Genomic DNA, 138,073 nt, shown 5'->3' on the forward strand with positions numbered 1-138,073 from the left:
TATTATCAATTGAAAAGGAAATGTTAGTAGAACTTGAATGCAAAAATTTAATTAGTAATTTTGCCTCTCAAAAAACAAGAAAAATAAATTTTAATTGAAACAAATATATGAATTTATAATTAAATATAATAAAAGGCTCCGTATAAAGCTTTTGCCTAGGGCCTCAAATTCGTTGAGCAGGTCCTCTTCAGAGTGAAAAGTTAAATACATTGATTTTAGACATGGTTGACATGAGTTCGATTAAATTTGATGAATAATTCATTAAAGGAAGCTTTAAGGTATGGAATCACAATGGCTCTTGTTCATGTCGCATGTGTGTATGCTGATGGTAGCTTTAACGTTACTTTTTCAGCCTTTTCAAGACCATTTTTCCCCACTCGATCTGTAAAATTTCAGATTTTGTATAGGATTAGTGTATGGATATTTCTTTGCAATGCTGTCTACCGTGTAATTCCTGCTCAGGTCAGGGTTATGATTAAAAATGTGTTACAGGTATAAAGCCTAGTTTTAGAATAACAAATAACAGAGTTTGTTTTGGAAGCCCGGGACTTTTAGATTGAAAGTTATCATCCATAGCTTTAATATTGAATTATGTTTCGATATAAATGGACTTCTCTAAGTTACTGTGAGAATTTTTTTTTACAGAAATCTTTCTAGTACAGATTTGAGTTTGTCACCTTAATAGAATTTTGGTAAATTATGGAGTAACTACTTTTGAGCTGAATTTTCAGTGCTAAATGGTTTAAATGTAAGAGTCCTCTCTATGAAAATTATAACCTATTTGGATAGCCCTAAATGGATCAAACGAATTCTACAAAAGGGCTGACCTCTACTCAATTCAATTGACCTGGGATCAGCCTGAAAGATGTAGGAACCTGATAGATTTTTAAAATGTTAATTTGGAGCAAATCAAATCATAGACATTATCGCACACCAATCAATAGCGATTGACAGATGGTCCATTAGCGTTGTCCCCATTCATCTCACCTCACTAAGTCAATTAGTTTTATTTCTATTCTTCATTAATATTTTTGACAGAAGATTGTAGTGACAATTTATCTTATTAGTAAAATTTTCTTATTTATATCTTTTGCAGAAGCTTTCCTGTGGTGACTCTAGTCTTTGATCTAAAGAAAGATGGAAGCCATCTTTTCAAATGATGATCTTGCAATGGAAATATTATCCCGATTTTCAGCTTTGCAACTTTCGCGTTTCAAGTGTCTCCAAGAGGTGGAAGAACCTTATATCTGATCCATCCTTCTTACGTGTTCACCACCAAAGGTCCCAACTCAGGGGCATCACAACCCTCCTCATTCAGCAGCGAGATGATATTACTGGTGATCGATTTAGGACGTCGTTTTTTAGTACCTGTGGACGTCCTTTTTTTGAAGACGACCGTCGTGTTTCAATTATGATACAAAATAGTTTTCCTGCAAATAGAGTTGTCATAATGGGTTCCAGTAATGGACTCGTTTGTTATAGAAGTCGTCAAACTTTGGAACAACCAATGCTAGTGATCTTCATTTGCAACCCAATTACAAGGGAATGGATTTCCCTTAGACCCACTAATTGTCATGTTGGTCGCATCTTTGCATTTGCTTTCTACCCATTTGGCTTTTCATCAAACAAGGCCTCTTGTTTTAAAGTGGTGAGCATTCAGCGTCAAAAATATGACCAGAATTCTTATTCCTTCGTTATTTACTCCTCAGAAACTGGAAAATGGAAAACCTCCATGGAAATCTGCCACTGCAAGGACGATTTTACGAGAACAAATATATTCGTATCAAAGGAAGGTTTTATTGGTTGACCGAGAAACAGAGAATAATCACTTTTGATCTGGAAGAAGAGCTGTCTGGAGTGATCATAGCACCAGGTCCGATGTTGAGAGATGGCGTTCGAACTAGCGCTTGCTTTGGGGATTCAGATGGGTATCTTCATTACGCGTGTGTTGATGATGAGTCTGATCTTAGAGTATGGATGTTAAAAGATCGTCACAAACTTGATTGGGTCCTTAAGCACAAGTTGAATTTAGATCAGTTTCGTCTTGTGTGCATTCTTGAGGATGATATTTTTGCACCTGGTTATTTAGCACTAGGAAATTTGACTTTCTATGATGAGGTTATTTATATGATGAGATAGGGCAGGTTGGAGTCATATAATTTTAGGAACGGAGTCCTAAAACGTCATTATATGTTAAATGCCCATTTTATGGACCATTACAATTATGTACCTGCGACTGTGCTCCCATACTCGGCTAACTTGGCAGCAAATGGTGTTCTAAAGGTGAAACAGAACTCCATTGATGATTTGATTTCAGTCCCAGCAACTGTGCTCCCATGTTCAGCTACCTCAGCAATGAGTGGCCTTCTCGGGCTAATAAAACGTTCCAGTGGTTTTGTTGCTTCAAATTCTAGTTCTTATCAAGGAAGGCGAAAAAGAAAAAGAATCAAACCCGTAAGGTCACCACATTTCTAAACAGGTGCCCATTGAATTGGAATTGTCTGTATTTCTTTTGCTTGAATTGGCAGCATCAGCCCACCAACTTAATGAAGCCTTAGGTTTTTTGGCGTGTACAAATATATTTGACTTCCTTAATCCTTACCATCTTAACTATTTAGGCATATTTGTATTTGTTGCATCAAGTGCTAAAGTTATCAACGATTGTTTTTTTCATTTTGGTATCTCATTTTTAGGAATGGCAACGGGTCGGGTTTTTTCATATCCGGACCCGATCCGCAAGTCAAGACCCACAGCCAGAACCCAGCCCGTTTATTAAATGGGTTTTTTTCCCGGGGCCAGACCCACCCCGTCAGGCCCCCCGAGCCCCATAGCCCAACCAGATTTGGGCCCAATCTGCGGCCCAAATCATGGCCCAACCGAAAAATAAAATAAAATAAAATAAAATTGAAATGCAAAGAGACTCACAAAACCCCTCTCAGATACTTTGGCTTGAGACTGTAACAAGAACAACGAAATCCAAATTTCAAAACTGTGAACCTCACATACAAAGCAAATCCATTTACTGAAGCTCTGAAGTAAACAAAATGGGAGAACCTTGAGCTTCTTTCACTGAGCTCTCCAGCTCCTAAGCTAAACCAGCTAATCCAAAAAGGAACAAACTTGAACAAAAACACAAATCACACCCACCATTCAAAACAACCACAAAAACACAAATCCACTACAACCACATTCAACTCTTCTTTTATCATTTATATATATACACAAAAATGTTTGATTTAGCTACAGAACAGAACAGACTGAGTACATCAATATCAAAAAAGAAAATTTTGAAGAAAAGTAGAGAACAGAACAAACAGAGGCCGACAACGAGAGCTTGGGACGACGACGAGAGGGACTGGCGGTGAGAGCTACGGCAACTATGAGAGGTTGGACAGTTGGGCCGGCGGTGAGATTGAGAGTAAGTAAGTGAGCTTGTGAGTGAGTGAGCTTGGGACGGGGGAGAGAGGGACCGACGGTGAGCTACAGCGACGGCGAGGTGAATGAGTGAGTGAGAGTGGCGAGACTAAGCCGAAGAGATTGTGAGTTTGAGGCGGCGTGAGTTCTGAGTTGCTGCTGAAGAAATGAGGGATTAGGGTTAGATTATAGGTATATATATAGGGTATTTTTGTAATTTCAGGGTACCGAGTTTTTATCCGAGCCGGGTTTCGGGTCGGGTCTCAGATTTTTTTGATAAAACCCGGACTCGACCCTATTCCTAATCGGATTGGGTAAATTAAACCCGGCCCATTAGGGTCGGGCCGGACCGGGTACCCACAGGTCGGGAAAAAATTGCCATCCCTACTCATTTTTTACCAAGTGTGCGTTTAGGTCTTTCATACAGTTGTCTTGTGTTGAATATAAATTGATGAAAACCTAGATATAAATTGATGAAAACCTAAAAGGATGCTTGGTTTGGGGATAATGGCATTTGTTGATATTGTATATGGATATCTTGACCTTAGATTAAACACTTGTTTGGGTGTTATTTGGCTGTCATATAATCTAACCAGTTATCCACTGTTTATGCCTAGTTGTGCAAAATTCTAGTACTTGCCTGTTAACTCATTAAATTTAACGGTTTGTTAAGGATAGTGTATGTTTTTTATAAAATGAGAGCACCAAATCTTGTGTTGAATTGACATTGATTGAATCTTTGTTATTAATTTATAAAATTAGTTTGTAAAATGCATAATTGATAGGATGATATAGAAACTTGGTGGATTGAATATCTCTTTGTGGGTCAAACAAATTTTTTAGAGTGCTGACTTATAGGCAATTGACCTGGGAGTAACCTAACCCTGAAGATATAGAAACTTGGTGGATTTTATTTTAGACTATAGTTATCATATATGTTATTATAGACTGAAAAAAGTTTGGCTTCAAACAAATTTAGAGCTATTTTACTTCAACTTATTATGCAACAGTTGAAGAGACTATTTATGTGTAGTTTTAATTGCATGAGATTTTTAATGAGTGTTATGACTTGTTTAAATAATACACATAAATAGTCTTATAATTTCTCGGAAAATGGGTTTGTAAAAAATGGGTTGGGATTGTGTCCAGTGCAATAATGCACTAGACACAAGCCGTGTCCATAAAAAATAGCATCAATAAAGTTTGGAGTCAAAGTTTATCCTTATAAATTAGTTAATACTTAGTTACAATTGGTCATCCCCCACACGTCTTATTTATGTTCTTTGTTAGAGAAGACTAATGACAATTCTTTTATTTATTTATATATATTTTTATAAGTATTATGAGGACAATTTATGTTGTTTGTAAAATTTTATTATTTACATAATTTGCAAAAGCTTGCTGGTAGTTAATCGGGTCTTGGAGGCAAAGACGGAGGCCATCTTTTAAAGTTATGATTATGCAATGGAAATTTTATGCCTGACGGCCAGTTTTGGACTGAAGGTTCAAGTGCATTTTAAGAGGTGGGATACCCATATATCTTCTTTACAGATTTGCCAGCAAAGGTTCAGACTCAGACACATATTAAGCCTCTATGTTCAACCAGAACCCAGTGAGTATTGTAATCCCCTACTCGTATGGTAACGACAAGTGCAACGTCATGCGGGTGGTGGAGACGTCGAGCATCATCTTCCGAGAATCCGATAATGGGGTTGTCGATCTGCGCCATCTTTGGTATGGAGCCCATCAACTGGACGTTCAGGGCTATCCTTAGGTAAGTCTTGCGGGCTTTTTTGGACGACCCAGTAGCCGTTACGCCCCCTACAATCATCCTTATATCTCCTAGGGCCGGCCTAGGACACTCATTCTACCGTCGGGGAGCCTGCTCTTGAGGTGGATCTGCTCTCTCCTTACTGACGAACCTTTACAACTTTCCTTGCCTGATAAGAGCTTTAATTTGTTGCTTTAAGTCGTAGCAGTCAACTGTGTCATGACCATGGTCACGGTGGAAGCGGTAGTACTTGTCTCTAGACCTCTTATTGGGATCTCCCTTCAGCTTGCTGGGAAACGTCAGCGCTCCTTCATCTTTGATTTGCATCAAGACTTGGTCGATTAGGGCAGTTAGCGGGGTGAAACTCATGAATTTCCTCGTAGGGGGTTTGGAACGCCTGTCCTCTCGCCGTTCTCCAATCTTAGCCATCTTCCGCCCCCTATTCTGCCTTGGGTCTTCCTGCCTTTCCCTTTTCTTAGGCTTCTCTTCTCAGCCCAACAACGCATCTTCTGCGTTCATGTACTTGGTTACCCTGTTTAGCACATCTGACATAGTTTTCGAGTTGTTCTTGTATAGGGAAAACAGGAACTTACCCTTTCATAGTTCGTTCGTGAAGGCAGCCATGAGTATCTTGTTGTTAGCTTCATAGATTGAGAGAGCCTCTTTGTTAAAGCGAGTGATGTAGGATCTCAGCGTCTTGTCTTCCCGCTACTTAATGTTCATTAGGCATGCAGTGGATTTCTTATACCTATGCCCCTAGATGAAGTGTGAGGCGAACTGGGCGCTCAACTCCTTGAAGGTACTAATGGAGTTGGGTGTCAATCTGCTGAACCAAATCCTTGCAAGTTCCTTCAGCGTGGTGGGAAAGGCTTTGCATATGATCTCGTCTAGCACCCCTTGAAGGTGCATCAAGGTCTTGAAAGACTCCAAGTGATCTAAAGGGTCCTTGGATCCATCGTAATTTTCCACCTATGGCATACAAAACTTCGATGGAAGGGGGAATGAAGTGACGGACGCTGTGAATGGTGAATCAATTCGATGGACCAAGTCATCGAGGTCACTAGACACCCGTCCTCTAAGGGCATTCATCATAAAGTCCATCCATTCCTTCATCATCTGCATCTCAACGACTATGTGAGGTGGAACCGTATCGATGACGAATGGGCGACTCGTGTCCTATCATTCTAGCCTACTCGAGGCATTGCTACCCTTCAGCCCTTCTTGGTTCCTTCTCTCAACGCTAGTGCCTTCTTGGTCTTCCTCTTGGGTATTCATTGTTGCATTCCTCTGGCGCAGCTGTTCCTCTAGATCACAATTCTGCTTGGTGAGGCATTCCAGTGCTGCTGCGAGGATTTGGACTTGTCTCTCGAGGGGGGTCGTGCGTGGTTCGTCTTTTTGAGCGTTGTTGGTGGTTTCCATCGAGTGAGTGAGCACCATGAAACTCTTTGTCTGGGAGGCAATAGTATGGCTTACAAGTCGCAGTTCCCACAGACAACGCCAACTGATAATACCAAAAATCGTCAGTAAGCCACACGATACTCACGTGCTCGAGATGATATCTGTGAGACAAAAAAAAAAAAAAAAAAAAAAAAAAAAAAAAAAACAAGGAAAGTACCGGTGTGGTACCAGCCAAAGACCCTCCGAAGGTTAAGTCAGAAAACCTTTTACAACTCTAGAGTGCCAGAGCTGGGGGAATTATGCATACCTTGGTTTGTAAGGGTCTCGGAGTTTTTATAGTAGTATAGATTTGACATCCGTGCCTTGGTTAAGAAGATATTTCCTTGTAGGAGAGATCCTCTTTAATTTGCATATTTTGTGAAGTTCTTTCCTTATAGGACTCTCTTGATTAGGGTTGAGCATGGTGTGCAAGATATTTCCTTATATGCTTATGCGTGTAAGCCAAGTAAGGCCATGTCAGACTCATCAAGGGTTCTATTATTCCCTTCAGCTTCCTTCCGTCGGCTTCTTACCTTTGTCTACACATTCCAATCGTCACCTTTAGGTGTTAGACTCCCCAAAGGCAACGTTGTCAGCTTTAAGGTGAGGCTGTCGACCTTATCTTGCCATTGCTCGGGCTTATGGACATGTGGGCGAAGCTGACGAAGGGCCGTCACCTTCGCCTAATCTGGATGAGCTTATCAATTCTACAAAACTTCCCTTATCAGTGCCTATAGCATTGTTCTTAGGATTTAGGATATCTTATAAAACTTTCTATATTTACTCATTCTATTAGAACCATGTTACACCATATTTTCTTCAAATTTTAAATAAAATAGTTCTATACTTCCTTTTTTTTTTTTAGAGGAATAGTTCTAAACTTCTATACTTCTATATACAAACTATCATAATTATTAAATTTTATATTTAGATAGGCTATATTAGTTGTGTTTGTCTAGTATCCGCTGTTTATAACTCCAGTCTACAATTACAAAGGTTAGGCCCTTTTGTAGTTGTACTCTAGTTATATAATGTATTATAAACCCAATTTAAAACGCTAATATTATTATTTTTGTGTGTGTGTTCTAATAAGTATTACTGTTTACTAAAAAAAAAATAGGGATGTTTATCCCACATTAGTTGTGTGTGTCTAGTGTCTGCTCTTTAGAACCCAATTTACAATTACAAAGGTTAGACCATTTTATAATTGTACTTTTGTTATTTAATGTATTATAAACCCAGTTTAAAATACTAGTACTACTATTTCGTGTGTGTTCTAAGTATTACTATTTACTATAAAAAATTAAAAAAAAAAAAAAAAAAACTAATGGCTAGTATTTTTATACTCAAATAGCCCGATATAATTATGTAATTAGCTTAACCATCCTTTTTTATGCATAAATTACATTCAACATGTATATTAAATGCATGTCTATTATTAGCTACTAGTATGTAATCCGTGCTTACGCACGGAAATGATGAATTATAATGATGTTATTAATATTAGCTTGAGTTGTAAAATATATAGAATATTAGTTCGACCAGGGCATTTGGAGGTACTAAAATAGTTTTTTCTGGCAATTTTCATAATATTAGCTAAACAAGTTTCTCATTACACTGCTATTATGTATATAATTTTGAAAATCACTATTGGATACTACATATACAATATCAATTCACAATCACTGTTCGTGAAATTCTACTAAATACAACACAAAAATAAAAGAATAAATTGATCCAATAATATCTCCTAAATTGAATGGGAATAGGTACATGGGATTGTTCAGCCCAATTACAATTTGTTACGCTCAATATCTTGGCATACAAAATATTTAAATAGAAACAATATAAAAAATATGCTCATTAGTTCAGAGAAAAAATAACAATAAAAATCTAAATAATTTAATTTGTATGGAAAGCTAACAAAAGCAAAATTCAATTTTGAATTTAATTAAAATTTCTCTAAGTATTGGAGATATATATATATATATATATGTATGTATGTATGTATGTATGTATGTATATTACCTAGGGGTGTCCAAGGGTCGGGTCGGTTCGGGTTTGGGCTTAACCCAGAACCGACTCGATTCTGTTGAGTGGTTAGACAGCAAACCCACCATTGACCGTGAACAATCACAAGTCGAGTCGGATCAGGCTTGGGTGGATGGCGATTAGATCCGAATCCAACTTAAAGACAAAGATCAAAGACCAAACTTGGAACAAATTCCACAAATCTAAAAGAAAAAATCTACAAACCCAAATACCAATAGCCCACAAATCCGAAGAACACAAACAAAGATACACAGAAATGATAGCAGATCTGAACATGCAAGGGACTAAAATGAAGAAATAAAGAGACAAAATGATTGAAAATCAAACCTAAGAGAGATAACTTTAGTGGTGATGGTGCAATGGAGAAGAATCGCAGATCGATGGAGGTTCGAAGATCTAAAGTTCTAAATTGGAGGTCATGGGCTTGCTGGCTGTTAAGAGATAGAGAAAGTGAGAGAGACCGAGTGAATTCAGAGAACTAAGGGTGAGGGTTTGAAGTTTGAATGGGTGAACTGAGATTGTAAAGTCCTAGATTATATATCACGGTCGGGTCAAGTGAATTAGGTTTTGGAAGGGAAGACACGCCGGAATCAGTTTGGGGTGGCAGGAATCCACCGTCATCCACCAAGTAGTTGGGCCAAATGGCAGATGGTTCAGGTCCGATCGGGTGGGTGGTGTTTACAGTTTTGTTGGACACCCCTAATATTACCTAGTTAGTAATGGACTATATATAGTCATGATATATATATATATATGAGATGGGTTCAAGTTATACTTTTTTTAAACCATTGGATTTAAGTAGATCCAACAATCAAAAAAAGGCACTCATTAATGCTAATATTCTTATTAGGATCTCATTTATTATTTCTTATTTATGACATTTCATACTTATCTTTAAACCCGAAAATAGGTATACGTTTCTCACTCCTCTCTCTTTCTCCTCCATCACTCTTCCACCTCCACTGCCATAGGGAAATAATTCAAGAAAAATTGTAATTAGACTTTAACTTTTGTTATGAACACCATGAGTATATATATAACCTTTAAAAGAGCTAAATGGAAACAAAGAAGTTCATGTAGCAGATCCAACCAAATGAGATTAAGGCGTAGTTGAGTTTGAGTTTCTTTTGTGATGAGATTGTTTAAGTACATAAGAAGTATATGGCTAAACATAACATTTAATTACTCTTCAAATGAGGCACATAATTTTGTATGCTGCTACAATGGTCAAGAAAAACTGATGCAAATTTGAGATCACCATTGAATTTCAAGAAGTCATAAGATTGAAAACGTTTCTACCTATCTCCAGTTGCTAAACATGCCATGATTGTGTCATACTAGTAGTGAATTGGCAAGTCACAAAGGAAAGTGGGATTTTGTTCATTCATAATGCCATATGCAGGGACAACATTTCCCTGCAAAATGAAGTGTAAGCCAAAAATCCAAAAATCCATTGTCTGCAACCGTAAGGGCAATGGAGAAAGAGAGAGCATAGAGAACATCAGTTTTTGATTTTAGAGATAAGTATGGAATGACATAAATACGAAATAATAAATGAGATCCTAATAAGAATATCAGTATTAATGAGTGTCTTTTTTTACCGTTGGATCTACTTAAATCCAATGGTTTAGAAAATGTGTAACTCTTTAGAGTTACACTAGGTGTAACTTGAATCCATATATATATATATATATATATATCAAAAGGGGGGAAGTTACAGGTTACAGAGGGAGAGTGCCGTTCTGGGCAGTCTCGGAGCGGAAGCTTAAATAAAAGGTTACAAATGTGAAGGCCATCATTATGGCGTTACAAGTGCAAACTAAAGAAAATGGGGGGGAGAGGGCCATCTGTTTACAATAGTAAAGAGAGGGAGGTTTTTGAGTTCTGAAAGAGAAGTCTACAATGAAGCCTGCTGAAGACTGAGCCTAAGGGTTCCTTATATAGCTGGAGGAAGCCTTGGATTCTTTAGGAGATTGCTGGAATCACGGAAGGTTAATTGCTTTTATTGGGGGTGAATTTCTTTTCCACCGAAAGCAAACAATAAACTTCATGATTCTGTCTAGGTACTATTTGGTGAACAGTAATGGTCACTTTCATGAATAGTATTTTGTCCCCTTACTTTTCTGCACAGTGTTCTGGAACTGCGGGTGAATAGTCATCTATCTGTAGCTTTGCTGGTGCAGGTACTGTTTTGGAATAGTAACCAGGACTGCAAAGGTGGTTCTTGAGCTAATCTGGGGCTCTGGAGCTGTTCTGGAGCATCCTAGAGCTGTTTTGCTTAATCGTTGTCCAAATTATAACCATCATAAGGATCTTGAGAATCCTGGAATGGGTCAATTGGAGCATAATTGACTAATGCTTCTGAAGAGGCAGGAGAGTTCTTTTCTTCTGACTCTAACTGTTCTGATTAAAGGAGCAACTGTTGAGCAAGATCCTTCAATTATTTACTAGATTTTTCGGCGATCTGGACGAAATCTAGACTGGACTATGATCTTGTTTTATGAGCAATGGCTCTCTGTACCTGAGGAGGAAAGTCTTTGTAGATTTTGGGAATAATGTCATTGGTTCTGAAACTATCCCACCATTTTACAAAGAATTTTCTATCTAGCAGGTTCTGGTTGATTGCATAATTCCACATGCTAATCCAGTGTATTTTGTACTTTATTGTCATGTGCAAAATTGCTGGAAACTGGGAAGTATGTGTATTAACTTGAAATCTGGAGTTGAAGTATCTCAGTGCATCCTGAAGGGTTTCGAGGAAGTTCTGTGGAATTGATCCAAACATTTCCCACCACTTGAGGAACCATGAGGGTATCTGCCTAGAGAATTTCTTGTCAAACTGCATAAACCATGAGTGGTCATAGTTTTTATTTTGATAAAACAAAACATTTTCAAAGGCATCCACATAATCATAAAAATTGTACAAGGGTTCTGATCCCTCGAGTGCTGTAAGTGTCCTGAGTGAGGAAGGATGTCCCCAGTCTTTGCAACTTACAAAACTTTGGATTATGAATTTATGGTACAAGACCACTGAAGGGTTGTTTCTATCCATAATATTTTCAATTCTGGCAGACTTTTCTTGGGTGAGAATGCCTTTGTAGAATCTGATGTTCTTCTCTGGGCTTTTGGGAAGGAAATGTCATCCTGTGGGCAACACTTCCATTGCTAATGCTAGCGGATCTGTTATGTGAACCAAATGTGATTCAATATAAGAGATGTGCTGGACAAAAGGCTTTCTGATGTAAGAAGATCTTCCTGTTCTAGGAGGAAGGGAAGAAGAAGGCTGCTTAGGCACTATCGAGCCAAAAGGTTCTTCAACTGTGTATGGAGAAATTGTTTTGGGAGGTGGTGTGGCTAAAGCAGAACTATAACTGTGTTGTCCTTGGGGCCTTTGGTAATTTGGTTTTGGAATGGTAGACACCAAATAACAATTGGCAACAATGGATGGTGACACAGGTAAAGTCTTTGTTGGACTAGAAAAAGGTACTAAAGGGCCAGGGTTCTTTGCCTGACTAGTACTTCTAGTGGTTTGTTGTTTAGGCAACTTTGGAGGTTGGGGTTGTACGGGTTTCTTCCAGGACATTTTGAGCTGGATTCTGCAGAAATTCACGGGTTAGGAAGTCAGGAATACTGTTCTGAGTTCTGGCTATGAATTCAATGTTAAAATCAAAAACTGAAAGGATGGCTTGCCAGCGTGCAAAAATCTGTTTTGATGCAATGTTATGAACATCTTTTTCTAAAACATGTTTTGCAGATTTACAATCAATCCTTATTAAAAACTTTTGGTTCAAAAGATCACTTTGAAATTTTGAAATGCATAGTACTATAGATAAAATTTCTTTCTTAATAGTACTATAGTTTAATTGAGTGGGAGTCCAAACTCCTGAATGAAAACAGACAATCTGTTCCGGGGAGGTGGGACTGACACGCTGAAGGAGAATGCCACCATAACCAATGTTAGAGGCATCTGTCTGGACAATCTTGAAGGAATTTTCTGAGGGGATTCCTAGACAAGGGAGTGTCTTGACATATTTCTTGATTTGTTGAACAACCAATGTATGAGTGGGTGTCCAAGGAGGAGGGCTGGTTCGAAGTCTATCAAAGAGAGGCTTGCATTGTTGTCTAAGATTTTGATAGAAATCAGAAATGTAATTGAGGGATCCTAAGAACCTCTGAAGTTGGGTTTTTTCTAGGATTTCATCTGTAAACTTATCTGCAAACTGAATGGCTCTATCTATGGGTTTGATGACACCATGTCTTATATCAAAACCTAAGAATCGAACACTAGTTTGGAAAAGTTTGATCTTTGGAGCTGAAACAACAAGACCATTGAGCCTGATGGTATGGAGAAATGCTCTAAGGTGTTTCCAATGTTGAGTCAGAGATTCTGAGAAGATGAGTACATCATCAATGTACACAATAATATGACTGGAGAATGGATTGAAAATCTCATTCATGATGTTTTGGAATTCAAAAGGTGCATTCTTGAGACTAAAGGGCATTACATTCCATTCGTAATGGCCAAAGGGTGTGGTGAAGGCTGTCTTGTACCTATCAGACTCTTTGATTTGTATTTGCCAAAAATCACTCTTCATGTCAAACTTACTGAAAACCACTGCTTTGCTAAGCCTGTTAACTAAGTCTCTTTTGTTGGGGATTGGATATCTTATCCATTCTAAGACTTTGTTAAGGGGCTTGTAGTTGATGACAAGTCTAGGGACACCTCTCTCAATCTCAGCGTTTTTCTGGACGTAAAAGGCTGGACAGGACCATGGTGACCTAGAGTTTCTGATAATACTTTTCTTAAGAAGATCCTCTATTTCTGCCTTGCAAGTATCCATGAGTTCCTGGCTCATTTGGATGGGTCTAGCTTTGGTAGGGATGTTCTTTTCATGGAAATCTTTGACATAAGGTAGAGCAACTTCGTGTCTTTTCCTATGCCAAAAGGCTGTAGGGAGATCAAAGCAGACTTCCTGCTTAAGTTTTTCTTCAAACTTTCTGATCTCTGCTTGATAGCTTTTGCAAGCTAAATGCTCATTAATCCTTTTGTAACCCAGTTCATTACTAAGGTACTTAATGTGTTGGGTTTTGGCTTTGATGAGGTTAAGGGTCTTAGAGACAGAAACTTCTTGGAGACTGCTAATCTCTCTAGGTTCAGGGTTCTTAAGAAACTTAAACTTAACTAGTTGGCCAAAAGGATGGGTAGTGATTCCTTCACTATCCGTGATGAAAGGATACAACATACACATGAAAGGATTTCCTAAGATGACCCTATTTGTCATATTTTTAACAAGGACAAATGTGGTTTTAAAACACGTATTGTCTTGGCAAACATGTGCTTTTGGGATTTTGAATTCAATCTGCATTTTTCCTCCACTTGCGGAAGTTAACCTTTCTTTGGTTTTCCGGAAGTATTTGGAAGGAATGATTCCTTCTTGAATGCAGTTGAGATCAGCGCTTGAATCTATTAAGGCTATTACCTCAAATTCAAAATCTTTGCTTATGATAATCCTGACTTTGGAGTGCCATTTCTAGAAGTTAATCCTACTTACGGTCTATAAGAACGCCTCACTGGAAGGTTCTTGTACCATTTCAGCTGTGGCGTTAATTGTTTCATCAACTTCTTCATCAAAAGGGTTCTGTAATGTGGATCCTTCCTCATTGCCTCGATGAGAAGTATTTTCTAATTGTTTGACTCTCTGATTTATGAGATTGTGATCTACCCTAAGGATGATTAACTCTTGTCTAAGGTTTCTCACATCTGACTTGGTATCCTTAATCTCTTTCTGAAGATCTTGGACGGTGAATTCCTTCTTTGATTTGGTAAACCTATTGTAGATTTTTTCCAAATCAACTTTGGGTTCCTGGATCCTAGGTTTTGATGTACTGGCTTCCTTAACTAGGGTTTTGTGGAACTCACTAAGTCTTTGAGCTTTCTCAACTGGGTCTTTGATCTGTTCTATGAGATCTAAGAGGAGTTCTTCTTGGTTAGAAAGAACATTGATAGTATTGTTTCTGCAACAACTATCCTTGCATGGGATGGCTTCATTTGGACTACTAGAGGTGCTGGACGAAGCTCTAGGAGAAAATGAGGACTGATAAATCTTACAGATTTCTCGGTTAATAGAACTATTGGGAGACTCTCTTTCTGGGTGGTCAAGTTCTAAAAGCTTGGAGATATCTTTACTAATTCAGGAATTGGTAGGGGATATGGCCCTAGCTGGACATTCCTTCTTAAAATGTCCTCTTTTACCACAATTAAAGCATTTTCCTTTTGCATTTTCCCACAGTACAGTTTGAGATTTCTTATGGACTTGGAGTTTCCTTTCTTATAGAAATCATCATTCTTGAACTTCTGTTTTCTATAATGTCTGGAAAATATTTTCTTCCTGTGGAAATCTTTAGAGGTTTCTTTCCCTCTGTACTTGGATATCCATTTCTTAGGAAGGATTGAGGTTGAACTCTGAGGCTGGTTATCTAGTTGTCCTATCTCCTTTTCATTGTCTAAGGAGGTTCTGCTAGAACTGCTAGAGGATAAGTGGGCTTCTAAGACATTTAGCCTTACACTGGCTGAAGTAATGTCTGGTGAAGAGGTGACTGGTTCCTTCTTCACAAGTTCCTCAAGCTTCTGGGCAACAATTTCTAAGGCTGATTTATCCTTAGGCCTGAGACTGGCTTGTCTGGTTGTGGGGAGTTTGACTAGAGGCTTTTCTAGGGACTGGATAGGTTTGCTAGGGTTCCCTGGTTGGAGGATAACCTTGTTGTCTACTCGTTCTTCTAGCCTTCAAGCTGTTTCCCAATAACTCCTAAACACTGGTTGGTGTAGTTGTTTTGCTCTATTACCTTCTTGACAACCTTTTCTTCTGGGGTTGCAAACTTAAAGGGAGAGGCAACTATATTCTCAGTACCACGGTGGTTAAAGAGTATGGCATTCTGGGGAGGATGGCTAGACCTAACAATTTCTGGTTTGCTAGAGCTTGGAGCATCCTTGTTGGGAAGTAATTTCCAATTAGTTTTGGTAATGACACAAGACTTTTTATGCCATTGAAAATGTTAAAGAAGGAATTCACCCCTGATATGGATGCTCTAACCAAGGAATTTAATTCTGAAGGAAACAGAGTCAAAAGAGAAGCCTACAAAGCCAACCATACCAAAGAACAAAAAGAAGAAGTTTTGGAGAAATGGAAACTATTCATGAGAGAGGTATCCAGTGATAATATATATATGATTAGGTTTTTTATGGTTTATTTATATTGAACTCATCGCTTTCTACACTGAATTAATTCACTTGGCACAAAAATTAAAAAACTTACATTAGATAAGACACGTGGCGCAAAATTAAACTCTAATTGAATTCCAATTTTTAAAATGAATTAATTAACTTGGCACAAAAATTTGAAAACTTAGATTAAATGAGACACATAGAGCAAAATTAGACTTTAATTAAATTTCAATTTGAAATCTAATTGGAATTTCTCTCAGTTTTACCTATTAATATATATATATATATATATATATATTAGAGAAAGTAACTATTAATATTTGAATGGAAAAGATTCTTAGAGCATCTACAATAGATTAGCTAAATCTATTTTTTGAAGAGCAAACCCCAAAAATCAACTCCAACAGATTCTCCAAATGCAAAACTTTTCCAAAAAAAATTTTAAAGTTACTACAATGCTTCTCTAGATATAGAAAACACTGTAGCAACTCCAAATGAATTTTTCTACTTAAAAAAAATCATACAAGTCAATAAAAAAAATACTTTCTCTCTCCTCTCACAACGGCTACAAACACAACAATCATTTCTCTTAAACATCTCTAAACTCAAGCATAATCAAAATGCAAACTCAAAAACACAATCTTAAAATTAATCAAATCATAACCAAAAAAAAAAACAGAAGTCATCTGACCCATCTGGGCTGCGTTAGGGAGGAAGACGAGTGGCAGCAGAGCGGAAGGCGCGGCTTGGCACAGTGAACTTCAATTCTGCGCCTGCCTGTGTCCTTCGATCAACGGTGGAGCAAGCAAGATATCTCTCGCTTGTTCTTTCTCTGTTTCTTATCACATAGAGAGCTAGAGAGTGTTCTAGAATCAAGGAGAGAGAGAGAGAGAGAGAGAGAGAGAGAGAGAGAGAGAGAGAGAGATATGGAATCAAGTAGAAAAAGAAAAAGAAGGGAGTTAGAGTGGGTGTACGTGTGTGTGGAGGAAAAAAAAAGTACGGATGAAATTGAAAGGAAAAATAGTATAAAGAATAAGAAATGCTACTACACATTTTTACAATAAATCTTAAGTAACAGATTGTTATTAGCTAATATTGATGAGTAAAAAAATAATTTTAGTAGTGGATTTAAATTAGAACTAATAACAACTTTCCACATAAGATTTTGCTGTGATTCTTGTGAAAGTATTACGAAAAATGTTGTAAATATAACACTTTTCATTGAAAAATATAGTTGTTGGAAATGAACATATGAAGAATAAATGATTATTAAAAAAAGAATAATGAATGAATGAATGAATGAAAAAATAATATTTAAATGAAACGGAAAAAATAATAAAGAATCTATTAGAAAGTATATTTAAAAAAATAAATAAATAAAAACCTAAATATTACTGTTTACTTTTTAAAATTGAGATAAAAGGAACCTCTTAGGTATCAAGTATCAATTATAAAGCCAGTAGGGGCCACCTGCGCCTCGCAAGGCTTTATTACCTTCTTTTAACAATTGACCAAAAGTAAGAAACAAAATATGTAAAACAGAATCTCACAAAGTAGATTTGGTCTCACCAACAACACATTCACACCCTCTAATAAAATCCCTAATGCCTTTGAACAAAGCTTGGGCCTTTGTCGGGTCAAACAGCTCCACAGCATGAAAGCCTTCTTCATCAAACTCAGCCACCACGTGCACCCCACGTGCCTCCAAAATCTTCACAAGCTCCTTCTGCCTATCCTGCAATGGGTCCCCACCATAACCCCTTACCAAACACCTTGGTAGCCGTCCGATCTTCGCATCATGGGACCCGCCCACCGTCGGATTACAGTACTCGTGATCACGATCCGCATCCTTTGGCAAAGCAAGGGCCCACATTAAGTCATTAGCAGTCAAGGGCAAGATCCGATCGTTGATCAACCTGATATCTGATCCTGTCCTCTGGACCCCACCAAAGTAAGGCTGATTCAATATCAACCCTTTGATCTCCACAGGTTTGATATCAACATCAAGAGCGCGTAGACCTGTATGGTACACGATATTTCCTCCAGCACTACTGCCCATTAGAAAGCAACGTGAAAAGTCTGCGTACCGTCTCAACCATGCATCACAGCCATTGATATCATCTTCATCCTTCTTGGCTTGGTTCCGGATCCACATGATGGCGTCCATGGCATCATCGTAAGCAGCTGGAAGACGATGTTCAGGAGCGAGACGGTACTCGACGGAGACGATAAGAGCTGGGAATTGAGCTGCCATGTTGGAACATGAATCATGGAAAGGCTGTGAAGCTGCGCTGAAGAGAACAAAGCCTCCGCCATGGAAGTATATAATGACAGGAAGCTTTTGGTTTTGGTTTTGAGGGACAGGGTGTGGGAGGAAGAGCCTGAGAAAAGTTTTGGTTTTGGGGTTAAGAGGGATGTCCTTGGAGAGAGCGAGTAGTTGGGTTGAGGGGTCTTTGCTTGGTTCTGGATTTGTGGATGCGGGGGGGAATGGGGTGAGTCGAGTGAGTGAGCCATCTGGGTTGGGACTGATGTTGAGGAATTTGTAGGGATCAATATTGGAGGTTTTTGTTTGGTCTACCATGATTGAATCTTGAATCTCTGTGTGTGTTTGAGTGGAAGAGAAGATATGGGGAGAGATGGTATGAGAAAATGAGGTGATTATAACAGGCAGGAAGGTGTAGGTGTATGAAATGGACTATGCCATTATGGACTAGTTTGTTTGGTAGATGCATACTTTATTACTTTAGACCTTTTCTTTTTTGGCTGAAACTTTAGGCCTTGTTTGGATTTATTTTTTTCATTACTCATCACTCATCACTCAATTTCCGTCACTTATCACTCATTATTTATTGCTCATCACTCATCACTTAAAATATCCTACCTGTTTGGTTTTTGTTTTCCCTTCCCATCACTCAAATATTTCTACTGTTTGTGGGACCCACTGCCGGAGCACCATGTCAATGAGTATAGTTAGCCTACCTGTCTCCCTCAACTCTTTTCATTTCATTTTCCTCTCTTTCAGTCACCATTGCCCTGTTACTCTCCCAACACAAACCCAAACCCAGGTAAGATAGAAGACAATCGGTGTAGCGGCGGCACCAATCTCCCACCTCTAACGCGTAGCAGTGTTGATCGGCGCTAATCTCCCACCTTCTCAACCCAGCACTGATCTCCACGTTTTATTGGTGTTGATTTTTGAAAACCCCAAGGCTTGATTTTTTTGGGTATTGTTATGTTTGTGCTCTGTTTTTTCTGTTGTTCATGCCCCTTTCTTTGTCTCTGTTGCTTGTGCTTTACTGCTTTTTTTTTTCTTTTTTCTTTTTATTTTTTTTATTTATGGTGCTTGTGGTTACCTCTGTTAGTGCTTGGCTGAAGAGAAAGCACACAAAAACAAGATTAAGGAGAGAAAAGTTTGTGGGTTTGTGTTTCTGTGTTAGTGTGAATGATCTAACTCATGTGTTTATGGGTTTGATTTTCTGGGTTTGAGAAATCGATACCCATGTGTTTCTATTTTTTTTTTTTTTTTTTTGATAAAGTATATTTGGTGTTTCTGTGAAGAAGAAAAGAAAGAAAAAGAATGAAGAAGAAGAAAAAAATGGCCATTGGAGTGAGTCTATGAAGAAGAAAGAAAGAATAAGAAACAAGAAGAAAAAGGTGCACCTAACGTTACTTGTCTCTGGCTATGGGTCCCATGAATGTGTGTTTAATTATGAAAATGTCATTGGAAACTGAAAACACCTAAAATGTGTTTTCAGTTTCCATAACTCATAACTCAAAAATCAGAGAATTGAGTGATGGAAACAAAAACTGGAAACAATTGAAAACAAAATCCAAACAAGCTTTTTTGCATGGGTCCCACCATTTTCGAGTTATGAGTTATGAAAACAAAGTTATGAGTTATGAAAACTCAAAATCCAAACACCCCTTAGACTCTTCATTGACTTGCTTTGTTGTCCTATTATCTGTATATTAATTTCATTTTAATGCACAATTTATTTGTATTTATTTTTTCCCTTTAAGTATTTCTATATTTGGCTTTGTTGTATATTAATATCATTTAATTGTATTTATTTAATTTCATTTAATGCACACTTTATTTGTATTTATTTTTGAAATTATTATTTGAGATTTTTTAATAATATAAAAAGTCTTCTTAATGGGTGCCATTAAAACATTTGTTAATTGACTATTTTAGAAAAAAAAAATTGATACCACTTTAATAGAAAATATAAAAAACTGTCAAAACAGTTTTTTTTTTTTTTTTTTTTGAGAAGTTACATTTTTATTTTCTCATAAATTTTTTTTGAAAAAAAAAAGTTTATAAACTAATGTTCATAGGGTATCTATTAACTTTTCCCTAATATAAATAGCATATTTTATTATAAAAAATTAAACCATACAATGTTTTTGAATCTAATTTTTATATATTCATAAATAAAAATCATTTTATCAAATTAACTCAAATAATATAACTTCAAGGTATTGTTTTTGCTTCATATATTTCACCATATATAATAAACACCAGAAAATTAGTATACATTTTTTAAAATAATTAATTAATTAAACTAGAAATTATTATCTATTGGTTAATATAACTATATAGTTTATTTTAATTTAAGAAAATAAGATACAACATCTAAAAATAGGATAAAACTATATAGTTTCGTTAACCAATAAATCATAGAATATTTAATTTAATTATTTTTAAAAAATTATAATAATTTTTATGTTGCACTGCCGTTAAACGATTGAATTTATTTGAAAAATGCATCTAGTTTTGTACCACAAAAAAAAAAAAAAAACAAAAAAAAAAAACAAAACAAAACAAAAAAACAAAAAAACAAAAAAAACCTTCCGAATTGTCGTAAAATGTCCAAAGAATATACGAAGTATAAGCTTCGGAGTTGAAAAAGGTTATATGACTAATAAAGTTGAAGACCTTTTTTTTTTTTGGGTGTGAAATAATTAAAATTTACTACCACCCCACTCATCCCTTAAAGATTAGAGTATTATATTAGCATGAGCCATATAGTGCATCAATAAATGTGTATAGAAAATTGACCCTATATTTATGATGTTGCAAGTTGCAACCAGGATCATGGACAACCTGTTTATTCAATTTAATTAGCGAAGAAAAAGGGCATGCATGGACCAGGTCCAGAACCACCTCAATCCCTGCCTCATTTATTGCCAACTATACATTAACAAACTCATAATCGATCATAAATTCAAGTCAATGATATACCGCTTCTTTGAAATACGAGCCAAAGAGGGGAAAATAAGTGTGGAACGAATCTCTCTTCAAATGGTCATGGTTGGATTAAATCCTCTAAAACTCTTCTTTTTTTTCTTTTTCTTTTTCTTTTTGATGAGACTCTAAAACTCTTGTGATAATTCAAATGTAGAGATTTTAAAATCCTATTCATTTATTCTAAAATGAGTGGATTATAATTTGTAACAACATCAATATATAAAGATAGGTAATTAATAATTATCTTGTGTGCCAAGAGTTTTGTTGTAATTTAATTGGTACTTTTTTTAAATAAGATTTAGGAGAAAATAATTCGAGTTGTGGAGTTAATAGCATATTGTAACTATCCAAAAAAAAAAAAAAAAAAAGTTAACTATCATAATTTTGATATGCACATAATTAGAAAAATTCTAAACATACTACAAATTTTACTATATAACTTATTGTAACTAACTCAAAAAAAAAGTTAAAGTATCATGATTTTTTTTTTTTTAATGAGAACTATCATGATTTTGATATGCATATAATTAGGAAAATTTTAAACAAACTACAAATTTTATTATATAACTTATACAAACGGGCATAATAATAAATATCAAAATTGCCAATTAGCTTGACAATAATGTGATAAATATAATCCACTTATTTAAAAATGACTATAATAAAGTTAGTATTAGAAATTTAAAGCTGCTTATTGATTGTAAGGTTAAAAAAAATCACTTAACCGAGTGGGGTTGGCCAAGTGATAGGGCACTCGGTCTCAAAGTGGTTGTCTTGAGTTTAACTAGGAGCTCCATAGTTCAAGTCCAAGCAACAGCACTTTGAAAAAATTCCATTGGCCAGCGATTTACCCCGCTATTGCCCACCCGTTGTGAATAGTAATTAGTCTTTGGTTAAAATTTTTGAGGAAATATGATGGGAAACCAAAAAAAAAAAAATCACTCATAATCTACCTTTTTCGTACACCGGACCCCTTTTTCTAAAAGCCATTTGAGACACTCTCTGATGGTGGCCATATGGCCATGGTATTGTCAAAAATAAAAATAATTTAATCTAGGAAAATTGGTTTTGACTAAAATTCTTTGTAAAGATCAAAAGAATTCTAAGATGTTCAAGTTTGAAGAGAGAATTATCAAGACATACTCATTTGATTTACTTATTTAGGTTGTGTTTGTTTTATTAAAAAAGCTTTAAGAAAAACATTTTATACATTTACGGGTGTTTGGTTGAACAGAAAATCTAGTTAACCTGAAAACATTTTCTCTCTTGATTATAAAATAAACCTGATTTTGGTATGAAATGTATTACATTTTTATTTTATAGCATTTCATTTTCAGCCAAAGCTCTCACACTCACACTCACACTTATGCTATACACACCCAAAGCAACCAGTAACCACCTCCACCCCGTCGGCCAAACATCGCCCTCCACGCACCATCACGCTCATCCTCCACACCTCTGCACAGTCCCCCTCATCCACACCGCCGGTCAGGTATGCTCTCTCTCAATGAGTGAAATAACATCTTCAGTGTGCAAACCATTGGGCAACACATCTTGTTGGTAATTTCCAATTAACTGACCATCAAAATTTATTCTTCCTAAAAGTATGCTCAGGATCACCTTATAATTTGTAGGGCATTCACCAACAACATATTAAATTCATAATTAACCAACAAAAAATTTCTTAAATATGGGCAAATTGTTGTAAGATCCCATGAAAACAATGATCTTTACAATAAGAAATCCATTTTAATCTACACAAAGTATAGTCAGCTCAATAAACAGAGAAGTTATTCTATGTTTCCGTCACATGTTTCTTCTCCCTCACATGAGAGTGGACCCCACAAGCAAAGAAAAGGTTTTCTAGGAAGAAGAAATGGAGATTCCTCAAGAAAAGCAATTTAGATGAAAGACTTCCAAAGTCTGCTTTGTATGCAGAAAACCAAGACATTTTGCAAAAAATTGCCCGAAGAGAGAAAAGGCAGCAAAGCTTCTTGAGCAAGCCCAGATTCATGCAGAAGACACTCCCTTTTATGATGTAGAATCACTCTATTCGTTAGATGACTAATATTCTCCTCAAGCCCTAGTAGTCATAGGATACTCTACAACAGAAGAAGACTCAGATTCTGAATCAGTGGCCTCAGATCCCGAAATTCAAGCCATCTATACTTCCCAGCCTGCTTTAGTCTCTTTGGCAAACCCCATTCCTATTGCCCAAGTTCACATTCTCCTTGACTCATATTCTAGACCTACCCCTGTTATTGCCCTTTTTGATACCGGAGCAGCAGCAACAATCATTCATCCAAAAATTTTACCTGAAGAATTCTAGGTACCTCATTACCAGATGTTCCGTGCAGCAAATGGAGAAACATTTCCAATCACAAAAAATAATAATAATAATAATAAATAAATAAATAAAACCCTATAGTCATCAGAATTTTCCCGACCCTCACCATAAAACATCAGGTTCTTGGATCACCTCTCACTGGTAGAGACCTTCTTATAGGCTTTGATATCCTTCACCAAATACCTAGCCTTAGATGATCATCAAAAGGACTTTCACATAAACAACATCTCCTTACTTGGACCCAAGTTCCTCACTTGTTCGTTGTTGATCCTTATGATTCCCTAAGACTTCAAATCATTAATGATTGTTGTGCAAATAATCATTCTGAGTTCTTACAGAAAAATCCAAATCCCTTGTGGATGAACCCAGACTTTTTCATACACCTTCCCTTTAAAAAGAATGAAGATGTCAATCCTACAAAAGCCAGCCACAAAGAAATGAATCCAGAACATTTAGCTTTAGCCAAACAAGAGATCTCCACACTCCTCACTGAAGGACTCATTGAACCCATTTCTTCCCCGTGGGCTTGCGAATCCTTTTATGTTAACTAAGCATGCTGAGCAAATCTAAGGAAAACTTAAATTGGTAATCAACTACCAAGATCTCAATCATTTTCTAGCAGATGATAAGTTTTCTTTGCCAAATAAAAGTGCTATTTTCCAGAATCTTTCAAATGCAAAAGTGTTCTCAAAGTTTGATCTTAAAGCAGGATTTTGGCAGTTAGGAATTCATCTAGAAGATAGATACAAAATAGCATTTTGCATCCTAGATCATCATTACCAGTGGACGGTTATGCCCTTTGGACTAAAAAATGCTCCATCTCAGTTCCAAAAAGCAATGGTGACCTTGTTTCAACCTCTCTTGGCAAATGCATTGATCTATGTAGATGATATTCTCCTCTTCTCAAAAGATGCAGATTCTCATGAAAAATTGCTCACTGAATTTTACAATTTAGTGAAATCCCAAGGAATTATGCTCTTGGAGAAAAAAAATGGTCATTGGGAAAACATCAATAGAGTTTTTGGGGATGACTATTATGGGGGATGTTTTTGCGATAAGGGCCGAAAATGCAAAAACGGCCCAAATCTCCCCTTGGGTTCTTTAAAAAGGTTTATTTGTGGAGAATCAAGCCTAAAATTCCAAATGTATAATGAACAAAAAGCTAATGGTGTTTTGAGAAGAGAGAATCAAAATGCTAATAACAAAAGTGTAGAAAAAGTGTAAAAACATAACAGGTCTAAAACTTCGACTCATAGTCACTGCGAAGAGGAAAATGAGAGAGGTTGTGAGGAAGAGAGGGAAGGTTCTCCTGTACCCATATTTTCACCCATAAGGATCAAAATTGTGAGAATGTTTCCTAGTTTAGTGGGTTTTTGCTCTCAAATTTCAGCTCTATGGGGAAAACATGGTTCAACAAGTCTGAAAGTTCGACCCACAATCACCAAAAAAAGGAAATTGAGAAAGGTCATGAGGAAGAGAGGGAAGGTTCCCATGTACCCATATTTCCACCACAAAGGTTCGAAATTGTGAGATTGTTGACTGGCTTAATGGGTTTTTGCTCTGAAGTTTTAAGTCTCTAGGTAGAACGTGGTTGGTCCATTTTGAATCTGATTGGGGCCTTTTGTATTAAACTTTGGGTACTCTAAGTGACTAGTTTTTGGTCAATAGAAGAGGTTTTAAACCCCAAGGTCTCAATTAAAGAGGTTATGGTCAAATTTGCTTTAATTGGGTAAGAGAGTTGGCTTGCTTTTTACATGATTTTGGAAATAAAGTGGCTGACTCCATTAGCTATTCTTTCCTTGTCATTGTAGGCTTTTGACAGCTACATTTGGCTACAATAGGCTAGCTAATTAGTTTAGGGTCAGTTGTGTTTTTTGGGTGGAAAAGAAAATATGGTAGCAAATTTAGGTTAGGGCAGAAACTTTGGGCCACAGTCACCCAGAGCATAAAAGCTCTTTTGAGGTGGAAATTTTGGGTACAAGACCTCTTCCATGAGCCTGAGGTACTACCAGCGTCCCTTGCCCACTTGGTAGTACGCATGGGCTGGGCTCATGCAAAAGGTCCAAAATGAACCAACCCATATCCTCTGAACCACACTTTCTCAATTTTCCCATAAGTTGCATGGGCTTGGGTCATGCTTAAAAGAATAAAATATAATATAATACATGAATTGAGCCCACAAGGAAGTCGGGCTTGTTTGAATCGGGCTTGTATGAAATGTGTCGTGAAAATGGGTATCAATAACTATTTCAGATTTAAGTATACTCTATAGCCACATATTGCTACATCTCCTAAAGAGTTTCCAGACAAGCTTTCTACTGCCAAACAAATACAACAGTTTCTTAGAATTATTAATTATATGTCTGATTTCATACCAAAGATTTCCAAGTACAGAAACTGCCTAGCTCAACTCTTGAAGAAGAACCCCCCAGAATGGGATTCAAACCATACGGAAGCAGTTCAACAATTGAAAAAATTGGCAGAAAAGCTTTCTCCATTGCCAATTCTAGGATTAGGCAAGCGTGTACTACAAATAGATGCCAGTGATGAATACTAGGCAGCAGCTCTTTTTGAAGAAACTGATGGAAAAAGGAATATTTATGGATATAAAAGTTGTGCATTTAAGACCTCAAAGCTCCATTACCATTCCACGTTTAAAGAAATACTTGTAGTAAAGAATGGAATTGAAAAGTTCCAATTTCATCTCCTTGGGCATAATTTTCTAGTGGAAGTGGACATGTCTTACTTTCCAAAAATACTTCAGTTCAAAAGAAAGATGCTCCCTCATCCTCAGCTACTCAGATGGTCAAATTGGTTTTCATAGTGGTCTTTCCAAGTCAGGCATATCAAAGAAAAAGATTATTTGATTACTGACTATCTTTCTAGAAAATCCCCAACCATCAATACCACAGTCATTTCTTCACCTTTGGGTGTATACCCTATCACAGATCTATCCTCATCCTCACATTCATATTCCATAACTAATATGATAGAAAGCCTTCCCTCAGATATAAAAGACCACATAAAAACCTTAACCCTTGAAGCCATATTTAAAAGAATCATCAAAATCCTCCATGATTACCTTAAACTACATTACAACCATTTTCTAGCCATCTATCCCGACCCTGACAAGCCATGGAAAACACCTTTTGCCTTTTGGATATCCAATTGGACTGTTTTCCATTACCTTTACATGTGGTATCTGCTTAATGAGTATTACTTGTGCATCCATTTTGAACCAAGATTTTACAAGCTCCTTTTCCCAAACAATAATAGATATTTTGAAAAATTATGGTTTGAAATCCTCAAAAACAATGCTTATAATGGAGATTGGAAATGATATACCACCGAAGCTCATCCAAGATTTGGACACAGAATTACTGCAGGATCCATGATTGTCAAGTTTAATTCAAAAAATGATGTTCAAGCAGAAGGAATTTTCCACCCACCAGAAGTCCATTGGCTCACTAATCCAAATAATTCTCTCCATGAGCATGTGGACCCCTCTTGGTCATGTTACCAGAAAGCACTCAAATGGATAGAAACTCTTAACACAAGAATTCAAAACCCGAATGACTAAGGTCCAAGTACTCCAAAAGTCTATCACCAGCAATTGCCACATGTTGATGCTTGGGAACTACCAAATCCTTTGTTGGCTGCCCATCATTTCATAAACAATGATCCTTATTATGACAATCATTACCCAGATCTGGATATTGATGATGATTGGTTCCAAGTAAGAGATGAATGGGACTAATTGTGTTCAACACTTAAAAAATAAAAATAAAAATAAAATGACGAAGATTTCATCTTTATCTATTGGAAGCATTCACTCCTCCGAATGGTAGCAACTTTTATCATTGCCACTAGCTTTTATCAAGTTCAGCTTCTATCATTTCCAACAACTCCTACCAAAAGACATTATGGTGCTTTGTCAAGCCCATGCATTCTACTGTGTTGTCGGCAAAATAATTGTTTGTAAAATATGTTGAATTGTAGTTTAAGCTCCGGGTGCTATAAATAGAAGATTAGTGTATGAAGGAGGGATATAGAGCCTCAGAGTTTCAAAACTCCTCCCTTCCTTCCTCCTTATGTAAAATTCCCATGTCATATGTAACAACTCTTTTCAATCTAATAATATCAGTAAGTTTGTTGTATATAGTATTCTTTTCTATTCCACATCTTCTAGTAATATTGTATGTATTGTTAGCTGTTTACATTCTCAACCAACTTCCATAATAATCTTCTTACACCCCCTTTGAATCAAATATAGAGAGGTCATACAGAAAGACACAAAATATAGAGGAAGACATAGAGATTCAAAGGGAGTGTAAGAAGATTATTATGGAAATTGGTTGAGAATGTAAACAGCTAACAATACATACAATATTACTAGAAGATGTGGAATAGAAAAGGATACTATATACAACAAACTTACTGATATTATTAGATTGAAAAGAGTTGTTACATATGACATGGGAATTTTACATAAGGAGGAAGGAAGGGAGGAGTTTTGAAACTCTGAGGCTCTATATCCCTCCTTCATACACTAATCTTCTATTTATAGCACCCGAACTCAAACTACAATTCAACATATTTTACGAGCAATTATATTGCCGACAACACAGTAGAATGCATGGGTTTGACAAAACACCATAATATCTTTTGGTAGGAGTTGTTGGAAATGATAGAAGCTGAACTTGATAAAAGCTAGTGGCAATGATAAAAGTTGCTACCATTCGGAGGAGTGAATGCTTCCAATAGATAAAGATGAAATCTTCATCCTTTTTTTTTTTTTTTTAAGTGTTGAACACAAATAGTCCCATCCATCTCTTCCTTGGAACCAATCATCATTAATATCTAGATCTGGGTAATGATTGTCATAATAAGGATCATTGTTTATGAAATGATGGGCAGCCAACAAAGGATTTGGTAGTTCCCAAGCATCAACATGTGGCAATTGCTGGTGATAGACTTCTGGAGTACTTGGACTTGAGTCATTCGGGTTTTGAATTCCTGTGTTAAGAGTTTCTGTCCACTTGAGTGCTTTCTGGAAACATGACCAAGGGGGGTCCACATGCTCATGGGGAGAATTATTTGGATTAGTGAGCCAATGGACTTCTAGCGGGTGGAAAATTTCTTCTGCTTGAACATCATTTTTTGAATTAAACTTGACAATCATGGATCCTGCAGTAATTCTGTGTCCAAATCTTGGATAAGCTTCAGTGGTATATCGTTTCCAATCTCCATTATGAGCTTCATTTTTGAGGATTTCAAACCATAATTTTTCAAAATATCTATTATTGTTTGGGAAAAGGAGCTTGTAAAATCCTGGTTCAAAATGGATGCACAAGTAATACTCATTAAGCAGATACCACATGTAAAGGTAATGGAAAACAGTCCAATTGGATATCCAAAAGGAAAAAGGTGTTTTCCATGGCTTGTTAGGGGCAAGATAGATGGCTAGAGAATGGTTGTAATGTTGTTTAAGGTAATCATGGAGGATTCTGATGATTCTTTTAGATCTGGCTTCAAGGGTTAAGGTTTTTTTATGGTCTTTTATATCTGAGGGAAGGCTTTCTATCATATCAGTTATGGAATATGAATCTGAGGATGAGGATGGATCGGTGATAGGGTATACACATAAAGGTGAAGAAATGACTGTGGTATTGTTGGTTGGGGATTTTCTAGAAAGATAGTCACTAATCAAATTATCTTTTCCTTTGATATGCCTGACTTGGAAAGACCATTGTGAAAACTAATTTGACCATCTGAGCAGCTGAGGATGAGGGAGCATCTTTCTTTTGAACTAAAGCATTTTTGGAAAGGATGACATGTCCATTTCAACTAGAAAATTATGCCCAAGGAGATGAAATTGGAACTTTTCAATTCCATTCTTTTTAAAGGGAAGGTGTATGAAAAAGTCTGGGTTCATCCACAAGGGATTTGGATTTTTCTGTAAGAACTCAGAATGACTATTTGTACAACAATCATTAATGATCAGGAGTCTTAGAGAATCATAAGGATCAACAACGAACAAGTGAGGAACTTAGGTCCAAGTAAGGAGATGCTGTTTATGTGAAAGTCCTTTTGATGACCATCTAAGGCTAGGTATTTGGTGAAGGATATCAAAGCCTATAAGAAGGTCTCTACCAATGAGAGGTGATCCAAGAACCTGATGTTTTATGGTGAGGGTTGGGAAAATTCTGATGAGTATAGGGTTTTTTTTTTTTTTTTTGTGATTGGGAATGTTTCTCCATTTGTTGCATGGAACATCTAGTAATGAGGTAACCAGAATTCTTCAGGTAAAATTTTGGGATGAATGATTGTTGCTGCTGCTCTGGTATCAAAAAGGGCAATGACAAGGGTCGGTCTAGAATATGAGTCAAGGAGAATGTGAACTTGGGTAATAGGAATGGAGTTTGCCAAAGAGACTAAAGTAGGCTGGGAAGTATAGATGGCTTGAATTTCTGGATCTAAGGCCACTAATTCAGAATCTGAGACTTCTTCTGTTGTAAAGTATCCCATGACTACTAGGGCTTGAGGAGAATATTCGTCATCTAACAAATAGAGTGATTCTACATCAGAAAAGGGAGTGTCTTCTACATGAATTTGGGCTTGCTCAAGAAGCTTTGCCGCCTTTTCTCTCTTTGGGAAATTTTTTGCAAAATGTCCCGGTTTTCTGGATCTAAGGCCACTAATTCAGAATCTGAGACTTCTTCTGTTGTAAAGTATCCCATGACTACTAGGGCTTGAGGAGAATATTCGTCATCTAACAAATAGAGTGATTCTACATCAGAAAAGGGAGTGTCTTCTACATGAATTTGGGCTTACTCAAGAAGCTTTGCCGCCTTTTCTCTCTTTGGGAAATTTTTTGCAAAATGTCCCGGTTTTCTGCATACAAAGCAAACTTTGGAAGTCTTTCCTCTAAATTGATTTTTCTTGAGGAATCTCCATTTCTTCTTCCTGAAAAACCTTTTCTTTGGTTCTACCTAGTATCTCTTCTTTAAAGAATACTTCCTGAAGTGGTTTCTCTTTTTTATTGAACAATCATAGCTTTTTTCATGACATTTTATCTGTAAATCTTTCCTGTTGCAGATGTATTTGTGTTTTTTGTGAATCTTCTCCATTTCTGAAAGGAACTTTCTTTGGTTGCAAAGCTTTTCCAGGGCAATAAGCATATGCTGATAAATTTCTCCTAATGAGGCTTGATTCAAAGTTATTCTTTAGATATTCATTATTCGAAGGGTTTCATCTACCAATGATTCTGGAAGAGAATTGAGAAAAGTCTGCTTGATATTCACATCATCCGTGCCATTGATGGTAAAAAATCGCCTTGACATCCGATCAAAGTGTCTTTCTAAATCTCTCCTTTCAAATGAATAGCATTTCATGGCAAGAAATTCTTCTCGTGCAACTTTTGTGTAGTGTGTTGGTGCCTCAAGGAATTCATTATGAATAATTGTAAAGAAATCTTCCAATGTTTGAGAATGGGCTGCAAGCCTTTGTTGAAATTCTCCTAAGGAAATCCACCATTCTCTTAGTCTTCCTGTAAGCCTTGCAACAAATTTAGCAATTACTTAGGCAACTATGGAATTTGGAGCATGGAGTTCAATAGTACACCGTGAGTACATGTCAAAAAACTTTTCATGCCACTTGGAAGGAGGAGCATCATCAATGGTGAATAAATGCTTCAAATCTGTTATTGATGAATAGGTGAGACAAGTCTGGTTGTCAGGAACAAAAGGTGGAGGTGGAAAAATAGGTGGTGGAGGTGGAGGATGAAGAACATCATCTTCTTCTACTGTTGGTTGGTCATCTTGTTGATACATAAATATTCCTTCAAGACCAAGATCAGAAAGATCCAAATCCCTTGTGGATGAAATGCTGTGGGGTCCACTCTCATGTGAGGGAGAAGAAACATGCAACGAAAATAGGGTAGATTTTTTCCAATAAACAAAGGGTGCACCTTCATAGTCATCATATCCTGAAAAAGTGGCAGTATGCCAGTATCTATGTAGTAAACAATCAGTTTAGCAAAAATGTAGTAAACAATTAGTAGGATGAGTATAATCTTGTATACGTATATCATAGAAAAATCAATATGATGTTAATCCTCTTTTAATTATTTTGTTCCTATGTCTGTGTTTCCTAATGATGGAATCTCCAAATATGTCGTAGTGTCTGAGCCGATTACGATGACACTATCATGCTAGATCCTCTCTCTGATGCATAAAGAAAATAATGATTGCAACTGGAATCGTCATTACTCATTATCAACCTCTTTCGAGCTCCAAGTTCCAATGTGCAAATTCACCCAACAAAGCTGACAATCCGTCCCAGTAAAAAGGAATAAGTCTTGTGTCACTTTATGTTTTTAGAGGTGAATAATGACAGATGAATAGGAAAAGTGAATTTTTCTTCTTTTTTACTCTAGATTTTGGGGAATCATACGTAGAGTTCAGAAAGAGGCCTACAATTCAAGGGTCTAGGCCATATTATTGATGTCCTTTTATGCCAAAAGAAACCAATAAGCACCATCCTTCAGAAGCATTATTGTCTTCTTGTGCTAAAGGAAACCACATGAGCACTATTATTGGGAATCTTCAAAAGCATCGTATTGATGAGAAACAGGCTTTTAGAGTGGCACAAGACTTATTCCGGTAAAAAGTGGCTCACTAGCATAGTTGAAAGTTGGTTGGTTAAAGGGACAGGAAAGGCATGGAAAATTTACTTCTTCATTCAAAAATTTGATGATCTATTTATCAGAGCAGCCGTGATTCCTAGCATGTATTACTCAGGAAGATAATGTAGAGTTATGGAGAAATTCCATCAGCTCAGGAAATAAAGATGTCAGAAGTGTTTTTATTTATTGGTTCTCAAAACTCCAAGCCCAGACATGTTAGGAATTTTCTATCCGCATTATGTGAACAGTTTATTGAAGTGACCCAGTATTTGTTAGAAGGTTGGATGACCACTTTTGGTAACTTTGAAAACAATACGTATTCTGTTTTTATTTTCTATTTTCTTGGGATTCACACAGGAAAAACCTTGTTTTGGTTTATTTTTTGTTTTCGTTTTCAATACTCAAAAAAATGTGTGAATGAAAATGGAATATGGAAACAACTTTGTGGCATTTTTATTTTCAGCAAAATGAGTTCAGCAGTATATATATTTTTGTAAAAATATTGAACATTGTGAAAAAAGATTGTGATTATATTAGTGAAAAAAATAGTTTTTTTTTTTTTTTTCATATGTAAGAATTAAGTGCCAAATAGAGTACACAGTGTTTTTTGTTCTCATAGGAAACGGATTCAAAAAATGGAAATGAAAACAAAATATGAGTTCTTGGAGGAACCAAATGTTGGAAAATAGCAATGAAAAAATAAGTTTTGATTCAACAATACAAACCTTAGAAAATTAGCAATAACAAAAATTAAAAGAGAAAGTTAAAAAGATTTCACAAAACTATAGAATCAAACAATGAAGTTGTTCTTAAAGGTTGATTCGTACCACTCAGAGTAGAACTTGGTGTGAGTGGCTCTCTTTACCAAACAACCCTCTAGAATTAGATTATAACAACGATCTTTGAGATGGACGCACTTCCAATAACAAAGAACCAAGAACAACCTTATATTTGCCAATTCTTAAACCCAAAAACAAAAATATAAAAATTCGTGGGAGAAGAAGAATAGACCAAAGAGCATTAAGAGAAAAGCGATGTATGTTAGGGTTTAAAATAAAATTTTAAAAAAAAAAAAAAAAAGACTAGTGGGCTTTCAATGGGCCAAAAGGTTAATAGACACTGTGCACAATAAATGCCTAACGGACTGCTCATTTAATGCCCAATAGGCTAGAAAAGGGAGGAGAGCTTGAGAGAAAAATAAGGTATGTTATGGTTATGGTTATGGTTATAAATGAGCCAAAGAAAATAGACTAATGGGCTTTCAATGGACTAAAAGGTCAATGGTCACTATGCATAATAAATGCCCAATGGGCTAGTCATTTAATGCCCAACAAACTAAAAAATGGAGAGGAAAGCTTGAGAGAAAAATGAGATATGTTAGGGATATAAATAAGCAGAAGAAAATAGATTAGTGGGCTTTTCAACGGGCCTAAAAGTCAATAATCACTGTGCACAATAAATGCCCAATGGGCTGCTCATTTAATTCTCAATAGGCTGAAAAGGGAGAGAGAAAAAATGAAGGCTCAAATCCAAACTTTTGGGTTATACATGACCGTGCGATATGGACAAGCCCAAATCCAACATTAGGCTCACTATCTTACGATATCTCTTAAGTTTTTCAATAAATTATAAGTTATAAACACATAAGAGAACTCACTGCTAACTAATGTGGGACAAATAACAAAGAGCAAAAGTGTTTGAAACACACTCACCCACACCAACACCAAACAGGGCTCTTAGGGAGCTTAATCTCACGCTAATTTAGGCTTAACTCCCAAGTCCGTAAAGGTAGCTATCTTGGCCAGTTTAGGCTAATAAGTTTGTGCAATGTTACTAAGTTAGCTATAAGGTAATTACAAAAATCCTAGTAGCAAGAATGAGACCCCTCTTAAACAAAATGATCTCACCAAATCAAATCGAATTCTTAGCCGGAAAACTGGATAGCCGTTAATGTGGGGATTGTCCAATAGATTATTCATAGTTTTAACAAGAAAGCAAAAATAAGGACGGTTGGGATGAAGATTGGTATGCAAAAGGCACATAATGAAGTTTTATACTTGCTGTTTTCATATGCCTGAGCTTTAGTGAGGTGTTCATTAGGTGGGTGCAGTAATGTATCTTGACTATTATCTTTAATAATAATAATAATAATAATAATAATAATGGTAATGATAAAACATAAAGTATTAGTTGGATTGATTAGATTTAAGTATTAAATAACAAAACACTTATTTTGTTTTCTTTTTGTCATTTTTCATATCTAAAATCTATTATCAATTTGATTACCTAACTGATATAACAAATTAAAAACATTTATCACTGTAGTTTATCAAACATTCCAGAAGGTAAAGAACTTTTGAGGTAAAGTTTGTGTAAAGATAGTTTTCCGTATTTTCTAATGTGTAGTAGCATCAGAAAAAATGAGTAAAAAAAAAACTATCTTTAGTCCACATAAATAAATGACTTATTTTTAAAGATTATTTTCCACAAAATTTTTTTTGGAAAAAAACTTTATCTTATAGCAAGCTAAATAAGAAAATGTAGGAGATTGTTTTTCAACTCATTTTAAGTTGTTACCAAACATAGAAAAATGAGATAGTTTTATTAAAAAAAAAAAAAACATTTTTTTTAAATGATTCGTTTTTTAGAAAATATTATCGCCGAAACAAATAGAATGAAAAACTCTCCTAAAACAATCATAAACTACCACTTAATTAGCTTACCCCTTCAAAGAGGGCCACATAATACTTGATTCCTTTATGGAGAACATCATAGAAAAGAGAGATACCGGCAATGGCGGCTCCAGGAATTTTTCCCAAGGTATTCCTTAAGAAGCATAATTTTTCCCAATGGTGGTTCCAGGAATTTTTCCCATATGTATTGTTGTTTAGTTGTTTCATTAATTTGTTTGTCTTTTATAAACCATAATTTGTTATATTGTTGTTTCATTAATTATAAAATTATTAATTGTTATTTAGCCTAACATAATTTAATTTGTTTGTCTTTTATAATGTACTAGTTAATTAAATTATTATTTATTATTTATTAGTTGCTTTCCCCAATTAATTATTGGTTAATTAATATCCCAAACAAACAAAATTAATTAATTCAACTAATTACTATGGTTGTTTGATACTTGGAATATCACACTATTACTTAACAAAAAAAAAAAAAATCAATAAATTGTGCAGCACAAAAATATATAAGCCGTATAGCTGAAGTCCAAGTCTTAAAAAGAGTGATTTATTACATTATTTATTGATTATTAGATGCACACTTGCACTAGCACTAGCACACAGCACATTTGCACTACCCTGGCCCCATGCCCCCAATTCAACAGACAAGCCCCAATGTCCCATGGCCCCCAATCACAAGACTAGAGCCAATCAAATAAAGCCAACTTATTGTATCTCACCAAAAGACACCAACACCAACACTAAAAGACAATTAATAATCTCACCAACACCAATACCAGATAAAGCCAAAAACAGGGTAAATATTAATAAAGAGAGACTGAGATTGAGATGAAATACCTGTTGAGGGAGTAAGGAGGCCTAAGGCTGAGGGGCAGCGCAGTCGGGCACAATGGCGAGGTGAGAAAGACCAATCGAGCAGCACGTCGAGATGTAGCTTTTGTTTGAATGGGAGATTGAGTTTGAGGCTGGCCCAATCTGGCAATCTGCGATCTCCTTCTCCATCCGTTTTGTTGGTTGTTGGTTGTTGCGTAACTTGTGTTTGTGAAGTGTTTGAGGCCCGATTTGATTTTAATATATTAAGTTAGGTTTTTTTTTTTTTTTTTTTTTTTTTTTTTTTTTTTTTTTTAAGAATCCGTGGGTTACTGGATTTGCTACTATCTGTTGGGCTTTCCATGGGCTTGCAGTCCATTGTTTTTTTTTTTTTTTGAGAATTCGTGGGCTTGTCGCTTGCTCTGTTACAATTTTTTTTTTTTTTGCTTGAAAATAGAACAAATATATATATATATATATATATATATATTGTGAGAGTGTTCCTAATTTTTTTGAGAAATAATTACAACATGTTGTTAACTCCACAGCTCGAACCCTTTCCTCCCCTAAACTCTAAGCACTTTGTGCATGGAGAGGTATCAATTCAGCTAAAAGGCTTTGGCATAGTGTTCCTAATTTTGATTGAGGGTGTTCCTATTTTTTTTTTTTGAAGGGTAAACAAATAAAAAAAATTTAATTATTATATATATATTTTTTTTTTCAAGTTGATGGTGTTCTTGGGAACACCCTAGCGCCGCCACTAGATACCAGGAAGAATTGAATCAGGTGCAATACTCTACTTTTTCTCACAATTTTTTTTTTATATATATATTTTTAACTTTTTAAATTTTTTTTAATATATTTAATTTAATTGTTGAGATTGAAAATTGTTTTCACCTTTCAATCTCAATCATTGATTATAATTGCATCAGAGCAACTAATTTCAATTATACATGGAGTAAAAAACTAAGGGTTTTGCTAACGAGTGCCCTTAGGGCACTCATTAATAATCAAATTTAAGAAAATTTTAATACCACTTTTATGGGAAATGAAAAAAACTGTCAAAATATTAATTATTTTTTTTCATTTTCTATAAAAACTTTCTTTATATGGATTATTAACGAGTGCCCTAAAAGCACTCATTAGCATTTTCCAAAAACTAAAAATTAGATGAAATTTTTATATTTAACTAAGCTGTGAGAGATGATCTCAATCGTATTTCTCGACACTTGAATAGCCATGTGGGAAACAAATGGGAAGAGTGCATTGTACAAGTGTCTCGACTATCGACTACACCATAAAGACCTTTCATAATGATGGAAAGTTGGAAACCCAAAGTAAATAAAGCAAAGGTGCTTTTGAGCCTAACCATGCCCACGCCAGGCTTAGTATTCAGAGCTCAACGATGAGACAAGAGGCCCATGACACCTCAATTATCAGACCATTGACTATATAGTAGAATTACTTTGTGCCAATTAAGTGGTTGAATCCATTGCTGGAAATCAGATGTCATGTCCCACTGTCAGAACCCAAAGAATCTTTCTTATTGCTACCTTCCCATACCATTATCCTCACAATTTGTTACAAGATTCAATCATTGAATCCATATCAGCTAAGTAAACGTAAGAGCTTCTTATAGCAAGGTGTAATTGGAATACATTGGGCATCAACAGTCGTAGCAAGAAACAGACTCGTTATTTAGACTGTACAACAGATTTTTGTATGCTAATTTTCAACATCAAATAATTGAGGAAAACCCAATTTGTACTTCGCACAAAATCAGCTACTGGGTTCAAAGAACAAGTACAAAATTAGTACTGAAATTTGTAACAAGTCTTTACACTATACGTTGCATCAATTGCAACATGGGTTTGGATTCTGTCAAGTGCATTTGACTATTTGAGAATTGGATGTAACAACACGTGTCCAAAATTGGTCACATGCCCTATCTGGTGATCCAGTGCACCCTCGCAATACAGAAACTTGTAACACAAATTCGCAAAAGGTGATGTTCAGAAGTCATTTTAGATTCTAAAAAGGAAATATTCCAACCAGAGCTGTCATCACTGTCAAGAATCTCACAATCAATTTAATACAAGTCACAAAGCGCATTAAAACTCCACGTTAAAGGAGATTTTAAAAGTCATTACATATAGCATAAGGCATAACACATTCTAGAGTAAGGAATACAATAATTAATCTGAAACTCAATTTCTTGCTTCCTTCCTTCTCAACTGTTGAAAAGAAGAATATATGCACTTTCGTTGTTACACCTTTCCTCATACTAATTATAAGGATAAGAACCATGTTAAAAATTTAAAATACACACCCTAGCTACCAAGTACAGGCTAATATGAGTCAACATAGTCAAACACTCAAACAGGCTTGCTGTATATATCGAGAAACCAGGTGATTTGATTTGATATGAAGGGGCTGTATACTTCTGTATCCTACTGAGCTGTTGAGAACACAAGGAAATCATACTTGCCCCCGCGGTTAACTATGCAGTAGGTAATTTGGAAGCTCAAGAATAGAGGCTAACATGAATCTTGTTTAAATTTGTTTTGCGCTTTATGGCAGCTAACATGAGAGTTAAGATTAAACATCTAATTCAACCACTATTTAAGAGAATTATTTAGGCATATTAATAGGCGAGCATAATAGAACTACCATATGTTTACCTAATGACAAGGCAATGGATTGTGGTCCATTTACGTTATAACATAGCAATTTGTAATCAGAAAAGGCCATATTAAGCTTGTGATTAGAACTTAGAACTCCAGAAGGCATAATGTTTCACCCACGAAATTGACATTGACCTTTCTCTCGACTCTGTTTATCTTATTTGTTTCAGGCAAAGTAAATAAATTTAGGTAAATGCAACTCACATACTGTACAGAATTGATCCCGTGATCTCTCCCACTACTTTTATTGAAAGCAAATATGCATGAATTAATCAAAGAAATGAGTACAGTCCAATTACATTATCGTTTTCCCATTTACATGGGCAGTGGAATTCCCACTTCGCTCAACAGTGACAGCAAATCACTTTGTAAAGGAGATGACTGGGGCCAAAGAGCTATTCCCTTCTACTGAAATTGATGCTCTTTTGGCATTAAAATCAGCCAACTTTCAAAAGGAAGCAGACAACTAGAAAGGGTAAATCTTCCCAGGGCCCCATAGGTCCTAAAGTCATAAAAGGCAAGCTGCTCATTCGATTCTAGTCTCAGGGCACTGAAAAAATTTGTTAAGGTGGCCTCACCATTTTTAAAAGTAAAAGAAACGTCTCCAAACCTCTTTTTACTGTTAGACCTGGGATTCCTAAAATTCAACAACTTGTGGGAGTAAAGGACAAGAGTGGGTTGCGCCTAAATGATAGCTCTCCAAAAGTTCATAACGAAAAGAAATTTGTAGGCCAGAGTAGTTATCCAACTAATGAAGCAACAACAGCTCTAATTTATCAATATAAACAATTTTTTTTTTTGATAAGTGAACAATATTTTTTTTTTCTCATTCTTTTTGCATCAATTTCTACAAAACATGATAATTAGAAAACGCCCTACAACAGTACACTCTACAGTTAATGAAATTGGCAAACTAACATAACTCACCGGGCCTTCTTCTGGGACTTGAACGGGAAATTTGAAGGTGGTGAAGGTGAAAACTCAAATGGCAGGTGGGGTGGCTCAGTCTCACCAGATAGCATACCCACAATTTCTTTCATTGTAGGCCGTTTAGCTGGCGATTTCTGCAAACATAGCAGTGCAATTGTAATGCAAAGCAATGCCTGCTCCTTATCCAATGAATGAATTGACAAATCAACAAGGTCCAAGAGCTTCCCATTGCGAGCTAGTTGCCTAGCCCACGAGATCAAATTAGCCCTCTCGAATTCTGACATTGGTGAGGCCGTGACTTGTAGCGGCCTCCGCCCCGAAACAACAACCAAAAGCAAAACCCCAAAGCTATAAACATCGCATTTCTCTGATAGCAACCCACCACCACCATATTCAGGAGCAATGTAACACACAGTTCCTCTCATACTCGGCGTGCTACTTACGCCACCACTCTTGGGTATATCTCCATTACCCCAATCTTGGCTATTTCTTCGACAACTTCTAAGCTCTCCACTTAGTCCATCCAACCACCAATCAATGCTACCTCTACTACTCTTCCTCTTCTTCCTCCCTTGTACAACCGCCACATCCTCAACCTCATCATCATCATCATCCTTTTGCCACCACATTTCTCTATTACTACTTGAACCAAGCGCTCGTTTTTGCTTCTTCTTTGTCTTCCTTGAAAGCTCCTCACAAAACTCTTCCTTCCACCACTCCCTTGGCTTCCTATTCTTCTCCTTCCTTCTCATCCTTTCTTCATCCAAAGACGCCCACCAATCCAATCTTTTCCTCTGCTTCTTCTTATTCTGTTTCTGTTTCTGCTTCTGCTTCTGCTTATCCTCAATTTTCAAGGCCGACCCATCATTCTCAACCGAGCTTGGCGATGCAATCCATTCATTCTTAGGCCTCTCTTTCTTTATCTCACTCCCAATCCACTCCATCACATAGTCCTTCACTCTACCCGATTCAGACCCACCTCCATTATCTTGCTTCCACCACCAATCCCTCTTCGAACCCCCATTTTTTCTTCCATTCCCAATCAAATCCTTGCCACTATCAAGACTAATCTTATCGAAAAACCCCTCCGATGTGCTTGCCTTATCGACACCACCTTCAGGCGAAACCACCACCGCCACATTCTCCGGCGAGGCCTCAGAATCCAATATCCTAACCACACAACTGTCCGGAGATCGATCAACAATAACCTCATCGAACCCAGTGGCCACACTCTCAGTCTCCTCCAAAATAGACCCGTTATCCTCAGCAACTTCGACCACTCCGTCCTTCTTCTCCACAAGATCCTCGGTCTTCAACCTCGCTAAACCGAAATCTCCAATCTTGGCCTTGAAATCAGCATCTAACAGAATATTACTGGGCTTGATATCACCATGAACAACCGGTGGAGAGCACAAATGGTGAAGATAAGAGAGACCCTTTGCGATATCGACAACAATGTTGAATCTTTTCGTCCATTCCATAAGCTCAGCACATTTCTTGTCAAGCAAAGCGTCTTGCAAGCTACGGTTAGGCATGTACTCGTACACCAGAATGAGTTTCCGGCCACGACGGTCAGAGGAGTAGCCGAGGAGAGAGAGGATGTGTGGGCAAGAGAGAAAGGAAGCGATGGAGAGCTCGTTGTGGAACTCACGCTCGCCTTGGAGAGAGCCAGGGGAGTCCATGAGCTTGAGAGCTAAGGCTTGGCCAGAAGGCAGAGTGGCCTTGTAGACAGAGCCGAAGCCACCGTGGCCGAGGAGTGTGGAGGGGGAGAATGACGAGGTGGAGCGGCGGAGGAGGGAGTAGGAGAAGCGGCGGCGCTGTTGGTCACATGGGGTGGTGCGATTGCGAGAGAGTTTGCGGTAGAGGAGGAGAGAGAGGAGGAGGAAGAGAAGGATGAGGGTTAGAGTTAGGAGTATAGGGAGGAGTATGGGGAGGAGGGGAAGGCGGCGGTGGTGGTGGTGGTGGTGGCGGTGGTTGTTTGGTGGTTCCGGTGGTGATGGGAGGGATGGCATGGTTGTAAATATGTGGGAAATAGAGGGGGGTGGAGTTATAGAATTGAGAGTTCCATTTGGTGAGAGAGAGAGAGAGAGATTGTGGCTAAGGCTAAGGAAGAAGAACTGAAGAAGCAGAAGAAGAATGATACTGACCGATAGCTATCTATCACAACTCTCACAGCTCAGTTCTTCACCGTAACTCACACTTTTGTTTTGCTTTGTTTTGTTTATTAGGGTCGCTTTTGTTCATTATTACAAATACGACTATAGATGGGAAGATTATTATTTTCAGTTGAAAAGCTTAAAATTATTTAATTGCCTTTTTTTTTATTGAGCTTAAAATTAATTGCTAAAAGATGTCAACAACAAAAAATATTAATTGCTAAAAAGTAAACTCAACAACAACAAAAATGCCAAAATACAAAAAAACCCCTAGATGAATAAGTTGCAAAAATGCCACCCTAGAATTTCAATTCTTCCTTATAGCTCTTTAAGGTTTTCTATATCGGTCAAATTGACCCCTGAAACTCTTTTTTTTTTTTTTGAGAATGCCCTGAAACTAATTTAGGTTGGCTTTTATGGATAGAAAAATCACATAACTATCACCTGACTAGTGGAGTGAATCATTTGGTGAGTTTTCTTTATGCGGTCATATGATGGCTGCATGATTTTTCTGTCTATAAGAGTTAATCGAAGTTAGTTCTACGAGTCAATTTGACAGATATAGAAACATAAAGGAGATAAAAGAAAGAATTGAAACCTTAATTGTGTTTTTGCAATTGTCGCTAACCTTGGAGGATGTTTTTGCATTTTGATTAATTGTGTTTTTATAGTTGTCGCTAACCTTGGAGGATGTTTTTGCATTTTGACCAAAAAATTACTCCCTCATCCCAATTTGTTTGTTCTGTTTGAAAAGTCAAACATTTTAAGGAAACATCATTTATTATTTTGTCTGCCTTATAAAAATGTATAAGTTTACAAAACTACCATTGTAAGGACTCAATTTGTGTCAATCCCAAACTCGTATTGGGTTCAAACGCTAAAAGCCCAAATAATAAATTTGTAGAGCGTGGATATAAAAGAACTAGATTAACTTTAGAAGAAAAACGATTAAACTTAATGTTTTTAGACGGATTAATACAAATATTACGATCAATTTATCCTTGAAACAAGCTAAGTTCTTTATTTCGTAAGATTTTCTTCTAAGCATCAATTGTTTAGAAGTTCCAATGTCCTTTTCCTTAATGCATTCTTCCCTGTTATATACTACCCTCTTGGTGTTATTTTCACCACATACGTGTAGGTTGGATTCGGGGGATCCCTTCCTGTCCCATCCAACACCTCCTAGAACCTCCAACTAGCAGCTGTAAGGCTGCTTCATCACTGTTCAAGCATCACCTCCACATTAATGCGGCCAGAGAGTTGGTTGAAAGACAATTAATGTGGAGATAGCAGTTGTTAAAGATATTTGTTTATCTTTTCTTTCTTATCCTTGGCCCCATGTCCCACCTTTAGTGGTAATATAGTTTCGAAGTGTGTTTGTGACAATACGACATTCAGGTCGTCCTCGGACACATATTGCTGAGAAGGATTTTGTTCTCGGACGAATACTGGACCCATCTCATGTGATATCTACTCCTCTTTTCATTTGGTTCCCCTTATAACCTTATGTGGGCCTTCTCGGATGGTTTAACGTCCTTAGATAGGCCACAGGCCTAGTTAACACGGTTTTAATAATTATTGATTGACTGGCCCCCACAACCCTTAAATAAATTTATCAGCTTTTTAAAAAAGAGTTATTCTTAATGAGGCAACTAAAAATGTGCCCCAATTAAATTGATTTTTTTTTAATATTAGTTAGTTTTGTTTTCAAATAGTTTTAAAAATAAAGTAAGGGTATAATAGAAATATTAGTAAACTAATAATTTTTATTTTTAGAAACAGGACAATATCTTAGGACATCCCAAAATGGAATAGAGAACAAGCAAACTGGGACGGAGGTAATAGTATAAATAATCTCCTGGAACAAATACATAATACATACTTTAAATATATATTTTATTTGTGAATTTCAATTAGCACCACTATAAAAGTCTCTTATCGTGGAATAAAAAATCTAAGTTTGAGCTCTACCAACACAAATTAAAAAAAAAAAAAAAAAAAAATCGGTTGGTGTCTTACCCTAATGATAAGAGCAATTATCATGAAGATGACACCATGAGTTGAAATTCTAGCTGTGGGAGGAGGGGGCTTAAAGAATGAATATTACCAAATAGGTTTGGACCGATGAAGCAGTTGGGCCCGACTACTCATTATCTTAAGCCCAACACAATAAGGGTAATCTAGATAGTGAAACCAAGGAAGTCGACTCGCCCGAGGAAGCTAAGGAGTGTACACTCCTCAAGAGACTATAAATGAACTACCAAGGTCATATGACTGAACACCGAGGAAGGAAGTAGAGATGTGCAAGTAACACAATGAGGAAGCTTCTAGATAAAACACCTATTACCTTCACATTTAATGCACTGCACCAACCCAATCAGCCATATTAATGGCAGAATGACCCTTAAACAGTGTCACCACACCCTACATCCTACTCTACCAACACCAGCAAAACAATGGTGGGACAAGTATCCAATAAAGGATCAACAATCCTCCAAGTGGAAGGTAAGGATACAATCCCAGTAACTATATATAGTAGGAAAAATCCTCCTGATGGGGGATTGGAGAAACATGGAACGCAAAAAGAGAGAGGAATTAGGAATTGTATAACCAAAAGATTTGTTATCATAAGAACAATTGTTCCTCGAATAGCCTGAGGAGAAAGCTTGAATAATACTCCTTGCTTTTTCTTTCTACTAATCTCTTCTTAAACTATTGACTTAGATATTTCTTTTTCTTTAAATTCACCAATTGAGGCTACTAAGGCTCAAATGGTTAACCTTAACAATCCACCTCTACAAATAAATTGCATCAAGCTTATATTTCAACCCATTCCTATTTGACTTGGGTTTAGTTTCTTGTGTTGTCCCCTACACTAGCATATCCATAAAATTAAATTAAAATAAAATAAAAATGTTTTTGTTTAATAGATAAATAGTGGGGAATCTAGTCTCACTTAAACCTTTACATGCCTCAAATCTCAAAATTACAACATAATGTTTTTTATAATAATTCGATGGTAGAAGAAAGGGAATTCAAATCTATAACATTATTAATTCTAAAATGTATCAATTAATTTATAAGACTCTTCTTAACATAATCAACATAATCATGATGACTAAGACCCAATGGCGACTATGAAGTTATAAACTATGATTGACAAAAATTATTTGTATATGAGAAAAGGTGGCAAAACTCACGGAGCTCAAAGCAGAGGAAGTATTAACCAGCGGTTTCATTAGTGGCCACGTGTTGCTCTCTTATTGGAGTGGAGTCTGATTTATTTTTTTTAATAAATAAAATAAATTTCCCAAATTTAACCTTGTGAGTTTGAGTTGGTGTAGTTGTCATTTACTAATGAGGTGGAGAGTTGGTCGTATCATATGTAGATGTAGTTTGGGAAAGGCGAAAGTCCACGCGCCAAAGTAAATCACGTGGGGATCAGCCGATCAGGTATTATTTGAAGTTTTATTATCAGTCCACCTGTTAGACCACGTTCGTGGGGTCCACACTAAGTCTATAAAAAACAAATCAATACAGTCACCAATCCAACGTGCTTCTTGAGGTCGCGTGGGAGTTGAGTTGAGTTGAGTTTGTATTTTGTTTTTGTCACAGTTTTGTTTGTTTGTTTATTTAATATCCAAACTCTTGATTTTGGGTTTGATTCGCAGCTATGTTAGCTGGAAGGATGAGGACCAGGTTGTGCCCTCATCCATATGGAGTTTGTGGTGTTTGAGTTTGACCTTTTTTTTATATATAAAAAGTACTAACAATTAACTAATTCTTTTTTCGTAAAGTGTTTTTGAATGGGACTGACTACACACATACCAACTGTAGCTATCACTAGCTTCGTTCTAGGATTCTTCATTTCTCAACTCTCTTTTTTATTTATTTAAATTTTTTTTAAATTAGTTACTGTAGGAAAACAGTCAATCCTATTAAATATTGTTAACCCCAATAAAAAATAATAATAATAGGCCCATGGTTAACAGAAAACAACATTAGGACCGACTTTTGGGGCTTAGAAAAAAAAGATTGGTCCACCGCCTGAAAGAAAAATATATATGTCAAATCCTTGGTAAAAGCCTTTTTTTTTTTTTTTTTACTATCATGTGACATGTGCAGTTTATTTTTAAAAATAAATTATTTTAATTTTATATTTAAAAATTTTAAAAAAATTTTAATTTAAAAAAACGCAGTTTAAACTAGAGAGCAGAGATTTGGAGAAGTAATCCAAAACATCCTAATCTCCTATTTTGAATTGGCATGAAAAACAGTAAAAGAGGAGCCTAAGAATATAATTTTTCTAAAGGCACTTCTATGTTTTAGTTTGGATTGCACTAAAATGAACGCGTTCGTGTTTCTGTCAGTGGATCCCGTGCACTGTTCATGAGACTCACAAGTTGTCTAATTCAACAAAATTTTCATTAAAACTGGGTCTCATGTACTATTCACACATTTAAAAATTATTTTGCTACAGCGTTTTCAGTTTTCAACAATAAGCGATATTCAAACAAACTCTATATTGAAAAAAATAACTTAATTAAAAAACTATAATAATTAATTAATCTAAAACTTTTGCTCTATATAAAATAACCTACAATTGTTTTAAGATGTAACAAGATAACAATGAAATTATTGGTTATAAATGTTGCACAATGTAAAAATGTGAGTAAGATTGTGTTAGTGCATTTTAAATTAAACTACCTTAAAACTTAAATTAATTGAATATTAATAAAGAGGTGAGTTATAGTGGAATTTGTTAAAAAAAGAGTTTAACATGTATGTAAGTTAAATTAAATTAATTAAGTGGAGTTATCTAAACTAATAAATAACATGTAGGTTATGAGAAGGATTAGAAGACTATATATATAGTTATGCTACGGACTAATTTCATATCAAGAGTGAAGGAAGAAAAAAAGTTAAAGCAAAGAGCTCTCTCTTCTTTTTCTATAATATTTGTGAGTAGTGTGTGAGTAGTGTGTGAGAGTGAGTGAATTCAACAATTTTCCTAAACACTTGAGAGATTTCGGGCCAAAAAAAGGTGTTTCTTTTGGAGGAGTTTTGAGCTCAACCACTTATGCAAAGTTGGTTCGAGCTACACAATGAACTGTTGGGCTGTTGTATTCTGGAGGGGACAAGTCAAAAGTGAATTTCTGTTGCATCAATTTCTAGGCTTTTCCAATTGCAAAGAACTTGAACCTCCTTAAAGAAAGCGAGATTTCCGTGCCTCAGTCCGACATTGTTCGTTTATATTTTTATTTATATTGTAACCAAAATATCATTTTCTTGGTAATTTCTCTAACAGAATGTCCAAATAAATTGAACATTAATACCAATTATGAAATTGAATATGTGAAAGATGTTCTTGGAGACCAATTAGAAAATAGAAAATTAAAATAGTGACTAGATGAAAAAAAAAATGTCTAGCAAGACATAAATGCATGCTTAGTTTACACATCTATTTTCCAGGAGCATTTGTATTTGAACAGGTTGGTACGTTCTAGTATTTGTATTTCTAATAAAAACATTTAATGTTCAAATCTACTCTCTCTCTACTATTGAATAATAATAATAAAATTTTTACACGCCTGTTTGTGGGAAAATAATACTCAATCCCTTTTGTTTTATTCTCTATTTTATTTTAGAATGTTCCAGAAATATGGAGTTTTCAAAATCCAATGAATATAATATTTATAACTTCTAGAGCATTAGCATTGAAAAATGCTAATGCTATATCTAAGCCTTTTTTAGCATTTTATGGCTTAAAATGTGCTGCATCAAAGGATGCTAAACACAATTATTGTAAAAATTTTTACAATAGTGCTACAGTATAATTCTATCTTTAGAATTGTACTGTAACACAATGGTATAAAAAATATATATATTTTAATCCACCGCCATTTCTCTCTCTTCAGTCTCTCTTTCTCATTTGCTCTCTCCGCTCTCTTCACATTCTCTCTGCTCTTTCCTCTTCCAAACCCAAACATCATCTGCTCTCTCCGCTCTCTTCAATCTCTCTGCTCTTTCCTCTTTCAAACCCAAACATCATCATCTCTTTCTCATCTGCTTTGTGATGTTGGGCTGTGACCGGTGCTTAAAGGAAGTGGTGGGTATGGCTAAGGTGAGTTGTGGGTCACGGAGATCGGAGTGGGTCATGGCGTGGGTCACGGAGATCGGAGTGGTTGAAGTGGGTCACGGCGCGGGTCACGGCATGGGTCGCGGAGTCGGAGATCGGAGTGGGCTGAAGTGGGTTGTGGGTATGGCTAATTGGTCACGGCGTGGGTCACGGAGATCGGAGATTGGAGATCGGGTTCTGTTGTGATGCTGGTTTTTTTTTTTTTTTTTTTTTTTTTTTTTTTTTTTTTTTTTTTTTTTATAAATTGGGATTTTTGTTCCGGTGGGATTTTAGAGAAACTCATTTGTACATGTCGCCGGAATCAGTTAATCGAATCGCTGGCGGATATTTGGATTATGTGTGTTTGTTGCTCTGTTTAAGGTTTGATGGTTGTGTTTGTGCGTGATGGTTCTGTTGTGATGCTGGTTTTTTTTTTTTTTTTTTTTTTTTTTTTTTTTTTTTTTTTTTTTTTTTTTTTTTTTTTCTGGCTATGACCGGTGCTTAAAGGGGTTGTGGGTGGTGGTTGGGTCCGTGGTTTGGGTCGTGTTTGGGTAGTGGTTGGGTTGTGGGTTGATCGATGGTGGGTTGATCGGTGATGGGTCTGTGTGGTTCTATGAGAGGAGCTGGTGCTAGAGGTTGAGGGAGGCTGAGGAAAAAAAAAAAAGAAACGGTTGGAAAGCCTAGGAAGGTAGAACTGAAAAAAAAAAAATTGGTTAAAAAGAAATAATAAAAAAAGATTAAAGAATAATATTTTAATAAGAATAGAGTTTTAGGATGTGGGAGGTATTGTAAAATGGGATGGTATAAGTAATAAAGTGACTTTTTGGGATGGTATAATAGTATAGCATATCATTTTTCAATGCTAGTGCTCTAGCTAGTTGATACTTTATTTAAAAAGTTAATAAAAAGAAACATGTTGGAAAACTCATGACTTTTTTTTTTTTTTAATATATATTTAAAAGGTAATTTATTAACAAAAACCCTATACACACCAAAAAAAACCTTACAACATTCTTACAAGCATGTATTGTGAGTTATAATTTTTTTTTCCCTTATTTTATTTTATTTTGTGTTGCAACTTTATGATATCTTAATTTGTTATAAAAACTTTGTGGAATATGTAAGGACCATCTGCATAAGAACCCATGCATTAAACCATTTTTTCTTAAAAGGTTAGATTCTTCTATTCAGTTAACAAAATAAGACTTAAGGAATATTAACACGCCCCCTTTAGTTCAAAAAGTAAATCTAATCCACAAAATGCCATCAGTTATCCAAATTCAAGAATAATTAAAAACTAAAAAAAGTTAACAAAAATAAAATGGAAGGGTGAGTTGGTAATTGTCAGATGGGTTTTGACTTGTATATAGCTTCGTTGAAGGAATCTAAAGTCTAATAATAGTATAGTAGATACGAAGCAAAAAAGAAAGAGTAGCTTTGCAGCTTAAACGAGAGGAAAAGGTCAAAGAAGAGAGCAAAAAAACAAAGAGAAAAAGTTGAGAAGAGTTAAGAGTAATGAATTGAAACTGAGATCATGTGAGTCCCACTCCATTACTACTACTCCAACCTTTTTCACTATCTAAAAGTTGGAACCCGCGCTTGTCGGGGGCTGACTCCCTGAGAGTGAGAGTGATATTTCCCAGACCCGCTTTGTTTTTTCTGCTGAACGAAAAAAATGGGTTTTCAGTGTGTAATTATCAAACCTACGTTGTGTGACGATAATGAATAATACCACGAGTATTACCAGAATTTTGTTGAGATTATCGCTCAAATCACTTATCAAGTGAAGCAATTTTAAAACTCTTACCATCAAGCCACACCCCAGTCCCAAACCAGCTTTTTGTTAAATTGTGATGATGATCTCCAAGAATTTGCTCACTCTAAGATATTATTTTCTTTATTGAACAATTTGGTTGTTGGTGGCCTTATTATTATCTGATACATTGTCATATTGATATTATCTCCTCAAGTCCCACCCTGTTTGTCACACCCATGACCCACCCACCCACCCAGATACACACTCACACATCACATGGAAATATTCCCTGCGGGATTGTCTACGATACGTACCACGTTTCATGTGGTTGGAAATTTCTCTCATCTATTTTGGCCTTTTGTTATGAATATTCAATACTAGTAGACTAGTAGTACTTATAGTTATAGATGGTTGATGACAAATTTGGCTGGATTATTAGGATTTATTTATGGTTGAGGCACTGGGTTTGGTATCTTATCTTATGCATTTAAACTTTGAGGTGGCAGAGGCAGACAACAGGCTTTTCATTTATGGACTCACTCGATTTCACGGGAGATATAGGAATGGACTAAAAATCACGAGGGTGTATAAATCTTTGGGCCTAGTAGTAAATAGTAATTGAGCTCAACAATACTTTAATCCCCTGAAATATGCCTTTTTGTGAAAATTTTGTGGTATTCCCAAAGTTTATCTTTTCCATGCCAACTTCATTGTTAAAAAACTTTTTCATATTAACGGCAATAAGAGAAACTTGTCCTATGTTGAACTATTAAATTCAATTCGACAAAAAAACACATTTTAATATTCCTACCAATGTAAGTTTGTATTTATGATGTGTATTGTAGCAAAATGAATCTAAAAAACATCAAGGCAGATAAATCTCTTCTTCCTACTGATGCAGTACTTTTATAAAAACCATAACAACATTGCTCTTACTTAATCTAAATTGCTGAAATTCCATCACATCATCCAACAGAAGTCCTAATTATCTGATTACAATCTCTCAAAACATTCTTTGGTACACTTCAGCTTACCTCAGCATGAGTACATGTGAGAACTTCAAACAGCCACACCTTTCGCCATTCAATCTCCGTCTCCGGCTGCTTAAATACTAAAGGAGAAAATAAAAATCATCATAATTTCAGTAGAAAACACACAAGGCCTTTAATGAAGGAGACTAATTGCAAACTTGAAAAGAAGCATAGTAGCAAACTCAATATATGCCTTAGGAACCAGTGGGCTTGCAACCAAACCAATAGAACATGTGAAATCCTTGAAAAGTACCAGAACTAATAGATAAGCAGTGAGTTAAAATGAGAAATCTCAATGCAAGTACTAATGGACATTTGTTTTTGCCTACAGTTGTAAACGCCTTTTTTTTTTTTTTTTTTTTTTTTCTTTTTTTCTTTTTCATTCTTGAATTATTTGGATTAGGTAGCAAATGTCGCAAAAAAAAAAAAAATTCAAGAATTATCCATAAATAATTTCATTCTGACAAATTCAATTAAAGTGAACTAAGGTGGAAGCCAAAAGTCGATTAAACATAGAGATGTGTATGACGTTTGAAAAATTATTAGTATGCAAGGCAGAACATGATCATGATTACAGGATGATACAGCTGAAACCAAGAATATAAACAATATGTTATTTTCCACACCAGCATATAAAACAGGATCGAAATCTATTGCAAAATAAGCAAAATAATTTATCTCTCTCCAGTCATTAAAGCATAAACAAGAGGTCAGACCACATACTCCAGCAGCAATTCTGCAGGAAGCCTACTGCAGCTTGGCATCACCATTTTCTTGGACACTAGTCACTGGAGTTGTGGAGCCACTCTTCCTTGATTGCCCTGTAATGGTTCGGCCCATGAACTTTCCTGCTTTGCTCAGTCCACTGCCAACAGCTCCAAGGCCAGTTCCCACAAGCCCAACTCCGGCACCAACACCACTTCCCACAAGCCCAGCCCCAGCACCAAGACCAGTACCTACAAATCCAACACCAGACCCAACCAGTGTTGCAGCTCCGTCAATTGCGTCCATTGTACTCCCTATAACTCCCGCTTCTTTCAGTTTCTTTCTTGCTTCTAGGATCATCTTCTCTTCTTCTAGAGCAGCCAACTGCTCTTCCTTGTTAAATTCATGGTACAAGACCTAAAATTAAAAAAATAACAATACCCTTGAATTAAAAAAATAAAAATAAATTTTTATGAAAAGAAGGGACAAGACCCCCCTGCATAGAATACATATGATGTGAATGAGAAATTTTTTATAATTATATTGCAGGCCTTTCTTTAACATACAATAGAAGACACATCACTAATAAAAATGAGAAGCAATTTCTACCTTAATTGTAAGAGTCCCTCTATCCTTTTTATCTTTTATTTTCAGCATGTCAAGTGATGGTTGCAGTCTCAAATCAAGCTCTTTCTCGGATTCAGCTTCCAGGTCATTCAAAGTTAGCTTTGCTATTCCCAATCTCTTGTCTTGCCCAATGTCCTCATCAAAAACCTGTTGGAAGAGTTCATGAACATTGGTTGCATTACTAGTAACAGAGGCATGAGATTTACAGGTTATAGGCAGAAGATAATTAGGGAGGGGGAGGGGGGATACATATTGGCAACTCAGCTACATATAGAGATATATGGCCAGATCATAACATGAAAATAGCAGAGCTCCTGTAGCAGGAACTGTTATAATTCAAAGTAGGCACACGTAAAATTGTATCTATGATGGTAAGCTGGTAACAGGTAATGCATTTTCCCCTCTAAAATTTATGTGTGACTATGCAAGCATGAGTCTCTGTGTATGTAACAACAGAACTTCCACCAGATATGACCAAAACCTACATCCATGAGATCAAAAGATCCTACAGTATAGTGTGCATTATATTTGCATGTCCGTTACATCTCTTCTAACACTACTTTTTTTTTTAGAGGGGGGGTGGGGGGATAAGTGATAAGTATTATTAAGAAATAGTGAGGTATGAAAATAAAAAATGGAAGCACAATGTGTGCAACCCCACGCCCATGCAAAATAGGTGCATAGGAAAAGAATTAAAATTGCTCTAAAGATTTCTCAGTGTCATTAAACATGTGAGAATTCTGCTCCTTCCACACTAGCCACATCAACATGAGTACATGATGGCACCATATTCCAGACGCCCAAAGAATGTTTTCCAAATCCATTCCTCTGAGCACAAAGAAGGGACAATACTGATGGAGGCATCACCCATTGAACCCCAAACATCCGAAAGATTTCATTCCGCAATGCTTATACAACATCACAATGGAGCAGTAAATGGTACACTGTTTCTCTGCTACAACAAAATAAGCAACACCAGCCCACTAATGAAAAACCCCTCTTGTTGATGTTGTCAATAGTGAGAATTTTACCCCACAATGCTGTCCAAAAAAATAAAGCCACTCTCATAGGGGACTTAACCCCTCCATACATTCTTCCAAGGGGAATAATTTCCATTGGTACCATGGATAGCCTTGTAATAGGTTCAAACATTTCTTGAAACTTGATTTAGCTATCCCATGCTTTCCTAGTTCTTATAAGATATCCACAATCCACTCCCAAGCCTCATCCAAAATTCTAAATTTCAGGAGCTCAGAAGTCCAATTTATTGACCTACCTGTTCTTTTTATCTCTACTAAGTTCCCACCATCAATCCTACTACACCTCAGCTCCCAGCTAATGGCTGAGCAAAAAAAAAAAAAAAAAGGGTTTGGGGAACCATGGCTAAGTTTAATCCTATAAATATACACAATTGGAAGTGTAGTTTTAAAGATCTAGTTAAATGTGTCCTAGGGTTGACAAATCTTTAAATTTGGGTTTTTATTTAACAAGTTATGGTCAATTTTATATCAAGGGGCAAACCTGTAAATTTTGAAATCCCTGCAAATTAAGGGTTTTGGTAGTTTACTCGAGTTTAGAATTTTCTAGTAGATCCTAAACCTTTTCTTCCCTTTATCTTCTATTTTCTCCCTTTCTCTACTCTCTTTTCCTCTTCTCTTTCTTGTGATATTATTCATAGGTACTGTTTATACAACCCCTAAACATCATAAAATTCTCTTTTCCTTCTTCCTTACAACCCCAAGTCTAGCCCTTTCTTTTACAATTTACATATCATAATCCTATAGATATTTAAATGCTATTTTGTTACAAAATGTTTTGCTGTTTTTCTAACTTTTTTTTTTTTTTTTTTGGATAGGTAATAAAACTTTCATTCAAAAAAACTGAGCATCATGTTCATGATGGTGAACATTCTGATCAAGAAAAATTATAGCAGGTTCAAAGACTCAATCTAATGGAATGTAAGAAATTAGAAATGGAAATACAATTTGTAAAACCCCAAACACGCGCCCACTAAAACAAAGTACCAAAGAGAAGAGCTTTTAAAAGATCTAAGGTTCCCTCCTTGTCTTCAAAGAAGTGTTTATTACGTTCCGTCCAAACCAGCCAAATTAAGCATGCCGGGACCATATTCCATATGGTTGATAGATGCTTTCCAAACCAGTTTCTCCAAGCAAAGAGGAGAGAGCTAACTGTCATTGGCATTACACAATGGATCCCAAATACCTCGAAAATTGCACTCCATAAAGCATGAGAAAACTTACAGTGGAGAAGAAAATGATCCACAGTTTCCCCATCACAACAACACTTGTTAACCAAGGTCTGACCACGCTTGACTAGATTAACACTTGAAAGTTTTAATCTATGGATATCTTTTATTTCCTTCTATAAAGAGTATAAATATCAGGTGCAGCTGGCAAAAACTCTCAGAAAAACCAGATCAAAGATTGAAGTGATTTTAAAATATGATCTAGTTTGGATATGGGACCTAATTGGCACCCTTTTTAGCCTACTTTAGTTACTATTAAGTCTAATTATCAAGTAACTTTACATGAAATTGCAGCTAGTTCAATTTGAATTAAATTTAGGGCACTCTATTTCGGTGCCTTAACTATATTAGCAGTTCAGTTTCAATCATGAATTATCAACTTAATCCTTAGAGGGTCTGAAAATGGTTTAACATTACCTTTGTGCTCATTTTCCAATTAGAAATAAAGTGATTTCCTTGAAATTAGAATACAAATCAAGTGATATAACCTATAGTTAACTTTAATCCTCACTAATACAAGGCCCAAAAGTTCAAAAGAGGTACAATTTATATCATTTCGGCAATTAAATTTAACAGCAAATGGAGGCAAGGGTAGTATTGAACCGTTCTCAAAACTTCAAGGAAAAAATTAAACAAAAAAAAGGGAGTGGGGAGGGGGCTAAATTGGACTCTAATATATCCTATAGTTAACTTTAATCCTTACTAATACAAGGCCCAAAAGTTCAAAAGAGGTACAATTTATATCATTTTGGCAATTAACTTTTAACAGAAAATGGAGGCAAGGGTAGCATTGAACCGTTCTCAAAACTTCAAGGAAAAAATTTAACAAAAAAAAGGGAGTGGGGAAGGGGCTAAATTGGACTCTGATATAGAGTTTAGGAAGCAAAATAATAGTTGGGCCTTGAGTTTAATTAAAGTAGCGGTAGTTTGGCAAATTCAATATTTTGTATAATAAGTTGTATGCCTACACAAGAGCCTTATGAGTCTTTTTATAAATTTTTTCTAGTGTTTCCTACTTGTTTTAGTGGTTCTTTTTAATTATTCAAGAGATTTAGAGTTTCTAGGAAAAAGAATGCCAATAGCCTGCCTATATAAAAGCCTTTATATAATCTATCAAAATTCCAGCAGTTTATTAAACCTTTTTAACTTTTATGAGTGTGATTGCCTTATCCATCCTTACATATAATTGCCTGGCCTTTCTAAACCACATTTCTACCGTTAAAACATAAACAACTCAGACAAGTTTGAAAATTTCTTAAAAAAACATCTGCACTCTTTCATACAAGTTAAATTAAATAAACACTGTGCACTAAAAATGAATCCTACTAACCAAGAATTTTTAGATTCTAGCAGAAGTACAATACTAAGAGAAATGGCAGAAGAGTATAGCAAGGCGGAAAAAGGAGTATTAGTGGATCAAAACCTCAAGTATAAGGGACTGTGTCTCCTTGTCTTCTACAATCAAGTCAAATGTTTGATTCCAAACAGGATTCAGATTGTTATCAACAACCTTTGTTTTGACCTTGAATAGTGGCCGAATATGCACAACAACATAAGGATCAGATTTTCCAATCATTTCCATGTTCTTCAAATCATTTGCTTTTACGATTGTCAAGGCAATCTTTCCCTGTGGTTTAAGCTCTAATTCACTGCATAAAAAAAAAAAAAGAAAAAAAGAAAAAAAAAAAAGGCACACTTAACTAGCTTAACATTTGTGATGAACTGAACACACAAAAAAATCATCTAAATACAACCAATTTAAAGACAGCATATATTTGAACATAAAAAAAAGGAGGAGATATCCACAGGAGAACCCCATTAACCAATTTTGAACTCTCTGGCTCTCTTAAGATAATCACTTGAGTAGTTTTGCAGCAATTTGAAACCTCAAAATAAAACCAAGCAGACAGGAAGGAACAAAAAATATATGATTCATGGTTACCTTATATCAACAGGTATACCGCCAATTGGAACAATAATCCTATGGGGCCACTGGAGCATATCTGTGACAATCGTATTGACAGTATCCTACCAAATATAGTGTAAACTGCATAATGAGTCTAAGTAAGAATACAAAATCAACCAGGAGGGCTAGATATGAAAATAAAACTTACATCAATCATATCTGAAATTCCAGGGATGGCTGTTAAGCTACCACCAACAGCCTTCAGAGTATAATCAATTCTAGGCTTTGGCTGATTAAATGTAAATAAGCATTAGACAGTTTTAAAATAACAATAACTAATTTGAAGAAAAAGAAGAAGAAGTGAAATAGTAACTATGCTCATTATTTTATTAGATATAATCTCACTAAAACCATAAGATGTAATAACTTGATTGCTTAGACTGAATTTGATAGAAAAGCGGGAGGATAATAAGATAACAATTTTCCCCCATATGCATTTGGTTGGAGGAATGGAAGAGAGTGAAGATGGAATGTTGATGTCAATTTCCTCTGTTTGCTTGAGAAAAAGAATAGGAGGAAAGAAATAATAATTTATATCAATTTGCTATTACACACATTAAATAAAAGTTTTGAAAATTTTATTTTACAACATGAAGTTTTATAATAATAATAATTAATCATGTAATACCATATGGTATTAAGTATAAAATTTGAAAACCTTATCCTAGTTCGTTATTGCCTTACTGTAGTTCATTGTGTAATGTATAGTACTATTATTGTCGTTTTATTTATTTTCAGATCCCACTTAATATTTTATAAATAACAACAAAATCATGCAAATTGTATTTTTCAAATTTGATAAAAGTTGAAATATTAGCAAAAAAAAAAAAAAGGTGAAATAAGAAAAGCAAATTTGAAAATTGGGGGATTGGAAATACAACGTTGGAAAGCGAGAGGATAGAGGGAAAAATGAATTTGTCATCCTTTTTCCATCCTTCTTTATTCATATCTACCACACAGTAGAAAACTCTCCTCCCCCTTTTCCACTTTTCAATTTCAATCCTCCCTAAAAAGTATTCTACCAAACCATTCCTTAGGGAGAAAAAGGTAGGAAAGGAAAAAAAAAAAATATTGATTTATCACTCCAGAGAGTTTATTAAATCTATGCACGCATCATACCTTCTCTATTTCCAATTTCTACTCCGTCAAACTTAAATCTCAATTACATGACAAAGCTATTTACATTTTCTGGTAACATGATAATTTCTATGCATAAACACTAATTTGGAAATAACATGTATGCTACAGATACATGAACCCCACTTCCTATTAGATACAGGTACCTGTACGGCTGTACCAGGTTCAACAGTAGTACAACCTGTACTAGAGTTCTGGGAAAGAACTTATTCAACAAATGGAGGACAGGTAAATAAAACCTTATTATATATTTGCAAGCAGTTCAAAAATCTTCTCTGACATACCTCAGAAAGTAGGGCAACAACAACAGCAGAAATACAAGGGATCTCTTCAGCAAGTTGGAAAATAACACGAGCAACAGTGAAGACTTGAAGATCCTTCAACTGAGGCAGATGGCACCATAACAGTATTTAATTCAATACTATATACCATAACTTGAATTGTTAAGGAGGAGAAATTAACATAAACTTATATCCAATACAAATGATATTTTTCAAAGTTGATGATGCACCAACCTGGATGGGTATTGAAGCAACAAGAGCAGCTTCAACGCCTAAAATGATGCTTGTATCACCACCCCACCTGAAATCAATATCCATTATAATCTGACCTTCCTTAAGACTTTGAACACGTATACCTGCATTGAAATTCAATGGACAATAAAGTATAACAGTTACATCACATATTTAAGGGGAAATGGGAAATATATAGGGAAAAAAAAATTCAGAAACTTGATAACACTTGAAAATTGAAAATTTACTCATTAATTAAAAAATATATATATGCCCCACCATTGATCATACGAAAGAAAAAACAAGCACAACATGATGACTCTATAAGCAGTAAATGTATCTTAAAGAGCAAATATTTCAAAGACTATAGATCGTTGAGGCAAACTTGCCTACATTGAAGTTAAAGTGTACCTTACAGGGTAAGGCATTCTTGGGAAATCAAAGATGTTAAGGAAAAGAATAGATTACTCTGATTCTTGAATTGAATAAAATAGGCACATTTAATTTTGCCTATTAAAGTCTCATTTAATCAGAAAATCTTTTCTTCATGTAGAACATTTTTGTCCTTCTTGTTTTGACCTCCCTGAGCAAATAGTTTTTTATTTTATTTTATTTTATACAAGATAGAAATTCTACAGCCTAATCTAAGTGTATATGTGTGTGAAGCTCCCTCCTGAAAACTTGAACCTCAACCCTGCCCTCAACACCCCACAATCATTTATACTTGTAGAGTGACCATTACATCAAGGGTGTGTGGTGATTCCCTGAGCAAATAGTTGATCAGACTCCATAATTCGCCTTTTTTTTTTTTATAAGAACACTTGGCTTGTGATGGGGCTTACTAGTTATTATGGCCTGATCTCAGTTTTAATTAGCAAATAATCTGACTTCTTGATAACAGAACAAACGTCAAGCACTTCTCCCTTATTGCCAACTTTTTCTAATGTTTTCAAGATTGGAATTGAAGCTATGCACTTTTCACAGAGAGAGAGAGAGAGAGAGAGAGAGAGAGAGAGAGAGAGAGAGTACTTTGACAGTTGATATTCACCAAAATAAACAAAGCACACTGTAAAATAGTTGAGATAATTTTTACAGGGAAAAATTTATATATATATATTTATATTTCCCTTAAAAATACTCATTTACCATTGACTATATATTTTGAGAGACAGTTGAAGATCATCTACGCTATGTTTGTTTCGGCATAAAATATTTCCAAATATATATTTTCTGCATTTCCAGGTAGTTGGTGCAACTGAAAATCTTAATTAACAGTAAAAATAACTTGCAATCAATGGAAAATAACCCAAAAGAGATACAAATGATTTATGCTTCTCCATATTACACAACTTCCCTTCCCAACAAAAAGATAAAAATTAAATTAAAAGCTCTTGAGTCTCAATGGTAATTGGTGCAAACACTAGATGCAAAACCCCCCAATCACACGGCTCGATGATGGAGGCCTAATACTCTTTGGACCTAATTAATGTTGATTGATGCTAAGATATTTTGGATTATTTTCATGAATTAATGTTATTAATTTTATTCATGTATTTAATACAATTGGTATTTTTTTCATGCTTTTCCAGCTTTAATAATACTTTTTCTTAACTATAAAAAAAAAATAATAATAATAATTGGTTACTATTTATTTCCTTTCCTTGATGTAACTTGATAACTCTATTCGAAGGCCCCATAATTTAGTGTTGGAGAGTTACTGAGTTTTCATTTTATTAACAAACTAGCTTTGGAATTTTCCTCCAATGGCTTAGTGCTAACTCCAAGCAACCCTAGTGCCGACTCCCAAGTTTTATCTTTTTGTGTTGTTCTTCTTCTTTTATCCATTCCCCACATTGTCACCTTTGAAATCGCTTTGTGTATCATTAGTAAGCTTCTCTCTCTCTCTCTCTCTCTCTCTCTCTCACACACACACACGCACACACACACACACAGCCCATAACCACCAATTTGCCATCTACCCACATCCATTGAATGAAGCCAATGTGATCAAATCAACAATTAGAAACAAAGACAGAGTAATCAGTCGTGATCAAGATTATTATTATTTCTCTTCTTCTGAATTTTCCAATACCGCAGATTGGATTGACAGTCAAATTTATTTTTTCTTAAACCTAATCATTGGTTCCTCTCTTGCCACTCTCTACACTGACAGTAATCTTAGCAGAAGTAAGCAATAATGGTTGACCATAAACATATTTAACCAAAAAAAGAAAAAGAAAAGTTGATTTTGGTAAATAATAAGTTAAAATGAAGCTGATTGGAATCAATCTTGAATAGATGTATTAAAAATGGTAAAAAATAGCATTTGCAATTCTCCTCACGATTAAATACAACAACAACAACAACACACACCTACAGGTGGATTTACTAAAACGCATTTAGGAAAAAAAAAGAAAAAAAAAAAAAGAAGAATAAGAATTATGAACAATATAATTGAAGAAGAAATAAGCAACTAATGAAAGCTCTGCATTTAGGGAAAAAAAAAAGAATAAGAATTAGGAGCAATATAGTTGAAGAAGAAATAAGCAACTAATGAAAGCTCACAGTCTACCTTACAACTAAAGATATCAAAATGGAAAAACCAACTAGATAAACCAAAATCAGGATATTATCATAGTACAGGTTCAGCTCACAACCATATAACTAAAATCTGGAGTATGCAATTTTAGTAGATGGCTCCCAAAAAGAGAGAGACCAGACAGTTGAGATCATTTTGTTTATTTGGAGCAAAAGGTTGATGATGTTTTATGCTTGTGAACTAATGAATATGTGTGTTTTTAAAAAATTAATTTTTAGGTTGATTTTTCTAGTTGCTCTATGTACTATTCATTATTTCAATGAAATTTTTTTTATATAATTATATGGAATTACATGAAACGTTAATGATTTTCTATGTGAGATAATAATGTGCACTTTCAGGAACATTCAGATGCAACCAATTATAGGAAAACAAATCATTTTCCTTGAAAATATTTCCAGTCCAAAAAAATTAATATATCTTACACCAAAGTGGACAGAGTGTTATATATTAATCTTTTTAGTTTTCTACCATACAGTTGAAGAAGAGATAAGGATATGCAAGTATGGATCCTTTTCTTTTATCATATCGAGGCTGAGTTAACAAACAACCTAAATAGGTTTTAAGCAAATAGGAAACAAATGGAAGGGAAGATCTAAACAACAAGAGAGGTGGGAGAAAAAAGACAAACGGGAAATTGGCTTTCCTCTACCACCTTAAAAGCTGATTAGCTAATAAAGAAGCAAATTTTCATTCACCTGAAAAAGGGGCAAGCAAACATACTCCTAAGGCAGTGGTGATGTACACTTCAACCCTACTTATAAAAACATTTTAGGACTTAACAGACTTATTAACCTCCTTCCATAAAAATTCTAAAAACTTCTTGCGTGCAATACATTCTTAAAGAAATGCAGTAAAATTCAGTAAGAACTAAGAATTAAGAAATGTCTAGGGTATCTCTATGACATAAAACTACAGCAGTCAAACAAAAAGGTACACACACATACACATTGAGAGTGAGAGAGAGAGAGATCTAAAAGTAATTAATGATTCATACCTTCAATTTTGGGAGCCACAGTACCAAGGGACAATTTGTTGAATTTTAAAGCTGTAATTCCAGGTGGACGGTATTCTTCAAGAAGAGGTTCAACAGATTCTTTTATAACTATTTCTGCTGCCTGAGAATAAACACATCCAACAACTTTGATTTAAATATTTCATAAAAAAATTACACATATGGTTCCAGCATGGTTACTTAAATTTCTTTGTTCTCTATTCTTCTACCATACATAATTTTCCCCCTCCTCCCCCTTCATGTCTGCCTCATCCTCTATGAACAGATTTCATTAATTTATCCAACAAACACTCATACACACACATACACATTTCAAAACTAATTCCTAACTCAATAAAGTTAAGGATAGCCAAACTTGGTCCTGGGATCTACAACTGATATTTTCATATCTGTGAAGTAATAGATAGAAGAAGACAGTCTTTCATATATAATAAATGAGTAGAAGGGAATGGAAGGACAAGTACCCACTACAATCACTTGAAAGAAAAGTTGCTTGAAAACCAATAAGTGAATAAGCTATCTCAGAAATTCTATTTTGCATCATGAGACCACATAAAAATGCATGAGGTCCACATAAGCTTTCACGAACACATTCTTTTATCTTATATCAGCCCCTAATATTTCTTCAATTACAAGATTATTTATTCTTCGTCCATGGATGGCCCTGTGGTTCCAGAGGCAACACAGTAATTAAAAGTCAATTTTCATTTTTCAGTCGAGATAACTGGAAGCTTAGTGATATGTTCTTCAATAATTAAAAGACAATTGACTGCCTCCTTGATTAGTACTATTTACAACAATTAAGGGCCAAAAGTGAGCAAGGATGCCAAACTTAATGATTGCATAGTTGTTACATTCTAACCGAGAAAAATATCTTACAACAATTTGGTATACAACAACAATATGCATATTATCTGACAGAGGCAGCAAGTGAAAAGGCTTACATCTGCAACATATGGCCACATTTTGCTTAGTTGCTTGTTCAGCCATTTCACCTGAAAATGCCAACCAAAGTATGTCATAAAGTGGACCAACAACATCAAGCCCCATCAAAATAATTTCACAAAAGAACAAACTTTTTTGAAACATTGCCAAGCATGAATAGCTTTAAACCTCGGAACTGGAAATGAAGAGCTTAACTCAGACTGCCACAGGTATTGCAAAGCCAAATAATTTGTTCAATAATCAAATGAACTTTTTGCCATTTCAATCTCAGTCTCTCTCTCTCTCTCTTTTCTTTTTAATGTTGATAGGATCTAAGTTGAGTTTTCAGAAACTTGAAAGTATAAAACTGATTACATTTCTAAAATCCTAAAGATATTTAAAACACATTGCAATTAAAAGCAAATCAATTTATGTATTGTTCCTTTCTGTTCATCATGAAAAATAATATTGGGAGGGGAGGGGGAGGCAGGTCAAAGCCGTGACATAGGAGGGGAGAATTTTCATAATTTACAAAACAGAGGCAAGTTCTGCTCAAAAGGTTGGGAAAAAAAATATTAAAACCTTATCAGACAATCAAATAATAACAACCATAAAAAAATAAAACAAGAACCAACCTGTTCAAAGACAGGGAAAGATATCCATTCAGGAAAATTTTCACCGCAAATTTTCTTCAAATCTTCTCGATCAAGGGACCCAAGGAGTTTTATATCAACAGCCTACAAAAGAAAAGAATCATACTGGATATTTTGCACCAAGTGAATGAATTCCGCCTGAAATATGAAGTCAATCTTTAGATATACATGCCCAATCTTAAGTTTTTTACATTTCAACAATATTACATTCTTTTTTGCTGCTACTCATTAAGTGCATTTTATCCCTCTTTCTTTCCTAATAAGTTAAAGGTAAAACAACAACATTTTTTTGTTGTTGATAGATTGTTACTAGCGGTAGAGGAGGGATTTGAACGCTAGTTCCCCTCATAAAGGAGACCAATCAATGCCATTGAATTACAAGGCTCTTGAAAACTACTTAAAACTTTTCAGCCATAGTAAAAACTAAAAAGATCTAATGTTTGCAGATCTCGTACCTCACTTCCTTCTTCTTTTTTCTTTCTAATTATTCTTGGTTCTAATTGAAATGTCAGCTCAGCTAAAGCTGCTGAAAAGATACCCACTAGCATCAGCAAGCAACAAAGGCCCCAGATGAGCAGAAGGGTCCAAATAGGTAACTAGTTGGCTCCAAGAAACAGGTCTAACAAGATAATTGCCTTATTGTGCACATCTTCTATGCAAGTAATCCGACTTCGGCTTAAAAACCTTTAGCAATCATTTGCTAAGGGTTGGTGCCCCAAACACCAGTGTACGTGCTTAGTGTCATATATTTTGTTCACAACTGATCCCAACCCAGAATTGACAGCCGACGTAAAATTTAGTCACTCTATTATGTATTGTTCCACTACATATTCTTGTTGTTTACCAAAAAATAAAAATACACCTGGAAGTGCATTTGATACCAGAACTAACAGAAATTGCCACATTTCGCCGAAATTTAACCATCTCAGAATAATGCTAAACTTGAAATTTTTACAAGCCCTCAAGATATCTCTAACCTATCAAAACAATAATCACTCTCACACCGCAAATTGTTTAACAACAAAAGGAATTCAACGACAACAGCAAATTAGAACGAAACGAAGCTTAGGATGATACGAACTATCGTAAAAATTGGCATACCTTAGCAATTCGCTTGGTGCTTCGGTAACGCATCATGTGTTTCCATCCAGCCATCAACGCAATCCCGAACAACATCCCCATGAAAACCCCCGAAATCAACCCCATTTTCCTTTTTCTTTTCCTCAGATTCCAATCACAAATTCCTCTAAAAAAAACCAACAACAACAACTAAATAACCAAAAATTCATAACCGAATTTCAAAAAAAAAGAAACAAAAAGCACAAATTAACAAACACATACATGAGTGAGAGAGAGAGAGAGGCGTAGACTTACAGAGAGAGTAACTGACGAAAAGGAGAGGGAATGGATGAGGGAGAGAGAGAAATAATTGTGAAGTTTTTCTCACTCTAGAAAGTATCGGTTTTCTTTTTTAGTGTCTGGCACTGGCTGGTTCTAAACGTCGCAATCTCAGAGAGCTGTGGGAATTCATTGTTAGCTTTTATTATTATTACTACTTCCTCATTTTTGGAAAAAAAAAAAAAAATACAATTTATATATATATTACGAAGCATTTGCATTCAATTTCAAGGCCTGTAGGCCATACCCATAGAGAAGAGAAGAGAATAGCCTCTCTGTCTTCTCCTTCAGCCTTTTCGGTTTGATACTTATAAAAAAGTATTTTCAACCGACACGTTAGAATATATAAATGTATCGTATGTATTAATTTGTAATTTGCAATTACATTTTTGGCCCGTTGGGTTCTTTGACTTTCTGGCAATATCTAAAGCTGAAGTGAAGAGCCAAGAGAGAGCCAAATATGCGAGGGATAAAATTGGATAATAGCTTTTAAATAGTAAATACTAAAAAAGTATACGAACTTTTCTTTTTTTGGGTGTTTCTACTATTCATCTCCAGTGCGTATGAATCCCGTGTGTTTGACTGTTTGTGTTACCGACTTGACATCAAATCTCAATTTCGCAATCCTAACAGCTTTTTAATCCTTTTGTTTGTACCAAACTACCAATCAAGATTCGCTGCCCCTCCATTAGAGGAAGAATATAATTTTTTTTGTTTTTTTAAAGAATTTTAATATAACGTGGATTGGTTGGCATTGTTAAATGAAAAATGATCAAACCGTTACTTTTTGGGTAAATTTTATTAGTATTATTTTCCCCATTTCTTTTAGTTTTTGGCAGTGAGATTCGAGTATACAATATTTGATCCAAAAGAAGGTGGAAGTAGCAGAGTTTATGATTGACCAAGTTTAGTCATGTGTACACATGTGCCGCTTTACGCGTTTTTTAGGATCCACAGAAACCGAGCATAGAGTCATGTCGTTTGCTCTTCTTCATTTGGTTCGTTGTTTTCTTTCTTTCTCTTTTTTTTTTGGCCTGAATTTTCAACATTTTCTTATTTGTAGCCACATTTTCTATACTCTTGCTGACGATACTCTTGAATACTAGCCCTTACACCAATTTATATTTAACATCAATCATGCACAAATCACAGTGACGTGCAACACATTTTCAATTTTGATGTTGCAATTCGTCAAAAGGCGTTTTAACTTTTGTGGGATCCTTCCGTTACATATATTTATCATTGAACTTCTTTGCTTTGTTCTTGTAGTTCTGTTTTTCAGCTTTTTTATTTTATTTTAATTTTTATATATATATAAACACACAATCTTATATTGCAAATCTTCAAAAGGCTTTTTAACTTCCATTCCTACCATCTGGTCAACTGTAAACTTGCCTTGAGCCCAAGGCAATCCTTGCCACAGATTTCAAGTAACGTAGGTACAGGAAAATTGTGATTGTGACATATATAATAAGTAACCAAATTTCACAGAAAGGAAAAGAAGAAAAAAAAATCTCAATGTATTTTATCATTAAAATCAACAAGAAATGAGAAATACAACCGTAAGCAGTGATCCAGAAGTTTGTTTTATAATCCATATAGAAAGAAAGAAAGAATGTAATCCACTCTAAAGTCTAAAGGCCATGTATTTCAAGTATTTTTCAACTCTTTCTCCAGCTGGCCGACATATGTGATGCAATTACTAAAATATCCTACAACAACAATCAAAATACCATCTCTACCCCCAACGGGCCCCACCCTTAAAAAAAATACTATAATTTAAATTCAAAAAACAGACAGCAATTCAAAAAGAATAAAAAAACTAACACACAACACGCCGGTCAGACTAGCGCCGGCTCTGAAGCCTGAGTTCGCCGGCGACTGGGGGAAAGTGATCGGCGGAAACTGAGCCGAATCGGAACCAGGTGGCTCGAGGTACGGCGGCGGAGGTGGCTGGTTGAGGTATGGAGGCAAACCGAGGCCGTGATTGACTTGGATCTCGAAGGCCATGCCGCTTTGGCATTGAGCACCGTCGTCGGCGTCGGAGAAGTAGTAGTTGGGACCCACGATGGTCAACGGCACCGCCACGGTCAACGATTTCTCGAACTGGTTCTGGCCGCCGTCGTACTGGTACGTATCACCGTCCTCGGATTCGTCCATGGTGCAGTTCCGGTATACGGTTTCGTTGTAGGTCTGGATCACCGTCGTGTTCGAAATCGAAATGAAAACTACAGAAAATTTTAACAAAACGACAAGATTAATTATTTAACTAAGAACTAAAAAAAGTAACAGAGAAATTTTTTTAAAAAAAAAGAATGTCGTTTGGATGCTCAGAAAGTGAGAGCAGCGAAAGCTCAGTGAAAACGACATCGTCTTGATCCGTCAAAAAGAAATAAAATGCTATAGTTGCTTACTGAGATAGTCTCCGAGATTGAAGGTCTGGGTGGCGGCCCAAGTGGAGTAATTAGTGGCGGAAGTGTTGGTGGTGGAATTGAAGAACCACCCGACGGTGCCGCCCACGGTGTGGTTGGTGTAACCGGTGGCTGGAGCAGGAGCAGGAGCGTTTGATGCGGCTGTAGCGGCGGCGATCAGTAGTGCAATCATGACCGTTAGATTCGCCATGGTCAATGTCGCCATGGCCATTGGGTCTGACGACTTTTTTTTTTTTTTTTTTTTTTTCCCGATTTGAGAGTTCAATTGGGGTTGTTAAGCTGTACCTGCTTAGCTGTGTGTTCTTTATGGGCTTTCTTGAAAGAGTTCTGCTGCTACATTTTTTTTTTTATAGAGGTTTGTTAATTAAAAGAATTGTATAATGTGTCACTGTAAGTCAACAACTCAATGCTACAGGGAAGATGGGTGCTGTGCTTCCGGGCTGTGGAGTGTGGACCATGTGGTTCGTGCAGTCCAAAGAGGCAGGGCACCAATTCAAACCTCTCTTATTCCTTTCATTTATTTTTATTTATCAGAGTAAATTACACTTTCAATTCTAAATTATCACCTTAATTATATATATATATATATATTTTTTTTTTTAACTATCGAAATGCACAACCAACCCCCTTATTTTAAAAATATTAAACCTCTATCATATGTTTTGCTATTAACTCTAAAGAAATTTAACAATGAAAAAAAATCAACTAATCCATTAACGGTTTATTTTAAAAGAAGAGATAAATGATTTTTCAATGTTAAATTCTGTTATACTTAGCATCAAAACAAATAATAGGAGGACATTGAAATAAAATTATGACATTAGAGTCAATTCTCGGTTTCAATATACTTTTGGTGTGATGGTTACTCCACAAGTATAAGTGCCTATGAGGTGTAGGGGAGTTTAAGTCTCCAGGAAGAAACTTCACACATATATATACTTAAATTATACTAGAGTAGAATTTTTATCTTGTATATATTAAAAAAAAAAAAAAAGTAGAAGAATGTAATTTGCCCTATTATTAGTAAGATATATAATATGTAGCAGCCATTTAATTTTCTGTTAATAAATTCATGTTTTTGGTAATTAACTAATCATGCACTCTTTTCATCTTGTCAATTTGTTTGCTCTTCGTGCTGAGTTATATGATAAAATTTTTTTAACTTTGTTTAGTACTTTAGTATAGAATTAACCAATATTTTGCTAAATTAAAATGCAAATATGATGCCAAAGGTCTTGTAGCTGAATTGGCACCTCCCCATGCACAAAGTGCTTGGGGGTTTGGGGGGAAAGGGTTTGAGCTGCGGGGTTAGCAGCATGTTGTAATTATTTCTCAAAAAAAAAAAAAATGCAAATATGATGACATAATGCAAATAAAGGAAAAAAGTCTAGCTGATGGACCCCTTTTTATGTGTATGTGGGCTGAACATGTGTGTGTCGGTTTTTAACTTTATATCCAATGCGGACCTAGGCTAAGTGTATGTTTCGGATTTGGGCTAGGCTATAAGAGCTGATGGGCCCAAGATTGAGAGCTGATGGGCTGGTGCTAGAGGGTTGGACCTACGGTTGGGCCCAAAACTGAAATTATCAACCAATTGGTTGATGATTTTTTTGGCAATTGGACAGTGAGGCTAGCACCAAAAAATGAACATGTCCACACACGAATGGATGGTTTTAGTATTACTAGTGTGTGTTGCACATGCAAGACATGTGCTGGCCTTTTAGTGAGAAAATTAATATAATTTTTTTTTGTTGAAGACGTATGTATGAAATTGGTTGATAATTTTTTTGGCAATTGGACAGTGAGGCTAGCACCAAAAATGAACATGTCCACACACGAATGGATGGTTTTAGTATTACTAGTGTGTGTTGCACATGCAAGACATGTGCTGGCCTTTTAGTGAGAAAATTAATATAATTTTTTTTTTTGTTGAAGACGTATGTATGAAATTGGTTGATAATTTTTTTGGCAATTGGACAGTGAGGCTAGCACCAACAAATGAACATGTCCACACGCGAATGGATGGTTTTAGTATTACTAGTGTGTGTAGCACGTGCAAGACATGTGCTGGCTTTTTAGTGAGAAAATTAATATAAATTTTTTTTGTTGAAGAAGTATGTATGAAATTGGTTGATAATTTTTTTGGCAATTGGACAATGAGGCTAGCACCAAAAAATGAACATGTCCACACGCGAATGGATGGTTTTAGTATTACTAGTGTGTGTTGCACGTGCAAGACATGTGCTGGCCTTTTAGTAAGAAAATTAATATAATTTTTTTTTTGTTGTTGAAGAAGTATGAAGTCATGTACTTAAATTTAAAATAATTATTTGAATATCTATGTACTATGACAATTTCTTAGAACAGTAAATATAATATCTACTCACCAAAAAATGCTACAAAGAATGATAATGAATGTCATCATCTTTCTACAATATTTAAATTTTCGCAATGAATGATAATTGTGGGGGAGGATTTGTTCCAAGCCCACAAGCAGTTTGCCCGCTTTGGGGCCAAAGGACCCGCATGGCTTTGTTCTTTGCAAGTGACGTGAGCAATTTTTGAGACCTGCTCCTACATCGAAGAAAGATGTGCCCCACTTATGCCTTGTAAGCCTTAGCTGAAGGCAAGAGTGTACCACTATAACACTTTATTTTTAGCTATGGTGGGTCCTAGCTTGATATTTTATTATTTTATTTTAAAGCAATGTTACGTCCACAATATTTTCATAATAAATCTTAGATGCTAAATTGCTACTGGTTTTAAATTGCGTTAACCATTTTTAACCGTGCATTTAAAAATAAAATAAAAAGCCAACTGAAGAAAATTGTGCCTAAAACAATGAGTTTTGGCTTACTAAATTTGACTAAACAAAAAAAGAAGCCTAGGAACACAACAAAATATCACACAAAAAAAAAGTTTAGGAATATAACAAAATGTCACAACATTTTCGTAATATTTTTTATTTCCAGCTGTGGTAGGTCCCGGATTGATATTTTATTATTTAATTTTTACGTCTACAGTATTTTCACAACAAATCTTAGGTAAAAAATTATTACTGGTTTTAAAATTATGCATTAAAAAAAAAAAAACAAAACAAAAAGACAATACAAGAAAATTGTGCGTGAAACGTACAATGAATTTTGGCTCATCCAATTTGACTATATATACTAAAAAAGAAGTCTAAGATTACAACAAAATATTGAAACATTTTCATAGTACTTTTATTTTTAGGATCTGAATAAATATATATTTTTATTTTATTTGAGAGAAATGCTACATCCATAACATTTTTAGAACAAATTATAAATGACAAGTTGTTATTGGTTTTAAATTGAATCCACTACTGATAGCACTTTTTTATCCTTCAAAAATACCTTGCCACATAAAATTTGTTACAAAATTATTGTGAAAATGTTGTGTACATAGCATTTCTTTTTATTTTATTTTATTTTGATCTATAAGGAACTGAGATCTCGTGATTGTGAAAATATTGTGACAAAAAGAAGATGTTATAACATTTTCATAATACCTTTATTTTTAGTTGTGGTTGGTCTCAGTCTCTTATTTTATTATTTTATTTTAACCTTTAAAAAATTGACACCTCAATAATGATGAAAATATTGTAAAATTTTGTTGCGTTAGTGTAATTGTGTATGCACATATAATATTTAAAAGCACAAGAAAAACAAGCGTATTGTGAAAAAAAAAAAGGCCCAATAAACAGTGCAAATTGTCAATAATTGTGAAAATATTGTACGAATTTGTTAAGTCACATACACATATAAATATTTAAAAGAAAAGACAAAAACAGCACAAACAAAACTGGCATACTGTGGTTTGTGGACAAAAAAATAAAAGCCTAATGAACAATGTTGTGACAGTGTTGCGAAAAATGTTGTGGATATAATACTTCTTTTTTTATAATACCTTTAGTTTTAGTTGTGGATGATTCTAGTATGATATTTTATTTTAACCTATAAGGAATTAAAATATCAATAATTGCAAAATTATTGTGACAATTTATTGTGTTAACTACCATCTTTATATATATATATATATATATATATATAAAAGAGTGGACAAGACGATATTATGCCGAAAAAAAAAAGAAGAAAAAAAAAAAAGAAGAAAAGGAAAAGGAAAAGAAAGCAGCAACAGTGCACTAGTGCAGAGGTTGAAACCAAAGCACTATAGTTATAGTGCCAATTGAACAAACCAAATTGGCATTGTAGCAACTGTTTAAAACTTATTAAAAAAAAGGGTAAATTCCAGAAACCTACCCTGAGGTTTGAGGAAATACCAACCAGGTCCATGAGATTTCAAAATTGTCCACTATAGTCCATAAGGACAATTTTATCCTAATGGAGTTAATTTCTGTTACTTATTTTTCTTTCTCCCTCTCATCCCTCTATTTCTCTGTTTCTCTCGTTCAACCTCTCCTCTCTTATCTGCCATCCCTTCACAAATTTTCCAAATTTGTTCAGCCAAGTTAGGTCCTCCACACCACTCTCCACCGAGCCTAACGCCATAGCGACGTTCTTGAAGGCAATGGTTGGCGATTGTCGGTGATGGTCTCTGCGATGGTTGGCGAAGGTCGGCGATGGTCTCCACAGAGCGTGGGTTTACGGTGGTTTATGGTTTTGGTTTGTGGTTGTGGTCTCAAGTAATGGATCTGTGGGTTGAGTTTGATTTGCAGTGGGGGTGGTTGTGGGTTCCGATGGAGTGGTGGGTTTACTACAAGTTTTTTGGATTTAAGTTTTGTTGAAGGATTTGGGTTTTGTTGCTGTGTATTTGGCTGAGTTTTGTGGCCAATGGTGGTTGTGGGTTAAGATATGGTGGTGCTGTGGTGGGTTTGTTGGGTTTTTTTGGATTTGGGTTTTGTTGTTGAGGTGGTGGTTATGGCAGAGGATGACGATGATTGGACGGGTGTAGAGGATGATGATGAGACCGCCTAAGGTGAACTCTACTTCATTTTTTTTTCTCTCTCTTTCTCTTGCTCTGGTTTTTTTTTTTTTTGGATCAATTTTTATTTAGGGAGAGAGAAAGAGAGAGGGGTTGATATGTGGTGAGGAATGAGAGGGTAAGGAGATGGAGGCATTGGACATTGAAGGGCCTCCGCTCTCAACAAAAAAAAGTGAGGGTTTGCTGGGTTTTTTGGATTTGGGTTTGTCTTTGCTCAGTTTGCATTTTCAGAGGAAGAGAGAGAGAGAGAGAGAAAGATGAGCTAACAGAGGCTACCGTGAAGAGAGAGAAGAGAGAAGCTAACAGAGGCTAACGGTGATTAGGGACAAATTTGTCTTTAGGGACTAAAGTGGTCAATTTTGAAATCTCATGAACCTGGTTGGTATTTCCTCAAACCTCGGGGTAGGTTTCTGGAATTTACCCAAAAAGAAAAAGAAAAAGAAAAAAAAAGAAAGAAGATAAAGGGACTCAATAAACCAAATGTGTAATGTAGGGGCATGGGTGCTTTTTATATAGCTAATAGATTTTATTCTTTATTTTCTGTTCTAGCCTCATCACACTCCTGGCTATATTAATAGTTGGCAAATGTGTAACACTACTGCATAAATGTAAAACCCTCAAATTTGGATGAATGACAAATTTTGACATATGCCCACAAAAGAAAAACCCTTTGAGTACGCATGGAGCACATGTGAAGAAACTAGTTTTATTTTAATTTAAATTTTCAATCCTTTAAATTTTTAGTGTCCTAAACATTGGTTAGTTTGGACACCCTTTAGGTTTAGTCAATTCATGGGTACATCACAACATATAATTTATAAAATTTGATGGGATTTTATACATCAATGCCCTTTATTAACTACTTAAATAACAAAAACAAATTCAAATGCTATATTGAAGCAAAATTTACAATTTAGCTTACTTCAGAATTTTGTATTTGTTGAAAATCGAGCCTCATTATTGCATTATGCGACTCATTGGAGAAAATTCAGTTATGTTCACTCGGTTGTTTGAAGTTGCTTTTTAATGGTTAACATTCATCCCTTATATATTGGTTTCATGCTATAACATTCATCCCTAATAGATTGGTTTCATCCATAGCATGGGTCATTAAAACTGACTGAAATTTGGTAGGGTTTTATAATTGTATTTAAAAGAAACTGCCTTTGTGTCTTGAACTTGAGAAATTAAGTTGTCTCACTTCATATTGAAGGATAATAAGACCGAATGAAAAGGAAAATACTTAAAATTGTGATAACTTCGGTAGAAGTTAAAGAATAAAAGATATCACAAATCATGTTCTTTTCTGCAAGTTCAGCATTCACACCAGTCTGTGTATAATAGAAAAAAAATATAAAATTTACACAATTTTTTCTAAAAATGATCCACATCAATATGTGTATAACTATATAAATTTTCAAGTTTGCTACAGTAATCGTGTAAATTTACATGATTCATTTGCATTTAATTGTTTATTATTTCTTTACGTATGTTGAGAATGAAAAAAAAAAGAGAGCGGATGATGGTTGTTTTGTGTGAAGAAAGAGAAAAAATTAAAAAAAAACCAAGAAAAATTGATATTTTAATGAAATGTAGTGTAAAATAGATAATCTGATGTGGAGTGTTTTGAAAAGTGAGTATTGCACATACTTTGCCACAACTAATACACATGTCATGTGGCGACTGAATTAATTTTCACAAGAACCAATAGTGGTCTCATGTGTAAGTGATGAAATCTAATTATACATTGACAAATGTGTAAGTTATATCAAAGTGTGTAGCAAAATGTGTTTCTATAGAAGAACTCATGATTTGGTGCCTTAATTTGTTCGCCGATGTGGCTCGTGACTCCTATGCTTAGGTAGTTTCTATTTTGATTTTTTTTTAAATTTTTTAATTTTTACAAATATTTGTATGACTTAATGAGATTGTAATCCTCTGTTTCAGGTTTTATAGTTTTAATTAAACATTTTTGAAATGATATTATCTTATTAAATAGTGTAATTATGGACTTTTACACTACATCATTATTGAATTTATCCTCTTTGTTCACATCCTATAATCTTCTTACCCAAGCCCACCATTCTCATTAGGTTTATAGATATCCACTTGAGTTTTTTAAGTACAAATCACATGAGTTACCATCAAGACCCCACCCCCCCCCCCCCTCCCCCCCAAAAAAAACCCTAGAATCCCCACACAAACAACATATTGTTGACCAAGAGGCTTATAGCTAAACCTGGTTGGCATTTTCTATTATTTCTAATGAAGATATCTAGGGTTTAAATCTCCTACTTCCATTGTAATTATCAATTTATTATAATAATATTAAAAAAAAAAACTTATTGCTTCTTTTCCTCCTATGGTTACCTTTATTAACATCTTTTCCTAGAATAACCTTAGCTTTGGAGCTAACAGTAACACTTGCTTCTTTAGAAGTCTCCTATGTTGAGTCAAGAGTCTTGCGATTATCCCAAAAAAGAAAAAATCCCCATGATAGTGTAACAATCATATGCTTATTCCTAAATTGGTCTCTTTTGCAAGAGTTTTCTTTTGTGTATTTGCTTTTCTCACTCTCTCGCAAACTTTCTTTCTTCTTCACTATACAAATAATATACCATACTAATTACATACTTGTTTTCTTTAGCCCTCTGCTAATACTTTTATTTTATCTAACAAAGTTTTTCCTCTAAACTGGATTGGAGGAATCTCCTCTAATCTATTACATGATCATTCATAAACACATTAACGCGTATTATTGAAACAAATCATATGAATCATTAGATAGGTCATGTGACTAAAAGTACACATGGATCATTTCATCAATTGTCAGGTAGTAACTTGTTCCAAAAAAAAAAAAAAAAAATTGCTACATATATAATGGGTTTGACAAAATTTGGTTCCAATTGGTTAGAACTTGAAATTTTTTTCCTTATTTATATCAGAGGGCAACTACACCATTTTTCTAATTGGAAACTGTTTACCTCCAAATTGGTTTGAAGGAAAATTCCTTAAACACACTATGTGGTGATTAATAAAATCATCCATGTATACTTTTAGTTACATAACATATTTGATAAGTCATTTAACGTATTTAAGTGATACACTTGAATGGTTTTATGAATAGGTTTTGAACGAGATTCCTCCAATCCGAAATTGAAAGTTTATAGTGTCTCACATATCTATAGACTTACCTTTTGTCTTGTTTAGCTAGTAGCTAACAGATCTGATGAACTTTCAACTATCGCATTATTATCGATACAGGGGATTTAAGGAAGCCAGTACACAGCATACATATAGGAAACAAGATCCTGGCATTGATGTTATACTAGGAAGCCAAGTTAGCCAACAATCATTGAGATAGCACGGCGTTTGGTTAGAAGTTAGAACTTGAGGTATATAAGGTCAACATATTCTTATGAGTCTAATTTAAAATTTCCCACATGGCTTTGTTTCTGTCTGTCCATATTGCCCAGAAATGATTGAGGGTTAAAAGATCACATGATTCACATACAAGAAAATTGACTTTAATAGAATAAACATAGTCGCATTTCCACCCTTGTTTTTGAACAATTATTATATTATCTTTAAATTTCTTGTCACACAGCGTCAAGAAGATTAAAACTACCAATGAAGTACGATACCATGCATACAGTGATCTTTGTCCTGCTTATTGCTTACAGAAAATCCTAACACATATTAAACGATTCTACACACAGGAAAATATAATTGGCTACGAAAATAATAGAAGTTATAATCTGATGGGAATAGCCCGGAGAGGCTCAGACCTGTGTAAGGTCATTCCAAAGGTCTCACTCATGTCTATATCTTCTGGCTTCATCTCATCCGCAAGTCTCCAATGAAAGCAATGAACAAGAGATGCCAACATCAAGTGTACCATCTTGTTAGCTAATGGTAATCCAGGACAAATCCTTCTTCCAGCTCCAAATGGAATCAACTCAAAGTCTTGACCTTTAAAGTCAGTGGTGCGCTCTAAGAACCTTTCAGGCAAAAATATATCAGGGTCTGTCCATATGCTTGGATCTCGCCCCATTGCCCACACATTTACTATAATTTGCGCATTTTTGGGCACAGTGAAGCCACACATTTCTACAACGGTTTCTGCCTTGTGGGGAACTAGGAAAGGTGCTGGTGGGTGCAAACGAAAGGTTTCTTTCACTATTGCTTTTAAAAAAGGGAACTTAGAGATGTCCAATTCTTGAACAAGCCCATCCTTACCTAGGACTTTTTCTAGCTCATCTCGGGCCTTTGCCATTTTTTCAGGGTTGCGAAGTAACTCTGTCATTGCCCATTCAATTGTGCTTGATGTTGTGTCAACCCCTGCAACAAATAAATCCTGGCACAAAATAGTGTGAGAGCTAGTTAAGAACACTTGATTAAGTTTCCTTTAAACTAATAAAGACAGAAAATAATACTCTTATCATTTGCTATTGATAAGGTTAATTCTAACAGAGTTAGGAGTACGCGACTACAATAAAACTAGTGAATAAACTGTTGGTTTTCCGTCATTCCTTGGAAAATATTCTCCCCCCTCCTTGGAATAGGATTTCAGAAAGAGCAATTAAGAATTATGATTGAATGATTAAATTTTTTTAGTTTCGTTTATGATTTTTAGGTAAGTTATAATTTATTTATAGCATCAAGGCAGATAGGATTAAGTATGAAATCTCTTAAAATTTAAAGTCATACCATTGCCTGAAGGAAAAATGTTATACAAGTCTTGCGTAATGAACTTGCTGTTGATACCAGAACATATTTACTTCTTTGGATGACCAAAGCATGGTTGAAAAGAAATAATATTCATGTTGGCTTATACCGTCTCAAAAAAAAAAAAAATAAATAAATAAATAAAATCATGATGGCTTATAACTGCTGAAAAAGTATATCTTGGTACATAGTCTCAAGAAATGAGTTTAAAAGGCTTATATATTATGGAATCCAATACCAAAAGCAAAGCTATAAGGAAGTTAGTCAATACCAGAAGCAAATGTTTGAAGTCGTCGCGGCTTAATTCTGAATTATCATCTTCAGCAAGATTGAGGAAGGAATCTAGTAAATCGTTTCTTGCCTTAGAACCCTCTGAAGCTCTTAATTGTACTCGTTCATTGATGATTCTGTCAAAAATCTCGATCAATTTGGCATAACAAATCTTCATCCTTCGCCGTGCACCTTGTGGGTCAACTAAACGAAGTACTGGGAAATAGTCTGCAATATTAGGCTTTCCAGCTATTTCCATGATAGCACATACAAGCTCCTGGAAATCTTGAGCCGATAAATTTGAACTATAATGTGCCAAGTCAATGGAAAAAAGAGTGTTTGATATGACATTAAGTACTGTAATGAAGGCTGCTCGACCAATATCAACCACTTTCCCACCATTGCTGCAAGATTGATTAACATGGTCAAGTAATTCTTGCACCTTTTTTTGTCGAAGGGCTTGTGTGGCATCGAGTTGTTGTGGAGCAAATATTTGCGTGGCACAAACTTTCCTGAGGTTCCTCCAAAGAGCCAATGCAGGCAACCACGCTATTGAAACTTCGTTATGGTTAAATACTCGGCTAATGTCCAAGACAATTCGGCCAGAGAAGGCTTGGTCTTTTTTTTGGAGTGCTTCTTTGGCTATGTTTGGAGAGGAAATGACTATGGCTGTTATGCTCCCAAGCTTGAGAGTCATAAGGGGTCCATAGGTTTTGGAGAGCTTTGCAATAGCTTGATGGGGTTTGTTGCCCAGCTCCAAGATGTTTCCGATGATTGGAAAAGGGTGGGGGCCTGGGGGAAGTATGGAGGAGCCAGACTTCCGGCCTCCTAAAGCGGAGGTGAGCACAGCAATGCATGCCCACACGAAGGGAATTAGTATTATACAAAATGCTAGGTAGTCCATTAACTCGAATTTGCTTTGTTTTTCTTGTCCTTCTACCTCGTGAGATACTTATATTGTGGAGAAAACTAACAAGCGGAGATGGAAGAGTCCAACATGAAGAAATTAAGTTGACTTTCTTGACTTTCTTATTCAACGTGGCGGAGTATTTCTTATTCAATAGTGACAGCTCCAAGAATATTTTTCAGGTGGCTATTAAGAAACTTAAATTATACAAAATTTAATAAAAACAGAACTTCATATATTGGCTAAAAAAAAAAAAAAAACATACACACACAAAGATATAAAGTCTTACAATTTCCTTTTTGAATTTTATTAATTTGAAATTTTTGCATAATAGTCTCATTTTTATGTTAATCAGAAGTTGTTTACTATTTAATCTATAAACTTATTTTTTATGTATAATTTTAGATAACAAAATTTCGAAATTTAAAGAATTGAGTAATGACATAGCTATTGATATTTCATCTTTTTGAAATTTTGCAAATATGGAGGATTTAAGAAAAAAATGAATCCAATAATGGATTTGGCAAAATTCACATCCAATAAAAAAATATTGAGTTGAGTTGTAGTCTTAATCTACAACCAAGTTTGTTGCTAAATTTTGTCTGAAGTGTAACTATGTTGAGCCTAAAAAAATTTAAGGTGGTCCCAAATATTTTTTTAAGGATAAAAAATCATAATTTTTTTAAAATTTACATATAATAATAAAATTTTTTTCCAAATTAGGGTGGTCTTGTGACCATCCTGGACTATACATGGAGCCGCCAGTGCGCGTATAGCATTATCATAAACCATATACTTTCAATAAACGAAAACAAAAGGATTTGTATCCAACTAGCTTGGAGTTTGGCACAGAGTTTGGTTAAAGGTATAGGTACCCACATTTACAATTGGACTGTAATTTTCTTTAAAAAATTGTATGTGTATTTGTTTTGAATGGTAGTAGGTAATCTTTCACATTCAAATTGTGAAGAAAATTATTCTCTCTCTCTCTATATATATATATATATATTGTGAAGAGAACTAACAAGCGGAGATGGAAGCTAGAGTTCAACATGAAGAAAATTGATATTCTTGACTTTCTTATTCAATGCATATAGCATTATCATAAACCATATACTTTCAACAAACGAAAACGAAAGGATTTGTATACAACCAGCATGGAGTTTGGCACGAAGTTTGGTTAAAGGTATATTAATTAAGGTCTGTGTCATTGCTCATTGATCATTGCCCACACTTAAAATTGGACCGTAATTAATTTTCTTTAAAAAATTTGCATCTGTATTTGTTTTGCAAGGTAGTAGGTAATCTTTCACATTCAAATTATGAAGAAAATTCTTTTAAATATATATATATATATATATATATTGGGAAGAAAACTAACAAGCAGAGATTAAAGAGTTTACCATGAAGCAGGGATGGACTCATGATTTCAAGTTAGGGAGGGGGGCTGGAAAAAAAAAAAAAAAATCCCTTTGCTTTGTTTTTCTTGTCCTTGTACCTTGTGAGATACTTATATTATGAAGAAAACTAACAAGCGGAGATGGAAGAGTCCAACATGAAGAAATTAAGTTGCCTCTCTTGACTTTCTTATTCAACATGGCGGCTTTAAGAGTATTTCTTATTCAACAGTGATGGCTCCAAGAATATTCACATTCAAATTATGAAGAAAATTCTTTTAAATATATATATTGGGAAGAAAACTAACAAGCAGAGATTAAAGAGTTTACCATGAAGCAGGGATGGACTCATGATTTCAAGTTAGGGAGGGGGGCTGGAAAAAAAAAAAATCCCTTTGCTTTGTTTTTCTTGTCCTTGTACCTTGTGAGATACTTATATTATGAAGAAAACTAACAAGCGGAGATGGAAGAGTCCAACATGAAGAAATTAAGTTGCCTTTCTTGACTTTCTTATTCAACATGGCGGCTTTAAGAGTATTTCTTATTCAACAGTGATGGCTCCAAGAATATTTTTCAGGGTGACTATTAAGAAACTTAAATTATACAAAATTTAATAAAAACAGAACTTCATATATTGGCTATAAAAAAAAAATTAAAAAAAAAAAAAACACACACACACACACACAAAGATATAAAGTCTTACAATTTCTATTTTGAATTTTATTAATTTGAAATTTTTGCATAATAGTCTCATTTTCATGTTAATCAGAAGTTGTTTACTATTTAATCTATAAACTTATTTTTTCATGTTAATATGTAGCAGCCATTCTAATTTTCTGTTAATAAATTCATGTTTTTGGTAATCAACTAATCATGCACTCTTTCATCCTGTCAATTTGTTTGCTCTTCGTGGTGAGTTATATGGTAAATTTTTTTTAAACTTTGTTTAGTACTTTAGTATAGAATTAACCCATATTTTGCTAAATTAAAATGCAAATATGATGACATAATGCAATTAAAGGAAAAAAGGCTAGCTGATGGACCCCTTTTTTTTAATAGGTGGATCCCTTTCATGTGTATGTGGGCTGAACATGTGTGTGTGGGTTTATATCTTTAATCCAAAGTGGACCCTATAGACCAAGTGTATGTTTCGGATTTGGGCTAGGCTATAAGAGCTGATGGGCCCAATGAATGATAATATATGCTACAATTTTTTTGAAGATCTTCATTAAATTAAATATTTGCAATCATCTACAATGAAGATTTTGTTATTCATATTTCATTCCTTATTATCTTATTTTATGAGTCTAACTACGATGTTTAGCTTACTTAATTTTAATGAATACCCTTTTAAGTAGGAAAGTAAATTTAAAAAAGAACAAATTAACAAAAGACATGTGCCATCAAAGTTTTTATTAGATAAAATTATAAGTATAGAAAATTTAAACTCAATAAATTAGTGTTCTCTAGGTAACAAATAGAACACCATATATTATCATTTTAACTTTCCAAACATGACTACTAGTCTACCACATAAAATTCAAAATGCACAGAAGTTTTTTGGGACATTAAAATTTAGTAAGAGTATATTAGACATTGCACAATGGAATATTTTAGGAATTATAAGATTTTGTTAGGGTTTAACTAAGAGAGAAACAATAGGGGTATATACTCATTTACAAAATATAAATGATGAAATTATTCAACTTTAGTTTAAGAGGGGAATGCAACTAACCCAAACATAAAGGAGGAAAGTGTTACTCCATCAATTTGTGTGTGTGTTATGTGTGTGTAAAACAATATGTGTGTGTGTGTGTGTGTTTATTTTTATTTAAAAAAAAAAAAAAACTTGAAACAATGTGTAAAAAAAAATCAACCTAAAAAAATTATGCATTAAACAATGAATTTTAGTTCAACAAATTGAATAAACCAAAAAAGAAGTCTAGAAACACAACAAAAAGTCACGATATTTTTACAATATCTTTATTTTTAGCTATGGTGGGTCATAGTCTGATATTTTATTATTTTATTTTAGAGTAATGTAATGTCCATAATATTTTCATAATAAATCTAAGATTGTAAATTACTATTGGTTTTAAATTGGGCTAACTACTTTTAACCGTGCATTTAAAAATAAAATAAAAAAGCCAACTAAAGAAAATTGTGCCTAAAACAATGAGTTTTGGCTTACTAAATTTGACAAAACAAAAAAAGAAGCCTAGGAAAACAACAAAATGTCACAAAAAAAAGAAGTTTAGGAATATAACAAAATGTCACAACATTTTTGTAATATTTTTTATTTCCAGCTGTGGTAGGTCTCGGTTTCATATTTTATTATTTAATTTTTACGTCTACAGCATTTTCACAACAAATCTTAGGTAAAAAATTATTATTGGTTTTAAAATTATGCATTAAAAAAAAAAAAAAAGACAATACAAGAAAATTGTGCGTGAAACGTACAGTGAATTTTGGCTCACCCAATTACTAAAAAAGAAGTCTAAGAATACAAAAAAATATTAAAACATTTTCACAATACTTTTATTTTTAGGATCCAAATAAATATATTTTTATTTTATTTATGAGAAATGCTACATCCATAACATTTTTAGAACAAATTATAAATGACAAGTTGTTATTGGTTTTAAATTAAACCCACTATTGATAGTATTTTTTTATCCTTCAAAAATACCTTGCCACATAAAATTTGTTACAAAATTATTGTGAAAATTTTATGTACATAACATTTCTTTTTATTTTATTTTATTTTGATCTATAAGGAACTGAGATTTCGCGATTGTGAAAATATTGTGAGAAGAAGAAGATGTTATAACATTTTCATAATATCTTTATTTTTAGTTGTGATTGGTCTTAGTTTCTTATTTTATTATTTTACTTTGACCTTTAAAAAATTGGCACCTCAATAATGATGAAAATATTGTAAAAATTTGTTGCGTTAGTGTAATTGTCTATGCACATATAATATTTAAAACACAAGAAAAACTAGCATATTGTGAAAAAAAAATGCCCAATGAACAGTACAAATTGTCAATAATTGTGAAAATATTGTAAAAATTTGTTAAGTCAGTGCAACTGTACATACACATATAAATATTTAAAAGAAAAAACAAAAGTAGCACAACCAAAACTGGCGTACTGTGGTTTGTGGAATAAAAAAAGAAGAAGCTTGATGAACAATGTTGTGAAAGTGTTGCGAAAAATTTTGTGGATGTAGCACTTTTTTTTTTTCTTAATACCTTTAGTTTTAGTTGTGGATGATTCTAGTATGATATTTTATTTTAACTTATAAGGAATTAACATATCAACAATTGCAAAAATATTGTGACAATTTATTGTGTTAATTAACATCTTAATTTATATATAAAATAAATAAAAAAAGAGTGGACAGGACGATATTGCGCCGAAAAAAAAAAAAAAGAGCAAAGAAAGTAGCGGATAAAAAAAAGGAAAAGAAAGCAGCAACAGTGTAGAGGTTGAAACCAAAGCACTGTAGCTATAGTGCCAATTGAACAAACCAAATTGGCACTGTAGCAACTGTTCAAAACTTTAAAAATAAAATAACAAAAAAAAAAAAGGAAGAAAGAAGATAAATGGACTCAATAAACCAAATGTGTAATGTAGGGGCATTGGTGCTTTTTAGATAGCTAATAGATTTTGGTCTTTATTTTTTGTTCTAGCCTCATCACACTCCTAGCTATATTAATAGTTGGCAAATGCATAACACTATTGCATAAATGTAAAACCCTCAAATTTGGATGAATGACAAACTTTGACATATGCCCACAAAAGAAAAACCCTTTGAGCATGCACGGAGAACGTGTGATGAGACTAGTTTTATTTTAATTTAAATTTTCAATCCTTTAAATTTTTAGGGCTCGTTTGATAGAGGAGTTTGAGTAATGTTGTTTATAGTTTTTCGAAATACGTGTGGGTGAAAAATTGTGTAAAAAAATGTGTAATGTTGTTTAAAAACTGAAAATGAGTTGTTTAACATCTCTACCAAACGGGGCCTAAGTGTCCTAAACATAGGTTAGTTTGGACACCCTTTAGGTTTAGTCAATTCATGGGTACATCACAACATATAATTTATAAAATTTGATGGGATTTTATACATCAATGCCCTTTATTAACTACTTAAATAACAATAACAAATTCAAATGCTATGTTGAAGCAAAATTTACAATTTAGCTTACTTCAGAATTTTGTATTTGTTGAAAATTGAGCCTCATTATTGCATTATGCGACTCATTGGAGAAAATTTAGTTATGTCCACTCGGTTGTTTGAAGTTGCTTTTTAATGGTTAACATTCATCCCTTATAGATTGGTTTCATGCTATAACATTCATCCCTAATAGATTGGTTTCATCAATAGCATGGGTCATCAAAACTGACTGAAATTTGGTAGGGTTTGATAATTGTATTTAAAAGAAACCACCTTTGTGTCTTGAACTTGAGAAATTAAGTTTTCTCACTTCATATTGAAGGATAATAAGACCGAATGAAAAGGAAAATACTTAAAATTGTGATAACTTTAGTAGAAGTTGAAGAATAAAAGATATCACAAATCAAGTTTTTTTTTTTTTTTTTTTTTTTTTTTTTTTTTTTTTTTTTTTTTTTTTCTTCTGCAAGTTTGGCATTTACATCAGTTCGTGTATAATAGAAAAAAGTATAAAATTTACACAATTTTTTCTAAAAATGATCTACATCAATCTGTGTATAACTATATAAATTTACAAGTTTGTTACAGTAATCGTGTAAATTTACATAGAAACTATTCATTTGCATTTAATTGTTTATTATTTCTTTATGTATGTTGAGAATGAAAAAAAGAGTGGATGGTGGTTGTTTTGTGTGAAGAAAGAGAAACAATTAAAAAAAATCAAGAAAAATTGATATTTTAATGAAATGTAATGTAAAATAGATAATCTAATATGGAGTATTTTGAAAAGTGAGTATTGCACATACTTTGCTACAACTAATACACATGTCATGTGGCGATTGAATTAATTTTCACAAGAACCAATAGTGGTCTCATGTGTAAGTGATGAAATCCAATTATACATTGACAAATGTGTAAGTTATATCGAAATGTGTAGCAAAATGTATTTCTATAGAAGAACTCATGATTTGGTGCCTTTGTTTGCCGATCGATGTGGCCCGTGACTCCTATGCTTTGGTAGTTTCTATTTTGATTTTTTTTTTTTTCAAATATTTGTATGACTTAATGAGATTGTAATCTTGTGTTTCAGGTTTTATACTTTTAATTAACCATTTTTGAAATGATATTATCTTATTAAATAGTGTAATTATGGACTTCTACATTACATCATTATTGAATTTATCCTCTTTGTTCACATCCTATAATCTTCTTACCCAAGCCCACCATTCTCATTAGGTTTATAGATATCCACTTGAGTTTTTATGTACAAATCACATGAGTTACCATCAAGACCTCCCCACACCCTCCCCCCCCCCCCCCCCCCAAAAAAAACCCTAGAATCCCCACGCAAACAACATATTGTCGACCAAGAGGCTTATAGCTAAACCTAGTTAGCATCTTCTATTATTTCTAATGAAGATATTTAGGGTTTAAATCTCCTACTTCCATTGTAATTATCAATTTATTATAATAAATAAATAAATAAATAATTATTGTTTCTTTGCCTCCTATGTTTACTTTCATTAACATCTTTTCCTAGAATAACCTTAGCTTTGGAGCTAACAGTAACACTTGCTTCTTTAGAAGTATCCTATGTTGAGTCAAGAGTCTTGCGATTATCCCAAAAAAGAAAAAATCCCCATTATAGTGTAACAATCATATGCTTATTCCTAAATTGGTCTTTTTTGCGAGAGTTTTCTTTTGTGTATTTGCTCTTCTCACTCTCTTGCAAACTTTCTTTCTTCTTCACTATACAAATAATATACCATACTAATTACATACTTGTTTTCTTTAGCCCTCTACTAATACTTTTATTTTATCTAACAAAGTTTTTCCTCTAAATTGGATTGGAGGAATCTCCTCTAATCTATTACGTGATCATTCATAAACACATTAACGTGTATTATTGAAACAAATCATATGAATCATTAGATAGATCATGTGACTAAAAGTACACATGGATCGTTTCATCAATTGTCAGGTTGTAACTTGTTCAAAAAAAAAAAAAAGAAAAAAAAATTGCTACATAATGGGTTTGACAAAATTTGGTTCCAATTGGTTGGAACTTGAAATTTTTTTCCTTATTTATATCATATGGCAACTACACCATTTTTCTAATTGGAAACTATTTACCTCCAAATTGGTTTGAAGGAAAATTCCTTCAACACACTATATGGTGATTAATAAAATCATCCACGTATACTTTTAGTCATATATCGTATTTGATAAGTCATTTAACTTATTTAAGTGATACACTTGAATTGTTTTATGAATAGGTTTTGAACGAGATTCCTCCAATCCAAAATTGAAAGTTTACAGTGTCTCACATAGCTATGGACTTACCTTTTGTCTTGTTTAGCTAGTAGCTAACAGATCTGATGAACTTTCAACTATCGCATTATTATCGATACAGGGGATTTAAGGAAGCCAGTACACAGCATACATATAGGAAACAAGATCCTGGCATTGATGTTATACTAGGAAGCCAAGTTAGCCAACAATCATTGAGATAGCACGGCGTTTGGTTAGAACTTAAGGTATATAAGGTCAACATATTCTTATGAGTCTAATTTAAAATTTCACACATGGCTTTGTTTCTGTCTGTCCATATGGCCCAGAAATGATTGAGGGTTAATAGTTCACATGATTTACATTCAAGAAAATTGACTTTAATAGAATAAACATAGTCGCATGTCCACCCTTGTTTTTGAACAATTATTATATTATCTTTAAATTTTTTGTCACACAGCGTCAAGAAGTTTAAAACTTTTTTTTTTTTTTTTTGGTACCAATGAAGTACGATACCTTGCATACAGTGATCTTTGTCATGCTTATTGCTTACAGAAAATCCTAACATATATTAAACGATTCTACACACAGGCAAATATAATTGGCTACGAAAATAATAGAAGTTATAACCTGATGGGAATAGCCCGGAGAGGCTCAGACCTGTGTAAGGTGATTCCAAAGGTCTCACTCATGTCTATATCTTCTGGCTTCATCTCATCCGCAAGTCTCCAATGAAAGCAATGAACAAGAGATGCCAACATCAAGTGTACCATCTTGTTAGCTAATGGTAATCCAGGACAAATCCTTCTTCCAGCTCCAAATGGAATCAACTCAAAGTGTTGACCTTTAAAGTCAGTGGTGCGCTCTAAGAACCTTTCAGGCAAAAATATATTAGGGTCCGTCCATATGCTTGGATCTCGCCCCATTGCCCACACATTGACTAGAATTTGCGCATTTTTGGGCACAGTGAAGCCACACATTTCTACAACGGTTTCTGCCTTGTGGGGAACTAGGAAAGGTGCTGGTGGGTGCAAACGAAGGGTTTCTTTCACTATTGCTTGTAAAAATGGGAACTTAGAGATGTCCAATTCTTGAACAAGCCCATCCTTGCCCAGGACTTTTTCTAGCTCATCTCGGGCCTTTGCCATTTTTTCAGGGTTGTGAAGTAACTCTGCCATTGCCCATTCAATTGTGCTTGATGTTGTGTCAACCCCTGCAACAAATAAATCCTGGTACAAAATAGTGTGAGAGCTAGTTAAGAACACTTGATTAAGTTTACTATAAACTAATAAAGACAGAAAGTAATACTCTTATCATTTGCTTTTGATAAGGTTAATTCTAACAAAGAGTTAGGAGTACGCGACTGCAATAAAACTAGTGAATAAACTGTTGGTTTTCCGTCATTCCTTGGAAAATATTATCCCCCTCCTTGCAATAGGATTTCAGAAAGAGCAATTAAGAATTATGATTAAACGATTAAATTTATTAGTTTCCAATGGTTTATGATTTTTAGGTAAGTGATAATTTATTTATAGCATCAAGCAGATGGAATTAAGTATGAAATCTCTTAAAATTTAAAGTCATACCATTAATTACCTGAAGGAAAAATGTTATACAGGTCTTGCGTAATGAACTTGCTGTAGATACCACAACTTATTTATGGTTGAAAAGAAATAATATTCATGATTGCTTATACCGTATCAAAAAAAAAAAAAAATCATGATGGCTTATAACTACCTAAAGAGTATATCTTGGAACATAGTCTCAAGAGATGAGTTTAAAAGGCTTATATTATGGAATTCAATACCAAAAGCAAAGCTATAAGGCAGTTAGTCAATACCAGAAGCAAATGTTTGAAATCATCGCGGCTTAATTCTGAATTATCATCTTTAGCAAGATTGAGGAAGGAATCTAGTAAATCGTTTCTTGCATTAGAACCCTTTGAAGCTCTTAATTGTACTCGTTCATTGATGATTCCGTCAAAAATCTCGATCAATTTGCCATAATAAATCGTCATCCTTCGTCGTGCACCTTGTGGGTCAGCTAAACGAAGTACTGGGAAATAGTCTGCAATATTAGGCTTTCCAGCTAATTCCATGACAACACATACAAGCTCCTGGAAATCTTGTCCCGACAAATCTGAACTATAATGGGCCAAGTCAATGGAAAAAAATGTGTTTGATATGACATTAAGTACTGTAATGAAGGCTGCTCGACCAATATCAACCACTTTCCCACCATTGCTGCAACATTGGTTAACATGGTCAAGTAATTCTTGCACCTTTTGTTGTCGAAGGGCTTGTGTGGCATCAAGTTGTTGTGGAGCAAATATTTGCGTGGCAGAAACTTTCCTGAGGTTCCTCCAACGAGCCAATGCAGGCAACCACACTATTGAAACCTTGTGGTGGTCAAATACACGGCCGGCGTCCGGGATAGTTCGGCCGGAGAAGGCTTGGTCATTTTTTTGCAGTGCATCTTTGGCTATGTCTGGAGAGGAAATGACTATGGTTGTTATGCTCCCTAGCTTGAGAGTCATAAGGGGTCCATAGGTTTTGGAGAGCTTGGCAACATCTTGATGGGGTTTGTTGCTCAACTCCAGGATGTTTCCGATGATCGGAAAAGGGTGGGGACCTGGGGGAAGTCTGGAAGAGCCAGACTTCCGGCCCCCTAGAGCGGAGGTGAGCACAGCAATGCATGCCCACACGATGGGAAGTATTATCCAAAATGCTTGGTGGTCCATTAACTCGAATTTGCTTTGTTCTTCTTGTCTTTGTACCTTGTGAGATATAAGAAAGCAATGGGTAAAAGATCAAGCTTAGTGTCCGTTTAAATACTGCTTATTTTGTTGAAAACTAAAAACAATAAAAAAAAAATAAAAAAGTTACTGTTCACGCGTGGGTTACTGTACATTTACCTAAATATATTGTTCATGTTCCATGAACAGTGCAAGAGACGCTGGCTAAAAAAAAAAAAAAAAGGAATAATCTGAATCCAAACGCTCACTTAATGTCTGTATGGCTAACTTATTTTTTGCTAACTTATTTTACTATTCAATTTATATTTTGTATTATTCATGAGTCTTAATGCACTTTTTAGTACTCTTTATGGGTCTTACGGTACTATTTCAACTAATATTTACCTTTATCTACAGTACTTTTTGCAAAAAGTTTTCAGTTTTAGCAAAATAAGTGGATCTCAAACAGACCCTTAGTGTGCGTTTGGCTCTAGTTTTTTTTTTTTTTACATCAAAGATAGAAGGCTTCGGCTTAAAAACCCAGTTTATTTTACTATTCAGCTTTTTTTTTCTACTATTCATGGGACCCACTGCACTTTTTGGTATTATTCATGGGTTTTACTATACTATTTCAACTAACTTTTACCTTTATTTACAGTACTTTCGGCAAAAAAATTTTAATTTCAATAAAATAAGCGGATCCCAAACAAACTCTTAGAATTGTGAAATCATTCTATTGTATTCTATTGTATTTGTATATGCGTAAAACTAGTAAAGGGAATTTTGAAGGGCTCCACAACATTTTTACAATGGTAAGTTGTTATTTGTTCTAATTTGAACATACCATTAAAATTATTTTTTCGCCTACCAATAACTAAAATTACTTATTTTGCCCATAAAAAATAGATAGTAACAATTTGTCACTTATTATTTATTGTGAAATGATATAGACATAATATTTATCTTACAAATTTGTATGAATGTTGTTGTATGTGTAGTACATCATAATATGAGGGCTGTAAATATGAGAGGTATGTGTGTAGTACAAGACATATATGTGATGGACAAATAAACCATAGTGGGCCTAGAGCTGGCGTGTACACTAACAATTAGATAGCAATAGTTTTTTACTTTCTCAAAGGCCAGCGTTTGGAGTCTTATTGGACCACATTTCATGCTTAGACATCCAGATTGATTGAGCCATAAATTTAGCTATTTGATAGTACAAAAAGTTACTTTATTTATTTTACCTTCTCACTTTACAAAACACTCAACATCAGTGGTTTTATTTTAGCTTTCAATACAATAAAATAATATATCCACTACAATAAATAACCATCACAACTGCTATTGCAGTGGGTTTGACCTTCTATTTTTCTTCACATCTAAACACACTAACACACAACTTTGCAAGATAAAAAAAAAAATCAAAAAAATTTACAAAATTCTAATTTACAAAACCCATAAACAACCCAACATACCAAATCTGAAAATTGAAGAGTGCTGAGAGTCATTAGCTGAAAAATAGTGTGCAAGAAAAAAAAAAAAAAAACAGCATGCAAGAGAGAAAGAGGAAAATAAAAAAAGAAAAGAACAAGATGAGAGCGTGCAAGGGAGAGAGAGAGCTTGGAAGTGTAATAAAATACAATTTTTTGCTTTAGCTTTTTTGCTAGTGCACAGCTATAGATGGCTATGTACTGTAACAAGAAACTAAAAAATTTTAGTTATGACACCACCATTGCAACATGCTTTTTTAGTATTAGTGGTGCTAAAAATAGCAATATAGTTTTTTAGCACCACCAATACTAATGCTCTTAAGGGGAACACCCTTATCCTCCTATGAGAGGTAGAGGAATCCAGTAGGTGGAAGTAAGAATTTTCCAAGGATTTAATACTTAAGCCTTAAACTGACTAATTACCTATCACTAAAAAAGTAAAATAAATAAAGAAATCTCAAATAGTCATTTATTATGTTGTTTAAGTAGTAACAATATATTCTTACCGGTACCACATTAGATTGTAAATTTTTTGTACTAAAATTTGAAATAATTTTAATATTTTCGTTGCAAAAATTATTGTGTACACCTTGATCCTCAGGGGCATAATAATTTCTTGATGTTTGCAAGTTGCTTAACAATCACAGGGCTTAACTAGACGTTCCTGTCTTTTTAAGTGTACCAAGCCTTTCATCTTCAAGGAATTTACTAAGAACTGAGAAAGTTACCTATACTTTGTTTTCATGCCAGATATTTTCTTTAGAAGGAAATCGTGTTATGTGAGAATGACTCGCGTTTTGGTTTTGTCTACGATCTAGGAAATGATATTGCAAATTTATATATATATATATATATATAAACAATTTTTATTTACAATAAGAATATAAGCCAACTAGAATATCTCCCCTAAGTTTTTTTCTTAAATTTCAATTAATAGGGTTGTTGTATTATTGAATGTTATTGAATGTGCCTAGACCTCCAAAACTTTCTGTTCTCATAGTATTTGTAATTTGTAGTTTGTACTAGAAACTTAGGGTATACATCCTATATACTTCATTGGATTTTGTTGTACTTGGTTTTTATTTGATGAAATTTATCTTACAAATTTGTATGAATGTTGTTGTATGTGTAGTACATCATAATATGAGGGCGGTAAATATGAGAGGTATGTGTGTAGTACAAGACATATCTGTGATGGACAAATAAACCATAGTGGGCCTAGAGCTGGCGTGTACACTAACAATTAGATAGCAATAGTTTTTTACTTTCTCAAAGGCCAGGCCAGCGTTTGGAGTCTTATTGGACCACATTTCATGCTTAGAGCATTCACATTGATTGAGCCATAAATTTAGCTATTTGATATTACAAAAAGTTACTTTATTTATTTTACCTTTTCACTTTACAAAACACTCAACATCAGTGATTTTATTTTAGCTTTCAATACAATAAAATAATATATCCACTACAATAAATAACCATCACAACTGCTATTGTAGTGGGTTTGACCTTCTATTTTTCTTCACATCTAAACACACTAACACACAACTTTGCAAAATAAAAAAAAAAAATCAAAAAAATTTACAAAATTCTAATTTACAAAACCCATAAACAACCCAACATACCAAATCTGAAAACTGAAGAGTGCTGAGAGTCATTAGCTGAAAAATAGTGTGCAAGAAAAAAAAAAAAAAAAACAGCATGCAAGAGAGAAAGAGGAAAAGAAAAAAAGAAAAGAAGAAGATGAGAGCGTGCAAGGGAGAGAGAGAGAGCTTGGAAGTGTAATAAAATACAATTTTTTGCTTTAGCTTTTTTGCTAGTGCACAGCTATAGATGGCTATGTACTGTAACAAGAAACTAAAAAATTTTAGTTATGACACCACCATTGCAACATGCTTTTTTAGTATTAGTGGTGCTAAAAATAGCAATATAGTATTTTAGCACCACCAATACTAATGCTCTTAAGGGGAACACCCTTATCCTCCTATGAGAGGTAGAGGAATCCAGTAGGTGGAAGTAAGAATTTTCCAAGGATTTAATACTTAAGCCTTAAACTGACTAATTACCTATCACTAAAAAAGTAAAATAAATAAAGAAATCTCAAATAGTCATTTATTATGTTGTTTAAGTAGTAACAATATATTCTTACCGGTACCACATTAGATTGTAAATTTTTTGTACTAAAATTTGAAATAATTTTAATATTTTCGTTGCAAAAATTATTGTGTACACCTTGATCCTCAGGGGCATAATAATTTCTTGATGTTTGCAAGTTGCTTAACAATCACAGGGCTTAACTAGACGTTCCTGTCTTTTTAAGTGTACCAAGCCTTTCATCTTCAAGGAATTTACTAAGAACTGAGAAAGTTACCTATACTTTGTTTTCATGCCAGATATTTTCTTTAGAAGGAAATCGTGTTATGTGAGAATGACTTGCGTTTTGGTTTTGTCTACGATCTAGGAAATGATATTGCAAATTTATATATATATATATATATATAAACAATTTTTATTTACAATAAGAATATAAGCCAACTAGAATATCTCCCCTAAGTTTTTTTCTTAAAAGAAAGACCCCCATATTTACTAGCTAGTTCACAAATATTAACGAAATCATAAACCATATACTTTCTTTTTTTGACAAACATAAACCATATACTTTCAATAAACGAAAACAAAAGGATTTGTATCCAACTATAGCTTGGAGTTTGGCACAAAGTTTGGTTAAAGGTATATTAAGGTCGGTGTCATTACTCATTATTCATTACGGACATTTACAATTGGACTGTGATTTTCTTTAAAGAAAATTGCATGTGTGTTTTTTTTTGCATGGTATTAACTTATTATCTTTCACATTCAAATTGTGAAGAAAGCTAACAAGCGGAGATGGAAGAGTTCAAAATGAAGAGAAATTGATTTTCTTGACTTGCTTATTCCATGCATGCTAGATTTTCAACATGTAGGTTATAGCGGCTTTTAAAGTCTTGTTTGAATTATCTCTATGCTTCTTTGTCACTTTGTGTAGTATAGGTTTGTCCTTCACGAGTTCTAGATATGGCTCAATTATTCTACCGTATGCATGAAAGTGGGGAAAAAATAGCAAAATACCCCTTTCGCCCAAAAATTCCAGTAAATGAGTAAAATGCTCTTGTTCTGAAACTCTTTTGGAATATTTGAAACTCACTTTTTAGAAAATCAAGTTACTTGAAAAAAACTACATGGAACTCGAGTTCCATGTAGGTTTTTTTTTTTTTTGTTTTTTATTTTTTAAGTTTGATTGCCTATAACTCGATTTTCTAAAAATCTAGTTTTTTTTAATTTTTTTTTTATTGAAACTCGTTTTTTAGAAAATCGAGTTTAAAATAGATGCATTTTCCTAAATAGTTTTATAATAGGGGCATTTGTTACATATTTTGAGCGAAAGGGGTATATTTTCATTTTGGCACATGAAAGTGTATCTAATAAGTGTAGTATCAATCCAGTAAGTGTATAAGCACTTAAAAAAATAAAAATAAAAATTAAAGAGTGAAATAGAAGAGTAGCGTGTGCAGTAAAATGTCTCTAATATATGCTTTAAGTATCAGTAAATTGTTCCTCAAAAAAAAAAAAAAAAAAAAAGTATCAGTAAATAAACTATATCGAGAAATTTTGTGTATTCTACTTGAGTGTGGTGACAATGTATTTGTTATTTTCTACTTGAGTGTTTAATTTATTATTCTAAAAAAAACTTCTGCAATCATAAATCTTAACATTAATATTTTCGTACACCTAGTTTCACATATCACTTTGTTTCTGTTCGTCCAAATTGCCCAGCAATTCCTGGGGGCTAAAATATCACATCTAGTAATTAGCATTGACGTTATTATAACAAACACTGTTGCATCTAAGAGCATTGACATTATACGAATAAACACGGTTGCTTGGCCACCTTGTTTCTCAACAATTATTATGTTATTTTTAAATTTAAATCTTGAAGTTTCGTTAGCAAAAGCAACCCCACCGTTAGTGGTTTGCTGACATGTCCACATCATACTATTTCATTTTCTAGTTGAACCAATTAACTGGTGACATGTATTATATTAACTATTCAATGTTATTAACTAAACTTAAAACAAATTAAAATAAACTTTAACAATATTTTTCTTTTACAGATATACCAATATATACCAGTATCAAATTATTTTATTTCTTTGCCAAACCGCAACGGTCTTTAGTATAGTATTGAGTACTTTGTATCATACTATTGAGTGGAAAAATCACTGAACATTACTTAGTCCTTAGGTGCACCTAATTGTTTTTCGCATTATGATATTTCCAACTTATCCTTTCAAATGGGATAAAAATTTCTAACAAATTTTACCTATAAGAAAAAAAAAAAAAAAAAAAAAAACTTTCTAGCAAATTTCAGCCTAAAATAGAACAAAAAAAAAAAAAATAGTAATAATATAAAACTCTATATAATAATAAATAGTACTATTAAACTATATCTACGTATAATATTTACAAGTAGATAAAATTTATTGGTCTTGATATAATATTTTCCGATTTTTTGGTGAATATTTCCCATAAAATTAATTAAAGTTGTTTGATGGTTGATGCAATTATTGATTATTAATAGCTCTTTTTTTTTCCTCTCTAATTTTTAAGGGCACATTTTGTAGATTCAAGTATTTTAGAAGTGTTGACAAAATATTTTGTCGTATGAAAGTCACGAAATTCACAAAATTATGTTGATAGAAATCTTATTTCTAAATAATTTATTATAGAACTAAAATTTAATACAAAAGGCTATTGACAAAGTTGAGGGCTTCTTTTTCAACCCATTTAGTTTCAAAATATTGAATAAGTAAACTATAGATTAAATTTTTTTACTTATTAATAAAAATTCCACATATTGAAATGGAGTCATGCACATATCATATATATATATATATATATATTTTAAAGAGTAGCATAGCTAAAAAAAATGCAATAAAATTCAAATCCTTTGATAATGCTTTTTATATTTCTTAGGAAATACATATTAAAAAAATACTTTAGGTGTCTAAAGACTAATATTTATAAATTAAAAAAAAATTCCGGTCCTATTTGGTCTAATTGGTCTTATTTGTTCCACATCAGTGAAGTTTGGTTCTATTCGGTCCATTTTGTTTACTTCGCTCCACTTTGATTTTATTCGGTCCTCATTGGTCCTAATCGGTCCACTTTAGTCTTGTTTAGTCCACTTCGGTCTACTTCAGTCCTATTCGGTTCGGTCCATTTTATTCCTATTCGGTCCATTCAGTCCATTCAGTCTTATTCGGTCCGCTTTAATCTTATTCGGTCAAACTCGGTCCTATTCCGTCCACTTTAGTCCTATTCGGTCATATTTAGTCCACTTGGTCCATTTAGTTTACTTCGATCTATTTTGGTCTACTTCAGTCCATTCGGTGCATTTTTGTCAGTTTTGACCATCTCAGTGTCATTTCTATTTTCCATCATTTCTTGAGCTTGTTTATGTTATCTAATCCTAAAGACTATTGAAAAAGTTTTTCAAAAATTGCTTTTGAACCAAAATTTTCAAATAATCCAACTTTCAATTGTGATGCTCCTAAAAGTAATTAGGTTTAATTAAGTTTTGTTTGGTTCGATGAACTAGACTTAGCACAACAAAACATAAGAGAAACAGTGGGTCCACTCCCACAACCTCAACAAAAACATTTCATGTATGTGAAAGGCAGATGTTCTCCAGAACTTCTAAGCTAATTGGAAAATTCTAAATTTGCACATAGCAAGTTAATTTTCATTTCATTTGACTTGAAAATGACATTATTGTGAGTTCCAGTTAGCTTAATTAATTTTTTTTTTTTGAATAAAAAGTTTAAAGTTCAAATATTCGATGTAAGTGACAGTAAATAATAATATTATAATAATAATAAGAAAAGAGTTTTATGTGCCATGCCCATATTTCATTACAACCATACGTGATAACGTGAAAAAGACTCGCGCTCCTTCTTCTTAACCACTTCATAGAACAAAATATTTTATCCCTTTAGCGTACAATATTGTCATTAAGGATTAAACAAAATAGTAATAACAACGACCTTTTTATTTTAAAAAAAAAAAAATAGGCCTTCACCAATAGAAAATCAAATTGGTGTCACAAAAGTTGACTTGTTACAAGTCCCACTAAAGAATGATTTGGATCAGATTCGGTGCAACAATAATGTCCTAAACAATATCTTTGACGCGTTACTTTTTTTTTTTTTTGAGAAAGAAATTTGACGCATTACTAGAATGTGATTTTAGTGATCTGATTGGAATGCTTGTCACTTGCGTTTTATTATTTGAATAATGGGTTGTTCTATGGTACCCTCATTTTTTTTAGGGGGTACCGTACCCAGTCAAATCTTGACCCTCAATTGTAATAGTTTTAATCCTGACCGTATATATAATTTTAGTGAATACCAATTACCGGTAGAGCAAGTTTCCATATAAAAGCAAAAGCAAAACCTAAAAAAACCAAAACAGATCTGTTTCTCTCTTGCGTTCACTCAATTCTGTGGGCGAACCAAGCTTTGTGTCCATCGATCTCCTTCCCGCGTTCCTTGGATTTGCTAACTGGTAAAGGCAAGGATCAAAACTAAACGCTAATTTCCAAATGATCAGTTTGGCTACATATCACTCCTCTCTCTATTTGATTTTGAGATCGTCGAATATGGGTATTGGGTATGGCTGTTTATAAAATTATTGGGATATGTTCTTAAGAGATTCTTCTTCTCAAGCTCTATTTGATATCTTTGTTTCTCCTTGAAATAGGTTGAGCTTTGCGATGATGATGAGTTTCTTGTTCTAGCCACTTGTGATGGGATTTGGTTAGTTGGTTTCCATCTAGGTTCTCTTATTAATGTATTTTTTCTCTCTAATTTGTGAAATTTACTCTGAATGCTTTAGGGACTATATTTGTTAAGTGGTACTCTGAATTCAAAACTTTGTGAATCTGGTGAAAGCGTAGATGGTCTTATGTGTATGATGATAAACTGGGCTTTAGGTGTTTGCCATTGCTTTACTGGTTTTGTTGGAAGTGCTTACAAGTCCTGAGGGCACATTCAGTGCAAAAGAGAATTGGAAATCTGCTTCTTAGATTACACTCGCAGAAATTAGTTGTGATAACTTATGTTCATTACTTTTGACTTTTATGTTATGGTTGATAATGTCTTGGGCATCATTTTAGCTAATAAATTTAATTGGGTCATCAATTATTTTTATTTTCAATTGTTTAGAAAAGTTGGTATTGGCAAGTTGGCACATAATGTGAATTAGAATGCTCACCTGTGCATTTTATAGTGGTGGAAGGGTTCTGCAAGTTTGTCACAATTGGACATTAATGTCATGGAGAACTTTTTTTTTTTGCATGCTTTCTAACATAATTAACTTTACTCCATCTCTTGTATAAAACCTTGACATTGAAGGACTTCTAGGAATATCTATTTGAATGTAAAAATGTTGACTTGGTGTAGTTGTTGAGGGTTTGAATGATCTAATTATTTTTATTGATTAGTCTATGAGTCTGTAAACTTTAGGAGCAATACCAAGATCTTTGGGTTCCAACATTAAAGTTCAGAGTTGTCAAAATATGACTTGATTATTGATATTCAGTTATACTATTGGCTGAGGACAATAGCAAAAATATTTTATTTTTGTGTGTAGTATCATGTAATGTCTAAATTTTGGAGATACTACTACTATGTGTGTTGGACTATGCCTTCATTTGATTCTCTGGTTTGACATATTTTGATTATGTTTTTATTTCATAGATTTGGCTATTTTTACTTAGTTCCTTTTTTCCCCCTTACTAGGGAGATGTAGATAGTGCACTGGAGCAGAAGTCCGACAATAATAGATTAAAGGGAAGAGAGAATCAAGTTATCTCTGTGTTTAAGGAATTCTGTTAAGAGAAAAGAGAGTGTCGTCTAAGGTTGTTGAGTACTGCCAATCAGTTATTCAAAACATTGATAGCTTTAGCTCTTTCATGTCTTGTTATTTAATTTTGGTTGTTCAACAATTGTTAGTATCAAGTTATGATATTTTGCACTCAATGTTGAACTCAGATATTTAAAATATTAGCAAAAATTGAGGTAAATACCAAGTCTTGAATTTTATTTCCTTACTGTTGTTAAACGATAGAACTCATTAAAAATTTAAATTAAATTTAAAATTTGCTTGAAATAAAAATCTAATGTATGTCAATTAGATGGTAACTTAGAACATTGATCTTCTATGGATTTCCTTGGTTGATGAGAATTCCAAGGTTCCTTTGGCTTTCCTCAGTGAGGTAATAGCTTCAAAAACTTGTAGTGAACCTATAATGAACACATTACAGCCTATGCTGACATATATCTTTATTGGTGTTTCAAGGGATGAAATGTTGCTAAGGGAATTTCAGTTTTTTTTTTTTTTTTTTTTTTTTTTTTTTTTTTTTTTTTTTTTTTTTTTTTTTTTTTTTTTTTTTTTTTTCATGTGGAAGCTCAATTAGATGGAGCTAATAACGAGACTTGACCGGTACAAGGAAATCTCTTAGTCGTGAGACTGAAGTTGCTATCTTTCGGCTTTCTGGTTTTGACCTAGACAAACATATTCACATATGGTTTACATGTAGTATAAAGATATTATTGATATAAACTCTTACTTTTTCTGTATTTTCTTATATATATCCTTGTATAAGGAGCAATGTAGATGTTTATATGTGAGCATCAAGTCCACTAAAAAAGCCATTCTTTCTCTTTCTCTTCGATTATATGCAGTTTCTTAATGTTTTGTTAGCAATTGCGATGTTCACCTTTCTGGCTAAAACGTGAATATCCTAAGTCACAAATCGGTACTCTTGCATTGAGTCATTCTACAGTACCTACCTATTTTTTAAGTAGGTACCGTACCCACCCAAATTTTAGCCGTTTATTTTTATTGTTTCAATACTGACCGTTTATTTAAGTTTAGTGGTAAACCTAATATTAGCATAATGGGTAGCATATAAAAATAAAAACAAAACAAAAAAGAAAAGAAAGAGATAGAGTACGAATGATTTGGTAAAAAAAAAATAGAGAACGAAAGAGGGCAAAAGCAATGTGCCACTACCACCGCTCACCATCCACAACCTTCAGATCATCTACCACTGTCACCGATAATAATATTTTTTAGTATTTGAGAAGTTTATTTATTTATGAGATTTAGGGTTTTTTTTTTATTATTTTTTTTTTTTAAGGTTAGATTTGATCTAGGTATTTTAGAATTGAGGAGCTAGGTCTTGTGTAAGAATTGGGTTATTTATTTATTTTTTTCTTTTCTTGATTTTGGGTTAATTTGTTTGGGTATTTCAACTTGATTTGGTTTGGGTATTTAGGGTAATATGTTTGCTAGTTTCCAGTGATGATTTGGGGACAAAAGTCCAAGCACTGAAATTATATTAAGCATTCAAAAATATTGACAATTTGAAACTCTTTTTAATGCATGATTAAGCATTCTGTAATGTTTTTGTTCCCTTTAGATTGATAATCATGCCTAGGAGGGTTGAGTTTTTGCCTACTTTGGCTGCTGTGTCTGCACTATTATTGTGGTATGTAATGTAGAGTCTTTGCATTTCAAAGGTATTTCGGTAAGTTTCTAGGTTTCGAGGGCATTGTGGTCATTTTTTATGTTCTAAGCGTATTTAAGTAATTTTTTAGGTTGTGGGGTCATTTTTTAGGTTTTAGTGTCATTCAGTTATTTTTTAGGTTCTAAAGGTCTTCTAGTAATTTTGAAGGGTTTTAAAGGTATTTTGGTCATTTTCAAGTGTTATGGGGTATTTTTGTGTGATGTTGGAATCGCACAATGTGACGATGAAACCGTCAAATGTGAAAAAAAAAAAAAAAAGTAAGGGAATTACCAAATGTGAGAAAAAACTGTCACATGTGATGTTAGAACTACACAATGTGAGGATGGAACCATAAAATGTGAGAAAAAAGTAAGGGAACTACTAAATGTGAGAAAAGAACTGTCACATGTGATGTTGGAACGACACAATGTGAGGATGGAACCGTCAAGTGTGAGAAAAAAGTAAGGGAACTATCCAATGTGATAAAAGAACTGTCATATGTGATATTGGAACAGCACAATGTGAGGATGGAATCGTCAAATGTGAAAAAAAAAAGTAAGAAAACCACCAAATGTGAGAAAAAATAGTAAGGAAACCACCAAATGTGAAAAAAAAACTGTTACAGGTGATGTTGTAACTGCACAATATAAGGATGAAACCGTCAAGTGTGAGAAAAAAGTAAGGGAACCACCTAATGTGACAAAAAAACTGTCATATGTATTATTGGAACCGCACAATATGAGGATAAAATCATCAAATGTGAGAAAAAAAAAAGTAAGGGAACCACCAAATGTGAAAAAAAAAATGTCACATGTGATGTTAGAACTGCACAATGTGAGGATGAAACCGTCAAATGTGAAAAAAGAAGTAAGGAAACCACCAAATGTGAAAAAAAAAAAAATGTCACATGTGATGTTAGAATTGCACAATGTGTGAATGGAACCGTCAAATATGAAAAAAGAAGTAAGAAAACCACCAAATGTGAGAAAAGAACTGTCACATGTGATGTAGGAACTGCACAATGTGAGGATGTAACCGTCAAATGTGAGAAAAAAAATAAGAGAACCACCCAATGTGACAAAAGAGCTATCATATGTGATGTTGGAACTACACAATGTGAGGATGGAACCGTCAAACATAAAAAATAAAAAAAAATTAAAAAAAAAAATGTAAGGGAACCACCAAATGTGAGAAAAAAACTGTCACATGTGATGTTGGAACTACACAATGTGAAAATAAAACTGTCAAATGTGAGGAAAAAAAAAGTAAGGGAACCACCAAATGTGAAAAAAACTGTCACATGTGATGTTAGAACTGCACAATGTGAGGATGAAACCTTCAAATGTGAGGAAAAGTAAGAGAACCACCAAATATGAAAAAAGAACTGTCACATGTGATATTGGAACTGCACAATGTGAGGATGAAACCGTCAAATGTGAGAAAAAAGTAAGGGAACCACCCAATGTGACAAAAAAACTGTCACATGTGATGTTGGAACTGCACAATGTGAGGATAGAACCGTCAAATGTGAGAAAAAAGTAAGGGAGCCACCAAATGTGAGAAGAGAACTGTCACATGTGATGTTGGAACTGCATAATGTGAGGATGGAACCGTCAAATGTGAGAAAAAAGTAACCTGATGTAGCAGGTTACCTACTAGTGGGTACCGTACCCCCCTTTTTTTAGGGGGGTACCGTAGAATTACTCTTGAATAATGCTTGTAACATGTTATTATGTAAGCATCTAATCCAGAGTTAGGAAATTGAACTAAATGAGTATTTATTGTTTCTATAAATAAAAAAGTATTTATTAATATCCACCAGAAGCAGATGTTCTATATGTCAAGAACTCATTTAAGAATTAAATGATGAAAAAAATTGGCAAATGACCTTTTTGGGCAAAAAAAGCAGCATTCTGCCCTCTTTCCTAAATTAATTAGGGAAATGCCACTCTTTTGTAACTCGATAGTACGGAAGTCGAGATTTTTTGAATAACTCGATTATAGTATAGTCGAGTTAGCTTCAACCTTGTCCCACGCTGGCAAAGGAGACATGGCCTTTTCCAATTAAAAAATGGTCGTTTATAAACGCATAACTTGGTAATTAGAAAATCGAGTTTGCTTTACATTTTTCAAACCCAATGTCTCACAACGCCTATTCACTCTCCCTCGCTCTCTGCCATCACTCTCCCTTTACACTCTCCCGCTACACTCTCCCTTGCTCTCTGCGATCACGCTTCCTCACTCTCCCCCACCCTCCATCAATCTCCCTCACCCTTTTCGATCAGTCGCCATTGTCGGTACCATGGTGCTTTGTCGTACCCTTTTCATTGATTACAGGTACGTTGCTTTGCCGTTTTACTGTTTTGTGCTGCATTTGTTTTGTGGGAAATGGATGTTTATCAGAGGGGGATCTCGCATTATCAAAATCTTCAATTTTTTTCATTTGTTTTATGGGTATGATGCAGGTTTAGATTTTGCGTAGGGAAGAAAAGATGATAATAAGTGCTAGTTAAATTTTTTACTATTTGAAAATGGGTTGTTGAAAAAGTTCTGTTTCATATTGCCAAAACAAATGGCTACTGTGGAAGGAGCAAAGTAGCTGTATTTTTGAAGATACAAATTGATTAAACACTCGGTTGGAATCATTGTTGATTAGAACTTTGGTTGATTGGTCTCGTGCCTGGGGTGCTTACAAATAGCAACCCCCTTCTAGATTTCACATAATCACTTAGCTTTGTACATAATTCTTTTAGGTTATGGTGTGCTTATCATCATGAACATGAAGTAACCTGTTTTATTAATAAATTATCATTATTTATCATAAGACAAATGAACATGAAGTAACTTGTTCTATTAATATACGAAAGTATAGTTTATATAAATATTTTCCATTTCTGCAATAGGTGTGGACATTGAACTTCATGTTGATATCGTTTCCTGATTTCATTTATTGTAGAATTTGTATTTGCTGCAAGCAGTATGAGTGTATGCACTAACATTGAAAATAGAGATTATATTGCTGCTTTCATTAGAGTTCAAGCCATGACATGAATTTCATGATTTCCATTTTGTGAAGTTTCTTATATTAATCTATGCACTGACATTGAAAATAGAGACTAAATGCACATCAAAGTTTGTAACTTTTGTTTTATGATTATTAATCTTCAATTGTTTATATTAATCTTCAATGTTTTTCATTTGTTTTATGATAATCAGAGGGGGATTAACCTATCTTTGTCTTTCATTCTCTTTAATGTGTGAGTTATAATATGTTGACTGTTACTTCAATCTATCTTTGTTTTTTCATTTGTTTTATGTTGACTGTGAATCATATACTTTTTTATCTTTTTGTTAAATGCTGGTTCTCAAATCTTCCATCATTCATTTGAATCTTGAACCAAATGAGAAAATCTCTTTTAAAATAGTAAGACAATTTGGTGATAAGATGTCTCAATGACTTTACTTTTGTTTGGTACCCTTTTGTTTGGTACCTTTTTGTTAGTTTCTATTAATGTTAATTGAATTGCTTTTGTATTAATTCATCAGTGTGTTGTCCCACAAATTAAGATTAATCTTTCAAGTATGATTTCTTTATTGCTAAAACCAAACAATTTTTACTCTTTCGTTAGTGTTTTGGAATTCTGTACCATCTTGTTTTATGTTCCTTTTATGGAGAGAGAGAGAGAGAGAGAGAGAGAGAGAGAGAGAGAGAGAGGAATAGAAGGATATTTTGAATGCCAAGAGTTGTCCATGTAGAGTCTTAAATTTCAATTAATAGGGTTGTTGTATTATTGGATGTTATTGAATGTGCCTAGACCTCCAAAACTTTCTGTTCTCATAGTATTTGTAATTTGTAGTTTGTACTAGAAACTTAGGGTATACATCCTATATACTTCATTGGATTTTGTTGTACTTGGTTTTTATTTGATGAAATTTAAGCCTTATGGTTCAATGTAGAATCCTGACTATTGCTTATAGCTAATACTGGACCTGGGTATAGTTTTGAGTCTGGTAGAGTCATACTCTTATAAATGGATCTAGAACTAACTCCTAAAAGTTGAAAACGACTCACCAAGCAGGAAATTGAGTAGAATTAACTCCTAAAATGTTGAAAATAGACCTAACAAGCAAGGAAGTGGCTGACTGAGTCATGGTATGCTTACATATCTAGTGAGTAGAAACGTAGAATAATTAGTGTAGGTTTCTAGATACTAAGTTGAGAACTTGACACCAAATGACCTGTAGCTGTAGGGATCTTAGTGGTCCATTGTAAACGGGCAATTGCATAGGACATAAAATGGGGAGCTGTCAAGGATGACCTTGTAAAGAGTGTTACTTTGTTGAAAAGACCAAGGTTGATTGAACAGTTCTGAGAACAGAATAACTAAACATTGAGTTGTTGCAATTTATATTTACTATGTCACAGCATTGGTCATAAGCCATAGAGTTGAATTTAAATGTCCTTGAGGGAAGATCACATATTTTGTTGCACGGTTAAATTTAATTGGAAACCTAATATGCAGCTCCTAATAATTGTAATTGATATTTTTCCTGTTAAAATCACTCTCAAAGACATCATAAACCAAAAAGAACTATCACATTTAAATATTGCTCAGATGTTGAACATCTAGGTGTCAATCAAGTTTCTAGCACATTAATTAGTCATTTGTTTGTTTTTTTACTTCAATTACAAATAATAGAAAAAGAAAAAGTGTTTTTATGTAAAATTATGGCAAGTTCTTATTTTATTTATTTAAGCTTTAATTTGATTGCTTTTGGGTTGCATGTTAAGTGAGGGCAAGAAGTGATGTTGACAATCTTGTTGGGATCATAATATGTCTTATTGTGTCCATGCTTTTATTTTATATTAATTGTGGTTTACTTGTCAAATGATTGCTAACAATCTATCTGCTACCATGTCAGATATGCTGGCACTAGATAGAGTGCAGCATGGACCCGACGATCAGACCCAGTTAACCCGGCAGCCGAATCATCGGTCAACTCCGCTTTGGAGGTGCACTGCCGATGAGGTATGTAGTTGTATTATTAATGCATGTCCGTTTTATAATTACCTTATGTGCACTACCTAACACAATGCTCGTCCATGTGCAGGAGATGCCTGGCATCATAAAGGTTTGATGCCGTAAATGTGTATTGCCGCAAGGTGGGCTAGACCCAAGTACCATGCAATACATAGATGCAGCAGGTTTGACCAGGTTATTCAAGGTTTCTGATATGGAGGTCGACCATGCCTTGATCACGGCCTTGGTCGAGCGGTGGCATCCCAAGACGCACACGTTCCACTTACCCTATGGAGAAATGGGTATCACCTTGCAAGATATAGGGGTGCTGTTGGGGATTCCGGTGGATGGGTTGCCTGTCACTAGGAGGACAGACCTAAAATGGAACGAGGTGTGCCGAGACTTGTTGGGCCATAAACCTCCGCCCGTGATATCGAACTCGAACAAGTCTACCTTTGCAGGGGCGAGGATAAAATACAAGTGGCTTGATGCATAGTTTGCCACTCCCCCAGCCGCAGACGCCGGTGATGAAGTCATGTAGCAACATGCCCGCTACCACTTACTTGTACAGATGGGGGCCTTGTTGTTCATGGACAAGTCGACGGACCGGGTCTCACTGTTTACTCTGCTGTTCTTCAACCCAATCAGCAATGCGAGAAGGTACAGCTAGGGTAGTGCAGAATTGGCTTGGCTCTACAAGCAACTTTGTAGTGCATCGAAGAAGGATGCGATGTAGATTGGAGGAGCACTCTTGTTGGTGTAGCTATGGGCCTATTTAAGGTTCCCACGAATATGCCCTATTACAAGGCCGCCTCTATCGCCAGTGCACTCAGGGCCCCTTGCCATTAGGTACGTTCATTGAGTTCTAGTTATTCAAGCTAAGTGTCTCTTAGGAATAATTATTTATGTGTAATAGTATATTAGATTTTATTTGTCTCCCTGTTATAATTAAAAATATGTCAAACTAACAAACAAAAAAAACTTATCAATGCTTAGTCTATGGATGTGAAATATAAAGCAAAGTTTGTTAAATGTAAAGTTCAGTAACGAGCATTTGTCGAAACCCCATGTTTGCTAGGTGGAGCGGGCCAAATATCATCGCAGAGTATGCCACACACGTCCTTGCTGCGTACCGGACGTCGTTGGCTACATTACGAGCAGAGCAGGTATTCGGTTAATTTACATCCTCAATTTGAGTTTTTTATTTTCATTTCCCTCAATTGCATGACCACATTTTTTATTTTTATTTTTGTTTGAATTCTTGGATTGTTGTAGGAATGAGTTGATTTAAGAATATTGGTTCTTTTCTAAGTTGGTTATGCTTTTATTGAAGCCTTCTGGTTTATTTAGGATTTATGCTTGGTATTGATGCTTCGTTAGATTAATTTGAATCATGGTGCTGATTGTCATCAAGTTTTGTATTGGTGAATGTTGCCTTTAAATTCTACTCCTGCACCCTAAATTACCTATTAACAATAGACCTAAAAAAAAAAAAAAAACAAAGGTAAGGAATTGACTATGGTGATTCAAGGCTCTTATCCCCGATTAAGGAGTTGTATTAATGCAGAATACTGCCGTAGTGTTATGTTAAGAAGCTTAATGGTTAAGATTATTATTAACTAGTCGCTAACCCATGCTATGCACAGGAAAGCTATTAAGGGTCTATTTGGATACAGCTGAAAACTGAAAACACTGTAGCAATTTTTTTTTACAATGTGAATAGTATCGTAGGACCCATTTTTTATAAAAAAGTTGCTGAACAGTGAAGTTTGTGGGTCCTGTTAACAGTGTACATGTGCACTGTTAACGAGAGAAAAGTCAACAATCACGGCTTGAAAAAAAAAAAGAAAAAAAGGAAAAGAAAAACGCAATATGTGGACGTGGGAAGCGCAAAACGTGCTTCCCAAATGCACACTATATATGAGTTAGAAGATTATTCTAATCACGCACACAATCTTCTCTTTTTCTTCCCTAATTTTCATACACTGTGTCACACCCCAAACCCTAAAGGGTCTGAAGCATGAGAAAGACATCTCAAAGTACCTGTAGATTTTTCCTTTTTGACAATCCAGTCCACAAAAATCATATCAAGTGTCAACATCAAGAATTATCATAATAATTCCATTGAATATACTCTCAAAGTAAGTCAAAGCTCTAAGCAAAATTACAAAGACTATTGGCCACAAAAAAATAGAGGTATGAATAATTAATTACATATCATTAACTTGTCCCATCAGTGGGAATAACGTCACAACCACTATAATATACAAAAGAATGAGTCAAGCCTATTCTAAGATGTACACCATCTAATATACCCATTACAAAAGTTTAGCCTCCATCAGTAGTTAGTCTAACTACTATTAGCCACCAAAAAACTGTCTCAAAAAGCTGTTGCCTACTCTGAAAAGGTTATAAAATAATGGGATGAGATAGAGCCCAGTAAGTAGCATATTTAATAGGGGTGGGGGAAATGCAAGTTTCATCTTCAATAATAATAATATGACAAGAATGATTTAATAATGAAACACAAAGTTTCTCAAAGTAAATACCTTGAAACTATATACTATAATCTGTGAGCATTAACAATATAATTTCCAAAGTCATAAAATCTAACATACGGTAATTTATCATAAATATACCATACTACCACATAAACCGGTAAGGGGATCCACCGATTCATAACTGGCATGATATTGTCCTCTCTAGTATGTAGACTCTTGGCCCTATAGATCGCAACCTCACCCATACCCTCAAGGTTTTTCTCTCCCCCCATGGGCAACAGAGAGAGCGCGTCAAATAGGACCTCTCTTGCATGTGGTCTCTTGGCCCTATGGGCAGCAGCCTCACCCACACACAATTAAGGAACCTCTTCCCCCCATGGATAGCAGGCAAGAACGCATCATCCAAAGTGAAAAGGCACTGACCTGGATTTGATTCTGTTGTCACAAAGACTACTAAAACCAAATCGGGTGATCACCGGGAAATCACACATGGCATAGGGCTAAAACCACATAAACTCACAGGTTACATTACTTTGAAACACATAGTTCATATCCAAGTAGCTTTAGAAAACCTTAAATAATCTAATTTCTACAAAGTTTGTAAGGTTTTCAACTTCATTCTTGTCAAGAGATTTTCTATCAATTTCCCAAATAATATAAGACAAGATATGCATCTTTAAAATTTTCAATACACCATAAAATCAATGATTTTCTTATCAAAGATTAAATAAAAGATGCTCATTTTTCCATATCAACAATTCATGCATTTCCCCAAATGCAATACCAAATATGATGCATTTCCATATATAATCATATATATATATATATATATATTAAGGTTACGACACAATAGTTTTTAGGAAAATATAATTTCCATAGGTAGTTTCCAAAAGCGTGTCTAACCCACAAACATTTATATAACAAGGTTATTTTTCAAAATCCCATTAAAAAAACTACTTACCTCACAACTGCAAAATCCTAATTCTCCAAGCTCCAAGGAGATTAGCTAGAACCTAAACAATATCAAGTAAACTTATCACAATAAGTATAGAGCTTAAAATTGCATCTAGCCACAATTTAGGAATTGCCAAATAATCACTTAATTAGGCAAGCCTAGTATTTAACCTCATCAATAATAATATATCCCACTTCCAAAGTTTCTCAACAAATTGATTCACAAGGCATAAATTTCAATTTATAAAATTAACCCCTTTAATATCATCTCCAACATTATGACTAGCTTCTATAAAATTTACACTACATTAATAAGAGACCCATGAAAGCAAAATCAAAATATCCTCCAAGACAAGAAATTTAGAACTTCAACCAACTCCAAATAAACACAATGGCTATGGAAAAATTAGATTTACCAACCATCACATGTTATAACTCAAAACCCCTAAATTTTCCACCATAAATCAACCTTAGGTAGTCATCATTAGCACAAACCATATACCCACTCATCAAATAATTCCACCAATACAAAACCCATATATACAAACACATAAATATCACTTCTAATGCTCATAAATCACATGGGTATCATCATTAAAGCTTAGAAAAAAATAACCTCAAGCAAAAGTGTAAAACCCACCAAAAAGATTAGAAATTTTTACCTCAAATAAAAGATGTGAAGGTGCTTATGGGTTCACAAGAATTTTCCGGTGATCGTGCCGGAAAATGATGGTGAAAAATGGTGGTGGTGGTGGTGTGGAAGTACCAGGTAGAAAGGATATGAGAAGTGAGGAGCGTATGAGAGATAACAAAAAAAAAAAAAAAAATGAAAAGAAGGGAACAGTGAGCTGGCCAAAGAAGAGATAAGAGGGAGTGGATTGTGTGATGGGTAGTGGGGTTAGGTGGGGGGCACGTGGGAGCTTAAAACAATCTGATCCTCTCCTTTAAAAAAAAAAAAAAACTGATGGGACATTACACACTACCAACTCTGTCTCAAGCTTGAATTCAATAAAATTTCGTTTAGTTTTGTGTTGCGTAGGATTAAATGTGTTTTGTTTCCCATGTTGGGGCTCCTTTGTTACTGTTAATGTGTATTTCTAAGTTCTAACAGTTACATTGTTGTATTTCTTATATATCTCTCTAACTCTATCCATAACATGTACCACAAACTATATGATACATGAGAAAGAAATATAATTCATTGACCAAACATCCATTCAGCAAAAAAGAAAGACCAAACAAACACATAATTAACCATGGCAAAAGCTGGTAAGGCATTTATGACAGAATGTGACTTGTGAATCATCTAAGAAAATCTAAGACTTTACAAACGTAGTCCTAGTACAATACAATGGACATTCATATTTGCTACCAACTACTAATTAATTATTACAGTATGTCAATGAGTATTTCAACACTAACTACAGTAGCAACACTTGATTGATGCAGCCATAATGCTGCATTACCTCATCATTCTTTGCAATTTAGAACAAGCAAATTATGAAGGGAACACACTGTGAAGGTCAGAATTAAAAGCCTACAAGTATATTAAAAACAATTAGACCTATTAGTGGTAATTTGAAACTCTAGTAGAATAACCTACTACTAATTTCAAGAAATTGAATCCTGGAAGACATTTTCTAAACCTACTTGTGTTGATTGATCATTGTACTTTGGTTTCTTGATGTTTTTGCCTTTTTTGTACATTCCCTATGTACTGGGCGGAGTGTTAATGAAGTTTTTTATGTTACTTATCAAAAAAAAAAAAAGTTAATAAAAAAAATAAAAAAGTAGGGAGAACAAAAAAAGAAAAATAAAAACAAAAACAAAAGCAATTTTGAAATTAGAAGGAAAAGTTTCATGTACCTAGCATATGTTCATGTTGTCTTTCCCACATTGCCTCCTGCGTTTGCACATCCTTGAACTCACTCTAAGTTGAAACCCCTAAGCGTTCCTAACCAAAAATAATATATTTTTTTTACAAAATATTCAGTAAAATTGTTAACAAACACACAATACAACCTCCAATCCAAATGAAGTTTCAAGTTTTGTACTCTTCTTAGCAGTAAAATACATAATTACATGGTTAGATTCAGTATAAGAGATGTTGCCACAACAATTTCATACCAAAAGCTCATTCTCACATCATGTTTCAACTCATTCAAAGTTCAGTGCTAACTTAAACCAATTACAACAAAACTTAAATCTCACTATAAAACCATAACATAACCAACCAAAAAAAAAAAAAAAACTGAAAACCTTAGTCTCTGATGGTGTCACTTAGCTTTGAATGTTATGCATATGAACATGGGGCTGAAATTGGAATGTGGATCTCGGTCAACCTAGATCTTTTACTGTACATTGTGCAATTTAATTTCTGAACTATACATTGTTTTTTGTACAGGGGCATTAACATGACCAACATTGCGATGCATATGGGGCTGAATCCTAGTCATTGTTTTAATTGCTAGTTGACTTAATTTTGTTAATATTTTGAACATAATGTTGTTGTTATTTTACTTTCTGCCCAATAATCCTTGAAGATTTTGTGTACGAATAGAAGCAAGAAATTCCATGCTTTCCATATTACATATCACAAACATAATCTTAAATTAGTATGATGTCTCACTATCACAACCATAATCCACTTATGTAGATTGTATGGGAACTGTACACGCATACGTTGGGCTCCCTGCCTGCGTATTGCACCACTAGGCAGCATATTTGGAGGGCCAAGGTGCCATTAATCTACTTTTGGATAGTGGAGGGGCATCATCCCGAGCGGGTCTTCCATCAATTTAGGATGAAGCAACCAGTCCCACTTGTTGTGGATACGTCGACTGACCTTCACAAAATATCCCTCTAAGGTAAATGAAAGAAGGACTGGAAGGCAGAACATGCTGTCCATATTCAGCAATGGGCCAACCGAGGGCATGAAGTTCGTGATGCCCCTCTCCTAGATGGTGATGATACGTACCTCATTCAGTACATGAAGTGGTATGATTGCAGCACAAGACGATACATAACACCAGAGCCTGCGTACTGGGAACTCATGGTGAGGCAACAATTCCTTCCCCTTTGTTGAAACCATTGTTTGATAAAATATCTTCTGCATGTTTATCATGCATACAAAACTCTACAATACTTGAAGTCGTTACATCTCTATGAGTTTATCTTTCATTATATTTTAAAGTCAAAACATATTGTGATTTAAGTTCTTCATAAATAAGTGAATTTGTCTTTATCAAATTTTTTTGCGTGAGGAATGGTTAATTGGCAATGACAAGAAAGACCACGCCATTGTCCATATAATTACATTCAAATTTTAAAAAGGTTGGGTTGGGTTTTATTCTTTTATTTTTGTTTTTTGTTTTTTTGTTTTTGGTTGGCTTGTAATTTCAAATGGACGGTGCAACTCTTTTTAGTAGTGATAATTAGACATTTCATGATAGTTTACAGTCACACTAGATAGCCTTACCTCCAAGACTGAAAGCTAATTACATATTTTATGATAGATATTACCTGCATAGTGCATTACTGTATTATGGTTGTTCTCAATTTAAGGACTAAAATTTCTCAAGAAACACTGTAAAGTCCCAGTGAACTTGGAGGTTTTTGTTTTGGTATTTTCATAATTTTCTGGTGTTGTAGAAGTTGTCGGAAATAAATATAGTTTTCAATGTTATTTTTGATGTTGTTTTGGTATAAAAACATAACAAACTTTTCACTACTAGGCCTAATTGTTTTATTATGCACATTTAAGTGAAAGTTGTCATTTATACTCTTTTATTTGTAAAATAATGAAAAATCTTATTTTTCCCTCACCTTTACTTTGGAACCAGACTCAAAGGTGCTACTTTTATGTTCTAAATTTAAGATCATATGCTTTTGTTAATATGGTTTACAAAGCGTTACCTTAGTTGGACAGGTAGGTTGTTATGTATGTTGATATACCTGGTTCTTGGACCTAGTACAATAGTTCAATTGTTTTTAGTTTGCCTTGGATTAAACCTACTGCAATAATATATTTTCCATGAACCTGTTAATTGCAAAAGGAGTAACTGAAAAATATTTTTTTAAGACTTGATAATTTGTGCAAATGCTTTGGAAAACATTAGAGAAAGCTGGTTGAATGACCACTCTAGTGCACTATTACCTTATATATTTCTCCCTGACTTGCCAAGCATGGCCCAATATTTTTAATCGATTTCCACATTTGTAAGTTTCTTCATAGGGTACTCTTCATCTACAGCATTGCCTTATGCCTTAAATTAATGACATAGTCTTAAAAATTACCATTTATAACGCCCTTGTTTTGCAGGTTCGGACGATGCTTAGGTCTCTACAGAGCTGCGACGAAGGTTCTAACATGCACAATGACCTTAAGCTAACACTAGAATATGTTGATGAGCTAGGTCGACTTAAATTGGCGAATGCGCTCGCAGAAGCAGACGACATTGGTCCATAGGCCCCAAGTCACAGCGGGCGAAGTGGTCGGCCTCGAGGGGGTGGACGTCATGGAGGTGGTCGAGTTGGTCACGACCGTACGACTGAGCCGGATCCCATCTATGAGGAAGGGGATGACTCGGGTGCAGAAGAGTCATGGCTTGGCATTGATTAGGTACTGTCTAACGACGATGGCAGGACACCGCGATGCATGTCTAATGCTGGTACTAGGCCATCCCACATCGCCGATCATGAGGACATTGTTCTAACCCAAACTACGGCCTGTGGTGCTAGCACAGACTATGAGGACCCTCCCCATATGTCGCCCCTAGTTTTCAGTGGATCTACCCATGATGGTGGATGCATATTTGTCCCCACACCAAGCATGCCCACCCCACCTCTAGTGCATATGGAGCCCACCATGTCAACTTCATCTCTAACCCCCCACGAAGAGGCTGTACAAATTGAGCAGATACCGGTTGAGGACATTGAGCCGATGGTGGGTTTGTGGAGATCGCGACGCCCTCCTACGCATGCTCCCGATTGCGGGACCGATGATGGTATGTACTTCGTCTCACTTCCCATCTTCTTGAGCTACTTATACTGTGCATTTGATTGAATATGTTAATTTAATTATGTTGTAGTGTTTGATGAAACAAGTAAGATTAGACCTATGAGAGCATATGGGCGGAAACGAAAAGATCATTAAATGCCTTAGTGTGTGCTTATACTTCCTGTCGATAGGTAACTAGATATTTCTGTTTTACTTTTCTTTTAAAGTAGTAGTGATTTTTTTAGTGCTCATATATGGTGGAAAAAATGGTATTACCTGTAAAAAATATTTTCAATTTTTTCACAATTTATTAGAGTGAGCAGTTATAATTGGTACAATATCAGTTTCTTTTGATTCCATACTTTGTATATTAGATGTTGAAGTTAGAGAGACCAAAATAATGGGAAATTATCCTACTATTATCTTCGCAGTATGCATTATGTTTTTATTTGAACTCAATAGCAAGCATGTTTGACAAATTTCTTGTGGAAACAAACTCTGATACTCATTATCTTCTTCTTGATGCAGGACAAAATTGAGGAATTTGCGTATGTGTGCTTGTTGTGGGTTAAGGGTTAGGATAATTTGTAGGTTTTGATTTATCATTGTTGAGAAGAAGGTTGTGGGGTTCTGTTGGGAATTAAAAGATAGTTTGATGAGTTTCTTGATGGCTATTTGGTAGAAGAAAGTTAGGGTTTTGATAGGTAATAGGAAGGACTTAATTTGGGGTTTGTAAGAAAGAAGACAAAAGAGGCAATATAGATATGTTTAGGGGCTATATAAACAGTACCCTTGAACAACTTATTAAAAATTATAATGTAATGTACTTATTAAAAAAAAATGTACTTATCAAAAAAAATATTTTACCCATGAACAGTACCACAATATTTTCAAAAAAAGAGAGACAAGAAAGGGAAGAAGAAAGGGAGGAGAACAAAGAAGAACAATAAGGTGAATGTGCCCTATACTCTATCACTCATTTTTGTTTTTTAATTCCAGTTCCTTTCAGTATTTGTGCTGTATGCATATACTCTTTTTTGTACTAATGATAGGACTTCTATTTGGGGGTGAACTAAAAACCTAATAAAAGACTTAAATTTATTTTGCTCTGAGAAATAAGCTTCATTGTTAAGAAGTAGTTAGTATGTCAGTATGTTGTGACTTATAGGGTCTTTTGTGCATTGCTTCTGCTCTGAGAAATAACTTCCATGGTTGCAGTATGCAAGTGGTTAGCATAGATAAGACGTGTATTTCATTCTGAAAATTTCTAGAATATAAGGGATTGAGAATGTGGCAATTTCTCTACCTAGCCTAATTCTCTAAATATATGCTATTGTTTGTGTTAATAATGCCACCTTCTGTAGGTGACTTAGCCTTCGAACCCATCCCCTATGTTTCTAGGTTTTCATGAGGGTTGCATCTATCATATATGGTTTCAAAGGTAAAATTATAGTGCTCATGAAAGTCAAAATCCATATGCATGTCTTATAGTTTAATGGATTTGACAGTGGTGTTTTTTATATAATTAACTTCATGACAATAATGGCTACGATAATGGGTTTATGAGGTTTAAGGCATAAGAAGGTCCACTTAAAGTAAAATAAAGCATGATAGCACCATTGCTTATCCATGTCATTTGAATTAAAACTAAGTTCGTATGATATGCACATGTTAAAATTGCAATTTCTCTAGAATATAAAATTGCAGCTTTCTAATTTCGTAGTTTTTCTTCATGTTAGTTTTCCCTCCTGTGTTTTCAATGGCTTCTCATTGCGACAACAATAATTAACACTATTCCATACCACATTCTTACTTTGAACTATTGTGACCTCACTTTAGGGGGAAAAGATGTCTCATTAGTGCCCAATGTGCATTCAGGGTTAATTGTGTTGTGTGGCATGTGATGCATTTAACAATGCATTCAAACTTAACTTGTAAGAGTAACATGGAGGGTGAGGTTGTGGGTTCAAGACCCACCGGCAGTGTATGTAACTTCAAATCAGAAAAATAATGTGTTGTGAGAGATCACGCCCCAGGCCCATTTTATAGGATGTTGGGCCAAAACCATGTGAATGGGTGAAGTCGTGTTATTGCCTCTCAAAATGGAGATTCGACTATTATATTTTCCCCTTTAGATTAAGGGTTTTACAATGAAATCGCCACTTATTTAATTATTGGAATAAATAAGAAAACTAAAATTGAAAAATTCCTCATTTTATTAATTTGTAATTGAATTTACATTGATCATAGGAAAATTACATGGTTTTGGTCCAATAATACAATATAACATAAAGTACATGACTTTGTTTCCTAGTTACAATCTAAAAATCAAAAATTACATGAATAAGTATTTGATCTACTAACCCTTGATCTAAGCTTAGAGGCTATGTTACAAGGTGGGAAGGTGTTAGGCACCCACCTTGTCCGGTGAAACCGGTCTTCTAGACTATGGTAGACAACATTCATATCACATCATCCAATATGTTATCAATCGATTTGCATGTTGAATTTAATGTGTGTGCATGTGATAAATCCTAATTCAATTTATTAAGCACTGCATTTGAATTGAAAAATAAATTCTAGTAAACGTGTGTGGATGGTGATAACCTAGATTCAAGGATTTGAAAGAATTATTAAACAAACAAGTTTTTCATATTTTTTATGTGGATTTAAGATTAAATCTAATGATATGCATGAACATGTGATGAAAAACCAAAAACATGTGATAAACACATAAAAACAATTAAGAACATTCAAACATATTCAAGGGAATTATCATGCTTTAATCTTAAATTCTCATCATGACAATATAAACAAACAGTTAGGGAAGGGGATTATACCTTCATGCAAGATCCATATGATGGAAGAGGGGACTATTGATGAAGGTCCTAAGAGTGGAGGAAAAGAAGAGTTAGGAGAGAGAGAGTGAGTCTCACTCAATACCTTGAGTCTTAGGAAGACTAAGATATGACAAAGCTACTCAACTTCACTAAAACTCAAGAGAAGAGAATAGAGGCGGGTTTTTTGTGTTAAAATGAAGGAGATGAGGGGTTTATATAGTAGTGGTAGAGGAAATATGAATGGAAGGTCATTTAATAAGAGTTGACAAAGAATCATGAACCTAGACCTCATTTTATCCTTTGGGAAAATTTGGTGCATTAAATATGGAGATTGATGTGAGTGAGGAGCAAGTAAAGTTCGGTTTTCCCGTAGCTGCTGTAACAGCCTATAGAGCCAACTTCGAAAAATCATATCTGACTCAATTCTGATCGGAATTGTCTCATTCTTGTGCTCAAATTGAAGCCCCGGATGTCTAATTTCTGGGAAAATTAATCTCATTCATAGATTCAAAATATTCTGAGAGATATTAATGAAATAGTGACCAGAGGTCATTTGTTAGAAAATGGTTTCAGTACAATTAACATTAATAGGTCTCAAATTAGCTCCCAATTAACATTAAATGGCTCCAATCACTCCCATTTTAGAATTAATTGGTTCCAAATTTACTCTAATTAAAAGATAATTGCACAAATTACTCATTGAATAATTAATGTTTAACTATCTAATTAATTAGATGTGTACAACCCCACCATATAATGTAGTTATAACCAATCAAATTATGACATATCATTAATCTCAAATTGATTATAATTATAACCAATTGGAATCAATTGTTCATAATCACATATAGTCGGACTCAATTTGTGATGGTGCATTTTAGCCATTAAAACTTGATTTTATGATAACTTTCAATTTGGTGGTCCGATTCGGGCTTATGACCAGTCGATTTAATTGTTACAACATCAAGACATTTTGGTGAAATGAGATTAAGGATCTAATGACCAGAATCAAGATGCATATTTCCAAGGTGAAATTACCCTTTTACCCTCCATGTGAGGTTAAATGCGGGTTGCAAAATAGGATGTCAACAGAATGCCCCTCATTGGCAGAGCTTGAAAAGCAAATGTCAATGTATGAAAGAGACACCTAACTTTGCAATCAGTATTTAACCGTGATGAATGTATGATGCATGTAGATAAAAATGCAGACAGTCATATAGTGAATCAAAATGTGGACCGAATCTCAGGGGAGATTGCCTACGTACCTCTTAGTGGGGAGATCAGGTCCAAACGTAGTTCATGCATGCAATTTTTTTTTAAAAAAATGTGATGTGCTTACCTGAGGTCAAGAATATATGGAGATTCTAGTCATGTGTTTCTGAGGACCAAAGGTTCGGGATCCTGGCTCATGTTTTCAAAGGATCTAGGATTTTTGGATCTTGGCTCATGTTTTTCAGAGGACCAAGGGTTTTTTGGGCTTTGGCTCATGTTTTTAGAAGACCAAAGGTTCTAAATCCTGGCTCATGTTTTCAAAGGACCTAGGATTTCTGGATCTTGGCTCATGTTTTCAGAGGACCAAGAGTTTTTTGGGCTTTGGCTCATGTTTTCAGAGGACCAAAGGTTTTGGATCCTGGCTCATGTGACATTATTGATCATTTTCACAAAATTCAATATGTTAACAAATTGCATTTTGGCTCTTTGAGTTCAACTAAAGTTTATATACTCTAGGTCTCTATCTTCAAATTATTGACTTGGACCAAAATGCATTACAAATATTTCACCAAATAAACATCCTGTGAATAAGAATATTGTTTTTTCATTGTATTGTTGTAAATTGCTCTAGACAGTACATTGTATGGATGATTTTCTACACATGGTAGTGCGTTATTCTCCAATTGTTGTTCTTTGCTTCAAACTTCATTGTCTATGTAGATTGTGATGAAATGATCTGTTTGGCTATGAAAATATGAATGGGTTAGGTAGTATGAATGTTGTGTTTATCTCTTCGTAATGCGGTTTTTGGTTCTATTCTTTTTATCCCTGATTGTGTTTCCACTGCTGACCATCAATTAGTTATGGCTCCGAAGAGGGCTAAGACGGGAAAATCCAAAGCTGCATCCAAACCTGAAGTGGTGTTTGATCAATTAAGGTTCCTCACGCCCAAAAATGAGCAAATCTTTGAAACCTTGATTAAGCGTTGGTGTATTTGGGGAGAAAGGCAAATCAATCTACATGAACTGCATCCTTCTATCCATGAGAATCTACAATCTAGGCATTGGTTGTCCCTGTGTACAAACATACGACCCCCTCCAGTTGACTTAATTAGAGAATTCTATTCGAATCTCTCAATGCATGAGGATCTCGATGGTCACACAGTGGCATCGTGCATACGTGATGTACCGTTTACAATAACCAGAAAACGCATATCTAAAGCTCTTGATGTACCTATAATTCGTACACCTACTTATCCATACTCTAGGTCTCCTCGTATTGATGATGTTATGAATGTCCTTTGTGGACGATTTGTCACTCGGGGTTCTGACCGAAGTATTAGCTCAAGTGAGTTGACTGGGCTTAATTATATCTTCTTTAGGATAGCTTGTCACAACATTTTTCCTATCTCTCATATCCATACAATCCCTGTAGACAAGTGTTTCTTTCTTTACGCCCTTGTCACCTATGGTTCCATTTGCTTTCCTTCCCTTTTCAGTGAAACCGTTGTGGAGGTGTGTAGGAGCAAGTATAAGAGGCATGGTTTGTTTTTTCCAGTTCTCATCCATAGGGTCCTCAAATATTTAGGATTAAACAACTTTCCTTCCCAAGAATTGGTTCACATCCAAGCCCTCATAGGAGCCAAATTTCTGAAACAGCGAAGTGCCCAAAAGAAGTTTGTTGACCCCAGTGTTGGTTCATCCAAGAGAACATGAGTACGGTCTACTACTGGAGATGTTCCACATGAGGACATGCATGGGGATCCCACAGCAGTTGTTGCCAAGGATGGTGATGATGAGGTAGATGTTGACATTGCTACTGTAGTGCATACAGGCCCTCCTCCTCTCTCTCTTATGCTATGATGGAGACCATTATGACAACTCAAGTAGCCTATGGGCAGCTTCTATATGATCTTTTTGCCAAGGTTGCAGCTCTATGAGTGGACTTAGCTGACTATAGACGTGCTGTTCCACCTTCTCCTCCATCTGACTCTTGATGATTGCCATTGGCCATTATACCCAAGGGGGGGACGAATTTTTAGTAGTTGCTATAGCATATTTGGAGAATTGTATGACAATTCTATTAAGTGGCTTTCAGCCAATTGTATATTTTGTTATTTTAGTGGCAGTTTGAAGAACATGGTTTCATGTATTTTACACTAATTGGATATTGTTGTCGCCCTTAAATCAACAGTTATATTATTATGACTTTAGTCCCCATCTGGATTGTATCTCATGCATCATATTTTCATTACAAAATTTATAGATGAAACCTTGCAGTGCAGACTCATCCAAAAAGAAAAAAGCGACACTTGGCACGACGTCATGCACTCCCGCATTAGGTCTAACGGTTTTTTTTATAAATCAAATTTTGAGTGTATTGATTTCGCGCTATTGCAATGGAGTATACAATGTTAATCTTATAGAATGTTAATCTTCATCGTGTTGTTCAATTGCTCCATGCATCGCACGGGTTAGCGACCAGTAATAATCATAATAACTACAATAGCAATAATAACTACAACGGGCGCCAAGTCATTCCCACCAAAAAAAAAAAAAAAAAAAAGTAGTTGGATACGCCAGCTACTTTTGCACCAAGTCTAGTCCTATCAAACTGCTTCACGTGAATATGTACGCAAACTTTCTCACGGTACCCTCATCAGGCCGTTACTGTTGCCCCAATTTGAGTCATATTAGATAATGGAATCATGTGAAAACTACATGTACTGTTTCAAAAACTATCCCACGTTTATAGAGATGTAAATCTATAATTATAACAAACCCTATAATTTATGATACAACAGAAATTTGTTTACAAGGATGATAGATAACAACCACTTCATGTGACGTTTCAATTGGGTAACTATTAACACGATACATCAAATATATAATAATACCCTGTAAAAAAAAGTGGCATAAATTACATTTACAAAAATAGCATAAATAACATGGAAAAACTTGTTTATATAATACCCTCTAAAAAGAATTAGTGTAAATTACAGTAGAAAGAAAGTAGCATAAATTACCACTTCAAGTAGCTTAATTCCCTTAAAACCCAACCCCAAATTGACCAATCATGCACACATTCCTTGCTCCAGCCTGCAATGCCTCGATAAATTCCTTGGTCCCAAACCTCGTAATTGAACCCAAATTGCTCACCAAATCTAGAACCCAAAAACCAGAAAAAGTGTTAGCAATCTAAAATTACACTAAATATTACGTTATTGGACCAAAATAGATAAAAAATATATATATAAGTACCTGCACGCATAAGTAGAGAGAGTCTTGTTGAATCAAATCATGCATAATGAGCTACACACGTAAATGCAAAACCAAGCAATCTTAATTCTCATCCAAGTAGCTTAATTCCCTTAATAAAATACCGTAAATTCAAAAAAAAAAACACTAAAAAAATTAGTTTTACCAGTATTATTTTTCAAGCAGCCATTTTAGGCACAAACCCTTCGATTAAAAATCTTGAAGTCAACCACAATAATAAGCCACCGTGAAAAGATAAAACCTAAAAACTTGTTGAAGCCTTTGACAGTAAATGTCTTCAATCTAAACAATAAAGGAGGATGTAAAACTAAATTAAATGCCTTCAATCTGAAGAAGAGTGAGAGATAGAAAGTGAGATAGACACTGGCAGTGTACGTGAGTTTGTGGGTCTTAAAGTATAGGAATTTTAATTTACATATTTATCCATATTACTTGAAACTTGTAGGTGGGTATGATGAGGGTATTTTGGGCAATGTATTAGTGAGAGTTACAATTGCATTGTTACTGGATTGTCTCTTAGTTTTGTCTCTACTTAAACATAAGGGTGTGAGAGCATTTTTGAACTAAAATATGAGGAATCCAAACAAGGGAAGGTTGTATACATAATAGTATAGATAACAATGAGCTAAAGATAATAAACACCGTGATTATAAATACCGTGAAGTTTAATGTTTTGTGAAGGATCAAGCACAATTAAAAAGATATAATAGTGAGCTCAAGCCACCGACACCAAAGGTAAAACACTTTTCAAAGACAGTTCCAGTTGGGCTTCACATGAAACTGGCAAGTCTTTGATTTAGCTGCCGTAATCGAACGTATATGACCATGATCTTTGATCGAACAGTTGAGTAAATGTGTATTCCAAATCTGCAGTGTCACATTAATTAGCTACAATTACAAGAGATATTTCAGTGTTTCAGGCTGTGGGGTTGCGTAATTTGTAAGAGTGATGGTTCTAAGAGCAAAATGATGCTTTTAACCTATAAATGTTTAATGACCAAAGATAATAAACACCGTGATGTTTACACACCGTGATGTTTAAACACCTTGAAAATGACCAAAGATAATAAACACTGTGATCTTCAGGATCTGTTTTCTGAAAGACCAAACACAATTAATAAATTAATATAGTGTAATTTCAGCATGACAGACAAAACACAATTAATATAGCGAAGTTTCAAGATGACCAAGTTCGAACTTTGAGGGCACGTCACCAGCCTGCTGCTGTAGCCCCAACCGTAATCAACTTAAATTCCTTTAATCATAGCACATGAGCCAATAGATGCGGCTGTTTAGCGAAGTCATGTTCGCAATTCTGCACATGCTACTCAATGGCTCGGCACTATTTCACACCGACACTCACATGAATACACAATTGTCAAATTGGATGCACAGATGTCCCATTTACATTTAATGTTGCAACTACTACCCACCTTTGATGTGACATTGGGAACATTTAAAATCCTGTTGATATAGTGTTTTTCCAACCTGTATTGACATAACAAGCCCTAATAACTGAAATTGTAATGCTTGGACCATAAAATTAGGTTATAAATGCACCACAATAATGATCTTCTTTCTACCCCGCTAACTTCGTAGATTGATTAAACTATGAGTCGCAACGCCTCAACATCAAATTGTACAATGCGAAACAAGTTTGGATCTACTTCAACAAATGAATCATCACAAGTTCCAACAGATCAACAACTACAGACATACACAAACCACTATGAAGGGAAATGGGTTGGAAAGAAGAGAGATTTCGTTAATATGCCAATATACATGTACGAGAGTCTTGGAAGCATTAGGCACATCATGGTCGGCAAACTTACAAAACTAGGTACAAATACCACCGCAATAGAGTTCACCGTAGCAGAACCACCATGGTCAGCCCTATACGAGAAGAGGTGTGAGTTAAAGGTGTATTGTTGATGGCACGGGTTACGAGTTCCTAGGGCACACTCAACCGAGTTACCTAGAGATGAACCTGCCAACATACTTGCTAGTCTTGAACAAAAGAACAATCAAATGCAAAGGCGACTAGACCGTTTTCACGCAATCCAAAAAGCTAGGAAGCATCTAAAGGGAAAGGCACAAGAGCGAGCCATCAAGTCTATTAATGAAACTACTGTGTTAGATGATGAAAGAGATATTTCAGACTTCTCAGATTCAAGCAATGATGATTTCAAAAAATTTCTACCTACGAACATTAGACGTTGTTGTTAATGTCTACACATTCTGTGCAATACAGAATGTTGTTGTTAATGTTTGACAAATGATGATTATGTATGTTTAACTTTTGCAACTCTAAAGATTAACTGTTCATTAGTTTTGGCTAAGTTTATATGAAATCAGTTTCTCTTGTTTTCCCTGCTGTTCTTTGTTGCTACATATGATTCTTCTGCTTTGGTTGGACAATGTCCTCTGCTTTGTAATGTAGGAAAAAACTTAGGAAGTGAAATGCCTCTAGTTAGATATGTTGATGTTTCCAATATTCTGTCTGTGTAACTTGAAATGTTACAAACATAACACTCATCATCCAAATTAGATTTTTTGCACATTACTTATAGGAAAATTTAATAGATTCAATACATACAGACTCATCCAAACCACACAGACCAACCACACATATGATTCAATAATACGAATAATTCATTTATATGAGTTGTTTGAGTTGCTGTATCATATACACATATCCATGTATCTTACAGACTCATCCAAACCAGACTAACCACTCACTCACTGAAAATCCATATGGCTCACACAAGGTCATTAGTACGACGATATTTGGCTTACTTAAAAATAGGGTAAATGCCTAAAAGCCTGATCAGCCTCTAAAATGTTTCATTCAACTTATTGGTTTGTTGTAAAATTGCTCCACAGCTCCCTAATGTTGCAATTGTGATGATCAGAAGCCATTGATGTAAACCTTAGAAGCATAATTGCACTCATGTAATTTTACATTAATGTTGAGAAAATGTAACTACATCTTGTACCTACAAAGACTCACTGAAAAGTTTGTAAGGGAATATGGGGATAAAACTCTCCAGTGTTTCTACACTTACTACTCGTAATACAATACAATGGGCAAGTGAGGTTGGAGAAGGCTGACACAGCTCAGCACTGTTCAGCCAAGTCACGTTCGTAGTTCTGCATGTGCTACTAAATAGCTCGGCACTGTTGAATCCTGTTCAGTCATATCATCCATGCTTACATGAATACACAGATATGCAACCTTTTGCAATGCACTGTTTTCAATGATGCGGAGAATCCCTCAAAAATGTAAGCAAAATTTTGGGGGTGAACTGTCCACCATTGCTACACTGATGTTTGTAGTTCTACAGGTGATGCTCAACAGCTTGGCACTGTTGAACCCTGACCACAAGTACCCATCCCCACTCACGTGAATACACAAATGTGCAACCCTTTGCAATGAACCATTTTCGAGGAGGCAGAGCATCCCTGAATTGGTTCATTATAATTTTGGGGGTGAGCTGTCCATCATTGCTACACTGATGTTCGCAATGCTGCATGTGCTGCTCAACAGTTTCGCACTGTTGAACCCTGTCTAGTCATATCACCTACATGCACGTCAATACATAGATATGCATCCTTTTGCAATGCATCGTTTTCAAGGATGCAGAGCATCCCTAAAAATTTTATGATACATTTAACACAACTCGGCACTATCTTGTCAAGTCATGTCAGATGAAGCACAGGAATGCTAAATAGTCTTCAACAAGACATACCAAAGTAGTAAGAGAAAATTCTTAAAACCACATCCATTAGATATAAAGCATACCATTAAATATAAGCATAAATATCACTAGTTTAAAATTTAAACAGGTTATCCTAGTACGAACTCTGATGGTCAACCACGTGAAATATTGATACATTAAGCACAACAGGCTTCCTCTCGATCACCTCGAAGATACAGACATTTCCTTCTTCTAAATGATTGTCTTTCGAAAATACAACCCATCCCTTCTCGAATCTCATTACTGAATAAGTTTTGATGGGGGGTAATAGCACAAAACATTAAAGTGTAACAAATTGCTTCCCAATAATATACTTGGTAGAAAATTCAGTAAGTACATACTGCACAAGAAGGAGAAACAACTAAGCATTAAAGCATATATGTTTCAAGGCCATATTTAAGAAAACATCATGATCACATTATGTATAAAGGCTCACCATTTAATGCGGCCGTGAGATATCCATGAAAGAAAGATTTTTAGGCTTGAACTTTTTGGCTACCTGGATTGCTCTCTCTCTTCCTCTGGACATGCTAGAAAATATTTTCGTAACAAACTTTTCTCTGACTTTATGTTTTGTGGGCAAATCATTTGAGGGAGATATGTTTGTATCATCTTTATCTAAGTCTATTATTTCTAACTAATGATCTTCCAATTTACAATTCTTGCTGGGTGGATATTGAATCCCAGTTGTAGTCTTATCAAATATAAGAACATGGAAGCTTGAATTTCCTTCATATTTGAAGACTAAAAAATAACCATAACAGATAGAATGGTATTCAACGAAATGCTCCCAACCAAGTTTCTAGTTTACAATGTTGTTATTAGCTTTCTTCAATCCCACTTGTCAAATACCACCATAGGGAGCAATGAGTGTAGCTACGGTGGATAGCTTAGCACTGTTGAACCCTGACCACAAGTACCCATCCACACTCACGTGAATACACAGAGCATCCCTGGAAAGTTTATGCATCAATTTTGGGAGTGAGTTGTCCACCATTGCTACACTGATGTTCGCAGTGTTGCATGTGTTGCTCAACAGCTTCGCGCTATTGAACCCTGTCCAGTCATATCACCTACACACACGTCAATACACAATATGCATCATTTTGCAATGCACCGCTTTCAAGGATGCAGAGCATCCCTGAAAAGTTTATGATACATTTAACGGAGCTCAGCACTATCTTGTCAAGTCATGTCAGATGAAGCATAAGAATGCTGAATAGTCTTCACGTGAATAAATACACAACCTTCTTTGCAGTACACTTCACCAACCTACTGCTATAGCATAAGCTATAGCCATATCAAACAGCTGCCTCAACGAACCACATGCACCAATAGGTGCCACTGTATACCTAAGTCATGTTCGCAGTTTTTCATATGCTCCTCAACACCTCACTGAATAATACACTGTCGAGTCATATCATCTTTATTCACGTGAATACTTACCCTTACATATAGTCACATCCACGTGAATACTTGCCCTTGCAACACTCATATATAAAGTCCCATTTACATCTACCCTTGCAAAACATCTACATATACGGATCAGAAGTCACATTTTCCAATGTCAATGTGCAATTGGATGCTACCTCATTTTCCAGATAACTATAGGAGGAAGAGAGATTTCGACAAGAGGGAATACTATGCTGGACTACAGCGAGAGTGGGACTTTCACGTGAACAAGTCCAACGCTCTACATGATGATCTCATGCGACTCGGTGCGACTCGGAGCACCTCTTGTCGATCGTGTCTTGCTCACACTATCACGGCGAAACATGCACCAATATGAGCATGCAGTGACAACAATAAAAAAAAAAGAGCAATCTGATGATACTTCGTAGGTCCAGGTATCACATGCTACAATTGGTGGAAGAGCTAGTCGCCGCAACGAACAGGCAACTCACTTCGGCGGAACGTAACAATGTCCTCAACTACGAGGACTACCTGTCAGAGTGAAAGCCTATGTGGTATATGTGTGTTATGTCTAGGGTTAAGTTAATAATGTTAGTAGTGTTAGTGTTCAATATGCAATGCATGCATATTGGTGACATTGTGTAAGTTATTTTAAGTTTTCTGTGTTATGTTATAGGTGCTTATTGAAAAACATCATGTGTGGGAAAAACTTTTATGCGTTATATGGGAATAAACTAGATTACGAATGACGTGCATGCTTATAAGGTTTACATAGTACAAATGCAACAATAGTGACACACATACATTTAAAACATAGTTAAGCAAAATAGTTCAACAACAAAGTCTAATTACACTATGACACGATTGCTCTTCATCTGACATCTCCACGTCTGACTGATAAATGGGATCAGCAAGAAGTGATTGCATGAATTGTGTGTGCTCGTACCACCCTCCCTCCACTGACTCTCGAATCTCAACTTGGGTCCGATATCGATTAAGATGTATCTTCATTCAATTATTTTCTTCTCTTATGTGGTTCAATGCTTTACGAAGTTCGTCGATCATGTCTCTGGACATCTGCAATGCGAGTCGCCGAGGCACTACCAACTTAAAACCAACCAAATCATCATAAAATATTTGTTGTTCACGAAATAACCAAGCTCACTCCTGTCTCATGGTATTGTGAACGTAAGCACTATTTCGCAGATTCAAATTGATTGGATAGCTGAACTCATCTTCTAATACCCAACAACGACCCATAACTGTGAACACATCGTGAGGCCTATAGAGTTGTGGGTTGCCAGAACCAAACATTGACGCTGAATACAATAACAGCAAATGATCAAGTTAACAGTGTGCATCAACTGTTGGTAAATAATGTAATGCAGCATAAAATGGTACACGACAAAAACATTTATAAATTTGTGTACTATTACATGCTAAAAATGAAATACTAACATTAACATTTGACCATATACATTAGACGTTGTTGTTAATGTCTACACGTTGTGTCAATACAAAATGTTGTTGTTAATGTCTGACCAATGATGATTATGTACACTGCCTATATGATTATGACCAATGATGATTATGTGCAATACAAAATGTTGCTATAGTAAAGATTTCATTCTCTTGTGACCAACGTTTACTACAACAAACAACCAAAATCACACCAATGTACTTACTTCACACTTATTCAACCAAAAAAATAAAAATTCGGTACAATATCAAATGAAAATACCATTGCCATAAAATTCTGGTGTGAGTTTTTTACCTGAGGTGATATAAATTTTAGTTCAGTTCGGAAGTAGCTGTGAATCTGTGGAGCAGAGTGGAATTCAGTTCAGACAGAAAGCAAGACATTGTGAATGGAAGGAGAAGAAATATACGAGAATACCTCGATTTTACGAAGTTCGAGTATGCTTTATAACTCAACATTCAATTAATCGAGTTATCTTAAAATACTTGAACCCGAATGCCTGACAACAAGACAGTGTGAAAACAGCTTTAACAAGAGCATAACTCGAGATCTGTATAGTCGGTTATATAACTCGTTTTCCTTATAATCGAGTTATGTAGGGATTAAAGAAAGCAATTCCACGCTGGACAACTAGCGTGGTACGAAGCTGAAGCTAACTCAATAATAGTGAGATCGAGTTCTTCACATAACTCGATTTTACTATTATCGTGTTACAAAAGAGGGGCATTTCCCTAATTAGTTTGAGAAAGAGGCCCAAAAAGGGCATTTGCCCATTTTGCCCATTAAATGAATTCATAATCTTGTAATTTAGTGGTATTGTCTAATCTTCTTCTTGAGGAGAATTGTAATGGTTGTCTATCACATCGTTAGTACTCAACCACATAGTTTTTTTCTTTTTTGAGAAACTACTAAACAACATAGTTAGTGCTAGAGTATTTTACAAGGGAAATTATTATGTACTCGCGGAGTACCATAAATGCGTACTCCCTCCTTTCACATGAATGGTGGGTCCCATCATTTAATTAATGGGACCCACCATTCATGTGAGAGGAGGTAGTACACATTTATGGTACTTCGCGAGTACCTAATAATTTTCCATTTTACAAGTACATACATAGTTAAAAAAGGAGATTATATTTTAAATCCTATCATTTAAGGATGTAATAAATTGTGCATAACAAGAGTCTTGTAGTTCAACTAACATTTTCTAGTATTTTCAACAGAAATATCCACTTTTCAAATCCCTTATTGTAACTATCAAATTTATAAATATAACAAAATGGTGTGACAAATTAATTTGAAATCTTTGTTTTTTCTAATTTAATTTAAAATTTTTCTGTTTCACATATCTATAGACTTACCATTTTTTAAAAAATAAGTAAATTGTTTAGCTAATAACTAACAGATCTGATTTCAACTATCGCATTATTATCGATACAGGGAATATAGCATATAGGGAACAAGATCCAGGGATTGATGCTATACTAGGATACCAACAATTATGGAATCAGCATTTAGCACGACGTTTGGTTTTAGATAACTCAGAAGGTATATAAGGTCAATTTATTCGTATAAATCTAATTTAAATTGCACATATGGCCTTTTTGTGTGTCCATAATACCTATGAATGATTGAGGGTTAAAAGATCACATCTAAGAACATTGACATTAATAGAATAATCAAAGTTGCATGTTCAACTTTGTTTTTCAACAATTATTATATGCATTTTAAATTTCTTGCAACACATAGCCTTAAGAAGTTAATTCAAACTGAATACAAAAAACTTTTGTTCTACTTTTTGTATTCTTCTTTATTCTTCACCAATCATAGTATGCCATGTGTTAGACTACAACCAATTTTGTAGTCAAATTTTGTCATTTTAAGCATACCCTCAACTACTTATGTAACGTCAGTCTTTCATCTTCAAGGATTTTACCGAGAAGTGAGAAAGTTGCCACTATGTATGTTTTCATTTCAGATATTTTCTTTTAAAAGAAAAAAAAATGTTATAAGAGATCCAATGATGACTTGATTTTACTCATAGGCTCTTCTATTTTTTGGGTAAAGATAAATAATTTGCATCTATTATAATTTATAAATATATTTTTTATCTTTCAAACAAATAAAAAGGATAAACTTTGGAGATAAGTAGTAACTGTAATTTCTTTTTTAAACGTGAAGAAAAAAAATCCTAAATTTTATGAGTTTTCTTTTTGAATTCAAAATGAAATTTGTTATTTGACATTTATGAATCTATTTCTAAATAAAGTTACCCTAAAGATGATATTTGTGAAGCACATAAAATTTTAGTTGAAAAGGGGGAATCATCTTATATATAGTATATGTGTGGGGGCTTAAGTTCAATTCTGGGTCGAGGTCTAAAGGGCTTGAAAGCTCATAATTGAAAGAATGGGTTAGGCCCATCTCTGTGGGTCATAAGTGGAAATGTCACACCAAACGATTCCTGCGAAGTTCTAGGTATGCCACCAACATTGAAACTCCGAGGTAATAAACACAGGTGACCTTGAAGTAGGCAAAGGAGCGATCCTAGGGAACTAATCCCTCTTTTAATCGAGATGCCATTCTCACTAGGTATACCTTGGGAAACTCCTTGAGAGGATAAGGATCACAGAGACTATCACCTCCACATTAATGAGAAGTTCTCTACCTAATCTCTTCCGCATTAAATACATATAGGACAACCTGAATAGTACAAATACCCTTCGAAAGTCCTGTTTCAATATAAAAACGCAAGGGGGGGGGGGGGAACCAGGGAAAGAGGAGGTAAATATCCCCAAGAAATCTGGTTAGGAGCAGGCCACCTGGAGAAAGAGACCAGCTAGAGAGATAAGGGGGAGAAATATGCTTATAAAAAGGGGAGAGGTTGCAACAAAGAGGGGGTCGAGAAATATTGAGTGAGAAACAAAGAAAAGAGCTAGAGTCATATGGTGATTTTCTTTTCCTTTATTTAATTGCTATTCCCCTGTACCTCGAGAAGGCAGTTTGTATGTCATTGCTCTTCACATTTGTAATCAAATTATCTTAATTAGCTGTTTGAGCTTCCCATTATGGAATTCCCACCCTTTTTCTTGTAATAAATAAATTGTACTAGTAAGTTATACAAAAAATCCCCCTGTTTTGAATGTCTTATTTTTATTGTATTTCTAACTCCCACAGTTTGTGTGTGTGTATATATATATATATATATTCACATTGATAATCATTAATATCTCATATAATTATACAAGAAAAAATACATAAAATATAAATATTATATACGCCAACTAAACACATCCCTTAACAAATAAAGACACCCATATTTACTAGTTCACAAATATTAACGAAATCATAAACCATATACTTTCAACAAACAAAAACTAAATAATTTGTAGTATCCAAAATATATTAACTAAGTTCAGTGGCGGTTCCAAATTTTTTTTCTAAAGTGGTCATTAAAAAAACTTAAATTATATAAAATCTAATAAAAAGAGAACTTCATATATTGATAAAAAAAAATGCAAATATATAAAGTTTTACAATTTCCTTTTATGAATTTTCTTATTTTGAAATCGTTGCATAATAATCTTATTATTAATGCTGTAAGCTATATCTTTTTCAAATTTTTATTTTAATAAAAAATTTCTTGGGCATTTTTTTTTGGTAAATACCTAATATATTGTTAAGAGAACCAAAGTTTAAGAACAAATTTTTGCTACAAACTTAGTTGTAGTAAAAAGTTACAACTCTTTTTAACCATATTAATATGACTACATATTTTGAAAATCTAATCATTGAATTGCATATTCATGTTCTTAAAAAACATTTCAAAATTCATGTCAATTGGATATTATTTACTATTCAATCCATAACTTATTTTTTATGTATTATTTTAAATTACAAAAATTTGAAATTTAAAAATTTGATTGATAATATAATTATTAATCTTTGATCTTTTTGAAATTTTTGTAAGTATGGAGAATAAAAAAAAAAAATGTAATCCAATAGTGGGGATTTGTCAAAATTTATATCCAAAAAAAAAAAAAAAATTTGAATGGAGTTCTAACGTTAATTTATAATACTACAATCAAGTTTGTTGCCAAACTTTGGTCAAAATTTATTATATTGAGCCTAAAAAATTTAGGGTAGTCACAAATTTTTTTTAAGAATAAAATTGTCATAGAAAATAGTAATTATTTTATTTTCCAAGTCAGTGGTCTTGTGACAACCCTAGACACAATGTGGAGCTGGCCCTGACTAGGTTAAATGTAATAGCATGCTATCATGTTCAACATACGAACATCAAAAGTTCTTTATAAGCATAACTATTGTACAAAACGATATACTTTTGTGATTATGTAAACAAAATAACAACTAGAGGAGATTCTATAAATAAAAATACAAACGGATTCTATAAATAGGAACTGTAAGGACTCAATTTGTAACGATCCCAAACTGATATTGGGTACGTACGTTAAAGGCCCAAACAATAAAATTTGTAGAGAGTGGGTTGAAAGGCTAGGCCTTGGTCACCGGACGGTGGTTAGTCATGGTTTTCATGGTGGACACACAGAGGAGAACTAAGTTTATCTATGGACCTTGTCCATTGAGCTTAATGTTCTTATTCTTCTTTTTCCTTTCTGGGTACCATCGTTCCAGCCTCTTCTTTTGGCACTTAAGCCTTTACATTATATAGGCCTTCTCAGTTGATCCTGACCTTCCATTCGTTGATCAGGCAAGTAACTATTCGAGTACTTGTCCCATCAGCCGCCTCCCCCTACTTTCTGTTAGTTGCAATAACTGAAGCCACACTGTTCAGGAGTCTTTTCCCATCAATGTGGCTAGGACGTTTGTTGGCGCATTCAATGCAGAGGTGACGTCTTCTCCTTGAACCACTCCCACACTGTACCACCGTGCGAGTCTCATTCTACTCGCCTTTTCTTCTGGGAGCGCTTTGAAGGCTGCCTTTGATGACATGTCGTTCTTCCCTTTTAGGCCTTGGGATGCCGAGGACAGAGTCATCCTCGGCTACATCTCTAGGCTATTTGGTCTTTCACTACTTGCTCACAGCAACCACTCTCCTCAGCGCGGGCCTTGGGCCCTAATGGAAAGTGGGCCGGGACCACAAATTCTCTAGCCCCACAGGAACAAATGATGTAAATTAGTACAACGAACTGAAAATAAATGTATAATTAAATATAGTCATATACCGAATGTGTACAAAATGGGTGTAATCTTATACATCTAATTTAGCGCCCTAGCTACTAGAAGATTTATCATCGACTTTTGCAATTGGATGGTGATTTGTTTAAAACATTTTGCACGTTTTCTTTGCAAAACACGGAAGTGGAAGAGTTAACATTAAGAGAAGTTGCCTTTATGTTGATGTAACATTTTTTTTTTTTTTTTTTTTTGGAGAAGGTTGATGTAAGATTTTCGACTTGTAGCTAAGCTAGAATGAAAATGCAACTGTAAGGAAATAAAAAATTAAAGTGCGAAACAGTAAAGAGTTGTTTATATAGCAAAATATGCGTAATGTTGAAAGTAACAATAAAACTCTCTTTTATTGAGGACTTCTTTTTGTATTCTACTTGAGTTTTTATTGTTATGCGTCTAATTCCATATATAGCTTTATTTCTGTTCGTCCCAATTGCCCAGGAATGCTTGAGGGTTAAACGATCACTACATATAGTAATTAGCTTTAACATTAATATATAAAAATAAAAATAAAAACAGTTGCATCTAAGAACATTGACATTAATCGAATAAACATAGTTGCATGTCCACCTTAGCTTAATGTTCTTATTCTTCCTTTTCCTTTCTGGGTACCATTGTTCCAGCCTCTTCTTTTGGCGCTTAAGCCCTTACATTATATAGGCCTTCTCAGTTGATCCTGACCTTCCATTTGTTGATCAGGCAGATAACTATTCGAGTACTTGTCCCATCAGCCGCCTCCCCCTACTTTCTGTTAGTTGCAATAACTGAAGCCACACTGTTCAGGAGTCTTTTCCCATCAATGTGGCTAGGACGTTTGTTGGCGCATTCAATGCAGATGTGACGTCTTCTCCTTGAACCACTCCCACACTGTACCCCCGTGCGAGTCTCATTCTACTCGCATTTTCTTCTGGGAGCGCTTTGAAGGCTACCTTTGATGACATGTCGTTCTTCCCTTTTAGGCCTTGGGATGCCGAGGACAGGGTCATCCTCGGCTGCATCTCTAGGCTATTTGGTCTTTCACTACTTGCTCACAGCAACCACTCTCCTCGGCGCGGGCCTTGGGCCCTAATGGAAAGTGGGCCGGGACCACAAATTCTCTAGCCCCACAGGAACAAATGATGTAAATTAGTACAACGAACTGAAAATAAATGTATAATTAAATATAGTCATATACCGAATGTGTACAAAATGGGTGTAATCTTATACATCTAATTTAGCGCCCTAGCTACTAGAAGATTTATCATCGACTTTTGCAATTGGATGGTGATTTGTTTAAAACATTTTGCACGTTTTCTTTGCAAAACACGGAAGTGGAAGAGTTAACATTAAGAGAAGTTGCCTTTCTTGACTTTTCATCTTCCATGTTGATGTAACATTTTTTTTTTTTTTTTGGAGAAGGTTGATGTAACATTTTCGACTTGTAGCTAAGCTAGAATGAAAATGCAACTGTAAGGAAATAAAAAATTAAAGTGCGAAACAGTAAAGAGTTGTTTATATAGCAAAATATGCGTAATGTTGAAAGTAACAATAAAACTCTCTTTTATTGAGGACTTCTTTTTGTATTCTACTTGAGTTTTTATTGTTATGCGTCTAATTCCATATATAGCTTTATTTCTGTTCGTCCCAATTGCCCAGGAATGCTTGAGGGTTAAACGATCACTACATATAGTAATTAGCTTTAACATTAATATATAAAAATAAAAATAAAAACAGTTGCATCTAAGAACATTGACATTAATCGAATAAACATAGTTGCATGTCCACCTTAGCTTAATGTTCTTATTCTTCCTTTTCCTTTCTGGGTACCATTGTTCCAGCCTCTTCTTTTGGCGCTTAAGCCCTTACATTATATAGGCCTTCTCAGTTGATCCTGACCTTCTATTTGTTGATCAGGCAGATAACTATTCGAGTACTTGTCCCATCAGCCGCCTCCCCCTACTTTCTGTTAGTTGCAATAACTGAAGCCACACTGTTCAGGAGTCTTTTTCCATCAATGTGGCTAGGACGTTTGTTGGCGCATTCAATGCAGATGTGACGTCTTCTCCTTGAACCACTCCCACACTGTACCCCCGTGCGAGTCTCATTCTACTCGCATTTTCTTCTGGGAGCGCTTTGAAGGCTACCTTTGATGACATGTCGTTCTTCCCTTTTAGGCCTTGGGATGCCGAGGACAGGGTCATCCTCGGCTGCATCTCTAGGCTATTTGGTCTTTCACTACTTGCTCACAGCAACCACTCTCCTCGGCCCGGGCCTTGGGCCCTAATGGAAAGTGGGCCGGGACCACAAATTCTCTAGCCCCACAGGAACAAATGATGTAAATTAGTACAACGAACTGAAAATAAATGTATAATTAAATATAGTCATATACCGAATGTGTACAAAATGGGTGTAATCTTATACATCTAATTTAGCGCCCTAGCTACTAGAAGATTTATCATCGACTTTTGCAATTGGATGGTGATTTGTTTAAAACATTTTGCACGTTTTCTTTGCAAAACACGGAAGTGGAAGAGTTAACATTAAGAGAAGTTGCCTTTCTTGACTTTTCATCTTCCATGTTGATGTAACATTTTTTTTTTTTTTTTGGAGAAGGTTGATGTAAGATTTTCGACTTGTAGCTAAGCTAGAATGAAAATGCAACTGTAAGGAAATAAAAAATTAAAGTGCGAAACAGTAAAGAGTTGTTTATATAGCAAAATATGCGTAATGTTGAAAGTAACAATAAAACTCTCTTTTATTGAGGACTTCTTTTTGTATTCTACTTGAGTTTTTATTGTTATGCGTCTAATTCCATATATAGCTTTATTTCTGTTCGTCCCAATTGCCCAGGAATGCTTGAGGGTTAAACGATCACTACATATAGTAATTAGCTTTAACATTAATATATAAAAATAAAAATAAAAACAGTTGCATCTAAGAACATTGACATTAATCGAATAAACATAGTTGCATGTCCACCTTAGCTTAATGTTCTTATTCTTCCTTTTCCTTTCTGGGTACCATTGTTCCAGCCTCTTCTTTTGGCGCTTAAGCCCTTACATTATATAGGCCTTCTCAGTTGATCCTGACCTTCTATTTGTTGATCAGGCAGATAACTATTCGAGTACTTGTCCCATCAGCCGCCTCCCCCTACTTTCTGTTAGTTGCAATAACTGAAGCCACACTGTTCAGGAGTCTTTTTCCATCAATGTGGCTAGGACGTTTGTTGGCGCATTCAATGCAGATGTGACGTCTTCTCCTTGAACCACTCCCACACTGTACCCCCGTGCGAGTCTCATTCTACTCGCATTTTCTTCTGGGAGCGCTTTGAAGGCTACCTTTGATGACATGTCGTTCTTCCCTTTTAGGCCTTGGGATGCCGAGGACAGGGTCATCCTCGGCTGCATCTCTAGGCTATTTGGTCTTTCACTACTTGCTCACAGCAACCACTCTCCTCGGCCCGGGCCTTGGGCCCTAATGGAAAGTGGGCCGGGACCACAAATTCTCTAGCCCCACAGGAACAAATGATGTAAATTAGTACAACGAACTGAAAATAAATGTATAATTAAATATAGTCATATACCGAATGTGTACAAAATGGGTGTAATCTTATACATCTAATTTAGCGCCCTAGCTACTAGAAGATTTATCATCGACTTTTGCAATTGGATGGTGATTTGTTTAAAACATTTTGCACGTTTTCTTTGCAAAACACGGAAGTGGAAGAGTTAACATTAAGAGAAGTTGCCTTTCTTGACTTTTCATCTTCCATGTTGATGTAACATTTTTTTTTTTTTTTTGGAGAAGGTTGATGTAACATTTTCGACTTGTAGCTAAGCTAGAATGAAAATGCAACTGTAAGGAAATAAAAAATTAAAGTGCGAAACAGTAAAGAGTTGTTTATATAGCAAAATATGCGTAATGTTGAAAGTAACAATAAAACTCTCTTTTATTGAGGACTTCTTTTTGTATTCTACTTGAGTTTTTATTGTTATGCGTCTAATTCCATATATAGCTTTATTTCTGTTCGTCCCAATTGCCCAGGAATGCTTGAGGGTTAAACGATCACTACATATAGTAATTAGCTTTAACATTAATATATAAAAATAAAAATAAAAACAGTTGCATCTAAGAACATTGACATTAATCGAATAAACATAGTTGCATGTCCACCTTAGCTTAATGTTCTTATTCTTCCTTTTCCTTTCTGGGTACCATTGTTCCAGCCTCTTCTTTTGGCGCTTAAGCCCTTACATTATATAGGCCTTCTCAGTTGATCCTGACCTTCTATTTGTTGATCAGGCAGATAACTATTCGAGTACTTGTCCCATCAGCCGCCTCCCCCTACTTTCTGTTAGTTGCAATAACTGAAGCCACACTGTTCAGGAGTCTTTTTCCATCAATGTGGCTAGGACGTTTGTTGGCGCATTCAATGCAGATGTGACGTCTTCTCCTTGAACCACTCCCACACTGTACCCCCGTGCGAGTCTCATTCTACTCGCATTTTCTTCTGGGAGCGCTTTGAAGGCTACCTTTGATGACATGTCGTTCTTCCCTTTTAGGCCTTGGGATGCCGAGGACAGGGTCATCCTCGGCTGCATCTCTAGGCTATTTGGTCTTTCACTACTTGCTCACAGCAACCACTCTCCTCGGCCCGGGCCTTGGGCCCTAATGGAAAGTGGGCCGGGACCACAAATTCTCTAGCCCCACAGGAACAAATGATGTAAATTAGTACAACGAACTGAAAATAAATGTATAATTAAATATAGTCATATACCGAATGTGTACAAAATGGGTGTAATCTTATACATCTAATTTAGCGCCCTAGCTACTAGAAGATTTATCATCGACTTTTGCAATTGGATGGTGATTTGTTTAAAACATTTTGCACGTTTTCTTTGCAAAACACGGAAGTGGAAGAGTTAACATTAAGAGAAGTTGCCTTTCTTGACTTTTCATCTTCCATGTTGATGTAACATTTTTTTTTTTTTTTTGGAGAAGGTTGATGTAACATTTTCGACTTGTAGCTAAGCTAGAATGAAAATGCAACTGTAAGGAAATAAAAAATTAAAGTGCGAAACAGTAAAGAGTTGTTTATATAGCAAAATATGCGTAATGTTGAAAGTAACAATAAAACTCTCTTTTATTGAGGACTTCTTTTTGTATTCTACTTGAGTTTTTATTGTTATGCGTCTAATTCCATATATAGCTTTATTTCTGTTCGTCCCAATTGCCCAGGAATGCTTGAGGGTTAAACGATCACTACATATAGTAATTAGCTTTAACATTAATATATAAAAATAAAAATAAAAACAGTTGCATCTAAGAACATTGACATTAATCGAATAAACATAGTTGCATGTCCACCTTAGCTTAATGTTCTTATTCTTCCTTTTCCTTTCTGGGTACCATTGTTCCAGCCTCTTCTTTTGGCGCTTAAGCCCTTACATTATATAGGCCTTCTCAGTTGATCCTGACCTTCTATTTGTTGATCAGGCAGATAACTATTCGAGTACTTGTCCCATCAGCCGCCTCCCCCTACTTTCTGTTAGTTGCAATAACTGAAGCCACACTGTTCAGGAGTCTTTTCCCATCAATGTGGCTAGGACGTTTGTTGGCGCATTCAATGCAGATGTGACGTCTTCTCCTTGAACCACTCCCACACTGTACCCCCGTGCGAGTCTCATTCTACTCGCATTTTCTTCTGGGAGCGCTTTGAAGGCTACCTTTGATGACATGTCGTTCTTCCCTTTTAGGCCTTGGGATGCCGAGGACAGGGTCATCCTCGGCTGCATCTCTAGGCTATTTGGTCTTTCACTACTTGCTCACAGCAACCACTCTCCTCGGCGCGGGCCTTGGGCCCTAATGGAAAGTGGGCCGGGACCACAAATTCTCTAGCCCCACAGGAACAAATGATGTAAATTAGTACAACGAACTGAAAATAAATGTATAATTAAATATAGTCATATACCGAATGTGTACAAAATGGGTGTAATCTTATACATCTAATTTAGCGCCCTAGCTACTAGAAGATTTATCATCGACTTTTGCAATTGGATGGTGATTTGTTTAAAACATTTTGCACGTTTTCTTTGCAAAACACGGAAGTGGAAGAGTTAACATTAAGAGAAGTTGCCTTTCTTGACTTTTCATCTTCCATGTTGATGTAACATTTTTTTTTTTTTTTTTTGGAGAAGGTTGATGTAACATTTTCGACTTGTAGCTAAGCTAGAATGAAAATGCAACTGTAAGGAAATAA

General features: G+C 34.8%; 6 protein-coding genes and 2 long non-coding RNA genes across 9 annotated transcripts; 1 reads left to right on the forward strand and 7 right to left on the reverse strand.

The window, feature by feature from the left end:
- Positions 1-17,356: 17,356 nt before the first annotated feature.
- On the reverse strand, positions 17,357-18,607 carry LOC126697055 (probable carboxylesterase 8). Its single transcript, XM_050393879.1, has one exon. The coding sequence runs from the start codon at positions 18,475-18,477 to the stop codon at positions 17,443-17,445; it is 1,035 nt and encodes a 344-aa protein (XP_050249836.1). The 5' UTR covers positions 18,478-18,607; the 3' UTR covers positions 17,357-17,442.
- A 20,515-nt stretch (positions 18,608-39,122) lies between these two features.
- On the reverse strand, positions 39,123-41,506 carry LOC126697056 (receptor-like serine/threonine-protein kinase At2g45590). Its single transcript, XM_050393880.1, has one exon. The coding sequence runs from the start codon at positions 41,310-41,312 to the stop codon at positions 39,294-39,296; it is 2,019 nt and encodes a 672-aa protein (XP_050249837.1). The 5' UTR covers positions 41,313-41,506; the 3' UTR covers positions 39,123-39,293.
- Positions 41,507-50,134: 8,628 nt separating this feature from the next.
- On the reverse strand, positions 50,135-64,528 carry LOC126697057 (calcium-dependent lipid-binding protein). 2 transcript variants are annotated; one of them, XM_050393882.1, is made up of 14 exons: positions 64,411-64,528; positions 64,140-64,282; positions 63,867-64,011; positions 62,748-62,849; positions 62,133-62,183; positions 61,171-61,291; positions 57,578-57,699; positions 57,347-57,445; positions 56,074-56,154; positions 55,902-55,987; positions 55,383-55,608; positions 51,676-51,840; positions 51,078-51,483; positions 50,135-50,441 (listed from the first exon to the last, which is right to left on the reverse strand). In XM_050393882.1, exons 3-13 carry the CDS (start codon positions 63,969-63,971, stop codon positions 51,109-51,111), a joined length of 1,533 nt encoding a protein of 510 aa, XP_050249839.1. In that variant the 5' UTR covers positions 63,972-64,011; positions 64,140-64,282; positions 64,411-64,528; the 3' UTR covers positions 50,135-50,441; positions 51,078-51,108. The 2 variants fall into 2 exon arrangements, with proteins under 2 accessions (XP_050249839.1, XP_050249838.1); XM_050393881.1 differs by having other exon boundaries at positions 51,085-51,483; positions 64,411-64,526.
- A 1,136-nt stretch (positions 64,529-65,664) lies between these two features.
- LOC126697059 (cucumber peeling cupredoxin-like) lies at positions 65,665-66,929 on the reverse strand. Its single transcript, XM_050393883.1, has 2 exons — positions 66,578-66,929; positions 65,665-66,391 (listed from the first exon to the last, which is right to left on the reverse strand). The coding sequence occupies exons 1-2, from the start codon at positions 66,804-66,806 to the stop codon at positions 65,949-65,951; spliced, it is 672 nt and encodes a 223-aa protein (XP_050249840.1). The 5' UTR covers positions 66,807-66,929; the 3' UTR covers positions 65,665-65,948.
- An 8,157-nt stretch (positions 66,930-75,086) lies between these two features.
- Positions 75,087-77,492, reverse strand: LOC126697060 (cytochrome P450 76T24-like). Its single transcript, XM_050393884.1, has 2 exons — positions 76,560-77,492; positions 75,087-75,917 (listed from the first exon to the last, which is right to left on the reverse strand). Exons 1-2 carry the CDS (start codon positions 77,460-77,462, stop codon positions 75,312-75,314), a joined length of 1,509 nt encoding a protein of 502 aa, XP_050249841.1. The 5' UTR covers positions 77,463-77,492; the 3' UTR covers positions 75,087-75,311.
- Positions 77,493-85,740: 8,248 nt separating this feature from the next.
- Positions 85,741-88,106, reverse strand: LOC126697061 (cytochrome P450 76T24-like). Its single transcript, XM_050393885.1, has 2 exons — positions 87,169-88,106; positions 85,741-86,557 (listed from the first exon to the last, which is right to left on the reverse strand). Exons 1-2 carry the CDS (start codon positions 88,066-88,068, stop codon positions 85,952-85,954), a joined length of 1,506 nt encoding a protein of 501 aa, XP_050249842.1. The 5' UTR covers positions 88,069-88,106; the 3' UTR covers positions 85,741-85,951.
- A 7,843-nt stretch (positions 88,107-95,949) lies between these two features.
- On the forward strand, positions 95,950-98,054 carry LOC126697062 (uncharacterized). Its single transcript, XR_007646139.1, has 3 exons — positions 95,950-96,263; positions 96,354-96,409; positions 97,394-98,054. It is a non-coding gene; the product is annotated as an uncharacterized LOC126697062 (long non-coding RNA).
- An 8,239-nt stretch (positions 98,055-106,293) lies between these two features.
- LOC126697063 (uncharacterized) lies at positions 106,294-108,450 on the reverse strand. The gene is made up of 3 exons (XR_007646140.1): positions 108,304-108,450; positions 107,649-107,700; positions 106,294-106,586 (listed from the first exon to the last, which is right to left on the reverse strand). It is a non-coding gene; the product is annotated as an uncharacterized LOC126697063 (long non-coding RNA).
- Between the last annotated feature and the right edge of the window lie 29,623 nt (positions 108,451-138,073).

This window comes from Quercus robur, chromosome 8 (assembly GCF_932294415.1).
Source record: "Quercus robur chromosome 8, dhQueRobu3.1, whole genome shotgun sequence".
Lineage (NCBI taxonomy): Eukaryota > Viridiplantae > Streptophyta > Magnoliopsida > Fagales > Fagaceae > Quercus > Quercus robur.

Bases quoted from the DNA above. Each gene is read 5' to 3' on its own strand.
- LOC126697055 (XM_050393879.1), bottom strand. From the start codon at position 18,477: ATGGTAGACCAAACAAAAACCTCCAATATTGATCCCTACAAATTCCTC.
- LOC126697060 (XM_050393884.1), bottom strand. From the start codon at position 77,462: ATGGACTACCTAGCATTTTGTATAATACTAATTCCCTTCGTGTGGGCA. The intron at 75,918-76,559 runs GTATTGACTAAC...ATTTTGTGCCAG, and splicing joins ACTTCAAACATTTGCTTCTG to GATTTATTTGTTGCAGGGGT.
- LOC126697059 (XM_050393883.1), bottom strand. From the start codon at position 66,806: ATGGCCATGGCGACATTGACCATGGCGAATCTAACGGTCATGATTGCA. The intron at 66,392-66,577 runs GTAAGCAACTAT...AATTTTCTGTAG, and splicing joins CAATCTCGGAGACTATCTCA to TTTTCATTTCGATTTCGAAC.
- LOC126697056 (XM_050393880.1), bottom strand. From the start codon at position 41,312: ATGCCATCCCTCCCATCACCACCGGAACCACCAAACAACCACCGCCAC.
- LOC126697061 (XM_050393885.1), bottom strand. From the start codon at position 88,068: ATGGACCACCAAGCATTTTGGATAATACTTCCCATCGTGTGGGCATGC. The intron at 86,558-87,168 runs GTATTGACTAAC...ATTTTGTACCAG, and splicing joins ATTTCAAACATTTGCTTCTG to GATTTATTTGTTGCAGGGGT.
- LOC126697057 (XM_050393882.1), bottom strand. From the start codon at position 63,971: ATGGGGTTGATTTCGGGGGTTTTCATGGGGATGTTGTTCGGGATTGCG. The intron at 57,700-61,170 runs GTATGAATCATT...ATTTCAATGCAG, and splicing joins TGTGGCTCCCAAAATTGAAG to GTATACGTGTTCAAAGTCTT. The intron at 51,484-51,675 runs GTAGAAATTGCT...TTTTAATTTTAG, and splicing joins GAGGGACTCTTACAATTAAG to GTCTTGTACCATGAATTTAA.